The sequence below is a fragment of the Pinus tabuliformis genome, chromosome 1_2 (genome assembly GCF_031772625.1).
Source record: "Pinus tabuliformis cultivar Carrire ecotype Pingquan chromosome 1_2, CPIR1, whole genome shotgun sequence".
NCBI classification, from domain to species: domain Eukaryota; kingdom Viridiplantae; phylum Streptophyta; class Pinopsida; order Pinales; family Pinaceae; genus Pinus; species Pinus tabuliformis.
Window position 1 is genome coordinate 407,920,343 of NC_142298.1, and position 144,179 is coordinate 408,064,521.

Genomic DNA, 144,179 nt, shown 5'->3' on the forward strand with positions numbered 1-144,179 from the left:
AGAGTCTTGGTTGGAAGAATCATCATTGAAGAAGTTTTTATTGCACAATAATGTTAATCTTTTGTTTGCTTTTAAATAAAATTAAGAATACCATCAATACTGGCATTTTTCTACATTATATGGTGCTTGGATTTGCTTCATATAACTTTTAGTAGATATTATATCCATCTAGTGTATAATGATGCTAGTATTTTTTTTTATTTTTTTTTAATTTTTAAATAAAATTAATAATACCATCAATACTAACATTTTTTCTACATGATATGTTGTTTGGATGTGCTTCAAATGACTTTCAATAGATATTCTATCCATCTATATTTTTCCTTCAATAATTTCATGCTTACCATGATGTTTTGAGATAAAATTGAAACACAATTGGAGAAATCTTTTCGAGCAAAATATTATGTAAATCATAATTCTTTTATATTTCTCATGATGGACAAAATTGCTAGGTAATGCAATTCTTTCATTTCCTCCCGTTATATTACTCATTTTTTTTTGTTATTAACTTTTGATGTACATGTGATTGTAGGTTTGGAGTTACATGAATAATTGGCATTTTTAGCTAATGTAGTCTAGGAGTAGGATAGATTAGATTTGATTAGCGACATTTCCTTTCGTGTTATTAACTTTTCTTCTGCATCTTAACATTTATTTCCACTTTATAATTGATTTTTCAATAAGTTAGTCATTTAAGGAAATCGTTTTCTTTATTAGATTGTAAAATTTCTTAATGCGAGTGCTTGTATTTAGATAAGTTGATATATTTTAACTTAGAGAAAATTGTTTTAAAATTTGTCTACCTAGTTTTTAAAATGATTGATCTTTACAAATTAATCAAACATGTTATTCACCAACTCAAACAATTGATTATAACTTCAATGTTAGGAATATATATCAATATTTAACATCATTTTAAGATAAAAAGATTTTATTTGGATTTACTTTTATTCTATAAATAATACCTAGAGCAATAATATAATTTTCTTATCTCATGAGATATGAATCATAATATATTATGGAAACTAATATTTTTCTTCATGACACGATACAATAGATACTTTGGTGATAAATATCATTTTCAATTTATGATATTGAAGGTCTTGTGTTTTCAAAATCTCATTTTACCAAGACCTTATCCATGGAACTAATTTTAAAGGAATATGTACTTTGTTATGAGAATATTTATTTTAAGGATTTAGTTTAGTCGTCAACTTATATTGAGGACCTCTTGCCCTGGCTTTAATTCCAAAATTTGTGTTGTACATGCTTTTGAACATATCATTCATACTTTGATGGTTTTTATGAGTTGGAACTTTGGTTATATTTTTTTAAGTATATATATATTTTTTACTTTGACTCAAATGATTGAGATTTGTTTTCTTGGGGGTTTATTTCAATTTTTATTTAATGTTTTTATTTAATTTTAGTGTTTCACTTCAACATTTCCCTATTTCTTCTTGTAGATATTATTTGCATATTTTAATTTGATTGTTGGTATTCTCTGAGTTGATTTGGTACATCTTTTTAACATGAGATTCTTGCATTTTGAGTACCAATGGTTGGTCCAATAATGGTCGCACATTGAAACCATTACAAGTCATGAAAAATATGGGTTGTCCTATCTAAAAGCCTTCATAAAATTCTAATATGTTGGACATTAACTACTAGTTGTGTTGGAACACATGTGCCTTCTAAATGATGGAATGACGGTATCAAAGTAAAAGAAAGTGTTTATTTGATATTTTCTTTGAGATTCATTCATATCACATTAATAAGTTGGATTCCAATATGATAGTTCTTAAGGAGAACTTTGAGTATAACTTAAATGCATGACAAATTCTTAGAAAATAAAAGTAACTCTCATCTCACCATGCTTTTTATACACCCAATTACATATGCAATACTTATACATAAATAAAAAAAGTGAACATAGTGAAAACATAAAGGAATATGTAAGCACTATAAAAAGTGTGGGAAATACAAGTAACTTTGTCAATGTTATGGATCCCGCTGGTAGTGAGACCATGCTTATATGGTATCAAGGCAACTTCATTGGAGATATGGATGCTCACTAGAGTGAAGCAATAATGAGATAGGAGAGATGAGGAACATACTTATGTAGATGTATGATTGTTATAAAATTGAAAAGCCTCATGGTAAAACCAAATCTAACCAATAATGTGTGGCTAGTAAGGAAAATACCTCACTAATTAGCTCTTAGAAAGTGATATGTTAGATTATAAGTACTTGAAATTGGATTTATAGATTTCATGAAAATTGACATCATTGTTGTACACATTACTATTAGATGTTTCCTTTTATTAATGGATTTATTCTTAAACATTTAGATTTGTAACAAAGGCCCTAATTTTGTTGGAAGCGATAACTAGTTCGTCTAGTATGTTGCCAATTGTTGTGGCCACAACCATCTCTTTTATTTTGCTTAAATAAGTAAAAGGAAAGGAACCTCCACCAATTTTTTTATTTACACCTAATCTTGTGAGTTTACTATCTCTTCCTTGACTACATTTGGTTTGAAGGATTAGATGCTTGTGAAGTTTCATTTCATAATTTTATGTTATGGGAAACCCATTATTTGCTTTCAAATTTCTCTTTTCATTTCTATGTGATGTTTCTTCAAGTTCAAATCTTATTCGTTTTTACTTATTTTAGATTTTATGCTTATTGGTTTTTATATTTATTATTTAAGTTTACTATTTTTTTTATAATGATTGTTATTGACCTTTTAATTTCTTAAGTTTTTCTTGTTTAGGTTTTGGATTCGATATGTAAGTTTTGATCTTCTTTTGTTTTGATTTTGGTTACATTCATTATTTATGATAGAACATAGATTAGTGTGCAATTTATTGCACTATGTAGTTTAGAAATGTTTTATTCTCTTAATTTCATCATTTTGTTATTTTGAGGTCACCATCGTCTTCTACTCATCAATAAATTTCTAACAATATATAATTTTTCTCATTCTGAATTAAGGACACAAAGTTACGGCCCAAGAAGATTGTATTATTGTCACGTTCTATTGACGTGGTAGTTGACATGTCCCTTAGATCCACATGGCAAATTATTGTAGTAGACATGTTGACAAGGTATGACGTGTATTGACAGGTTATTAGATATCCAAATCTAGAGCTTTCATATTATAATATTTTTATCAAGTGTGTTGGATGTGAGATGTCTTGGATACATTTTGGTCCTAAATATATCTAAATATGTATGTCTCATAGATGTCCCAGATATTATATATACCCATATACCAATGTCACATGGATGTCCCAGATCTAGATATATCCGGATCTGGATGTCTATGATTTCATTTTCTTTGTTAGTTTTTTATTTTGTTTTGAAATTGTATATCTATCTATCTATCTATCTATCTATCTATCTATCTATATATATATCTATATATATATATATATATATCTATATATATATATATATATATATATATATATATATATATATATATATATATATATATATATATATATATATATATATATAAGGGTGCCCACTAGAGGATTTCGTTAAGGGTGCCCTTTATCCCTGTTCCTCTATATTGTGATGGTTGATTTCTTGATTAAGAATCTTGAGCATGAAGGAAGAATGGAAGTTTGATCCAGATTAAATACATCTCAGGCACTAAGACCATAAATCACTCCCAATTATCTGATTGAAACTCTCTTCTTGGGGGGAGATTCTAAAATTATTTCAGAATGTTTTAAGACTATCTCAGATCAATTCCTTTTTGCTATAGGTGGTCTTATTAATCATATAAAATCACATATCTATTCTTGGAATATTAGTAATATTTTACAAAGACAGTTGGGAATCCTCCTTGTCTTTCAATTAATTGATTCTTAGAAAGCGTTTTGATATTTGGGGACTCCAATGTTTAAAATCCCATTCTTCCCTTGCTTGGACTAGAATTACTACGAAATTTAGAGCTAAGTTACAACAATGGGGAGCGATACGGTTGAATTTAACATGACATTATATTCTCATAAAAGTGGTCTTATCTTCCCTTGATCTTTATCAGTTTACAAGCCTTCTTACTTTGGTTGGAATTATCTATGAATTGGATAAAATTATCTAGAAGTTTTAATGGGAAGGGGGCAAACAAAGTAATAAAAATGATCACTTGATTAAATGGGAAGTGGTAAAATTTCCAAAGGTTCATGATGGATTGGAGATATGTGACCCCTCCTTGATGAATATTTCCTTGGGGGCTAAGCTAGCTTGGTGATACATTTCTAACAAATCTTCTTAGTGGAAAGAAGTCTCGAGAAGTAAATATTTCTCATAGTGCAGGGTTTATAGTATTATAACATCTTTACTTCCAAAAAGAGGTTCCTCCATATGGAAACTATTTTCTACTTTAATGGATTTGGTTAAGGAACACATCTCAAAATACTAAGGGAATGGTCAACAAATCAACTTTTGGATTGATAAAATCCTCCATAGAAAGGTCATGGAAAGACATGAGGAGCTCACACCATTAATAGACTGGACAACCTCCAAAGGAAAAACCATGCTCAAAAACATCTCAATTTTGGATAGGGATGGTTCATGGATTTATTAGGACTTTGATAATGCACCACAACACTTTTTGGATTGGGTTATTAAGTTGAAATTATTATTGGTAGGTTGTTCCCTTAGGAAAAAAGACATAGAAGATCAATGGTTGTAGCAGAATGCAAAAATTTCAGTGAGTGTAGGCTATTCAGTGCTCCTGTTCCAATCTAGACTCCTACAAAATTATTGAGTATGGTGTTGTGTTTTGTCTTCGAACAATCCTTTGAAACTAAATTCCTTTTGCTAGATCTTGGTGCATGGGAAAACATTGTCTGAAAAGCATCTACAGGAGTATTGCTAGCATTTGTGCTTCCCTTTTTGTCTGAAACAAGAGGAAACAATTTCACATCTATTTCTTCATTGTCATTTTGTACGAGAAGTCTAGAAACATGCTCTTTCTTCTCTTTGTTTGAGAATTAAATTTCCTGATCATTCCTCCTCCCTCTTTTCTTCATGGGAAGGTTGTTATAATGGGCATCTCGGAGGTAAGAGTTCCTTCAAACAGATCTAGTTGGAATTTCAAAAATACATTTGCTGAAAGGTTTGGCTCACATGCAATGATAGTATATTCAATAAGTCCCATCGACACTCAATTCCTTTAAGGGATTGTATTATTTGTGTCGAATCATGGCAGAATTATGCTTCTCTTGTTGATTTGGGAGGTGTGAACCTCCAAGAAAAATAGGATCCTTTCTCTCCTTCCCTGCTCGCTTTATTGCAAGGAATCAATTTCAAGACCTATGGAATGGTGGAGTTTTAGAACTGACAAAGAGGAATTAATAAGATGGAAGAAATCTCAGGCCTCCTCCTTGCTAAGCTTTAATGGCACTTCAAAGAAAAATCTAGGGGTGGCTGAAGCGAGGCGGGTCATTCTAAACCCTGATGGAATTCTAGAAATGGAGTATAGCTAGGGGTTCGATAAACTTGCAAATAACTTGGTAGAGGCATATGGCTTATTGTATGGGCTCCTTTTGGATAAAGAAACAAAAATTGAGGACTTGGTGTTGTTGGGAGATTCACAGATAGTGATCTAACACCTAGTTCTCAGAACAATGCCCAAGGATTGCAAGCTACTGAGTATCATAGACTAAATAAGAGACTTGAACTTTGTCTTCTCCAATATTAGTTTCTTCCATGTTTTGAGAATGTATAATTCTATGACTAACAACTTTGGAAATAGAGAAATGATTTTGGAGGAAAGGGTCCTTGTGATAAATGGATCCCCTATCTTTGCTCCATAATATATAAATGGTTTAGATTGTGTCCTTTGCAGTGGGGCTTATAATTTCTTAGGGTCCTCCCCATTAAATATTAACATATATTTGAGGATACTTCACATTACATTTCACAAAGAAATAGAGATAACTTGTTGGGACAGGAATGATGAGTTGCATTCATCACTAAGTAACCTATTTACATTGTCAAGTATCTCTAAATTTATTGCAATGAGACTTAAGTTCATGAATTTTGAAAAAAGAGTGTGGTCTCATGTTCATAGAGGAGTCATGGCCGATGTGATAATAGTGAATAGGCATATATTATTTCTTGAGATGGAATGTTGGATGTTTGATGAGGAACTACTATTCGAGAAGGGTGCCAAGCTGTATAGGTGGAGTCTCCCTACGTTGGATCCGTCCTCATTCTTTATAGTAAAATATTTTATCTCTTTGAGTGTTATTTCATTAGCATAGTGGGTCTTCTTCTGAAAGAATAAGCTAATTTTTGTTGGTAGACTCTGTTCAATGGTGACCTAACTCCCTCTACTCTCTTCTGGGTTATTAGTATCATTACATGCTCTCTGCCATAGGAGGAGTGGGGGATTAGTGATAGTTTCAATGGTTCCAAGTTTTTTGAATGGTGACTACATTGGAAAAACCTACAAAATTTTTAAGACCACTCCTTCCAACAAATAACATGGTATTCTTTATGCTTATTTCGCTTTTGCTAGTTCGGTTCAAAGTGCGGATATGTGGTTAGATTGGGGCGACCTTTTCACTTTGATGGTGGTAATAAAAATATAATGAAGCTCAAACTATCTCTCCTATCTAGTTTGAGTCCCAAGTATGAAGCGATGATGTAAATGTTTGGACATTGCCAATTTTCAAGAGTTCACTTTGGAGTAGTGTATGGTCTTGGTTGAGGCAAATCAAGCTTTGACTTGGACCAAGCTGCAAAAAATTTCATAAAGGACAATGATAGTGTAGGAAAAGCTTATGGAGGATTGATTTTAGTACAAGAAAATGGAGGACAAGATGGACTCCCTCATGCAACTTGTGGAAGAATTGAAGGTAACTCTTTTGCAACATAAATTTGCTCCACATAATCAAAAGAATGGGAACCCTACTGTATTTGATTTGAATATTCTGTTGGCATTATGACTAATGTGTTGTCCTTGATTTCAACCTAGATATCAAATGTATTGTCCTTGATGTCACATAATTATATCTAGGATGCATGATTATTCTTGATTTGTAGATGATATGGATGCTTGTACTGGAGTTGCATAGGACCAGGAAAAACATTGACGGCTTAGTCACAAGTTTAATTTGAAAAATATTAAAGAGGGTGAAGTTTAAAAAACCATACGTGAATCCTGTGAAGACATTTCATGTACATACGTAGGTTTTATGAACAAAATTCATGTGTGTGATCCTACTCATGGAAACTACAAACCATGAGAATTTCCCATGGTAATCTCCCATAGTTTTGTTTTGGCAACATCTATTTGATCCCATAAAAAATTACCACCAACAAAACCAAGGATTTTCATGTGGTATTGGAAAGGAAAAAGGCTATAAATGGAGAAGGATATTGAGTAGTTGGTGTGTTCATTTGATGAATAATTCATTTGTGATCTGGTCTGAAACAAGTGTGCACCAGAGAGCAAGGCGAAGGCTCAAATCTGAAAGATATGAAAGGGTATTGGAAATCTAACATATAGGCTTATTTGATTTACTTATTGCAGAAAGTTGAATTGCAAAGTGTGTTCATGGACATGATATTTTAGATATTTATGATGATAATGATGTGATTGTAGTTTTTGCATATTCATATTTGAAATTGATGTGATACATGATGGGCTGTCATGGTTTTATGTATGTGTTGAGATTTGTACATGGGTTGTATTTGTGAATATTGTGTACATAGTTAGATCTGTTCCATAACAGTTGCGCACACAATATGATTTAATGTGATTGATTAAATATTGCTGCTTGTTGTTGGCTCTAGTTGATTGTTGTCATTGTATTGTATGGATGCCAATTATTTTTCTATTAATTGATGAGTATATTGATAGTTTATGAGAATTTGTTGGCTTGGTATTTGGCATATTGAAAAATGGTTGAAGAGAACAGTTTGAATGACTGTAGCATATTCATGAATTTGTTACATAAAGTATTGTATTCAAAGGCCATGCTTGCTGCAGAGAAAGTTTGACAGATATTATGATTGGGCTAATACCGATTTAAGCTATGTATGCTGGTATTATGCATGAACGGTGTGTATATATGTGGATCTCCTAAGTACCGGTCACATGTATATTCTGGTTGAGTATGGACAGAGTTCTGGATGTTGGAGGGATTGAATGCAAAGAATATGATATAGGTTTACAAATCCAATGTTGCTATTTGTTTGTTAGTCCTTCATGGTTGCCTATTGATGTTGTTACCCGGAAGTTGCATGTGTTGAATTGGCATAAATTTTATTTTTTGTATATCAGTGACTTGGTTGCAAAGTGGTGTTTGATATCTTGGTATTCAATATTCAATGTTTAGTTTCATAAGGGTTACTGGTATTTGGTGATTGAGTAATTGTTGGGCGTGGGTCCAATTTGAAAATTTGATGAAAACAAGCTTGCATTTTTTGATGTGTATATGAGATAGGTGGATCTAGTATGAAAATTCTGAAACTTGGTCCACAAAGGTGCTGAGGATTGGAGCCTTCAGTGAGGAAGTAGTAGCTTCCTTCTAGTCAGAGCTAGAGAATCTATAGAGATTGTAGCCCCCCATAGGTAGGAGCCCGTATACTGGTAAGAGCTTGCACAAATACAAGATGTAATGAAGGTTTTCTTTATAATAAGAAAGAAGATAGAGATGACAACAACGATGGTTTTCTCCCAAATTGTGTTTCGACCTAAAAATAATGGTGCCCCTATGTGTTGAAAATATGTTATGGTTTATTCACTCTTATTTCTCATGGTTAATTCTTAATTAATGACTAATGATACAATGGTTAAGTTAAACATCGATGGAAATTGTGAAAAATTAGTAATTTGTACATACGCGCTTTTCACTCACTAAAGATGCATGCACATGCGAGTTGTTTGGAGAACAATAAAATACACTTTTCTGAATTTGAAATTGAAGAATAAGTGAAATAAAAGTACTGATTACCACTCCCCCAGTATTTTTCTAACAATTGGTGTCAAAGTAGGTCCCCCACAAGAAGCTTGATCACTTGAATGGAGATCTAACATGATGAGCACTCAGGATGGAATTTTCTCTGCCGAGCCCCCCTAGTTTAATGGAACTAACTTCTTGCTTTGGAAGGTTAGGATGAGATCATATTTGCAGTCACTAGGGGCTGATTTTTGGGGAATTGTTGAAGGTTGATATCAATATCCAGCCACCATTCCCACAAATGATGCAAGAAAGAAGTAGTATGAGAAAGATGCAAAGGAAGTAAATGCAATGTTTGGAGGATTAGAAGAATATGAATTCATGAAAATCATGTAGATAAACACCACAAAATCAATATGGGATAAGCTTGTCCAAAGCTATGAAGGTGACACTAAGGTAAGAAGTGTCAAACTTCAATCTTATAGAATTTAGTATGAGTCTCTTAGAATGCATGATGATGAAAGCATTGCAAAATTTTTTCTTAGAGTAGACGAAATTACTAACACTATGAAAGGGCTTGGGGGCAAGATAGAGGATTGTACTATTATTGAAAATATATTGGGATCACTAACTCCAATTTTCAATGCATCTTTTCCATTGAGGAAATGTAGGACCTAAGTCAGCTTACACTGGAAAGACTTCATGGAATTTTGACTACCTACAAATGAGGATGAAAGAAATACATCAGAAATTAGAGAAGCTACCTTCAAAGCTACTCGTAAAGGGAAACAAAGGAAAGAACCAAATGATTGCAACTACAATTCAAATGAAGAAGAGGCAAAATTTGTTAGGAAGTTGCAATTTGGGACTAGTAAATTCAATGGTAAACTTCCCTTTAATTTTTTTTTTCTTAAGGAAGAGTAGGTCATTGTTCTATTAAATGCCCTTATAAAGAAAATCATGATAAGAAGGAAAAGGGAAAGAATGTATCCAAGAAAATGTCAAAAGAAGTTTCACTAGGAAGAAAAGTTTTTATACACATGAAGATAATGAATTTCCTTCCAATGATGAGGATGATGATTTAGATTCTAATCAAGAATAAAAATTACTTATGGCCTTTGAATATAAATTTGCAAGTGACTCTGATAATTGTGATGATTTAATGGATGCACTGAAATAAATTGATAGACTTAGGATCATAAAGAAGAATCAAGAAAGGGAAAGTATAAGGAGAATAACTTAGTTGAAGAAATAACACAACTAAAAATTTGTCTAGAAGAGGCTAAATTGGTAGAGGAAACATTAAGGAAACAATTCTAAGAGAAAGAAAAGCACCGTGAGAATCTAGAAATTGAAATTGTGGTACTAAGAAAATAGCTTGAGAAAACAAATGCATAGTTGAATCTAAATCTCAGATTTGCAAAAGGATATGAAACCTTAGATGAAATTACTAAGTTTCAGTGTTCTCAATTAATCAAGATAAGTCTTAGATATAATGCAAATCAAATGAAGCATCAGAATCTATGATATCTTCTGAAGAAGGTACAATGAGTTATGTCAATGTTGTAAAGGGAAATAGTTACCAAGACAACAAAAATCAACAAAAGAAAGAAGGATCCAACTATACACAGGTAAGGAAACCAAGAAAATAAATACTCTCTTTGTTGGAAATACTCAAGGGGGCGGGAGAAGGGGGGGGGAATTAATATTTCACTCCTAATCAAAACTTTACTTAGATTATGCTTTTATTTTCAATGCATCTGATCCATAATTTTATTAGCACCATTATATGAGATATATCAATGATTATGAGCAATATTCAACATAAAAAAGTAAACCATAGAATGAAATCCACATCAACACATCAACATAAGACATGTAGGAACATCAAGATTATAGGTGGAAACCCAATGAGGGAGAAAACCACTGCTATTGTCGTCTCTCTCTTCTTCTTTTATTATAAAGAAAAATTATCTTTACATCATGGTCTTGTACTGGTGCATACTCTTTCCAGTATGAAATCTCCTACCTATAGGATAATACAACCTCCACTCATTCTCAAACACCCACTAGAAGGTAGATACAATTCCTTGATCTTATTTACTAGCTCCTACAAGAAGGAATCTCTGACTCCCTCACAGAAGGTTGCAACCCTTAGCACCTCTCCGACCACGTTTCATAATCTTTCACACTGGACCCACATCCTGTAATAGACCAAGATGCCAATGGAAGTATTAAAATGATCAAATCATATCACTGAAGCACTGAAAATCAAACCACTAAATACCAACTGATTTACTGGAAACTAAAACTAAACTGAATACTGATGTGCCAATTACTAAATCATTGAATCACAACTAATGCCAATGCTAATGTTCCAAACACAAATCACTGAATCATAAACCACTATACACTAATTATCTCTATGTAATAATGACCATGCCAAACCATGACTATCTAATATTTTCAAGCCAAATCATCAACACTGTTTATATACAGATATCAACTCAGTAAATACATTATGCATGAAATCAATCATAATAGTAACAATGCTTTCAATCAAATATACCATCAATATTTCACTGACAAAATGAAACAAATTCATTTATTCATAACATCAATAACAATAATGCACATGAACAAGTATTCACAAGGAACCTGTCTCTTCATTAAATAAGTTAGTAGATATAACATAATCATACGTTTCTGCCACACTAGATCTTTACCCTGTCATCGTAACATATCAAATTTCCATTTCCCCATAAACCAGCGTTATTGGCTCCTTAATTATTTTCATATCTGAGCATCAAACCAACCTTCTTGTTCACTAGTGAACATCTGCACTAGAATATAGAAGACCCTTGGAATTTGCACACATAATTGCTTCCACCGCTCCGCTTTTTATAGCTACTTGAGGCATCCATACCAAGGGAAAAAAGTATTGATTTCTTCTTACCACATGCATCCAATACCAATGTAATAATAATTGACTACATCAAAATGACCTCACACACAAAGTCTAAGGATGAAAACACCCACAAAGTCCAAATTTTGAGTAAAAAGGTGCTTCCTTCAACCCTGGAATATAAATCACAATGGAGGCTAATACGGGTGTGCAACATTAATATTAAATTTGGCCCTTTTATTTAATTGCCACAACAATGGCTGCCCCTCAAACCTTCTCTTTGGGTATCGAGACCTACATGAACCTCTTTTATAGTTTTGGATCGGGCCTACATGGCACCATTCCTTAAACCTCGAAAGATGATTATATATATATATATATATATATATATATATATATCGCCTTATCATAAATTTTATATACGTAAGCCCAATTGTAACATCCCGATGCATTGCAAGAACCATTTTAATACAACCTTTGGGTTATAAACCTTCCCTACAAGACCTACCTTTGCCACATGAGCCCGTTTGCAAAGGCCCAATATGATGGGAAAATAATTTATATAAACTTCCAGGGTGGAACCTCAGGTCGGGAACCACTCTTGCTTCCGACCCATTAACTATAGCCCAACACAGTGTTAATTGAAGTTTATAAATTATGCTAGGATAAAGCCTTTGGGTGGAGCCCACTGCTCCACGTAATACACACCTTTTAAATTGTCGCCACTATTTTTGCCATGCGTGCTTGCTAGTTGTAGCCCGATGTGATGGAAGATGGAGTTTATATAAACCACTGGGGTGGAACCTCTGGGTGGGACCTACTACACCACACAATAGCCCATGTTATTCTATTGGTCATCAACACCTGCCCCACTGCCACGTAGGCCCACTCCTCATAGCCCGATGCAATGAAAATAAATGTTTATAAAGTTGTCGGGGTAGAATCTCTGGGCGAGACCCATTCCTCCACTTGATGTGTTTGTTTATTTAATGCTTCACCCACTGTTTCATGTAATGCGCTTGAATTCTTGGCCCATAGTGTTGCATTTGAGCAGACCTGGGTCTACCAAACATTGCTTCATTGCTCTCGTGAATCTGGATCTACCAGAGATTGCTTCATTTCTCTCATGGACCTGAATTTGTATTGCGCCATTGTTATTATATCTATATATATAGATAAGGGATTATAGAAAGACTGATTATCACATTTCTCTGTGCGATTTCTACGTTGAGAACAATTACTATTTCCATCAAGGATAACACCAGAGCCATAATTCCAACAATCTTCCCCTTTAGACTTGATGGCAACACACCAAGTCACTCTCCCATTTTGACATCTAGGAAAAAGTGATGCACTAAACCAACATAAGAGCTCCCCTTGTCATGTGCAGCATGTGAATGAAGCAAGTAGAAGTACATCCATTACCATACATCCATTAAGACAACCAAATTCATCATTATCAGATATACATCAATAGTAGAATATGATATTGCTTTGATAAACACATATGTGAAGAAGTATATTAACCAACTATGCAATGCAAGAGCTTGGAAGCATTTGAACTATTTTGGTTCAAATAGAAGGGAATCGCATGTATCTCAAGTCATTAGCACATAGATAACCATACATCATAGCATATGAAATCTTTATATCCATACCATCATACCAATCAACAATGACAAAGATAAAAAATGACTAATCAACATTTATCCTTCAATAGAAGGCAATGTACCAATGAAAGTAGCAATAATCATATATCATATGTGCCCATAATAATAAACCAATGGAAGCATAAGAGTGGCTCCCCCTGAACCTGTGTTAGTCCTTCACCATAAAGGCATAGTAGATGCATAACTCATCACATCCAATCATGAGATGAATCAATGTCAAAGACCATAATTCCAACAATGAGAAAAGAGACTCCCCTTGAACCTATCATATCTTACCTTGTACATCACAAGTGCAACATAAGTATCATATATCATTATGTAATCATCATTGCAAGCCCCCACTAAAAGCATACACGTGTTTGAAATTAGGAGAGGGAAGAAGCATAAACCATGCCTAGTCTTTGACGAAGATATTCAAATGAGTCACTGGAAAGAGGTTTAGTGAAAATATCTGCAACTTTTTCTTTTGAGGGAACATAATCAACTTTGATTTTATATTCTAGGACTTGTTCTCTAACAAATTGGTATTTTATTGGAATTTTCTTGGTCTTTGAGTACATGACAAGATTTTTACAGATACTAATGACACTTGTGTTATCACAAATAATAGGGACATGATGTGGGCAAGTGATCTGAATATATTTCAATGTTTGAACCATCCATAGAGGTTGAGTGCAACAAGCAACAACTGTAACATATTCTAATTCAATGGTTGATAAAGCAATAAAACTCTACTTCTTACTGGACCAAGAAACTAGACATGGTCCCAAATAGAAAGCTCCTCCACTAGTACTTTTTCGATCATCAACACTACCAGGTCAGCTTGCATATGTATAAGCGTGAAGTAAAAAATTAGTGTTCTTGGGGTACCATAATCCAAGGTCTTGAGTACCATATATATACTTTAATATTCTCTTCACTTCCTTGAGATGTGTTTCTTTAGGATTTGCTTGAAATTGTCTAACAATGTCATCTACATGCATAATGTCTGGTGATGTACCTGTAGCATAAAGTAAGCTTCCAATCATAGACCTGTTATCAAATTGATTAATGAATGGATAGTCATCTTCTTGACTTAGGCTAAATCCTATTGTCATAGGTGTGCATACTGGTTTACAATATTCTAATCCATATTTCTTCATAATCTGCTTAAGATATTTGGTTTGTGAAATAATACCTTTTTTAGTTTGTTGTACTTGGAAACCAAAAAAGTATGTTAGTTCACCAAGTAAAGACATCTCAAATTCCTGTTGCATGACTGAAGAAAACCCTTGGCTCATTATGTCAACATTGCTCCAAAAATGATGTCATCAACATAAACCACTACCACCAATAGTTTATCTTTGTCTTATTTTATATATAGATTGTTGTCAGTAGACCCTTTCTTGAATCCTTACTTCTATAGATACCTAGCAAGACAATAATACCAAGCTCGAGGAGCCTGTTTTAATCCATATAATGCATTCTTAAGTTTGTAAACAAGATTTTTATCATTTCCAAGTATGAATCCTTCAGGTTGTTCAATACAAATTTATTATTCCAAGTCCCCATTTAGGAATGCATACTTAACATCCATTTGATACACTTTAAAGTTATGAATTTTGGCAAATGCAAGGAACATCCTAATGGCTTCAAGTCGAGCTACATGTGCAAATGTTTCCTCGAAGTCTATTCCTTCACGTTGAACATAAAATTTACATACAAGTCTTTCTTTATTCTGGACGACTTCTCCATTTTCATTCAATTTATTTTTAAATACCCATTTTGTTCCAATTACATTTTTATTATGAGGTCTCAGAACAAGTTCCCATGTATGGTTCTTTTCTATTTGATCAAGTTCTTCATTCATTGCCTTAACCCATCATTCATCTTTTCTTGCTTGATTCAAATTTTGACGTTCAATTGTGGGTAATAAGGCTAAGTGGCTAGATGTTTTAATAATTGTTCTTCTTATTTGTATTCTAGCTTCTTTATCACCTAGAATTTGAGATTCAAGATGATTTTTCTAAACATACCTTGCTGGAGTCTTTTTTGGCATACTTACATTTTCATTTCCTTCTTCTGATAATTCTATTTCTTGTTCTCCTACAAATTCTTGGATCTTAGTAAGGAGTTGTTCATCATCTAATTTTAAATCTCTTTGGTACCCGTATGATTTGAAAATGAGATCTTAAAAAAATATTAAGGTATTACAGACTCATGTGTAGGAATGCCTATATTACTTAGTGCAATGGATCGAAAATATTGCGAATAATATAGACAATGAGCAGTTAGAAAAACATAACAGGCACACACATCAACACAACAAATAATCAAGGAGTTCACCAAACTTCTTGGCTACGTCTCTTGGTCCAGCTTTCAATCGTGACCTCTCTATTATGTCTTCAAGAGCAGATTATTACAAGTGTGAGCTCCAATCAAGTCTCAACACAACAGTGACAAAACAACAAGGATTTACTTGAAATCCTCAAGTCTACCAGAGTACACAGAGTCTTCCTCTTGCTCTCTGTCTTCTGATTTCTCTCTGTCTCAGCAACTGCCTGCTCTGTCTCTAACATTGAGTAGCTTTTAAGCCTATCGACGCTTGTCTGTTCGTCTCCCCCCCCCTGTCCATTCAAATCCCCTCTGAGCGTTAAACAATCATTGTAAAATGCCTTCAAGTATGGTAGCCACCTGTGTTAAAATTGGCAACCAGGGAAAAACTTCATGTGGGTCATCTTATTCATGGCTGATAATATTTTTATTAGATTCCTCTCGTCGAGAGGTGTAGGATTGATATAAACCATCATCCGATTCCGATAAGTATTCATGGAGATATGAATTTATTTTGATTATGGAATTATTATCAAGCCGACCTACAACTCATGTAGGCTCAGAAACCCAACAGTCGCATCTATTCACCCACCGACGTTGTGTATAAATATAAGAGGACTTTTTCCTCACTTGGACTCACTCATCTCATCACATCTCTCTCTCTCTACTGCGCAGATATGAGTCTCTTCTCTACTGCGCTGAAATGGGTCTCTCTCTCTCACACATGTGAAACCGGAAGCTATTGAATTTGAAGCTGCAACTGCAGAAGTAAAGATTGACTTGTGTGGCCTAGAAGATCTCCTCTTTGGAACTGCGCTGTAGGTTCATCTGAACCTCCTTTGAAAGCCGCAACTTTTGGTGGTGGAATGAAGTCAATCCGACGAACGGTTTGCAAGATATCGACTGCCCTAGTTTGAAGCTGGAAACTGCTAAAACTGAAGCTGCAACTGCAGAAGTAAAGATTGACTTGCGTGGCCTAGAAGATATCCTCATCTGAACTGCGCTGTAGGTTCATCTAAACCTCCTCTGGAAGCCGAAACTTTTTGTGGTGGAATGAAGTCAATTCGATTGTCGGTTTGTGAGATATGGTCTGCCCTAGTTTGATAATGAAGTCGCTAATGCTGATGCTACTAATCTAGGGTTTGCTACTGCTGATATGAATCAGATTTATTGTACTATTTCTCTCTGCTGAATTATTGAAGATAAAAGAAGAATTGATCAAAGGGTTTCCCCACACATTGTGGGGTTTGTCCCTGGCTAGCCGCCACATCTTGTGTCTCTTGTCTTGGCTTGTTTTCTGTCGATCATTTAGTGTTCTATCTGCACTTTACTTTATGTACATGTGATTGCTAATCGGTGGAATATAATAAGAAAAAGAAGTAAAATGTTATAAGCATAGAACATACTATAACTTAACATGGTATCAGAGCTGAGGTGAAGACAAAGCCTGAGCAAGAGCAAGAGCAATCATTGAAGAGAAGATTGGCAAGGCTATCCTAAAAGAACTATGGGGTCCTCAACACTCTTTCCTGCCGAAGACAAGCTCCGTGAGAAAGTTGACTATCACAGATGGAAGATGTCTATCGATCTAACCCTTGAAGATTAAGGAGTGCTGGACCATGTAAGAGGCAATATTGTTGAGCCTTCATCAAATGCATCTGCTGCTGCCTGGAACAAATGGAAAAATGGAGAAGTCAAAACAAAGAAGATCATTCGGGACTCTATCGACAAGCGCTTTATGGCCTACATCTCTGATCTAGACACCTCCAAGGAAATCTACGACAGACTGAGAAATGGCACTCACAACTCCTGGAGGATTACCATCCGAATGGTACGTGTTCAAGACTACTCTTCTGAACTATAATGTAATTCCTGGTTTCGAGGAATTAATGGCTATATGCATTCAAGAAGAAACAAGGGAAGAAGTGCAAGAAATGCCCATGCCTAAAGGTCCTCCTGCTGCCTTTTCTTCTCATGCAAAGAGAAGAAAGGACTCACATCAGGACGATGATCAAAATCCCTCTGATGGCAAATCAAAGGAATGACAAATTGAACAACAAAGGTAAGAGGAGAGCTGGAGATCGAGGAAGAGGACAACCATTCAAGAAGGCTAGAAAGTCCAGGATGTATTAAATGCACCTGATCTAAAAAAGAACATGGTATCCATCTCGGCAATGGAAGACAAAGGCTATAAGGTAACCTTCAGCAATGGCAAGGTATGTATATGGAAAAATAATGTTAAAGATTCCTTTACACTTGGGTTTAGTGTTGATTCATTATATCAGGTTGATGGAAGTCTGCTAGGTGTCATGTCTTGTGACACAACTCTTTAGCCCGAACTTTGGCATCAAAGGTTTTCCCACCTTCATTACAAAGCTCTACCCGATGTAAGACAAATGGTAACAGGGATGTCCGAATTCCAAGTAGAGAAAGAAGGTGTATGTCCGGGATGTGCCAAAGGAAATCTCAGAAGGGGACCATTCCCCTCAAGCCAAAGCAAGACCTCCGATATATTACAGTTGGTTCACTCAGGCATACCTGAGGTTGGCATTATGAGGGAGACTACTACACCACATACTCCTGAGCAGAATGGTGTGGTGGGAAGGAAGAACCACACGATGATGGAAGCTGTCCGGGCCATGCTACATGATCAAAGACTTCTGAAGTTTCTATGGGCTGAAGCTGCAAACACTACCGTATATGTACAAAATCGATGCCCTCATCAAGCATTGGGTTCCAAGACTCCTGAAGAAAAATTCACTGGTAAGAAACCTGATGTTTCTCATTTTAAAATTTTTGGAAGCCCTGTATACTTTCATGTGCCGAAAGAGAAAAGAAATAAATTGGGAGCATCTGGAAAGAAGGGAATTTTCGTGGGCTATGGTGAAAATACTAAAGGCTATAGAATCTATATATCCTGTCAAAGGGAAGTCATAATCAGTCATGATGTCACCTTTGACGAAGATATGGCTCTCAGCAAGGTGATCAATCTTCCGACTTTGAGGAGCTCTCAAGAAGCCGACACCAGGGAACCGAAAGAAAAGGATGATGAATCAATGCCTGATGTAGAAGAACCCATGGATCTGATTGATCCTCCTCCATATGAGCCTTCCTCTTCTAGGAAGAGGCCTTCATGGCTTAAGGGGTTACTTGATGATGCTGAAGGACATGCTGCACCTCGAGGAACCTTTCATCAAAGTAAGAAACTTAACAGGTATCAGGGATACCTGACCATCATGAGCACGATCATACAAAATGAACCTTCATCATTCTCAGATGTCATCAAGCATTAACTATGGAAGGATGCTATGACCATAGAATATTAGTCTATTATGGAGAATTATGTCTGGGAAGTAGTTCCCAGACCCTGGACAAGACAATTGTTACTTCAAAATGGCTTTACAAGATAAAGCATGCAGCAAATGGAAGTATGGAAAAGTATAAGGCTCGTTTTGTTACTCAAGGTTTCTCCCAAAAGGAAGGTATAGACTATGATGAGATATTTGCACCTGTTGCCAGATATACGACCATCCGCTTGATCATAGACCTTGTGGCTTCACAAGGATGGAACCTACATCAGATGGATGTTAAGACCGCGTTCTTGCATGGTTCTATCAAAGAAGAGGTCTATGTGGAGCAACCTGAAGGATTTGAGATTTATGATTGAAAATCTCATGTATGCAGGTTGAAGAGGGCTCTCTATGAGCTGAAGCAAGCACCCCGAGCATGGTATGAGAGGATCGATAGCTACTTGATGAAGCTGGGATTCACTAGGAGTGAAGATGATCCTAACCTTTACTTTAAGGTTGAAGATGACAAGCCTCTCATACTGGTGCTGTATCTGGATGACCTATTTCTAATAGGTGCGAACCCTCTCATTCAAAAATGTAAGAGGGAGATGGATTTTGAATTTGAAATGAAGGACCAAGGACTTCAAGTGTGGTAGAAGCCAAGGGAAATTTTCCTATCTCAAGGAAAATATGTGGTAAATATATTGGAAAGATTCGGTATGATGGACTGCAAGCCTGTGACTACCTCGAGGATCTTAACTTTTAGAAGTTATATGCTAGTGATGTCGGACCAGACTTGGGAAATGCCTCTGAGTTTCAAAAACTCATTCGCATTGATGTTCTTAGTGAACCTCCGTCCGAACATATGTTTTGCAGTTAGCATTGTGAGCTCATATTTGGTTGAGCCTCACTGGATTGATGCCAGGAATATTCTGAGATGTCTTCAGGACACAATCTCTCATGGATTAAGATACACTGCCGGAGATGTGAGACTACTTGGATATACTGATGTTGATTGGGCAGGCAGTGTGGTGGACCGTAAGAGCACTTCTGGGTACTGTTTCACCTTGGGATCTGCTTTGATATCCTGGATGAGCAGGAAGCAGAAGCCGGTGGCTTTGAGCATCGCCGAAGCAGGATACATTGTTGCTAGCATAACCTCATATGAGGCAGTCTGGTTGCGAAAGCTATTCAGTGAGCTATTTGGATTTACATTGGATACCATTGTGATTCTCTGTAACAACCAGAGGTGGGATTCGATTATTGAGGAATCCCATATTCGTCAATTGCTCCAGTAGATAGACATCATTTGGGATATGGTAAGTCGATGAGCAAGGAAGCTACATCACATTAAGATGATGTACAGGTTGATACACCTTGTCAAAGCCCCGAGGAAAGATCTAATCTGTGATTTTCCCAAACGAATTGGAGTCGGAAAGAAACCCTTGTACAAGGGTCCTGCATGTTGCATACTTTGAGCTCTGGGAGCTCTGAGGGCTTGCGGTTATTATTGGAGCAACATACGACCACAGGGTGACTCACCCTCCCCTGGTGGTGCGCACTGGAACAAGATGATTCGCTCTCTTGTGGGAAAAGATGATTCGCTCTCTTATGGAATAGGATGACTCGCTCTCCTGTGTAGCAGGATGATTAGTTCTCCTGTGAGGCCTGGATTGATGTGTTCTCCATGGCGATTGTAGCAGGATTGATGTGTTCTCCTGTGAGGCCTGGATTGATGTGTTCTCCATGGCGATTGTAGCAGGATTGATGTGTTCTCCTGTGAGCACAAGATTGATTATTTCTCCTATCGAGGCATCCTACCCATGCAGTCTGGGACTCATGGGAAGTACCTCTCATCTGATCAATGAGCAGGGAAATGAAGTTAGGGACCATAGTAGTATCGATGGACGCATCGTTGTAACTACCGTACTCCCTACGCTAGTATGATCTCCATTGATCTGGGATCAATGATACTAGTCTGGGACCAGTGGTAGGAGTTGTACCATGCTATGACGCTAACTTCGGGTTGGTTGAGACTGGTCTGGGATCAGTGGTACATACTCTGAGACTGAATTTGAGTCAGTGGAGGATGATATTGGTCTGGGAACATTAGAGTTGTACTCACTATGACGTTGACTCTGGGTTGGTTGAGACTGGTCAGGGACCAGTGGTACATACTCTGAGACTGACTTTGAGTCAGTATGATACATCCTCGATCATTTCTTCTTCTTCATAATTCAGACAAAAGAAGAGTAGAACAGAACAATGCAAGAGCAGAGCAGAACAGAACAAAACAGTACAGATCAGTGCAGGGCAGAACAAGACAAAGCAAAACAGGCAAAATAGAGCAGAGCAGGGCAAGGGTCAGGCTGTACAAGGCAGTGCATTTGATGGATGAATAGTAACGACCGATAGACAGATTGCAGATGAAGTTCTCCATGGTTGAGAGGGAGTGTTAAAATTGGCAACCAGGGAAAAACTTCATGTGGGTCATCTTATTCATGGCTGGTAATATTTTTATTAGATTCCTCTCATCGAGAGGTGTAGGATTGATATAAATATCATCCGATTCCGATAAGTATTCATGGAGATATGAATTTATTTTGATTATGGAATTATTATCAAGCCGACCTACAACTCATGTAGGCTCAGAAGACCAACAGTCGCATCTATTCACCCACCAACGTTGTGTATAAATATAAGAGGACTTTTTCCTCATTTGGACTCACTCATCTCATCACATCTCTCTCTCTTTACTGCGCAGATATGAGTCTCTTCTCTACTGCGCTGAAATGGGTCTCTCTCTCTTACACATGTGAAATCGTAAGCTGTTGAATTTGAAGCTGCAACTGTAGAAGTAAATATTGACTTGCGTGGCCTAGAAGATCTCCTCTTTGGAACTGCGCTGTAGGTTCATCTGAACCTCCTTTGAAAGCCGCAACTTTTGGTGGTGGAATGAAGTCAATCCGATGAACGGTTTGCAAGATATCGACTGCCCTCGTTTGAAGCCGGAAACTGCTGAAACTGAAGCTGCAACTGCAGAAGTAAAGATTGACTTGCGTGGCCTAGAAGATCTCCTCATCTGAACTGTGTTGTAGGTTCATCTGAACCTCCTCTGGAAGCTGAAACTTTTGGTGGTGGAATGAAGTCAATCCGACTGTCGGTTTGTGAGATATGGTATGCCCTAGTTTGATAATGAAGCCGCTAATGCTGATGCTACTAATCTAGGGTTTGCTACTGCTGATATGAATCAGATTTATTGTACTATTTCTCTCTGCTGAATTATTGAAGATAAAAGAAGATTTGATCAAAGGGTTTCCCCACACATTGTGGGGTTTGTCCCTGGCTAGCTGCCACATCTTGTGTCTCTTGTCTTGGCTTGTTTTTTGTCGATCGTTTAATGTTCTATCTGCACTTTACTTTATGTACATGTGATTGCTAATCGGTGGAATATAATAAGAAAAAGAAGTAAACTGTTATAAGCATAGAACATACCATAACTTAAGAACCTGTTTTTATACGGAAATGTGCTAATACATAGAAAATCCCAACAAATCCCTTTATATCAGAATTCAAAACTTATAGAGTCGCGTTTATAAAAACCGTCAGGTCCAGCTATGGCAAGTCGCATTTGTATCAGCCCCGCTCCTTTGTATCACTGCGATGCGATATATCACAATCGCATATTGCATAGTCCTCGGGCTGCGGTTAGTCCTCCTTGTGTTTTTATCAATGTGATATTGTGATAAAATCTGAACCGTTGATCTGCAAGCTTGATCGATGGTCCTCGTTGACTCGTGTTGATCGTTGTCACGATTTTCATATGGCTGCCTCCGATATCTTCTGCTAGCCTCCGCCGATTTCGATATGCCGATTAGATCTGGACCATTAATTGGTCCGATCCGATGGCTCCTGTGCATCCGCCATTTCTTAATGTTTTTCCCATGCGATAGTGTTTCTGATAGTTATGTATATGAAGACTTATAGGTTATTAGGATCCACTTTAGATCACGCCTTCCCACTGAAAAGATTTTGGACCCCCAAAAGCTAGTTTTAGGCATCGATCAAGTGAGGATATAGCTTCCTCACTTGTCCAATTTCTATCCATCGTGCACTGCTTGGTTTTGAACCTTTGAGTTTGATTCTCAGGTACTCAACATCCCCTCGATGCGTAGTTCTCACCTTCCTATCTAGAACTGTGTCTTCCTGCAATTCATTGAGATATTCAGGCAACAGATCATCAATAGAAGGCAACTGACTTTGCTCTTTAGGATCTTCAATCAATGAAGGTTCATACAGTCTCAAGTTTTCTGCATTAACGACTGAATAGATCCGCATATAAGCTGGTAAATCAAGGTGAAAAGCATTTTCACCAATTTTATCAAGTACCTTGAAAGGCCCATACCCTATTGGTTTTAGCTTCTTACCTTCACCTTGCATTATGTCTTTGTTGATGTACAGCTAGACTTGATCACCAATTTGGAAAATATGCTCAACTCGATGCTTGTCATGCATTGCCTTGTACTTGGCCTGACTTCTTTCCAGTTGTTCCAGAACTGCCTGGTGAATTTCTTGGATTTGTTCAATGAACTTGGTTGCTTTGTCCACATCATTGTGTCCATCAACTGCTATGTCTTTACCAAAGACAAAATCCAAGGGAGACGTTGGTATAAAACCAAAACAAGTCTCAAAAGGAGATCTCTGAGTAGAAGAGTGCTTGGCATAGTTGTAAGCATGTTGCGCATAACACAAGTGCTCATCCCAAAGCTTGGGATGCTTGCTGTAATAGCCTCTGAGCAACTGGATCACTGTCCTGTTGACCACCTCTGTCTGACCATCTGTTTGTGGATGAAATGTTGTGCTCTTCTTCAATTTGGTGTCCATCAACTCCCATAATCTTGACCAAAACTTCCCAACAAATCAAGAATCTTGATAAGATATAATAGAAGTAGGTAAACCAAAATGAACCCATACATTCTGAAAGAACAACTTTGTTGTTTGTTCAGCTGTAACCTGCTTATTACAAGGTATCAAAATACACATTTTACTGAACCTATCCACAACAACATATAAATAATCATGACCTTTTCTAGATTTCAGAAACCCCCCAACAAAGTCCATGGAAACACTTTCCCATGGACGAGAAGGAACTGGAAGTGGAGTGTACAAGCCTAATTTTCTATTACTGGGCTTGCTTGTAGCACACATAGTACACCCTTTAATATATCTAGAAACGGTTTCATACATTCTTGGCCAATAATAGAACCTTTGCAACTGTGCAATTATTTTACTTACACCAAAATGACTTGATATGAGAGAAGTATGTGCTTCTCGGATTATGTTAACTCTTTCAGTGTGTGGAATGCATAGCTTTCCCAAATGATATAAGAGTTGGTACTTAACATAATAATCCAATTCTTCTACTTGCTTGCCATTACTTAAAGTTGCATATACATCTTCAAAACCTACATCTTGAGCATATTGTTCAATGTAACCTTCATGCATTACTAAGTTATGCTTAAGTATAGTAGGTGCACTTTTGATTGGCCTTGATAACATATCTGCAACATTATTGTGTATGCCCTTCTTATATCTGATGACAAGATGAAATTGTTGTAGAAAATCCATCCACCTATAATGTCTTGATTGCTGCAATTTAGTTTGTGAGTGCAAATATTGAAGTGGTTGATGATCTGTATGTATGATTGTTTCTTTGCCCATTAGGTAATGTTTCAACTTTTTCACACTTTGTACTAATGCATACAATTCTTTATCATATGTGGGATAATTAACTACTGTAGTAGTAAATGTCTCAGAATTATAGCATATGGGTTTACCGTGTTGCATCAACACTGCTCCCATGGCATAGTCACTGGCATTTGTTTCAATCTCAAATGGATGTTGAAGATTTGGCAGTGTTAGTACTGGTGTTGTACTAATTTTTTCTTTTAAGGTGTCAAAGGCTTTCTGTTGTTTGCCTCCCCACTGAAACACCTGTTTCAATCCTGTTAAAGCATGTAATGGAGATGCAATCAAAGAAAAGTTAGCAATAAACTTTCTCCAGTATTGTGCTGCTCCTAGGAAACTCCTAACCTCTATAGCAGATTTGGGTTTAGGCCAGTTCATAATGACTTCAACCTTAGAGGGATCTATCTTCAATTCACCACCCCCTACAATATGACCCAAATAATTAAAATATGCCTTGCCATATTCACATTTTGACAGTTTTACATAGAGATTTTCTCTTTTTAAAACATCTAAAGTCTGCTTTACATGGTCTTCCCATGTCTTACTAAAAACAATAATGTCATCTAAATAAACAATTACAAAATCATCAATAAAAGGTCTGAGTACATCGTTCATCACTCTCATGAATGTAGCAGGAGCAATAGTTAAGCCAAAAGGCATAACAAACCATTCATACAGCCCTTGCTTTGTCTTGAAAGCAGTCTTCCATGCATCTTATTCTGCAACTCTAACCTAATGATAGCCACTTCTCAAGTCTAACTTAGAAAAGTAAACTGCTTCTTTCAACTGATCTAATAGATCATCAATATGAGGAAGAGGATAACGATTCTTGATCGTTATTTTATTCAGTTCTCTATAATCAATGCACATTCTCCATGAACCATCTTTCTTTCTCACCAGCACGATTGGAGATCCACATGGTGATGTGCTTGGGCTTATGAACCCTTTATTGAGCAACTCCTGTACCTGGTTCTTTATCTCTGCATTCTCTAAAGCTGATAACCTGTACATTCCGATGTTAGGTAATGGATCATCTTGCTGCAAATGAATATCATGTACTATTTCCCTTTTGGGTGGCAGATCTTTAGGTTCTTGAAATAGGATATCATATTCTGAAACAACTTTAACTAAATCAACCTTCTGTTTACCATCACAACCTTCAGATCCTGGAGAAGGGAGGAGCCATGGCGGAGAATGGCTAAACCCTAGTTTCTCGGTCGTGAATTGCAGGTTCCATGGACGACATTGACCTGGTGCTTTGAATCCCCAGAAATGGAGATACTCGCGGGCCCTGTTGTTATTATATGGTGTTGACCCATATTGGGATCGTTGAAGTTTTGTTTTTAAGAGGCTTTGCAGTCATCTGATCGGCCGTTCATTGCCTCATCGTCGAGATTCCGGTTTCCCCTGCAGACGGTCCCCCTGGTCGGTGGTCAGAACAGGTTTTGTTGGGTTGCTATGGTGGAGGAGGACCTCGTGGACTACGAGGAGGACCCCATGCCAGATCAAGATATTTGGGCGTATAAACATCAGCCGGCTATGGATCCCTGGGGTAAAGACCTGCCTAGCTTGACAACTGCTGTACATTCGTCACTCCACTCGCCGCGCTCTGGGAAAAAGCAGCATTCGGCTGTCAACATAGCGGACCTTCCGGTGTTAGAGTGCCCTCCCCTCTCGCCGGCCATGCTTCATCTGCTGGGCTCCTGCTTGCAGACCTCCCCATCCTTCGACTCCCCCCTACCACACCCTTCACAGCAACCCCTGCTTTCCCCTACGCTTACCTCCCAGCCCATAAACCCTTCCACATCCTTGGCACCGGTTGGACCCTCCAATGTACAGCGCCCTGCTCGATCTTCCTTTCATCCCGGCTCCTGCAGTTTAAACCCTCACTCCCCTATACGCTCGGGCTGCTTTAGCTCTCCGCTTCTACCTGCTCGTCCGGCCAAGTCTGCCCAGCACAGCACCTCGGACCCGTGTCGCAAGCTCCTCAAAGAATTCCCTATAGGCAGGCGCTCCGACAAGCAGAAAAAAGGTCGGTGCCTCCGGGCCATCGACTCAGATATAAACTTGACATTCGGGGAGGACGTTCAAATGGCGGATGCAATTGATACTGCAAGGAAAGTACTGGTTGGACGGGTCCGCGGTCGGACCTATTCTGTGGAAAGATTGCAGCAATGGACAGAGGAGATTTGGGGCACCTTACTAAAGGAACTGCCAGCTATAAAGGTTTTAGCAAGAGGCTGGTTTGCTCTACACTTTCATAGAGCGGAATACACAGAATGGATATTGTCCCAATTTTGGCATATTGAGCTAGCACCTGTTCTTCTGAAGCGATGGGATCCCCTCTTTGATCCGGAGCGTGAACAGCTTGGTGCTGGGCCTATTTGGGTCAGATTGCCGGGATTGCCTATGCAATTCTGGACCCCTCAGGTGTTCAAGCGCATTGGTGATGCACTGGGAACTTATCTTGAACACGACAAATCCTATGAATGAACAGGAATTATGACTATGGCAAGGATATTAGTCCATCTTGATACCAGGGCTGGGCTGGAGGAAAAAATCACATTGCACCGCAGACACTTCTCGCGCAAACAGCTTCTGGACTATGAAGGTGTCCCTTTTCGGTGTAGAAGGTGCCACAAAGTGGGCCATTTGTACAAAGACTGTCCATTGCTCTCTGGGGTGACTTCGGAAAATTCAAGGGGAACAAAGCAACAACCTTCAGTTGAGCAGAACAAAGGCGACATAAAGCAAGGAGAGGGTGAATTGAACCAAAGTGAGATCCCATCGGTGGCGAGGAATGGCACTTCAAAGAAGACAAATAGTAGGCGGAAAGTTGCGTCCTCCCCACCTCGCACCCGGTCCAAGTCTGCAGTGGAAGCATCATCGGCCCCGGGTAATGAGTCTCTTCCCATAACCTCTGCAATTTTTTCAGATGTTATGTTTTCTGCATTGCACTCATCTCTGCATCCTCCTTCCTCTGTACTGGGCTCTATCCCCTCTATTCCATGTTCCATTGCCCCTTCCCCCCCCACCTTCTCCACCACTCCCTCCTCTCACAGGATGATTTCCTCTCCCCCCACCCTTTCTACCTCCCATACTGGTTCGGGATCGCATCCATACCATCTTCGACCTCGTGTCTGTCCAAAAGTTTTGGGGCTGGGACTTTCCCCTGGACGAAAGCATAAACCTTCTAGGGGCCGTCCATCCAAACTCAAATCTGCCATTCAGTCTGCCGTGGCAGATGTTGCACGAGGCCGACAATGCACCATTGAGAGGGCGCTTAGAGCAATTGAGCCCTTTGCCCTTGGTTCCCCATGATTTGGCTCTCCTACAATTGCAGGGGATTAGCCAACCCCAAAAAGCGTTTGGCTCTCAAAAGGCTAGCACAGGAATCCAGATGTGACATCCTCTTCCTACAGGAGACTCTATGCTCTTCGGAAAACTCTGTGAAAACTCTACAATCCATCCTGCCGGGTTGGATTTTTCAAGGTTTGGATGCGAACGGCAAATCCGGTGGCCTTGCTATTGGCATAAACCCCAGGACTGTCAAGATCATTTCATCCTGGGGCGGTTGGGGTTTCATTGGAATGGACATCTTCATGGGGGAACTTGGGCTCACATTAAAAGTTATCAACATTTATGCCCCAAATCAGAACAGAATGGCTTTTTGGCTCAATCTATTGGAAAATAATCTTGTCACAAACTCTACCATTATTGGCGGAGATTTAAATTTCTCCTTGGGTTTGGAGGAATCCTGGGGACATCATGCTCAATTGGACCCAATCTCGGAGCAGATGAGTACGTTACTAGACTCATACAAGCTAGTTGATGTTCCCATGAACAAGAAGGTCCCCACTTGGCATAACAGGAGAACGGGGGAAGCTGCATTGGGACGGAGATTGGACAGATTCCTTATCCATGAAGACCTCATCCATAAACTACCCCTGTACAGACAATGGGTAGGCACAGGCGGTTTATCCGATCACCTTCCCATCTTTCTCCAAGTCAGTGGACCAACAAAGAAGCCCCGCGCCCCCTTCAAATTCTTCTCTGGCCATTTGCAAGATCCAGACTTCATCAACCTAGTCACGGATTTCTGGAGATCTCAACCCCAGCTGAGGGCACAGAGAAAGGCGGCTGATTTCTGCGAAAGACTCAAAGCGCTCAGGATCATGACTGAGGATTGGGCAAAGAGGAAGAGATTGAGAGACGATCAGCACCTCTCGGATATCGAGTTACAGATTGCACAGTTTATGGATGAAAGGGGGCTTGGCTTCCAATCGGAGGATTCAAAATCACTGCTGAACAACCTGGAAAAGCAAAAAATCAAGCTGCTACAAGACAAAGAAGAACAGTGGAGGTTAAAAAGCAGAGCCATTTGGTTGCAAGCGGGAGATAGCAATACTAAGTTCTTCCACAACCTTGCAAATGGCAGAAAGGCCTCTAATACTATATGGCAGCTGCCTAGTGAACCGGAAGGATGGGCCACAATGCACCAACAATTAGCCAGATTGGGTATATCACACTTCAAAAGGAAATTTACTGCTCCGACTGTCATCAACCTCCCGGATATTATCAACCTGGCAGGACATTTTCCTAGATTTGTTGAGCCTGAGGCTATCGAGGATTTGATTCAACCGGTCACCATGGAGGAACTGGAAGGAACACTAAAGTGGTTCAAGAAAGATAAGAGTCCGGGACCGGACGGCTGGCCTGTGGAGTTCTATCTGGCTTTCCTGGAGCTGTTGGGGGAGGATCTACTGGTAGTCATAGAAGAAAGCAGAATCACTAGGCATATTCACCCCCCTATGAATTTCACCTACATAGCCTTGATTCCCAAATCTGACTCCCCTTCTTCGTTCAATGACTTCAGGCCCATTTCCTTATGCAACTGTCTATACAAAATTATTGCTAAAATCATAGCTAACCGCATCAAGCCCATCCTATCAACTCACATCTCCCAGGAGCAATTCGCTTTCCTCCATCACCGCCACATTCAAGATGCCATTGGTACAGCCCAGGAAGCCCTACACTCCATCAAACTCAAAAACCTCAAGGGCATCTCCCTCAAAATAGACCTATCGAAGGCCTTTGACAAAGTAAATTGGCTTTATCTGAAAATGATCCTCACCCATTTGGGCTTCCCCCCTGTTCTCATATCCTGGATTATGGGTTGTATCTCATCTGTTTCATTTGCTATTCTCGTTAATGGTTCGGCCACTACATCTTTCAATATTGACAGAGGGATCAGGCAGGGCTGCCCGCTATCCCCACTCCTCTTCTTGCTTGTTATGGAAGGCCTGAGCAGACTTATAGCATCCGCCAAAAGGAGCGGGGGATTTAGTGGACTAAAAATCATGGAGCACTTCTGCCTAACTCATCTACTTTTCGTTGATGACATCCTGATATTCTTAAATGGAAGTGTCCGGGATACTACCTCGCTCAATGAGATTCTGAACCTTTTCTGCAGAGCTACAGGAATGGAAATAAACAGAGGAAAATCCACCATATCCCTATCGGAATGTACCCTGCAGGAATCTCAGCTGGCCTTGCAGAAATTTTCCTTCCAAGAAACTGATCTGTTGGAGGGTATCAAATACCTGGGCTTCAGGCTTAAACCTGATGGATACAAGATTGCAAACTGGACCTGGCTCATCACAAAGGTCGAAAAGAGAATCAGTTGCTGGTATCACAGGCTCCTCTCTAAAGCGGGAAGACTTACCCTAATAAAATCAGTCCTTGAAGCCACCCCGGTATATTGGATGTCACTTGCCTGGATACCTAGGGGTATACTACACAGAATCCAACAAATTTGTTGTAAATTCCTCTGGAATGGCAAGAAGGAGGGCAAGACCTTTGCCTGGGTTAAATGGACCAAAATTGCTACTCCTAAGAAGTGGGGAGGGTGGGGACTTAAATCACTCCTGGCTTTTGCACAAGCCTTGGCTGCTAAACAAGGATGGCTTCTATTGAAACAGAACAGTCTATGGGCGGAAGTCATACACCACAAATATATTTGGCCATTGACCATCATTGATTGGATTAGAAGGCCGAATTGGAATCGAAAAGGTATCTCAGGGATTTGGAGGGCCATTCTCAATGCTTTGCCCATTATAAAAGATAGGTTGCTATGGAAAATTGGCAATGGCGCATCAGTCCGTATTGGTATTGACCCATGGCTGGGCTGCGGAAACTCCCATAGACTACCAGAAGGTTTGGTGCTCTATCTAAATAACAGAGGTATTAAATTTCTATCACAGATTGGCGACCAGCAGAATTCTACCTTCTTTTCTCAGGCCTGGTTAAATGAACAGCACTGGAACATCCCTATTGAGTGGAATGAGGTATGGCAGAGATATATACAGGCCCTTGCTGAGACTCATGTCAGATTAAGGGCAGAAGAGGATGAACTCATATGGGCTCTTTCAAAATCTGGACAATATACGCCAAAGATGGGCTATGACACAATTATTGAAGACAGAAAACCTGAGAACCTCAAAAGCTGGTGGGTCTCTCTATGGAAACTGAATGCTCCTCCAAGAACCAGGTTGCTGATGTGGAACATATTGGAAAATAAAGTCCCCACTGGTTCATATCTTAAAAAAAGGGCTTTCTCGGGACTGTCCCGATGTGTGATGTGCCTGCAAGATGAAGAATCGACCCATCATCTATTCCTCTCATGTCCGACCACCAGGACTATCTGGTCTCAGGTCATTCAATCTCTTAACTTAAATGTGAACTGGCAGGGGGCGGATATCAACACAGCGTGGGAACAGTGGTGGAGTAACGTGGTGGCGGAAAAGCCTAGGAACCTCCCTCTCCTGGTATCATGGTATATATGGATCAAGAGGAACACCATCATATTTGAGGACAGACATGTTAATTGGAACCTTCTCCACCCTATAATCTGCACGGCATACTCAGAACTACCAAACGAGAACAGTCATGGAAAGCCCAGAAACATTCGACAGGAGCAGATTAATAAAGATAGGCCGTGGGCCTACTTTGATGGAGCCACCCAACAACAAGGCTGTGGTGGCGGCATACTATTTCACCTATCAGAAACCCATTACTTTCAGATTAGCATGGGGCTAGGCCCGGGAACAAACAACCACGCCGAATTGATATCTCTGAGGCACCTTTTATACTTTGCCATTATGAAAAACTGTCGAAACTTGCAAATATTTGGTGATTCAAAGACTGTGATTGATTGGTATAACAACACGGCTGTCTGTCATGCATACTCATTGAAGCATATCTTGGAAGAAATTGTTTTTTTCAAAACATTCTTTGACCAGATATCTGTTTCTCACATCTACAGGGAAAGAAATGGAACTGCTGACCAGCTATCGAAAGAAGCGACGCATCGTCCTCTAGGCGAGTGGATGATCGTTGAAATTTCTCCAGCAGGGACATACCAATATTTTCACAGGCCTTATATAGATGGGGCACTCCAGTGAGGCAGCAGCCTCTATTATTATCAGTTATTTTTTATGTCCATGAACTTATGATTATGTTTATCTTTGTATATATATAATACTTACTCTAGTAGATAGGGAACTATATATGTACAGGCGATACTATCTCTTTTTTTATGGTCTCTGCACCAATACTGTACACCCCATGGGTTTTTTTCCAGCATCTAGACTCTAACAGTGGACGTGTGCCACATTACAACATATGCCTTCGGGCATCTACAACATGTAATTTCTTTTATGAAATTATGAATTTTCTTTTCCCCGGAAAAAAGCATCACAACCTTCAAATATATTGGTTTTATTAGGGTTCTTTTCCTTTACAACCATTAGTAAAAACTGCTTACTTGAATCCACAATTCTTTTCATCTACCTTGAGTTTATGAGAGAATAGTTATTTTTGAGTTTATGAGCTCTTACAGTATATTCTATTCCATCTTTAGTGATTTGATACTTATTTTCAGCTCTATAGAAAATAGCTTTCCTATCATACAAGTAAGGACTTCCCAAAACAATACCACATATATCCAATGGAACTATATCTAACTCAACCTCATCTACAAATGTTGACCCAATAGCAAACCTAAGTTTACATTGTCTTGTTACTTGTAGCTTTGTTTTGTCACATACCCAACCTAATGGATATGGCTTCTCGTGAGGTTTTGTTTGTAATCCCAACTTATTTACAATTGTTTCAGAAATTTAGTTTACTTGTGATCCACTATCAAATAAAGTATCAACCTTTTGGTGCTTGGAAATGACTCTAATACGAAAAATCTCATGTATTTTCCTCTCATTATTTTCATTATCAATAGATTGTGCAGAATTACTTGTGGATGCTTCATAATTTTTACCTTTTATACTTGTGGTTGTGGTTGTTGTTTCATCACCTGAGTCTAACCCCAAGTCTTTCTGAATAGAAACAACAATATTTTTCTTCTTACCATTGAACTTCTTAGGTTTCAACTCTGGATGCAAAGACCAGCAGTGTGCCTCATCGTGTCCGTCCTTCTTGCAATGGTTACATGAAGGTTTGTCCTTTTGTACAATGTTTATTTTCCTCTCCTTCCATTTCAGTTTCTTCTTTTCCTTGTTCTTTCTTACAGAGTGTTTAGATTATCCCCCAAGTTCACATTCTTGCCTCTAGCTTCTAGATGTGTAGCCTAAACTGATACATCATCTAAGCTAGTGGGATTAAACATGAGAATGGTATGCTTCAAATAGCTATGCAGACCACCGATATACTTCAACAAAGTTTTAGGTGAGTCTAGAGATATGCCTAGAGTTAAAGCTCTTTTTCTAAATTCCTGAGTATAACTTTGTACACTTTGACCTTTTAACTGGTGAAGATTTTTCCAACCCATCATTGCCTGCTGCATATAAGCTAAAGGATAGAATTGTTTTTTGATGGCATAAATGAATTCATTCCAGGTAGAAAGGATTTTGCCATGTCTTTGCAGATCATCTTGTGTTTTGCCTTCCCACCACACTAGTGCAGTTCCTCCAAGTCGAAGGCTAGCCAGCTGAATCTTTCTCCTTTCTGAATCAATGTTCTGCACCCTACAATATACATCAACCTATCTTATCCAGTTATCTAGCTTTTCTACATTTAGTTCTCCATCATAAATTGGCAAATCAAACTGCACATCTAATTTAATCAAAGAAGTTTTCTTCTTTTTCTTATAAGGGCTAGGAGATGAGGAGGATGAAGGTGATGGTGGAGGAGATGATGGAGGAGGCTTTTCCCCTTTCCCTTTGCCCTCTAGAGGGGCAACTAGAAAAGGTTCCTCTGCTCCTTTTTCTGGTTTGGGTGTTGAAGTGTTTTCACCTTGACCCTTCTTAAATTCCCGATACATCTCTTCCACCATGGCTCACATGGCCATAAAACTATCCATGAACTAAGATTCTGATTCCAATGGAGCTTCTTATGCCATTCTCCTCTAAGGATTGACTCTTCTAATCTCTGGATTAGCCTCAACAAGTTCTCCTTCTCCTAGTTTGAGCTTTGACCTAGTTAGGATTCAAAATCCAGCACAAGATTGTCTAACCTTAACAAAACCAAAACCAAAAGCTCTGATACCGCTTGATATGAAAATGAGATCTTAAAACAATATTAAGGTATTACAGACTCATGTGCAGGAATTCCTATATTAATTAGTGCAACGCATCAAAAATATTGCAAATAATATAGACAATGAGTAGTTAGAAAAACATAATAGGCACACACATCAAAACAACAACTAATCAAGGAGTTCACCAGACTTCTTGGCTACGTCTCCTGGTCCAGCTTTTAGTGGTGACCTCTCTATTATGTCTTCAAGAGTAGATTATTACAAGTGTGAGCTCAAATCGAGTCTCAATACAACAGTGACAAAACAACAGGGATTTACTTGAAATATTCAAGTCTACTAGAGTACACATACTCTCCCTCTTGCTCTCTGTCTTATGATTTCTCTCTGTCTTAGCAACTGCCTGCTCTGTCTCTAACATTGAGTGGCTTTTAATCCTATCGGCACTTGTCTGTTCGTCTCCCCTTTCGAGCTCTCTGGCTCCTAGCCTTTATCTGTTCAAATCCCCTCTGAGCATTAAACAATCATTGTAAAACGCCTTCAGGTATGGTGGCCACCTGTTTTTATATGGAAATGCGCTAATACAAAGAAAAGCCCAACAAATCCCTTTATATCGGAACTCAAGACTTATAGAGTCACGTTTATAAAACTCGTCGAGTCTCGCTATTGCAAGTCGCATTTGTATCGGCCCCACTCCTTTTTATCATCGCGATACGATATATCGCAATCGCATATCACATAGTCCTCGGGCTGTGCTTGGTCCTCCTTATGTTTTTAGCATTGCGATATTACGAGAAAATCTGGACCATTGATCTGCGCACTTGATTGACGGTCCTCATTGACTCGAACTGATCGCTGTCGTGATTTTCATATGGCTGCCTCCGATATCTCCTGCTAGCCTCGGCCGATTGCAATATGCCTTTTGTAGCATTTTTTGGTTTTGATTAGATAGAATATTTCAAAAAATGTTAAGTTAGGATATGGACATAACAATAGTGAATAAAATGTTAGTTGAAAAATAAATCTTGATGATGATGTCCATATCAAAGAAAATGTTAGGATAGTTGCTCTAAAAAATCAAGGAAAAATGAAAATGTTAGGTATAAAGAAAACAAATAAACTCTGAAAGTGAGCAAGTCTAAATGCCACTACTCTGTTTCTGCAAAATAATGGATGTGTGCAACTTGTTTTAAATGCCACAACCCATGACAGTCAATTCTTGACTGCTTCATGCTTTAAATTTCATGTTATAGTTAGAGAATAAAGATATGTCCAAACCGTTTAATCTTGGCAGATAGGTAATTAGGTAGAGAATAATAAGGTGCTCATTAGTTTAATCTGAGCCCTTTGAAGTTATAAGGGTAGAATTAGATAGTTTGTTTTTGTTAAATAAGTGAAGAAAAAATGATAGGGTAAGCAAAGGGTAAGTAGAGAAAGGTTGCAGCAGTTTGATTATTGATTAGACAAAATGCACATTTATCATATGTTTCTATGTCCAGGAGGAAATTACATAAAGCAAATGAAGGTCTACAACATCAATTTATTGACCCCCCTCATTTTTATTCATTCATATATTCACTACTTTCCCCTTCCTACCTTCATTCAATTCATAATCATTCATTTCCATTAAAAATCCCTTTTCCTATGGTTAAAACCCTTTTACCTCAAAAACCCACAAAAATAGGTTTTACCCTAAGTATTATGCATATATGAAAAATAAATAACTTATAAAAACATAATACTTAGTCATTTTCCCTTTTCCCGCATATTTCATATTAACATTAACATATAACATTAAATCCTTAAGGTTTCCCCTTTCCTGTATAATATAGCTCCTTTATTAAAATATCCGAAAACCCTTAGTTTTGTTTTAAAACTAAGTATTTCATAAATATCGCATCGGCGGGATCCGCAACCCTTTAAACATCCATATACTATAGTTTTATTAAAAAACTATGTATTTCATATAAATATCACATCGCAATATCAGCGGGTTGAAAGTCCTTCATATAAATAACCCTCCCCGCATTGCAAACTCCGATTGCGATATGTGATGGCAAGTCCGGACCCGACCCATATATATTGCAACTCATGCCACATTGCATCCGCCCCTCATCGCAAGTCCCGTCTGATGCATACATCCTCTGCCTTTGCGATATCCGATCTCCGATCGCGATGAGAGCCTAGACCCGACCATACATATATTCCAGTTAATTGCCATGTCGCATCTGCCCATTGTTATATGTCTTTGCGATAGGCCTACCCCCGCCTAAATCCGATAGCGATATGCGATATTAGCTGGACCCGATATCATTATCTGCCATATTTTATATATTTTCAAGTCTGCCATACGCGATTTGTAAAGGTTTTTTGTGTTAAATCGATTTTTGATTTAAACACGAAAATCACCCAAAACCTTCATTTAAGCTGCTAATCACATTTTAACCAAGATTTAAGCTATTCCCGCCATTTTTATCATCCATACTCATTCAATTCACCACTGTCCAATCTAAGGCTTTTAGATCCAACGGCCCTCGGTGATTTCGGGTACGCTCCCTGTACAGGAATTTCCCACCCGAAAAGTTTGCCTGATAATGCAAAAGAAGACTGTTTTTCCTTTTAACCCATAAAAAGGAATTTTTACTCTGTCTTGCCTGTTTTACACAGCACAGCTCCAACTATGCCTTTGCGGCCATTAAATCATGTTTTCACCTTCCAATACCTCCCGGACACCTTTCGATAGCCTTTGAAAGCTCAAAAAATCCATCACGACCTCCTCTGTCGCCATATTTTTCTTAATGAGTTCTGTGTTTTGCAGGGAAGACCGTTGTTTCAGGTTTATAAACAACAAACTTGCATAACTGTTTGAAGACGCAATATGAAGATTTACTGTTAAAAACATAGTAAAACCTAAAAGGAGCGCAGTAAATTTACTCAACAGGATCAAAAAGAGAGTTACAGAGTTTAAAGCAATATCAGTAAAAGGATTTAACGGAATCAGCCAGCGTAGAGGATACAAACAAAAAATCAGCTAAAGGGGAAAAATATCAGACAAATGAAGCTAGCACAGCCTGAATAAAAGGGGACAGCAAGAAGCAGTTCAATAGCTGCCCCTATCTTCTTGCATGAAGATCTTCTCCTTTCCTAGAATAAATCTTAAACAGTTTTAGGATATTTCTTAGTTTCATTGTTGTATAAATAACTCTCTTTTTGAGATGTTATGGGTTCGGAGTTCAAGATTCATAGCATTGTTGTAAAGTTGTGACTGTTGGTTCCACTTTGAACCTGGAAGTCACCTTTGAAGGAAGCTTTTGTAGATACTTGTTGTACTCAGTCTTTCTGGGGCCTTAATACAAAATAGAGGATTCTGAATTTGGTTTTACATAGTTTGTGTTATCCTGTAAGTTTTTCCAGTTTTCAATCATCATGTTTTTCTTCATATGCTTATGACTTACAGAGATATCTAGGTAGGAACAATTAGAGTTTCAATTGATTCCTATAAGCTCCTGAAGTGATCATCTATTAAGAGATTGGATTAATGCAATTGTCTGTGTAGCTAATCCCCTCTAATCAATAAATCATTAGCATCATGTGTAAGCTTAAGTATACTACCTTGAATCTTTTGAATGTAGTTCAGAAGGTTTTCCAACTTATGATTGTTCTGTTTTACAGTCTAGAAACTGTGATAATCATACTTTTGTTGTCTTCTACTCAACACTATTTTGATCTATATCACCGTGTAATGATTTATAGCAGCCCTTTGTTGAAGTATTAATATATCCCAAAGGGTTAATTACTTCAATCCTACATCTATCTTCTTTCATTGGTCTTCCAAAATTAAAACCAAAAACCCCCAAAACAATTATTTTAGATGCTCTGGCATTGGTAGCTTGACCTACTACTATCTCAAAGGCACAACAATGCCGATTATATCTGGATTGTTGATCGGTCTAATCTGACAGCTCCTGTGCATCCTGTTTGGACCTTCGCTTTACTCTGTTTTCCACCATTTCTTAATGTTTTTCCCATGCTATAGTGTTTCCGATAATTATGTATATGAAGACTTAGAGGTTTTTAGGATCCATTTTGGATCACCGTAGATGCTTCATCAATCATAACATCTATACTTTCAACAATCTTTTGGAGCTTCTTATTATAATATTTACTTCCTTTACTTCTGGAAGAATATCCAAGAAGAATTCCTTCATTATCTCTAGATTCAAAATTTCCAATCTTATCATTATTTTTCTTTATAAAAAAACTTCATCCAAAGGTTCTAAAGTGTTTGATAGTCGCAATTTTTCGATACCAGAGTTCGTATGGAGTTTTATCACTATTTACTCGAACATGGGCCTTGTTGAGTATATCGATGACTATATGTACTGATTCTCCCTAGAAGGTGTGAAGTGTTCCTGACTCATCAAGCATGGCGCATGCCATTTGTTGAACTGTTCTATTCATTCTTTTTTCCAATCCATTCGTTGAGGAGTTTTAGATATGGAAAAATGCTATTTAATGTCATGTTTCTCACAAAAATTAAAATATTCATATAATATAAACTCTCCTCCTCTATTAGATCTAAGGCATTTAATTTTTAATTCTAATTCATTTTCCACCATAGCCTTGAATATTTAAAAATTTTCAAATTCCTTATCTTTATACTTTAGTAAACTGACCCAACACATTCTTGTAAAGTCATCAATTAATAACATGAAGTATTGTTCACCATGAGGAGTATTCTTTCTCATAGGTCCACATAAATCAGTATGAACAAGTTCAAGGGGTTTACCTGAGGTGCATTCTTTATCTTTGAACTAAACTTTGGATTGCTTACCAAATTGGCATGATTTGCAGATACTATTTTTAGGTGGAGAGATGTATGGAAAGTCACGAACTGTTCCCTTCTTGCATGATTTGTATAGTTGATAAAAAGATGAGGTGTCTCAATCTTTTGTGCCAGAGCCAAATTTCTTCAGATTTTCTAATAAATAAACACTCTTTCCAACCTTCTAGGATATAGACAATGCCTTGAGTTTTGGCTCCCTTGATTATAGTCTTACCTATATCCAAATTTCTTACCAAGAAATTCTTTGACTTGAAAATAACTTCATGCCCCTGATCACACATTTGAATAACACTTAACAAGTTATGTCTTATCCCATCAACAAATAATACATTCTCAGCTTTGACCTTTTCTTTTAATACCACAAATCCTTTTCCTTTAATAGTAGCAGGTGAATTATTACCAAAAGTCACATTATTTTATTTCTTAATTTCATTAAAAGAAACAAAATTATCTTTGTTGCCTATGGTATGCTTAGAACAATTGTTGTTAATGTACCATAGATTCTCTTGATCTCCTAGATATAATGTTAGACCATAATTTTCAAAGGAAGTAATTTTATTTTTCCATACCTTAGGAGGTTCTGACTTCTGCTTATGTTAATAAGATGAATTCATCCTTCTTCGGCATTTAGTTTCTTCATGACCAAAATTATTGCAAATAGAACATTTAACTTCATTCTAAAGAGGGGAGAAAACATTATAAGAATACTTATTTGAGTTATTTGCATTATGTTGATTTCTTGCTTCTCTAGTCATAACTGTTTTATAAGAAACACAATGAACTAATTTGTGACCAAAGTTGTGACAAATGAAGCATGTAACAACACTGGTTGAAAATACATGTAAATATAAAAATAATACCAAGGTCACGGGACACGTATTCCAAGATGAATTTTAGGAAGAACATCCTAGTGGGTGATCATTTCAGTTATTATAGCTAAAAGAAATTGGCAAAGGCAATGACAAAGGCTTTGGAAAGGCAAAGAGACATTTATTGGCATTTATTTATGAAAATAAAGGAAAAGAGGAGAAAAGGAAGGTGAAATGTCACAAGTTGCATGTGAGGAGTAAAATGAAGGAAAAATAATGGAAAATGAAGAAAATAAGTGCCTTAATGATAAAAAGGCTTCTAAGGATCAGTTCATAGAATTTTTTTTTCAGTTCAGTTTTGGAGCTCTCTCTCTCATACTCTTGGACACTTAGAGTTTCTTGGAGCACTATTGGAGGAGTGTGGCATACCTAGGATTTCGAGAAAGAAGACAAAGGAAAAGCAGGAAAGTGCAAGAGGAAATATGCCTTGGTTGGAACAAACGCTCTAGAGCCCTGGACAACTTGGGGTAGAGACCGATCTGGTGATGGTTAGTGATGTCAGGCCATGACATGGAATCATTGGTTGAGGGTTGAGGTGATTTGGCCTTTGGAATCCCTGGTTTGGTTTAGGTTGATTTATTCCAAGAGATCCCACATTCATGCTTGGAATATGGCATGGGGGTGATTGGCTAAAGAAAGATTTGGCTCAACCTAGTCTATGGTTGGGTCGTATGTGGAAGTCCCTGACTTGGTTGGCATTTTCATATATTAATATGAGGTATTTTATATTTTTATTTAGAGCATATGTATTGATTATGATGGTGATATTATGGTTGATTTTCCATGGTTTATATATTGGTATCTATGCTAGTTATATGATGCCCATTGACTATGGACCTTAACATGTTTGATGAATATATGCATGGTTGATGAATGCATTGACTAATAGATGTTATTGCAGCTATTATGAGAGGGCATTAGACCTCCTTGGTGATTCTCAAATAAGTTTTAGACCCCTATGTTTACTTATGCATTCATGACCTATATATTATATGTTTTCCATGTGTTTGATGAAATGTATGTCATGGTTGGGCTTGGTTAGGTCAAGTCCTTGATCAAGTTTTGTGTTAGAAGCTTTGTATTCATGTCATTTGTTGTTTTGGAAAGTATCATCTAGTTCTGGGTAGTGGTCGGGATCTTAGCCCTGAAAAGTGGCCTAAATATCTTGGTCTCTGGTACAAAACTTGGTGAAAAATATTGTAGCCTCTCCCTTGCAAGCTTGTGGGAGCGACTTGTGACCTATAGTAGCATGCATGTAGGCTTATGCATGCAACTAAGAGTTTTTTCAGTGAAAAGGAAATTTGACTCAAGGCTTGGGCACCTAGAGGGGTGGTTTAGCTCTTGTGGGTCCTATAGCTCCTAAGGAAGGTCAATAAAATTTTGTTGTGTCAATTCCACTTCCTTAAGGTGATCTAGGAGGTTGAATCATATCATAGCAACTCTTCATCACATGCTTAAGCCAGTGAATCGGTTAGCTTGGGTATGTGGGAGGAGGGTGTTACAGAGTGGTATTAGAGTGGGTTCTGTTCTCTTTGGGTGTTTTCTGGTTTTTGTTATCTTTGGGTGATATCCGATACCACAGAGTGGTATAAGAGCATGGTTCAACACTTGAACTGGATGGGCGGAATGTGTTTGTCATGCATGCATGTAGGTTGTATAAGTGCTTGTTATGTATGCATGATAGTGGTCATTGTTACAATTGTGTTTCCTTGTAGGAGTTGATGATTTTTTTTTCGGGATGTGCTTGCCATGAATTCATTTTAGTTGTATATGCATGCCGATGTTTATATGTTATTACACATGTATTTTCATGGTTATGGTTATGCATGTATATAGGCTAGAGATGCATTGTGATGATAATTGTTGTGTTCTTGTGTCATCATGATGCTATTGGTTGTTATGATGCTATTGTTTTGGGTGAGATAAAGCAGGAGATGTAGATCATCAAACCGAGGTTGCAACATTGGACCTCGGGGTAAGATTAGATTGTCATACAGGTTTGTACGATGGGCATGCAGGTATGTTGGTTAATGGTTGTTATAAGCATTAGGGTTATGCACATTCTTGTCATTTTATTATTGTTGTGGTTACATGCATGATAGATGCTAGTTGGTGAGTGCGGTCATATGCATGTGTCAGATAGTCATGCATGGTAGTAACTTGTTGTTGTATGCATTGTTGTTGTTGTTTTATGTTAGTTAACTTGATGATTATGTTATATGTTGTTGATGAGTATGTTATATGTTAACTTGTTGTTTTTATATGACAGTTAACTTGATGATTATGTTATATGTTGTTGATGAGTATGTTATATGTTAACTTCTTGTTATTTTATGTTAGTTAACTTGATGATTAAGGTTATTGCATTATGATATTGATGTTATATGTATTGTGTTGATCTAGATCGGTCTATGTAGATGGTTATGGTTATGGTTCTGAAATTCAGGTATGAGATGATATAATTGTGATATTGTGTCACACTAATCTAGATTGACTCATGCAGATGTGATAGCCTCCCCTAAGATGCATTGAGGTGTGAGTTTGATTATGTCATCACTTTGGTTTATCTAGCATGGTATGTTTACAAATTGATTGAATGTTTAATTAATTGCATGATATGAGTATGTGTTTATAAGATTGTCTGAAGGAATGATTTTGTTTTAAGATGGCTGTACTAACACATTATGTGTTGAGGAAGCTGATATATACTTGAGTGCAAGTGAGTGCTAGTTGCAGTGTTATGATTTATGACTATGAGTTGGCTGTTGATTATGACATGGTTGATAGTATTGGTAAATATTAATTTCAATTACTAGATATGATGTCTTGATCTTTAGAACATGTGACTAACATGTGTGAGAAATCACAAGGCAACATGCTTGGCACAACAAGGTAAGGTAATTGGTATATTGTTATATTTATTTATACAATAACAACTATGTGGTTATGACAATATGATGCAGGGGATTGCATGGAAAAAGAGGCTTCCATGAAAACTTGAAGAAGGCTCAGGTTGAGATTTCCCTTAGAAGCATTGGGAACCCATGGTAATTGAGTCATGGTGTTTGCTGCTAGTTTTGTGCTTTCGGCCTTTTGTGAATTGTTTTTTCTTGATTTGTAGTTTTTTTATGTCTAGTGTATGGCCATACCACTTTTTTTGTGGTGTTGTATTGTTGTTGGTTCTCCGTTTTTTTCTTCTTGTTTATGTCTTGTCTTGCCCCTTTTATGTTTTAAGGGTCTTCGGAATTGGTTGGGAAAGAGGAAAGTTAATGGAGCTTGGGAACAGTTGAACAAAACTCAACAGATAATGTAAAACTATGATGAAGCCTGATGCATAAATAAGGGAAACTGAAGGCAAGAATATGACAACTAAATAGATGGTTAGGCCCATCGAGGTAAATGGACAGTGGTAGGACAATGATGAGAAAGGTAACATAAAAGGTAAAGTAAATGGATTTGAGGCGTCATATGCCTTGGCTAAGTTGGGAAATGTTGTTCTCAATGTGGTGCATGTTGTGAATGGATAAAGGGAGTTCTCTTCACCTTGACCCTATGATACCTGGTAATTATGTTGTGATCATGATTATGCTAATGTCTATATATGTATGTATGTATGTATGTATGTCATTGTGTAACAAAGTTGTCAGGGATCATGCTTATTTCATGCTAATGTATACATACATACATACATACATACATACATACATACATACATACATACATATACATATACATATACATATACATATACATATACATATACATATACATATACATATATACATATATATATATATATATATATATATATATATATATATATATATATATATATATATATATATATATATATATATGTCGTTGTCTGAGAGGGTCATCGAGGATCATTTTTGTGGAGGAATGATTGCTTATGTAGGTGAATGGCAGGAAGAGGTTCCTAGTATCAAGTGGGAAGAGTAGCCTTGATAAATCTATGAGGTCAATATCATATGGATATGAATTGATATTGTGCGGGGATATTATATGTCTATGTTATGGAAGGTAATGCTGAGATATACTTCAATGGAAAGAAAGCAGTGTGATCTACAACATGCTGGGATAAGCATCGATGACAAAGAGACATTAGAAGCAAGGTTACTTGGTAAGGACAATGTGATCTTAGGATGTGTAGTATTAGTGTTGTGTACATGTAGCATATGTAGTATTGTGTACATATGATGTTATGTGCCTATTGTATATATGGTGTTGTGTTTATATTGCATATGTAGTGCTGGGTATAGATGGTGTTATGCACATGTTGTATATGTAGTACCGTGTACATATCATATTGTGTGCATGTTGGATATGCAGTGTTGTGCGCATATGGTGCTATGCACATGTTGGATACGCGGTGCTGTGTACATATGGTGCTATGTACACCTTGTATAAGCAATTCTATGTACATATGGTGTTGTGTGCATGTTGTACACGTGGTGATATGTATATATGGTGTTGTGTGCATGATTGTACATGTGGTGCTGTGTGCATGTGGTGTTGTGTACATGTTGTACATGTGTGTTGTGTGTAGGGGGTGTTGTGTACATGTTGTGCATGTGGTGCTATGTACATGTGGTGTCATGTACATGTCGTGAATGTGGTGCTGTGTACATATTGTACAGGTGGTGCACTGTACATGTGGTACTGTGTACACGTTGCGTAGGTGGTGCTGTGTACATGTGATGTTTTGTGTACACATTGTGCAGGTGGTGCTATGTACATGTTATACATATGGTACTAGTGTACATGTGGTATTGTGTGCATGTCATACATGTTGTGTTATGTACATGCGGTACTACGTATGTGCATTGTGTAGTCGTGGCATCATGACAAGTGTATTCATTGTGTTGTACTCTGTGTATGTATATGTATTGTGTTGTACACCAAGTTTAGGTGTATGTATGTGTTTTGTTGTACATTGGGTGTAGGTGTATTTATGATGTTGTGATGTACATTTGGTGTAGGTGTATTTATTATGTTGTGATGTACACCGAATGTAGGTGTATGTGTTGTGTCGTATGCCAAATGTAGATGCATGTACTGTGTTGTACACCGGGTGTAGTTGTATGTGTTGTGTTGCATGCTGAGTGAAGATGCATGTATTTTGTGTTTTTGTACACCGTGTGTGGGTGTATGCATATGATGTACAATGTGTGTATGTGTACATGGTTGAAGAGAAGAAAAGGCACTAGGTGCTTTCCGGGTGTGGAAACCAATCATGTGTGTGTACGAAAAGGACAAAGGTAGAATAAAAGGACCAATTAAAGGATAAGTATCAATATTTTATTTCAATTTTGTTATGCATGTGATCTATGACTCTAATTTATGATGGTTAGATGTGATTTACAATTTTGGTTTATTATGATTGCATGCGATTCATGATTTTGATCTATGATGGTTATGTTTTGAGCTAACTGAATGTGATGTTTTTATACATAATGATTTGATCAAGAGTTAGTTTTCCTTGTTGTGATAGGAAGTAAATAGAGTTTCAAGTGTACCTTATTAACGAGATACCAATGAGGTATGCTTTTAAATTATCTCAATTTATTTTAAATCTAATGGAAGTTATGTTGGTACAGGAAAGTACGGAAATTTCCGGATTGGGTGGTTGAAATCGACTACAAGAATTAGAAGCAACAACAAAAAGGAATTGGAACAAGCAACAATATGTTGATAAAGCACTTCAAGAGTAGGTCCATTGTGGGAAACTCGTACCCAATAGTGTCCATTTATTTCCATGAACATGCTATGACTGGTATGATGGTTTTGAGACAAGGATATGCCTTCGTTTTTGGACCTTCCTTGTCTCCAAAACCATATATGACCTTCCAGTATGAGGTATGTTTTCATGTTTTCAACAAGATGTCATTGTAAATATTGCAACGAGCTATGTTATAAATCTCCATGGGCAGTATGTTTTTCATTTAGGCAGTGTTGTTGGTTATAGGTGTCATTGAACACCAAGGACAATTTTCCCCTAAGGGGGAGGGTTCTGTAACAACCCTGGTTAAAAATCCATGTAAATATAAAAATAAGACCAATGGGACACGTATTTGAAGCTGAATGTTGGGAAAAACATCCTGGTGGGTGTTCATTTCAGTTATTATGGCTAAAGTAAATTGGAAAAGGTAATGGCAAAGGATTTGGAAAGGAAAAGAGGCATTTAGTGGCATTTATTTATGAAAATAAAGGAAAAGAGGAGAAAAGGAAGGTGAAAGGTCATAGGTTGCATGTAAGGAGGAAAATGAAGGAAAAATATTGGAAAATGAAGAAAATAAAGGCTCCAATGATAAAAAGGCTTCTGAGGATTAGTTCATAGACATTTTTCAGTTCAGTTTTTGAGCTCTCTCTCTATTATCTCTCTCATAGTCTTGGACACTTAGAGTTTCTTGGAGCACTATTGGAGGAGTTCGACATACTTGGGATTTGGAGGAATAAGGCAAAGGAAAAGTAGGAAAGCATAAGAGGACATCAGGGTCAAAAACTACATTGGGTTTTTCTTGTAGGTACCAAGTTGCATGTATGATTTCCTTTCCATATTTGGCATGCATGGCATATGCATGTGGTTATTTGGTTATGATCTGTTGACATTAGCATAAAGGATTTCCTGGATTGATAATGGGTTTGCCTCCCTTTGCCATTTCCTGGATAACCATGGTGACATGGGTTTTACTTTCATTTTTTGGTTGGTTCTCATATTCCTTTGGCTGTGGATCGAGTTATTAGTTCCTGGAGCCTTGGTTGGACAAACGCTATGGAATCCTTGTAACAACTTGGGTTGAGTTACTAATCCTGGAGCCTCGTTTGGAAAAATGATCTGGAGCCCTTGGTGGGTTGAGTTACTAGTCCTACAGCCTTGGTTGGAAAAATGCTTTGGAGCCCAAAAATAACTATGAGTTTAGTAACTCGTCCTGGAAGCCCTAGTTGGAACAAATTCTCTGGAACCCTATACAACTTGGGTAGAGATCGATCTAGTGATGGTCAATGATATCTGACTATGAGGTGGAATCATTGGTTGAGGGTTGATGCGATTTTGCCTTTGGAATCCATGGTTTGGTTTATTCCATGATATCCCACATTCATGCTTGGAATATGGCATGGGCTGACTTGCTGAAGAAAGATTTGGCTCAGCTTAGTCTATGGTCGAGTGGTACGTGGAAGTCCCTACATTGGTTGGCATTTTCAAATATTCATATGAGGTTTTTTCTATTGTGATCTATGAGCATATGTATTGATTATGATGGTGATATTATGGTTGAGTTGACATGGTTTATATGTTGGTTATTTGCTAGATTCTATGTTGGTTATTCACTGTTTATATGATGTACAATGTCTATGGCCCTTGACATGTTTGATGAATATATGAATGGTTAATGAATGCATGGAATAATAGATGTTATTTCAGCTATTATGAGAGGGCATTAGACCTCCTTGGTGATTCTCAGATAAGTTTCAGACCCCTATGTTTACTTATGCATTCATGACCTGTATATTATATGTTTTCCATGTGTTTGATGAAATGTCTGTCATGGTTGGGCTTGGATAGGTCAAGTCCTTGATAAAGTTTTGTGTTAGAAGATTTGTCTTTGTGTCATTTGTTTTTTGGAAAGTCTCATCGAGTTCTGGGCAGTGGTCGGGATCCTAGCCCTAAAAAATGGCTTAAATCTCTCAGTCTTTGGCACAAAACTGGCTAAAAAAGACTACAGTCTCTCCCTTGTAGGCTTGTGGGAGCGACTAGAGGCCTATAGTAGCATGCATGCAGGCTTGTGTATGCGACTGGGAGTTTTTTCAGTGAAAAGACAATTTGACTCAGGGTTTGGGTACCTGGAGGGGTGGTTTAGCTCCTGTGGGTCCTTTAGCTCCCGAGGAAGGTTAGTAAGGTTTTTTTGTGTCAATTCCACTTCCTTAAGGTGATCTAAAAGGTTGAATCATATCATATTAACTCTTCGTCACATGTTTACCCTAGTGGACAAACTATCTTGGGTAAATGTGGGAGGAGGGTGTTACAAGCATTGACCATTGAGGTAAGAATACTTGGGAGTATAATACCTTCTTGAGTAGCTTACCCTTTTTTCATGGAAAGGTTGTCTTTCCTGAGTATAGTTTGACCCTTCATTATTTTTTTGAGTCCTACTATTATGATGATTGCTTCCTCTTACAACATTGATGTAGCTTTTTATAACCGTTTCAAAGGATTTCATAGGATCTGATGTTTCACCATTTGGATTGTATCCAAGACCTATCTTGATTAGTGGAGAGTACTAAAACTTAATGATTTCCTCTAAATTTTTAGATCCCTTAGAAAATCTAAGATTTAGAGCCTTAGTTTTCTCAAGTTCCTTTCTTAGTCCCACAATTTCAAGTTCTAAATTTTCATAGTGTTTTTCCTTTTCTTGGACCTGTTTCTTCAAAGCTTCTTCTACCAATTTAGCCTCTTCTAGATAGATCTTTAGCTAGGTTATTTCTTCAACTAGGTTGTTTTCTTTATACATATTGATTTCCTTTTCTTGATTCTTGTTTATGACCCTAAGTCTATCAATTTCTTCTAGAGCATCCACAAAGTCATAATTACTATCATATTCATCTACACATTGTTCTTCAAATGCCATAAGTAATTGGAAATCTTGATATGATTCATAATCCTCATTATTGGAAGAATATTCACTATCTTCATGTGTATAAAAACTTTTCTTGCTAGTAAAACCTCTTTTGACATTCTTCTTTGAAACATTCTTTCCTTTTTCATGATTTTATTTATAAGGACACTTAGCAACATAGTGACCTACTCTTCCATAGGAAAAACATTTGAAAGGAAGTTTACCTTTGAACCTACCAGTTCCTACTTGGAGCTTCTTCACAAAATTCGCTTCTTCTTCATCTGAAATGTAACTTGTATCTTTAGGCTCTTCCTTTTCTTTCCCTTTGTTTGTGGCTTTGAATTCTGCTTCTCTAACACCTGATGTATCCCTTTTTCTCATCTCATAAGCTGTCAAGATCCCATGGATTTGTTCAATGGTAAGATTCTTCAAATCCTACATTTCTTCAATGGTAGAGACTTTGGAATTGAAATTTGGGGTTAGTGATCTCAAAATATTTTCAACAACAATAATATCCTTTATTTCATCACCAAGACCTTTCATTGTGTTAACAATCTTGTCTACTCTAAGGAAAAAACTTGCAATTCTTTCATCATCATGCATTCTAAGAGACTCATACTGAATTCTATATGATTGAAGTTTAGCACTTTTTACCTTAGAGTCACCTTCATAGCTTTGAATAATATTATCCCATATTTCCTTTGCGGTGCTCAACTACATGACTTTCACAAACTCATATTCAACCAATCCTCCCAAGATAGCATTTACAACCTTTGCATTGTTCTCATACTATTTATTTTCTACTTCATCTATGGGAATGGAGGTTGGATATTGATATCCACCTTCAACAATTTCACATACATCAACTCCTAGTGCCCGCAAATATGATATCATTATGACCTTCCAAAACATAAAGTTAGGTCCATTAAACAAAGGTGGTTTGGTGGAAAATACTCCCTCTTTACTACTCATCTTGATAGATATACCTTTAAGTGATCAATATTTCTAGATGAACTTGCTCTGATACCAATTGTTGGAAATAATGGGGGGGGGGGGGAATCACTATTTCATGCCCAATTAAAAATTTACTTAGATTATATATTTTTTTCAATTCATCTAATCCATAATTTTATTACCAACATTATGTGAGATATATCAATGATTATGAGTAGTATTCATCATAAAACAAGTAAACCATAGAATGCAATCCACATCAACACATCAACATAAGGCACATAGGAGCATCAAGATTTTAAGTGGAAACCCAATGAGGGAGAAAAAAAATTGTTGTTGTCTTTGTCGTCTTATTTTATTATAAAGAAAAATTCTCTCATCATGGTCTTGTACTAACACAAAATATTTCTAGTACACAAACTCCTACCTGCAGGAGGCTACAACCTCCACTTTTTCTCCAATGTCCACTGGAAGGGAGCTACAACCCCCTGATCTTATTTACCATCTCCTATTGGAAGGAAGCTCCGACTCCCTCATTGAAGGTTGCAACCCTTAGAACCTCATGCACTATGTTTCACAATCTTTCACACTGGAACCACATGTCAACCAATCATCAAAACCTATTGACAGCCTTTCATCGATTTCAAAACTGGTCCCACATTCTGCAATAAGCTCAAACCAAGATACCAAATGAAGCATTCAACTGATCAAATCAAAAGCCCTTAAAATCAAACAAAAACAAATTCTTTGATTCATAACAAAAACAAATTCATTGATTCATAACATCAATAACCATAATGCACATGAACAAGTATTCATAAGGAACCCACATATGCATCAAATACATTAGTAGATATAAAAAAATCTAATGTTTTTTTCACACATATATCTTTGCCCTATCATCATAACAAATCAATCTTCCATTTCCCTTGCAGAAACAAGAATTATTGGCTCCTTAGTTATTTTTAGATCTAGGCATCGAACCAAACTTCTTGCTCACTGGTGTGCATCTACACTAGAATACATAAGACTCTTTGAATTTGGATAGATAATTTCTTCCATCACTCCTCTTTTTATAGATTCTTGAGCCCATCAATACTAAGGGGAAAAACTATTGATTTCTACTTACCACAGACATCAGTACCATTGTAAATAATTGACAAGATAAAAATGACCCCACGCACAAAATTTAAGGAGGAAAACACCCACAAAGCCCAAATTTTGAGCAGAAAGGCGATTCCTTCAACCCTATAAGATAAATTATAGTGGGATGCTAATATGGGTGCAAAAATATTTAGTATTAAATTTGACCATTTTATTCAATTTCCGCAATAGTGGCTTTCCCTTAAACCTTCTCTTTTATACCTTTTTGGGTATTGGTATTTCCATGACCCTCTTTTATAGTTTTGGATTGGGCCTACGTGACACCGTCCCTTAAACCTCGAAAGCCGCTCATTATATATATATATGTAATCCCACTTATAACAACTCGATGCATTGCAATAACCATTTTAATACAGCCTCTGGGTTGTAAAACTTTTGAGCATGACCTACCTTGGCCACATGAACTCGTTTGTAAAGGCTCATTGCAATGGGAAAATAATTTATGGTGGAACGTCCTCGTGGGAGTTGCTCTTTCTTCCGTCCTATTTACCATAGCCCAAAACAATGGTAGTTGAAGTTTATAAATGTTTCCAAGGTAAAGCCTCTAGGTGGAGCCCACTGTTGCACGTAATACACACCTTTTAAAATGCCAATGCTATTTATGCCATGTGTGCCTACTAGCTGCAACCTGACACGATGGAAGATGGAGTTTATATAAACTGCCGGGGTGGAACCTTTGGTTGGGACCTACTACACCACACACTACTCCATGCTATTATATTGGTCATCAACACTTGCCCCACTACCACGTAATCCTGCTCCTCGTAGCCCAATATAATGAAAAGAAATGCTTATAAAGCCACCTGGGTAAAATCTTTGGGTGGGATCCATTCCTCCACTTGATGCATTTTTTTATTGAATGATTGGCAACTGTTCCATGTAATGTGCTTGAATACTTGGCCCACAATCCCAACCTTTGACTATTGGAAATGAGTTCACTACTGAGTGGGGTGGGGGTGAATCTGTAGTGCAAGGGTTTATTTCTTATTAAAACTTATTATCAAGACAACCAAGAACCAGTAACCCATTAATTAACATATGAATACATAGAAAATCAACATGTAAGAATACCATAAACAAAATGAGAAACATGCACATAAATGGACACAAGTTTTTTAGTGGAAAACCATCTCTAGGGAAAAAAACCACCCGCTACTACTACTGCTCAAATATCTATTACGCTGAACAAAGTTTTACATAAAGGAGAAACCACCCAATAGCTGGAAGACTTGAATACCAAGACAATTATACTAGCAACACCAGATAGAGAGGCTCTTCTCTCATGACTCTATGAACACCCATTCGCTAGAAGCCACCATGACCAATGAGCCTTGCCCAATACCACTAGACTCTGGAGAAATATGCTTCTCATTCTGATTTGTTGGCTAGAAAGCCTCCACCTTCTATACACACTATCTATTATGACCTCAATGCCCTCAAAACCTCCATGCGAACCACGTTTCAAAATATTTCAGACTAGGCTCTCAAACTTGATCAACATGAGAAACAAAAAAACCTATCTCTGATCTGATCTGAAAATAAAATATGACAATCACACCACCCAACACGGCTACAGGTAATAAATATGAAAGATAAAATATTGTAGCACACACTCACTCTCACACAAAAACAATCTTCTCACACCATTATACCATTACTCCAAATACTCACAAAATTATATGTCAAAATAACCTCAACAATCTCCAATCAATACCTCGGGAAAATACCATGGTTATCCCAATACCACAGATAAATACCATGGTAATCTCCAAGTCTATAGCATGGGTAAATAAAATGGTTATGTCAATACCACAAACCCTTGTACCATAGTAATCTCCAAGCAAATACCATAGGTAGATACCATGGTAATACCAATGCCAAATGTCGACCTAGACAATACCAAGGTAATGATCTACTAATAATTGGAAATATATCTACACACACAAAGCATGGAAGACTCAGCTGCAACTGCACCCACAAGATTGCATCCGTGTAGTTAAGAGCCTATAACTGCACGTATGAAACTAACTCCATGTGGTTGTGGGAAAGTATAGCGAAAAAAAAAAAAAAAACACTTTTTATATCAAACCTCTGCCAACCTATCCCACAAATCTCCCAACACCTGCACAACTATTCCATAACAACATGCACCATAACAACATACCATAACATCTGACATAAACCAAAAATGCCACCTACAACACAAGCATCTGCCATACATGCTGAGGTTGAATTCAATGCCAACCATAAATCACTGCAAACAACAACTGCATCATCAATGCCAACATTGATTGGTTGGGCTCTTCACATCGGCCTGGTCCTAGTCAGCCCACCTATTCTTGTTGAGTGCTCCTCTTATCCTTCCGGGATATAATCTTCAACCTGGTGTTGTAAATTGACGAATTTTCCTTAAGTCTGTCTCCTAGTGTTGTCAAGTGACAAACTTCCATCCTTTAAGTGTTGCATTCACATGAGCCTGTATCTGCTTGACATTGCTTCATTTCTCTCGCGGCCTTGAATTTGTACTGCACCATTCTTAGTATATATATCTATATATATATATATATAAGGTGTAACAACCCTGATTAAAATTCCATGTAAAAATATATAAGACCATGGTTGATGGGACACATATTCCAAGTTGAATGGTGGGAAAAAATTCCTAGTGGGTGTTCATTTCGGTTATTATGGCTAAAGGAAATTAGAAATGGAAATGGAAAAGGCTTTGGAAAGGCATGAGGCATTAATTGGAATTTTATTTATGAAAATAATGGAAATAGGAGAAAATGAAGGTGAAAGGCCACAAGTTGCATGTGAGGATGAAAATGAAGGAAAATAATGGGAAATGAAGAAAACATGGGCCTCATTAATAAAAAGGCTTTTGAGGATTAGTGGGTAAGATTTTGACAGGTTTTGGTGGATCTCTCTTCTATTCTCTCTCTCTCTCATACTCTTGGATACTTAGAGTTTTCTTGGAGAACCCTTGGAGGAGTGTGGCATACTTGGAGTTTTGGAACAAGAAGGTAAAGGAAGAGCACGAAAGCGTAAGAGGACATCGAGATCAACAACTACAACCGATTTGATTTGTAGGTACCGAGTTGCATGTATGTTTTCCTCACTATTTTTGGCATGCATGGAATATGCATGTGGTTGTTGATTATGATCTGTCATGGGCATGGAGGATGGTCGGGACTAAAAGTGGATTGCCTAGCCTTGCCTTTTCATGGATAGATATGGTGATTGTGGATTTATTTCCTTGTTTTGTTTTGGTTGGTTCTCATGTTTCCTTAGCTTTGGTTGAGTTATTAGTCCTGGAATCCCTGGTTGGACAAACATTCTAGAAGCCCTGTAACAACTTGGGTTGAGTTACTAGTCCTAGAAGCCTTGGTTGAACAAACACTCTGGAAGTCCTTGGTGTTTTGAGTTACTAGTCCTGGAAGCCTTGGTTAGAAAAACACTCTGGAAACCCAATACAAGTTGTGGTTTGAGTTACTAGACCTTGAAGCCTTTGTTGGACAAATTCTCTGGAAGCCCTGGAAGGCTTGGATGGAGACCAATCTGATGATGGTTTTGTGATGTATGACTATGAGGTGGAATCACTATTTTATGGGTTGAGTTGGATTGCCTCAGGAAGCCCTATATGGTTTTGGATTGATGTGTTGTATGAGATCCCACATTCATGGTTGTAATATGGCATGGGGGTGAATGGATGAAGAGAGATTTGGGTCAACCATTCTATAATCAGGTGGAACGTGGAAGTCCAATCTCGGGTTTGGATTTTGCATCATCAATATGAGGTTAATTATCCTTGTATTTCTATGAGTACTATACTGGTTTATATGTGGATTATATGGTTGTTGTTTCCTTAGTATTTCTATTGTTATTATGTTGGTTATGAATATGTATTATGGCAGTGGCTATGTATGGATCCCATCAAGTTTTTACTTGTATATCAATGAACATTGTTTCAATGGCCTAATGGATGAAACTGCAACTAATGTGATAAGGAAACAATGCTTCATAACGAATCTCAGATAAGTATGATACCCCTATGCTTAGATCTGCTATTTACACTTGTAGATTAGATATTTGCGATATGTTTGACGAAATGCCTATAATGGCTAGTAGGGGTCGAGTCAAGGTCTTATTCAAGTAATTGCATTAGTACTATTATTTCCATGATATATTATTGTTCTGAAGCTGTCATTCAATTCTGGGCAGTGACCTAGGTTTTGCGCCTGAAAATGTGGCTTAAATCTTGGGGACACTAGCACAAAACTGAGTAGAATTATCCCTGGACGTTGGCTTGCAGGCTTGTGAGAGCATCCAAAGGTCCTTGGACACTGGCATGCCCACAACATGAGAGCGGCTAGAGGTAAAGTAGTCCAAAATGTTAGTGGGGCCCAGGGGCTAGTTGGAATAAAGGTTGGGTTGGTTCCCGGGGTCCTAATGCTGATGTTGAATGTCTGTATGGTGTGTTTCCATCGGTTCCACTTCCTTAATGTGACTTAGAAGGTTGAATCATATATTAGTTTCCTCTCATCTCATGTTTACTCCAACTGGCCGGTTTCTTGGGTAGATGTGGGAGGAGGGTGTTACATAAGGGATTATGCAAAATCTAGTTATCACACTTCTTTGTGTGAATTCTACATTAAGAACATTTACTATTTCCATCAAGGAAAACACCAGAGCCATATTTCCAACACTCTTTCCATAATCAAAGACAAAATTATTCAAGATGGTACTTCACTCCTGGGTATTCTTACTTCAATAGTCAATGCTTTACTTGTCATAACTTTGGTCACAAGGAAATTCATTGTGTTTTTTATGAAACTATCAAGGCTAGAGAAGAAAGAAATCAACATAATATGAACAAGAAGTCATTCAATAATGATTTATCTCCTCTCTTATATGAAGTTGAATGCACTTTTTTCAATAACTTTGGACATGTAGAAACTAAGTGCAGAAACAGGATGATCCCATCTTATCAACATGAGAAGAAGTAAGAGCCTCTTAAAGTTTGGAAAAGGAAGATTACTTATTCTTCTGCAAAGTGTGGTTTGGCGCTATATGCAAGATATCAAGAGAATATATGGTACGTTGGCAACAATTTCCGGAAACATATGATAGGTGGCAAAGATAAGTTTGTTTCCTTTAATGAAATTAAGAAAGAAATAAATGTTTCTTTGGTAACAATTTTCCTACAGTTATTAAAGGAAAAGGATATATGATATTAAAATAAAAGACCAAAGCTGAAAATGTACTATTTTTTGATGGATTAAAACATAATTTGATGAGTGTTAGTCAAATGTGTGATCAAGGGCATGAAGTTATTTTTGGATCTAAAAATTGCTTGGTCAAAGATCTGGGGACATGTAAAATCATAATCAAAGGAAACAAAACTCCAGAAAATGTATACATCTTAGAAGGAGACAATGAACATTGCTTATTTAGCAAAAGCTAAAGAAATATGGTTATGAAATAAAAGGTTGGGACATATTATCTTCAATACACTTTATAAACTAAGCAAGAACAAATTTTCTTCATGACTTGCCAAACATCATACCACCAGAAAATAGCATTTGCAAATCATGTTAGTTTGTTAAGAAATCAAGAGTTCAATTCAAGGCCAGAGAATGTTCATAAGGTAAACCTCTTGAATTAATGCATACAAATTTATGTGGACCAATGAAGAAGAAGTCTCCTCATGGTGAACAATACTTCATGTTATTAATTGATGATTTCACTAGAATGTGTTGGGTTAGCTTGCTAAAGTTTAAAGATGAGGCCTTTGAAAAGTTTAAAATATTCAAGGTTATGGTAGAGAATGAATTGGAATTGAAAATCAACTTTCTTAAATATGATAGAGGAGGGGAGTTCATATCAGATGTTTTCTTCCGTTTGTTTTATTAGCATGGTGTCAAAAGACAATTATCCATAGCTAAAATTCCTCAACAAAATGGATTTGTAGAAAAAATGAACAAAATACTTCAACAGATGGCACATGCTATGCTTGATGAATTTGGAGTACCCCACACTTTTTGGGGAGAAGCAATACAAACAACAGTATATATCCTCAACAAATACCATGTACGAGTCAACAGTGAGAAAACACTGCATGAACTCTGGTATGGCCAACCCACAACTTGTTGTAAATAATATTGAGGGGGGGGGGGGGGGGGGGGTGAATCAATATTAGCAAATCAATAACTTTTTCATTTCCATAATCATATTAATATATGCTACTTCAGTTAAGGGAACTCGCGTGTACACGCAACTGTGTTTAGAGCAACTAGCGTATATCCAACAAACTTATGATTCAGTTAATTCATCATATATTGATCTTTAATCAGTGCACAAGAACCATATAAACAATAACTAGGTGCAGTAAAAACAGAATAGATCATCACACATAAGAAACACACATGAACACCAAGATATAAGTTGGAAACCTAATGTGGGTGAAAACCACCTGCTGCAATCGCCTTTGTCTTCATTTTAAAAATAAGAGAACTCTGTTTACAATTTTTGTACTGGTGCAGTCTTATACCAATATGCAGGCTTCTACCTGCAGAAGGCTACAACCTTCTATTTTCTTCCAGGGACCACATTTCATAAATTTTCAGACTGGATCCATCAACAACATCATTCAATCATCAAATATATATGCATCAACCAATCTCCTTTTGAACCAACCACACTTAGTTCAATCAATCACACTGATCATTTAGAATGTTGTCACAAGAATATGGTAACCAGAACCCAAGCAATAACCCAGAACACTGCAACAACAATCAGAAGCAACTAAAACATATTTTATAAGATATATGCTACTTTCATGTGTCAAACCTGCATGCATACGAGCTTTCCTCAAAGAAAAATAGCGTATAGATATGCAAATCAAATTTATGATGTATACGCTATTTTGATATGTAGAAACAACGTGTATACTCTCCTTTTCTGAAGTGAACCTGTGTATAGATCTGTAAAAGATGATTTAAACATAACAATAGTGCCAGACTTCAATCATATCCAGATCATCATATTTACAGACTACAACATGCACCATTTATTTAGATACATGATCAAACCACATAAAGATAATTCACTACAAGCTTTAATATCCTGATACATCATTAGATCTTATCCTTCATCAAGTGCTAAGGTTCTTCTTCGGTTCAGATCAAGCACGACACCATTAGCCAATAACCTGCATATTACATCTCTCACTATATTAGATATTCGATACTTTCACACCTTGGCCTAGTGATCTTCTCCTCCTTTTATAGTTTTAGGCCTTTCTCAATACCATGAACCAATACCTTGGACCAAATACCTGGGGTCAATACCTCGGACCCGATACCTTGGACCAATACCATGGATCAAAATACCATTGACCACATACTTCATACCAAACATTTAGTTTTCCAAGTTATACGTGCTTTTCTTTTTGTGAAAGTGTGTGTGTATGTATATGTGACTTGTATACAGTGAACCCGCGTGTATATGCATCTTGGTCAATGGTGAACCTGCGTATACCTCTCTTTCTTCATTCTGTGTAGTCTGATCTGTAGCTCTGTGTTGTTAACCTTTAGTACTGTGAACTGTCATCTGAGTGAATTGTTTTCTGAACTGATTCCTTGAAGCTGCCTTGCATTTCATCACACTTGTAAGCACTCCTGTCATGCATTCTGTCACATCTGATATCTCTTAACTAGTTACCATATACAAGAGAGTTGTTCTGCTACAAGTGGGTTTCCATCAAGTACAACACATACATCATAATGCCAACAATCTCCCCCTTTGGACTTGATGGCAACAACCACACCAAGTCACTGTCACTCTCCCCCTTTGACGTTAAGGGCAAAGGGTCATGCTCCCCCTAAGTGCATGCTGAATTCTCTGATATGCTGAAGTGTTGATTGAACTCCCATGATCGAGTCCATGCTCCCCCTGAGCATAAGAAAAGTCTACAAAAAGGTGTTCTAAAAGAAGAACATGACTCTATACATACATCACAATTGACCTTCCTATCACCAATGACTCATACATGCATCCATCTCCCAACCAAGTGGGGATATACCAAATTTGACTCATCCACCCAACCAAGTGGGGATATACCAATTGTTTATACATGACTAAAATATTACATCATCCTTCCCATGCATAGTGGGGGTAAAAATTACATCATATGACCAAAAGGGACTCATCAAAAGACTATAACAAACAGAGACTAATTATTACATCATGAGTCTTGATATGACCTTTACATTGAATGATATACATGACATTTATAACAGAGACAAAATGTCTTAAACAAGACCATGATAGTCATCAACAACTATCATCAGCAGCATCTGTCAACAGCATCCAGACCAACAACCTGTATATGTCCATCATTAGTTCCCAAAATATCATCAACCATGTTCTCCCCCTGAACCTGTGCCACTTGTTCACTGTCAGATCTAATCATTGCATATGTCAGTAAGAGATATCAAAGCATCATCATCAATCAAATATACATCAAGTGATCAACAACATTATGAGGACCAATATATCAACAGATTGAAATCATCATCAAATAGAGCAGATAATTGACATAACCATAGCAGATCCCCTTTTTCCTTAGTTTGGCTCACTGATTTTCTTCAAACCAACATATACGTGACTGTGTCCACAGAAACTCACGTATGTACACGACTACACTTCATGAAACTCGTGTATAACCACCTTTCTCTGAAAAATAGGATTTAACAGCAAGATGATGCAGAAACTACTCCCAGCTTTTGTCTGAGATATTCAAATGTCTCTCTGGGCAGTGGTTTAATGAATATATCAGCAACCTATTCTTTGGAGGGAACATACTCCAATTTGACTTTTTGTTTAGGCACTTCTTCACGTAGGAAATGATATTTGATGGGTATGTGCTTGGTTTTGGAGTGCGTGACTGGATTCTTTGAAATACTGATGGCACTTGTATTATCACATAGAATGGAGATGGGTGGAGTACATGTGATCTGAATATCTTGCAAGGTTTGCATCATCCAAAGTAATTGTGTGCAGCAAGATGCAACAACCATGTATTCTGCTTCAACTATAGATAATGCAATTGAGATTTGTTTCTTGCTAAACCAAGACACTAACCTGGAACCCATATAGAATGCACCACCACTAGTGCTTTTTCTGTCATCAACACTTCCTGCCCAATCTGCATCTGTATATGCATGAAGTGTAAGATCTGTATCTCTAGGATACCATAAGCCAAAGTTCTATGTTCCTTGAAGATATTTGAAAATTCTTTTGACTGCCTGAAGATGTGATTCCTTTGGATTTGCTTGGAATCTTCCAACTATTCCCACTACATGCACGATGTCCAGTCGGGTACCTGTTAGATAAAGCAGACTACTAATCATGGATCTGTAAGTTGGTTGATGTACTGCTGTTGATTCATCATTTGAGCTGAGACTACAACCTGTTACCATTGGAGTACATACTGGTTTAGAATCTTCCATGCCGTACTTTTTTAGGATCTGTTTGAGATATTTTGTTTGTGAGAGAAAAATACCATATTTATTTTGCTGCACTTGTAGACAAAGAAAGTAGGTAAGCTCACCAAGCAAGGACATTTCAAATTCTTGCTGCATTACTGAAGCAAAATTCTGACTCATGGATTCTTCATTGCTACCAAAAATGATATCATCAACATACAAAAAAATTATTAGCAATTTATCAGTGTCCATCTTTGTATATAGATTGCTATCTGCTGACCTCTTTGAAAAACCTTGTTGATGGAGATATTTGTCAAGACAGTAATACCATGCCCTTGGAGCTTGTTTTAGACCATAGACAACTTTTCTGAGTTTGCATACAAGTTTTGCATCATTTCCAAGAATGAATCCTTCTAGCTGTTCAATATAGAATTCTTCTTCTAAGTCTCCATTAAGAAAGGCAGATTTTACATCCATTTGGTATACTTTGAATTTATGAAAACTAGAAAGAGCAAGAAACATTCTGATGGCTTCAAGTCTAGCAACAGGTGCAAAATTTTCTTCAAAATCTATACCTTCTTGTCAAGCATATCCTTTACAAACAAGTCTGGCCTTGTTTCTAATAAATTCTCCATTTTCATTCAACTTGTTTTTGAATATCCATTTAGTTCCTATGATATTCTTATCATGAGGTCTACTAACAAATTCCCAAGTATTATTCTTTTCAATTTGCTCAAGTTCTTCATTCATGGCCTTGACCCAACATTCATCTCTGCATGCTTCATTTATATTTTGAGGTTCAGTGGAAGATAGTAATGTTAGATAGCTTTAAGCTTTGGCAATGGTTCTTCTAGTCTGCACACTTTCTCCTTTTTCTCCTAAAATTTGAGCTTCTGGATGATTTTTCTGAACATACCTGGACAGAGTCTTTTCTTTTATCGTTATCTCTTCTTTTGGTGCTTCATTGGTTTCTTCTTCAGAATCAGTGTGATTTGATGTGGGAAAATGATCCTCATCTTCTTCATAATCTTCGATTTTTATCTGTTTTGGATTTTTGCATGCTTCATCACCAACAACATCAATACTTTCAATAATTTTCCCAAGTATTTTATTGTAACATTTATATCCTTTACTTCGGGAAGAGTAGCCAAGTAGAATACCTTCATCTGCTCTAGGTTCAAACTTACCAAGTTTTTCATCGGTGCTTTTGCTGTAACATTTACTTCCAAAAGCTTTGAAGTATTTTACAGTAGGAGTCTTACCATACCAAAGTTCATGTGGAGTTTGAGTGTTGTTTACCCAAACATTTGTTTGGTTGCGAATAGTGATGGCAGCGAATGCAGCTTCACCCCAGAAGGTTTCAAGAGTTCCAGATTCATCTAGCATAGCACGAGCCATTTGTTGAACAGTTATGTTCATCCTTTCTACCACTCAATTTTGTTGAGGAGTCCTTGCGATGGATAACTACCTTTTCATTCCATGTTGTTCACAGAAGTCAAAGAATTTGTTTGAGGTAAATTCCCCTCCTCGATCAGATCCGAGGCATTTGATTTTGCGATCTGATTCATTTTCAACCAAAGATTTGAAGGCTTTGAACTTTTCAAATACTTCATCTTTATGCTTTAGAATACCTATCCAACACATTATGGAAAAATCATCAATGAACAATATAAAGTATTCTTCTCCATGAGGTGACTTTTTTCTTGATGGACCACATAAATCAGTATGAACAACTTCAAGAGGCTTACTAGCTAGCCCTTCCTTTTCGATGAATTGAGATCTAGTTTGCTTACTGAATTGACATGATTTTCAAATAGCATTTTTAGGAATGTTGATATTTGGAAGATCACGAACAGCCTGGAATCTGCATGCTTTTCTTATTTGAGAAAAGCTTAGATGTCCCAATCTTCTGTGCCATAGCTAGTTTTCATCATTTTTGCTTAGATAGCACTATTGTTGTCCTCCCTTGAGTATGTATAGGTTGTTTGAAGTTATTTTCCCTTTGATCACGATTTCTCATGTATCAAGCTCACGAACAACACATCCATTTGATCGAAACACTAATTCATTTCCTTGATCACACATTTGACTCACACTCAACAGATTATGCTTTAAGCCATCAACATACATAACATTCCGAGCTTTAACTTTTTCTTTCAAGAAAATAGAGCCTTTACCTTTTATGACAACAAGAGTGTTGTTTCCAAATGAGACACTCTTTTCCTTTTCTAAGGCATTATATTAGTGTAGTTTTTCTATGTCACCTGTCATGTGTTTTGAGCATCCACTGTCAATGTACCACTAGTTTTCTTGTCCTTCTGCATACAAGGCTATAACACATATTTCTGTTTGTGATTCTTTATTTCTCCATATTTTGGGATTTAATGGAGTTTTCTCCTTTTGAGTTATTTTCCGAAATTTACTCCTGCATTCAGATTCTTCATGGCCAAAGTTGTTACAGATTGAGCATTCTATTTCATTTTCAAGAAGAGACAAGTTATTATAGGAACTTTTCTTGATCCCTATTACATTCCTTTGATTCCGTGCTTCTCTAGTCATGATAGTTTTGTAAGCAACACATTGAGCAACTTTGTGTCCAAAATTATGACATGAGAAACATTGACCATTAAAGAAGTTCCTGCGATTATTGAATCTACTGACCTGTTGATTGTAGTTGAAGTTCCTCCTACTGACCTGTTGATTGTAGTTTCTATTGATATTCTTTGAAGAAGATTGAGTACGATTTACCTGAGGTTGATTGTGGCTTCTGTTCATCCTTGAAGTAAATTGAGCCTAATTTACCTGGTGATCTACTTTATGTCTTTGCTGATGATTGTCGAACTGTTCACTGCTCTTTGCTGCATCAAGATAGCTTTTAGTGGAGGTTGACGGCTTCTGTGATTGAGATGTTTCTTCAGTATATCCAAGACCTGTCTTTATCAGAGGAGAGCACTGCACTTTGATAATTTCATTTAAGGTTTCTGATCCTTTAGCAAATCTAAGATTGAGAGCTTTTGTTTTCTCAAGATCCTTTCTTAGACCCACAATTTCACATTCTAGCTTTTCATTGTGTTTTTCTCTTTCAGCAAGTTGGTATGTCAAGGTATCTATAATCATATTCTTTTCTTCTAAACAGATTTTGAGTTTAGAGATTTCTTCATAAAGGTCATCTTCATCTAAATCATCCAAAAAATCATCATCTTCATAAGCCATCAAAAGTCTATAGTCATTACTATTTTCATCTTCATCACTATTTGATAAACCATCGCTATCTTCATGAGTATAGTAGCTCTTTTTACTTACATTTTGTTTTCTATTCCATTTTGCAGTTTCCATCCCTTTATCATATTTATCTTTATGAGGACATTTGGCAGCATAATGACCAACTCTACCACAGGAAAAACGTTTGAAAGGTAGTTTACCTCTGAATCTACTAGAACCCCATTGAAGATTCTTGACAAAGTTCGATTCGTCTTCTTCTTCTAAAATATGTCCTGATTCATTGAGTTCTTCTTTTCCTTTTTCCGAAGCTTTAAATGCAGCTTCTCTCATGTCTGATGGACCTCCTTTTCTCATCTCAAAGGCAGTTAAGATTCTGTGAAGTTGTGTCATAGTAATAGTCTGTAGATCCTGCTTTTCTTCTATGGCAGATACTTTTGATTCAAATTTAGCAGATAAGGATCTTAAAACTTTTTCAACTAAGGTAACTTCCTTTATCTCTTTACCCATATTTTTCATGCAATAAACAATCTCATCTATATGTAAGAAGTAACTAGCTACACTTTCATCATTTTGCATCTTGAGAGTTTCATATTGAATTCTAAGAGTTTGTAGTTTAGCATGTTTTACCTGAGAGTCTCCTTCGTAGCTTAGAACAATTTTGTCCCATATTTCTTTGGCTGATTTGAGCTGCATAACTTTGACAAACTTTGATTGTGACAGACTTCCCAATAATGTATTGACAGCCTTGGCATTGGTTTCATATTTCTTTTTACCTGCTGCATCTGTAGGAATTACTAATGGAAATGTATATCCTCCTTCCACGATTTCCCATACATCTGTTCCAAGAGATTGAAGATAGGTTGTCATTCTTACCTTCCAATAAACAAAGTTGCTCCCATCAAAGATTGGCGGTCTGATGGATCCCCCACTTTCTTGACTACTCATGATGATGGATCTTCCTCTCAGCGATCAAGCTTCTTCTGAAGGACCTGCTCTGATTCCAATTGTTGTAAATAATATTGGGGGGGGGGGGGGTTGAATCAGTATTAGCAAATAAATAAATTTTCATTTCCATAATCAGATTCATATATGCTACTTCAGTTAAGGGAATTCGCATGTACACGCAACTGTGTTTAGAGCAACTAGCGTATATCCAACAAACTTATGATTCAGTTAATTCATCATATATTGATCTTTAATCAGTGCATGAGAACCATATAAATAGTAACCAGGTGTAGTAAAAATAGAACAGATCATCACACATAAGAAACAAACATGAATACCAAGATATAAGGTGGAAACCCAATGTTGGTGAAAACCACATGCTGCAATTGTCTCTGTCTTCTTTTTAAAAATAAGAGAATTATGTTTACAATTTTTGTACTGGTGCAGTCTTATACCAGTACGCAGGCTTCTACCTGCAAAAGGCTACAACCTTCTCTTTTTCTCTAGCTTCTACTGGAAGGGAGCTACAACCCCCTAGCTCTTGTACTAGCTAATATGTTTACTAGTATGTAGGTGCCGACCTACAGAAGGCTACAACGTTCTCTTTTCTTCCAGGGACCACGTTTCATAAATTTTCAGACTAAATCCATCAAAAACATCATTCAATCATCAAATATATCTGCATCAACCAATCTCCTTTTGAACCAACCACAACCAGTTCAATCAATCACACTGATCATTCAGAATGCTATCACTAGAATACAGTAACCAGAACCCAAGCAATAACCCAGAACACTGCAACAACAAATAGAAGCAACTAAAACATATTTTATAAGATATATGATACTTCCATGTGTCGAACCTGCGTGCATACACAATTTCCTCAAAGTGAACTAGCGTACAGATCTGCAAATCAAATTTATGATGTATACACTATTTTGATATGCAGAAAAAACATGTATACACTCCTTTTCTGAAGTGAACCTGCGTATAGATCTGTAAAAGATGATTTAAACATAACAACAGTTCTAGACTTCAATCATACCCAGATCATCATATTTACAGACTACAACATGCGCTAGTTATTTAGATACATGATCAAACCACATAAAGATAATTCACTTCAAGCCTTAAGATCTTGATACATCATTATATCTTATCCTTCATCAAGCGCTAAGGTTATTCTTCGGTTCAGATCAAGCACGACACCATTAGCCAATAACTTGCATATTAGATCTCACACTATATCAGATATTCAATACTTGCACACCTTGGCCTAATGATCTTCTCCTCCTTTTATAGTTTTAGGCCTTTCTCAATACCATGGACCAAAACCACTTAGGACCAATACCTTGGACCAAATACCTGGGGTCAATACCTTGGACCTGATACCTTGGACCAATACCATGGATCAAAATACCATGGACCACATACTTCAGACCAAACATTTAGTTTTCCAAGGTATATGTGCTTTTCTTTTTGTGAAAGTGTGTGTGTACGTATACACGACTTGTATATAGTGAACTTGCGTGTATACGCGTCTTGGTCAATGGTGAACCTATGTATACCTCTCTTTCTTCATTCTGTGTAGTCTGATCTGTAGCTCTGTGTTGTTAACCTATAGTACTGTGATTTGTCATTTGAGTGAGTTGCTTTCTGAACTGATTCCTTGAAGCTTCCCTGCATTTCATCACACTTGTAAGCACTTCTGTCATGCATTCTGTCACATATGATATCTATTATCTAGTTACCATATAAAAGGGAGTTGTTCTGCTACAAGTGGGTTGCCATCAAGTACAACACATACATCATAATGCCAACACAATTGTGAAGTATTTTTAAATTTTTGGAAGCAAGTTCTTTATGAAAAGAAATGATGATAAGCTTAGAAAATTTGAACCTAAAGGTGATAAAGGAATTCTTCTTGGATATTCTTCTAGAAGTAAAGGGGACAAATGTTATAATAAGAGGCTTCAAAATATTGTTGAATGTGTATATGTAGTAGTTGATGAAGGTTCTACATGTCCTAAAAAAGAGATACAATCAGATTATGAACAAATCTCCACTAACATATAGGAAATTGTAGGAGAAGAAGAAGGAGAAGCATCAAAAGAAGAAAATCAAAATGTAAGTATGCCAAAAAAGACCCCATTCAGGTATGTGTAGAAGAATCATCCTGAATCCAAAATTCTATGTGATAAAGAGGCTAGAATACAAACTCGAAGAATGTTTGTTGGGTCATCTAGTCACTTAGCTTTATTATCTACTATTGAACGCCAAAATGTGAATAAAGCAAGAAAAGATGAATGCTGGATTAAGGCAATGAATAAAGAACTTAACTAAATAAAAAACAATCATACGTGGGATTTAGTTCCAAGGCCTCAAAATAAAAATGTAATTGGGACCAAATGGGTGTTTAAGAACAAATTAAATGAAAATGGAGAAGTAGTTAGAAACAAAGCACGACTTGTTTTCAAAGGGTATGTTCAACAGGAATGAATAAATTTTGAAGAAACATTTGCACCTATAGCTCGAGTTGAAGCTATTAGAATGTTCCTTGCATTTTCCTACTCTTGTAATTTTAAAGTATATCAGATGGATGTTAAATTTGCATTCTTAAATGGGGATTTAGAAGAAGAGGTCTATAATGAAAAACCTAAAGGCTTCATACTTGGAAATGATAAGAACCTTGTTTGCAAACTTAAGAAGGCCTTATATGGGTTTAAACAAGCTCCTCAAGCTTGGTATTATCGTCATGAAAGATATATTTAACAATAGGGGTTCAAGAAAGGATTTGTAGATAGCAAACTATATATCAAAACAAAAAAAAGACAAACTATTGGTAGTAGTGGTTTATGTTGATGGCATCATATTTGGGAGTAATGTTGAATCTATGAACCAAAGTTCTTCTTCAGCCATGCAACAAGAATTTGAAATGTTTTTAATTGGTAAACTAACATTCTTTCTTGGTTTATAGGTATATCAAACTAGGGATGCTTTTTTCCTTTCTCATACTAAACATCTCAAGAAGATCATGAATAAATATGGATTAGAAGATTGTAAACCTATTTGCACACCTATGGTAACATGCTGTAGTCTCAACCAAGATGATTATTCTCCAACTATTAATCAATATGAATATAGATCTATGATTGGAATTTTACTCTATCTTACAGGTACTAAACCAAATATTATGCATGTAATTAGAATAGTCATAAAATTCCAAGAAAATCCTAAATAAACTCATCTCGAAGTTGTTAAAAGAATATTCATCTATTTGCAGGGAACTCAAGATCTTGGACTATGGTATCCTAAGAACACAAATTTTACACTACAAGCCTATACTGATGGAGATTGGGATGGTAGCATTGATGATTGCAAAAGCACTAGTGGATGATATTTCTTCTTGGGATAATTCTTAGTCTCTTGGTTAAAAAAGAAGAAGCTCTATAGCCTTATAACCTTTTTAAGAAAAATACGTTGCAATTGTAAATTGTTGTACTCAACTACTTTGGATGATTCAAACACTATAATATATACAAGTTCATTGTCCACAACATGTGCCTATTCTTTGTGACAATATAAGTTCCATTAGTATTTATAAAAACCCAGTTATGCATTCAAATACTAAACACATTCCAATAAAGTATTATTTTCTTCGAGAGCAAGTCTTGGAGTAGAAAATAAGGTTGGAATATGTTCCTTCAAGAGAAAAAATTGCATATCTATTCACCATACCTCTTCCACGTGATTCGTTTGAATATATTTGACAACAGTTAGGAATGATTTCTTCTTCTTCCCTTTGCTAATTGCTTTGATACAACAAGAAGTATGAACTCAAGAGGAGTTGCAGCTAAACAAAAAATAAGATTTCATAGGTTATATGCGCTTATTATGATGGATAGTCGCGTATGTACATGGTTCTTAACTTAGAAAGTCACGCATGTTTCTCTAAGGTGACAAAGAAGTGACATAAATTTAGGGGGAGCTTTTCATATGCTTCCATAAGTTAATTATTGGCATTATGGTTTTGACATTGGTTTGTTGTAGTTTGTTGATGATGGCCACATACTACTAAGAATGTATGAAAGGATGTTGGTTCATGATGAGTTTATGAGTTGTTGTAAAATATTGTTGTTTATCTATCTCTTTTGCTTGCTGACATCTTCATTGATGAGGAAGATATAATATGATCATTATTGGTGATGAAGAGTTGACATAGGTTTAGGGGGAGCATCTTCTATACTTCCAATGGATCATTGTTGACATTATGTTTTCTTGAGTGCACTACTTATCTAACATTCGTTTCTTGCATAGTTCATGGTTTTTGATTCTACGGTCTATCTTCTTACAATTATTTCTTACTATTGAAAGATATATATATATATATATATATATATATATGCTGCTATCATTGGCTAATATTCGATATGCTATTGATCAATCCTATTCTACTTAATGGCTTGTGATGCTGAAGAGGTCATACGTACATTTGGATATTCATGTATTTGTTTCATATAGCCTTGTACTTACATTGCATATCACTAGAAGGTCCATCTTTTTCTCAGGGGGAGCATGGTCAGTATGTAGATTTCATGGTTTCTATCAACACGACAAATATATAGTGTTGAACTTCTCTCAACATGGTTCTACATTTTTTCCTTGATGTCAAAGGGGGGAGAGAAGACTTGGTGTTTTGTAGGAGGTTTCCATCAAGTCCAAAGGGGGAGATTTCTAGCATTATGAAAAATATATTGCCCTTGATTCAACATGGATATAAAATGTGTTTTCCTTGATGTCACCTTATTATATCTAGGATGCATGATGATTCTTGATTTACAAATGATATGGATGCTTGTACATGAGTTGCATAGGATTAGGAAGAACATTGGCAGCTTAGTCACAAGTTTAATTTGAAGAAGATTGAAGAGGTTGAAGTTTACAAAACCTCACACGACTCCTGAGAAGCAAAGTCACATACATACGCAAGTTTTATGAAGAAAAATAACATATGTGATCCTACCCATGGAAAATAAAAAAAAATGAGCATTTTCCATGGTAATCTCCCATAGTTTTGTGTTGGAAACGTCTATTTCATCCCACAAACAATTACTAACAAAAAACCCAAGGGATTTTGTTGTGGTATTGGGAAGGAAAGAGGCCATAAAAGGAGAAGGATATTGAGTATTTGGTGTGTGCATTTGCTGAATACTTCATTTGTGACCTGATCTGAAACAAGTATGCACTAAAGAGAAAGGAGAAGGCTCAAATCTAAGAGATCTAAAAGTGTATTGGAAATATAATGGATATGCTTGTTTGATTTACTTATTTTAGAAAGTTTACTTGCAAAGTGTGTTCATGGGCATGATATTTTAGATATTTATGATGATAATGATGTGATTGTAGTTGTTTCATATTCAGAGTTGAAATTGTTGTGATACATGATAGGATGTTAAGGTTTGATGTATGTGTTGAGATATGTATGCGGGATGTATTCCTCAATATTACACACATATTCAGATTTGTCCCATAATAGTCACATATACAATCCGAGTTATTGTGATTGATTAAATATTGCTGCTTGTTGTTGGGTCTTGTTGATTTTTGTCACTGTACTGTATGAGTGATAGTTATTTTTCTGTTGATTGATGAGTATATTAATAGTTGATGAGAACTTGTTGGCTTGGCATCTAGCACCTTGATAAACTTTTTGAAGAGAATGGTTTGAATGGATGTAGCATCTTGATGAACTTGTTGCAAAAAGTACTGTATTTAAGGCTATGTTTGCTGCAGAGAAAGTTTGAGAAATATTATGATTTGGTTAATACTGATTTCAGATATGTATGCTAATATCATGAAAGGTGAGTGTATATACGTGGATCCCCTGAGTATCAATTGTGTAATAATATATTCTAATTTGAGTATTGACAAAGTTTTGGTTGTTGAGGGGATTGGATGTAGCACACAGGACAAAGGTTTATAAATCTGATGTTGTTGTTTGTCTGTTAGTCCTTCATGGTTGCCTCATTGATGTTGTTACCTTGAAGTTGCAGATGTTGAATTGGGATAAATTTTTAGTTTTGGTCTATTAGTGACTTGGCTATAGAGTGGTGTTTTATATCTTGGTATTCAGTGACTATATTTGTTTGATCAGTGTTTGGTTGCAAATTGGTATCTTGGTATTCAGTATTAAATGTTTGATTTCAAAAAGGTATTGGTATTTGGTGATTGAGCATATTGTTGGGTGTGGGTCTGATTTGAAAATTTGATGAAAAGTCACCTGTATTTTTTGATGTATATTTGAGACAGGTGGATCTAGTATGAAAATTCTGAATTGTGGTCCACAAAGGTGTTGAGGATTGGAGCCTTCGGTGAGGGAGTACTAGGTTCCTTCTAGTCAGAGTTGGAGAATCTGTAGAGGTTGTAGCCTTTCATAGGTAGGATCTTGTGTACTGGTAAGAGCTTGTGCCAATACAAGATGTAATGAAGATTTTCTTTATAATAAGAAAGAAGAAAAAGATGACAACAATGATGGTTTTCTACCAAATTTGGTTTCCATCTAAAACTCTCGGTGTACCTATGTGTTTATTATGTGTTATGGTTTATTTTCTCTTACTACTCATGGTTAATTCTTAATGAATGACTAATGATACAATGGTTAAGTTAATCACTGATGGAAATTTTGAAAAATTAGTAATTTTCACATACATGCTTTTCACTCACTAAAGTTTTGGACACACATGAGTTGTCAAGAAAGGTGTTATTTTGCTCAAGATTTTGAACTGAAAAAAAGAGACAGAATTCTATTCTACTAATATGTGGAATGGAAATAACAATTTAGAACAACATACATAGACATGCAACAAGAAAAACCATAAGTACACAATTCTTTCTAGGGTAACTCAAATGGGAAAAAACCCTCAAGCCTCTTTGCATTAATCAGTTGAATATATAAACTATTGCAATTTTATGCTTGAACTTTGAGCACAAACTACAAAATAATAACTATTATCTATGCTGAATGAGAGCCTCTAGCCAACACTTAGCCAATTTTTTGCTCCTCCAGCTTATTATTTCCTTGCAAAAATTTGAGAAAATTTGAGCTCGTAAACAATAGGGAAGTCCTTATTTCCTTGCACAATTCCAAAGGAATTGATCTCCTTAATCCATGCAACAATTGTACAATCAACTAGTATACAACTCATGTTACACTGGCCTTGTCTCCTCCACTTCAGCTAAGAAATTCGAATTCCATACATGCATAAACTATTTTTGGCTGATTGATAAGTTAAATGATAGATCTCTAACCTAGGCTATTGTCCCACTACACAACTGACCTTCAATTGACTCTATCAATATTTAGAGGTTAGTTAACTGAATAAAATTGAAAATAACTAAACTAGATTGCTAAAATTTAGCAATCAACACATGCACGACTGAACTCCAAGCCCCTAACTCAAATTTACTAAGATAACTGAGTGATAAGAGCCATTTCACACTAGTCAACTACCTCCAAGTTATCCTGTTGATTTGGAGATTTGATTTAGTCAATTTGACTAGGGCTAAAGTCAAATTGAGCCTTTCTTGCTACATTTTTTTTAACACTCCCTCTTAGAAAGAAAGGGATTTTCCACCACCCCTATATTTCACCTCTTGAATTCAAATTTACTTCTTGACAATTCCTTTTTCAATATGTCAACATCTTTCTCCTCAATTGGAATGCACTATAGCAACATAATTCTCCTCTACACATAGTCCCGCAAATGATGATATTGGATATCAATGTGTTTGAACCTATCATGAAATACTAGATTATTAGAGAGATTAATGCAACTATAATTATCACAATATACCACTTTCAGATCTATCTCTTGACTGAAAATACCCACAAGTATTTTCCTCTTCCATATGGCCTCACATGCTATATGACTTGCAACCATGTATTCAACCTCTGATGATATGAGTGCCACAAACCTTTTCTTCATGTTGTACTAGGAAATAACTATGGACCCAACACCAAAGATATCACCTGAAGTACTTTTCCTGTTTGATGGACTCCCTAGCCAATCTTCATTGGTGAATCCTTGGTGCTTCACTCCCTTTGTCCTCATGTACCGTAATCCAGAATTAGTAGTGCCTATTGTTTAAAATATGAAACTATGGTCAAATTACACTTTGGAAAACTCACTTAACTGAGATAATAATTTTATTGACTTCCTCTTTTTGAGAGGACCAAAATTGACCTAAATATCACTCAAATTGGATAAGGGAAAGTATATTTATGAATAAAAAACCCATGTGTGCATATTTGATAAGGTTGACCCTAAGGCTAAGTGGACCCACTTGGAAGGCTATAAATACAAGTGACCACTACCACTTTTGGAAACAATCATGGGACACTCTTCTATCTTGGTTTTTGGATCGCACAGGTTTGAGGCTTATCCAAAAAAGAATAGGTTCACTCTGAGGTGAAATTATAAGGTCCGAAGCTCACATTTTAGATCTAGGTTTTTGGGCCATAGTCGCAAGCACAACACATGAAGGTTTTGACTATAGTTGCTCCCACAAAGACTCATGAGTGCGAATGGAGCCTTCCAGTTGCACATACATCTCATTGGGCATGTGATCGAGGGTTAGGGTTTTGGAATGACAGTCGCACGCCCGCCTCAGACCAGATCTAACCCCAGTTGCTCACATGCTAGGCTTAAGAGAGAAATTGGGCTTCTATAGTCACTCACATAACATCTAGAATGGTATGAATGATGCTCTAAGATATATTTGGGAAGATATGACCAAATTTTCTCGCTTATTGTACTTCAGAGAGCGACCAGAAAGACATAATAGCTCAGATAACTCCTCCTCTGTACGGCAAGACTCAAAAGATGAAATATCAGTGTTCTGAAGATTTTTCTTAGTGACCATAGTGTTCAGAAGTTGACCGCAAAAACCACATGCCATGACAGTTCATTACATTCTTTAGAATTAGATTTTTGGATATAAGCATTGTTGGGTTCATTTCATGGATATTGTAGTTATTTTGTTGATGGATAGTTGTGTAGATGAAGATATGGATCATTATACTCTCTTTTGCTGAATCATTTGATGACGATCTAATAAGAAGAGGAATTTGCAAGGGTTCCCCATAGTTGGTTTTTCCCCGGTCTCCGACCAATTCTGGTGTCTCTATGTGTGAATTATTTTATTCTATTGTTCCATTATGTTCGATTGCATTGATAATATTTTTCTTTCTACATAGTTGCATATGATGATGAATGATTATGTAAATATGAATAATGATGTAAATATGAATAATGTTTTGATGTTATGGGGTGAAATTAATGTGTTAATGAATAAATGCAATTTTCAAAGAAAATAACAATATATCCCTAAGAAAAATTAACATGGTATCAGAGCTAGGCTGAAGAAAAGTCATGGAGGTCACCCTTATGATGACACCATTGATGGAAGTAAGAAGAGGATGGTGGAGACCTAAAATAATTACAGGGTTTGAAGAAAACCTTAGGTATTTTTTGTATTAGGGTTTAATGGATATTATGAGGTTAAGGTTTGAGAAACCTTGGTTTGTGGCAAATATATGAGATATGAAACCTAGCATGATAAATGTGAAGATGCTCAAGCTCTTGTGTTAGATTTGATGAAGCCCTAGATGGGATAGTCTCGAGTAGGTCTCGTTGTTGATAAAGTTTAATGAAATAGTGAAGGCATCAAGTGGACTATGGATAATGATGGCTCTTGAAGTTTGGTTCAAGAGGGAGAGGATCACCTCTCATTGAAGATAAGTATCTCTTGAATTATGATGCTTCTTTATGTCTTTAATTTTGTTTAGACTTACAGATCTTATTATTGTTTTGACCATTACACATATTCTTGAATGTGTATTTGAGTATATGGATGCTTCTAACCTCAATGGGATGTGATAAGTAGGTCCCTCTTGCGGATCATTTGACATGCAGGAAAGAAAAGCTAGAGCTAGAAAAGGTAAGGAGGCACCTGATGAAAATATGACTAAGTTCTACAAGCTACCTATGTCAAATAAAAGGGTGCACATGTATTGGAATACTACAAGGTATGCATGGTATATTATTTCAATATTGGATGGCAAGGTAAGACCTCAAGTATGTTGAGAATATCTCCTTCTCAAATGGCTCATGCATGCATATGAAAGTGATTTGGATTCTTGATTATTATGATAAAATGGTGCCCTTGGTATTGAACAAGTATCTTACTTCTAGATTTTATGAGGCTAATTACTGTTTATATTTGATATAGTGGCATACTTGATGTTTTTCTAACATATATATTTTGAATATATTGATCGCATAAAGAATTCTAGCACCTTGATGATACTTTTGACACTTGACATGCATAAGACACGATGGATTTCAAATAGAAGGTTATTTCATTGATTTCTATATACAATACTATTGATGGTGCTTTTGATGAGCAAGATGAAAGTATGGAAAAAGGTTTGACACTCTTGTTGTTTTGGTAAAGTTTTATTGAATGAACTAATTTGATCCTATTGATAATGATAAGCATGGTAACCATGATGATGTAAGTCTAACAATAAGTTTGATATTCATAATTTTCTTGTTGACCTTGGTAAGTTAGTAATTATGCCCTATGGTAAATTTGGATGACTTGATTTAGCGGATTAAGCTATTTAAGTGATATTGTGTTCATGATATTTGATGTCATACCTATCAGCTACCCTTATCATATGACTCTAACCCTTGAAAAAATATTGATGACATGATGTGATGATGTAGTAGCTGATGTTAGCATGTTATGACCATGATGGGTATATGTTTGACTTTATGATCTAACAGATCTGTTGATGCATGACAATATTATAGACAGGTTGATGACATGAATGAAGATGATTGAAGTGGATTCCCATTTAGAGGGAGAACCTCTCCATAAGATCCCTTCTCCTACTTTCATTTGCATTATATACTCTTTATTGTTGAAGTATGATTTATGGGCATGTCTAGACAAAATATCTGACATTATTGATCTGCAACAAAGTTCCAATCTGAGGAGAGTGAGTTTTCTCTTACTCTCAGCCTTAGTCAAATGGAAGAAAGCCTACAGGTGTAACTGTAGCATCCCAGTAGCACATAAGCAATCTCAACCAAGGAACTTAGTCAGTTTTGAGCTAGGGTTTGGGAGTTGGGAAGCCACAATCACTCACATAACATCTTGAAGAGTGCGGCTATAATCTCCCAATTGCTCAGAGGAAGGCTTATGGGTGTGACTATGCCTGTTGACATAAAAAAATGAAGTTTTTTTAGGAAATCAGAGGTCCACCGAATGAATGTCAACCCTACAGATGTGAAGCAGACAACCGAAAGATCTATTTGAATGTTTACTATAATATGAACATAAAGACTAAACTTGTGTTTACAGATGACTAGGATATGCATATAGATGTGTCATTATGATTAAAGTTTGTGCTATAAGAGCTTGACTTGATTCGGCTCATATATATGAGTAGTGTTTGGAGTTTTGACATAATGACTTAGAACTTTGACTTGATTATTGAGATATGTTTTTGACTATATATATCTCTATGATAGCAAAATTGGATTTGACATGATGACTATTGATTTGATTTTATGATGATATATGAGCATAGTGACTTCTAATGAATTATATGGGTCTTTTAAAATGGTTTTGTATTGGCCTCCTTGTTCCTAGCACATTGGTTGAAGTATTGACAATTGTGATTCAGTATGAAGACAAAACTTGCATGACTTATCCTTGGTGTATGCATTTGCATCTAGTGAAAAATGATGTTTATTATGATCATGAGAATAATCTGATGAAGTTTGGATTGATATTATGCGATAAATGACAACTTGTTGGAATGACAATGGATGATGTCATGACTTGATGAAAGCTCTACCCGTCACTTGGTATAAAGAATTGATATTGTGATATTGATGACTTTGACATCTAAACTTTAATAAGATGACTTAGTTGATTTGACTATACAATATTGATTTAAGTGAGGTTAAGCCTTTTGATTTGGAAAATTGTTCTGTTTACAGATAACATTATATGAAGCAAGATCCTTGATCCTGATATGTCCAAATTCAAGAAGTTATCTAATGAAGTCAGGATGATGTGTTGATCCAAACCTCTACTTCAGAAGTGTTCCAAGGTATGACTTTGATTTTGATTTTGGTTTTATATACTGATAATCTACTATTGTCAGGTAATGAGCCTCTAATGATCTAAGTTAGAGGGAGATGGATTCTAAAGCTTGAAATACCGAATCATGGCGTGATGTATCGATTTCTGGAATTGGGAAAGAAAATCTATACTGCGAAGATATTGAAGAATTTTTTAAAAGTGGAAATGCAAATCCTTGGACACTTCGATTGAATTTCAAGAAGTTGTGAAGAGATATTGTTGAACTTGACATGGAAACTGAAAATTGATTAAATCATTGATGCATATATATATGATGTACATAGAACCTGAATGAGTTCATGATTCAATTTCTTCACTCACATAGAGTTTCCACCGAGCATCCTTCAAGATACTTGCATGAGAAGATCAATTTTGATATGAGATATTCATCCTACAATATCTCATGAATGTACTGATGATATTTGGGATTATTATTGATGAGCACATTTAGATGCTACTTTAGTATGAGATATGCCATGATATCTTGGATGATAGGTCCATAACACGATTAAGGTTGAGTACGATGTTGCTAGCATGGCTAGCTGTGAGGCAGGATGAAGGAGCTTCTTAGAAAGCTGTTTGAACAATTCTGAATATGACATGGATACATTTTGATGAAAAACAGTGGGATCCATTTGGCAAAGAATCCCATATATAGATGGGACCGAGATACTTTCATATATTGAGATAGTGCAACTATATAATACAATCTTAGGCTTGTGGTTGACACCTCCTTGAGAGGGAGGATGAATATGGTATATTTTTGTGATTTATATGATTATTTATGTTCTAATATGATATTTGATTTGATTCCATGTATGAACAGGAGACAACTAATATTGAGAAATGATGATTTCCAGGTACGAGTACGATGATATGTTGATGATTTATAAAGATCATCGTTGATTGAGGACACTGAGCCAACTCTTCCTCCCCTATTTGAGCTTGCAGGGTGTGGAATTGAGATAAAGGGATCCTAGGGTTGAGGGAACTCTGGACAATAGGGTATCACCCCTATCTATTATCCATAGGGTTGGATATTCTTCTCGCCTATCTTCATAGGGTCCGATATGCTTCTCTCCTATCTGGTCTATGTTGGGTATACCCTAGTTGGTATCATACCCACAAGCATTGATTATTGGGAATACCACTCCCCATCTGGCCAACAAGTTGAGAGTGTACTTGGGGTGTACAACCTATTAATTTATTATTGTTCTATGTTGTATCATTTACTTTAGCCCAATTTACTTCTTTATTAACAATGCATCCAATTATTAGTAGTATAACCAATCACAAATGTAACTGAAGAAAGAACAATGTATGTAGTGATAAACAAGACAATAACACAACCATAAGAGACAACAGATTGGCATCAGACTAGGGAAAAACCACATAAGGGAGAAACCCATTCAAATCTTCTTCTTTAATAGATTGTCATAAAAATATTTTAGTGGAGAGTATAATGAGCCCAATACATATGTTTGTAGTGGACACTAATACATCATATCTATATATATATATAGATCTATATAATAACAGAGATAAACCCAGATCTACTAGATCACAGAAGCCAATTGAAGCCAATTGATAAACCCAAGATGAAAACTTTGGACGCTCTCAGCAAAACTGTATGCGTGCATCCGAAACTCTCTAGTTGCTATCTATGCCACTATGTGAGGTAATTTGTAGCTTCTTAGATGCTCTCAAGAAGACACTTCACGTGCGTTTGGGGTCAAACCCACCAGATATTCTAAAAAACCCTCAGATGATCTCTTTCAGTTGCTATGCGTTCATCCGGGATGGTCAGAATGCTCTCAGGACTACTCTATACGAGCGTCCGGGGACCAACACCTTCAGATCTACCTCTGAACCCTTGGATGCTCTGTTAAGACTCTATGCCAGCATCTAGGGCTCTCTGGACTCTCCCATAAGCCTTTGTGCAAGCATCTAGGGACTAAAAATCCCAAGTCTATGTCAGTGTCCAGGGATTAGAAAACCCTAAGTCAGAGCGAACCTTACACCTATGATTTTAGACCCTTACACAAACTCTTTCCGTCGAACTTGTGCGAACCAAGATAAAAGAGAAGAATAAAATATGTTGTGATGAAATGAGCTTGATGTCACTTCTATTTATAGGGTTTTCTGATGGTTCAATTAGGGTTAAGGCTGACCTAAGAAGTTACCCATGTGGTTAGGGCTAACCCATTCCATAACGCATATATGAACAAAATAATTCAAACTTTAACTTCTGCTTGCCCAAATTGGGTAATATTTAGGTTAATTTTGGTCCTCTCGAAAAGAGGAATTTAGTGAAAGAATCATCTTGGTCATGTGATCTATCCATTGTGGAATTTTACCCTAGTTATAAAAATTAACACTCCCTCTCAACTAGGAAGAATTCCACCTGTCAATATCTGCCGGTCGATCTTCACATCATCCTATAATTCTTTGAATGTATTTTCTCAACTCTATATGCTAAAAATTTCTCATATCTAAAATAAGAAGAATCAGGGAGAAATAGATTCCACCGTGTTGAAGCCCCGAAAATCGGGTCGACAACAAGGGGGATACCCGCCGGGTCCGGACCTTGGTTGGCAGCTCCTTATCAGTTTGGTATAGCGGGTCTGACTGGGGATAATGGGACCAGTTTCCCAATCTATGGGTGTGTGTGTGTAGAATTGGATGTTGCTGATCTAACAGTAACTATCTAGGCTATTCTAATTCAAACTTTAATCTAATTCTATGCTATGGTAATCTAATAAAAACAACACATCTAATCTATGCTAACCCGGGATGTAATTATTCTATTATGCGATCTAAAGAGATTTCAAATAACAACTGGTAATAAAGATCATTCAGCGATTATAAGAAAGGAAATCAATTAAGATGAACTATTTCGCATAAGAAGTTAGGCAAAACAGCTGTGAACAACATATCGCATAATAAGATATTCATACATTACACATAAATAAATAGTTCCACTGTACAAAAGTGCCAAATGGTAACTCAAACATTCATGCAATAACATATAAACAACTAAAAATTGTATATCACTTTAACATATAAGCAGAAATGGTCAAGAGATAAAAGTACCATTTATGACCGGTCCTACTCATAAGCTTCGAGCAATAATGATTTATTTCTCCTTGCTCTAACATCTACTAAGAATACAGAAGTGCAACATCAATAGCAGATATCAAACGCAAACATCAACAAATCTTGATCCATTCATTCACCAAAACCTCCTCGGAGGGTGCAAAAGTGCATGTTCTGAGGACAAGTTTTTGATAAATTTCTAGACCCCTCTCTAAATGCATGAGAAGGGTTTAAATACTACTAACTAGTTCTAATAATAGTTTATTTACAAAAATTCAGGATATGGTTTTCAAATGACCACCCTTTTTCTAAGCAAAATCTAAAGCGAAAATTAACTTCAGAACTAAACTACTTTTGTATCTGTCTTTAAAATTGCATGTATTCAACATTGGTTTAAGGAGAGTCAACTAGCTGACTTCTGCTTTGAGCTGGGCTGAGAAAACGGAATCGATGAGTACCAGTACCACCTTTTCGGCCGCATTTATGATGCACTTCACAGTCATACACTGACTATGCGGCTTCACCAAGTATGTCCAGTAACATTCCCAATTTAACCTGTTTAGTGTTTGAATTGCCTTTCCCTTTTCTTGCACTCTCTGCTTCCATTCCACCTCTAGTTGTAGTTTGTTTGGTAAATACCCCGGGGTGGTTTCTGTGATTAGATTAGCTTTGTGCAAATTCTCATTTACACAGTCAATGAGAATGCTTGTTGTAGTGGCTGCTGTTTCCGCAGCTTGTTCTGCCTCCCTGATTTGATCATCCCACTTGTTAAAGAGCAGTTCTTTATGATTCTCATTTATCCTGGGTGCACCTGTTCTTTTTCCCTCGTCCTCATCCTGCCAAGCCAAGTATTCAGTCGCTCGCTTGTCAATCAAATCATATTCACTTCGTAAGTCGACCACTTGATTAGTGATCTTATCGCTCATCTCGCAATAATCATTCCACTGTGACATCTTTTGTCCCAACATTTCTTGCTGCTGCAGTAGTTGTTCATTCAAAGCAATAGATTCTGAAACAAAATCTGTAAGCTTAGGGTCATCCCTATGCATCTCTTGTACATCCTGCAATTGTTTTCCTTTTTCGTCCAAAATTCTTTGATAACTTATTTGCATTTGCTGGAAGTCTTCCTGCAACTTTTCAAGTTGTTTGAGTGCCTCATTATTAGCATTAGCTTGTTGCAATTACAGTTGTAGTACCTGTATTTGATCTTCTCGCTCTTTCAGCAATTGTTGTACTTTTGATGCTTTGTCAATAGTCGCAGAGGCATACGCTCCTGCGATCTGAGAAAGTTTAGTGAGGTTTTCAGTCGGATTATTGGCGGGATCTTTCCATAAGACATATAATTGTTCAGCATCCTGAGAGAGTGTTTTTTATAACTTCCTCTTCTTTCTCTATCTTCTTACCACTGCTTTATGCTGGGGACTATAAAATATGTCCAGAGGAGGAATCTCTTCTACATTAAGTAGAAGCTCAGAAGACGGCGTGATAGGAATATGTTCTGTTTCTGAGACATGGCTGACTATGGTTGGGACCACTTCCTATACTACCTGCATATTTCTTACAAGAGTTTTTGGGGCTTGTCCTTCAATATTGATCAGTTCATTGAAGGTTTCCCATTCCTTATCCAATTCTGTCGTGACGGGTGGTGCTTCAATGATGAGAGGGGGGAGGATCTTTTTGCGGGGAGGCGATAACCTGCTGTTGTGAAATTTCCATTGACTGAGCGGTGTCTTTGGCTGACTCTTCGCTCCTATCTTGGCCGTTTCTGGATCTTTTAGAATGTTCAGGGATTTCTTGTACAGATTTAGATTTAGATCCGTTAGTGCTTGAATTCCCATTGAGGCTAACGCTTGGAGTCGGTTCTTTGGCAGACAATTGCAGCTTTTCTAGAGGAACACTGGCTAGTCTTCTTTCCCTGTATACCATGAATTTTTGAAGGTCTTCTGGAGACAATTGCAATTGGGCTTCCCGCAAAATTTCTTGAAGTGAGCTTTTACTCTGGAATATATCATCAAATAAATCCTTTTTCCCAAAGAACACTTTTAGCTTGACCGTAGTTGTGAAATTCTGGGCAACCACATTTGGATCAAATGGCCTTGCGGGAATTTAAATAATTGTAGACACGTCATATTCTGTACTTCAGTGACAGTGTGACCTACATTGAAAAATGAAAAGGCCCCACAAGCCACAGGAAACTGTGGCCATATGGCCTTCTTTTTTTCCTTTAGGTCTTTAGTTAGGCCGCCTTCTGAATAGGTTTGATATGCAATTTCTCGAGCTAGGAGCTTATCAGGTATATACAAAGGTAGAACATGAGGAGGTACAGTGCTTCCAAAAACTCTAACATAAGTAAACAATTCTTCTTCGAACCATCTTGCGATGGGGATGATATCTATCTGTGCCTCGGGTGAGCACCTCGGGGGTTCTTTATCATACAACATTCTATACAAGGGTAGCATGAGTCTGTGACAAATCTGGTAGAAATGTGGAGTGAACTGAGAGTCCCATAATATCTTATGAAAGACATGGATAGGTAAGGGGTCTTGAGTTGTCCACTTCCAACCCATAATAGGGAATTTAGACACATAACAAATTGAATCCATAACATATGTGGCTAGGTAAAAAGGAGGATAAATCCTTTGAGACGTAGATCTTTTGGACCGGTAACTAACAATAGTCGTGATTAGGTTATCCGATAAAATCTTAGCCCAATCTACAATAGTGGCGTTTGTGGCAGCATCTATTAATGGTAACCATTCGGAAGAAAATTTGTTGATATCTGGCATTCCAAATAATCTACAGAGCATGGCAGCAACAAAACAATATGGGGAAGTAAGGGAACCAGTACTATACATACTATGTTTATCTTTCTTGAGCGGTTCATCTTTCTTGGACCAATCTTTGGTAGTCTCCGACAAGTTCGGGTTCTCCTCCACAAATTTTTCTATGAATTGTGTATTATAAGTTTCATGTGGCTCAGGCAGATGATACATAAGCTTTAAATCTTGTGTAGCAAATGATCCGATGAGCCCTTGACCTTGAATCTTGAACTGTTCATTTCTCATTTCTGCGTGATCAAGTATCCACTTGATCATGTGTGTATATGGGAGAATTTTGGGCCTCACTGCTATCTGATGTAGGAATGAGCATGCTAGCTCTTCTAGAGATTCTTCAGAAGAGCCCTGTGAGCCTGCGACAACAATAACCTTAATTATTATGGGATTTTCTTCTTCGAGCAGTCTGTACATGCCTTCCCACGTTGAGATTCCTGCATCTCTATTACAGGCTGTGTCTGTAAATAAAGGTGCCATTTCCTTCACCTCGGAGCTTTGAGCCTTGTTTTTCTTCCCCATTTCAATTTGCGTATTGCCTTGGATCGTCCTCCGTTCTTCGTTCCTACAATTCAGAAGTAAAATGGAAATGAATGACTTGGACGGGTGATGGGAGAGTTCTTAATGCCGCAGACATACCAAATACACCACCTTATGTGAAATGATTCTTTGAGAAGCACGCGTCCATGTTTTATTTAATAACTGGCAACTAACTCCTGTATTAGCATTTAAAGCGCGTAATTATGTGTCAGCTTACGACAAGTGGCTTTTCTTTGAATATTACGCCCGAACAATCTGCGATGGAGCGATTTTGCGATTTGGTACGCAACATCGCAGATCGCAATATTGCAAAGCACAACATCGCAAATTGCAATATCGCAACGCTGATGTGGCTTGACATCGCAACCATCTCTATATCGTGATATCACAATATCGCAGATCGCAAAAGTTTATGTGTGACAAATTTATTTAACCCGTTTTCCTGCGATATGCGATCTTGCGATCGACGTCATCATGGATCGGTAAATCTTGAAGTTTTTTCTTATAAACTTTGCTTATTGTGACGCGATAGTTGCTTTAATACCATAATTTTGCATATGTCGGGATTGTACTTGTATGGTGGGGTTCTGCTACCATTTATACGATGCTTTTTAAGATTTGTCCCTCATCATAAACTTTAGGTTTTAGGTATTCGAAGAAGTTTCCTAAGCTTAAGATGGTAACTCTATTTTGAGGAAAAGAAAGCTAAGCCCTACTCTTGCTTTTCCTAAATTTTAACTAAGGGTCCCCACACATTTAGTATTTTGGATAACACTTAAATGAGGAGGGGGGGTTGTTGCTGGTCACAACACACTAATACCGAGAAATAGACTAAGTCATCATATAGGGGAGCACATCTTTGACCCTGGAATCTCATTGGGGAGCTCATCCTCAACTCAAAATCACAAAAGGGGAGTAACTCTCAACCCAATCCTATTTCCTACTGATATTCCCATCAATGAATCTCAGTAGTCATGTGGTAGAACACCTGCATCATAATTTCCTTAGGTTGTACACCCAAGTGCACTCTCAACTCATTGCCAATGTCATATCTATTCAGATCACAAATGCAATGCAATGTTCCCTTGGAGGACTTCAAGCGAGGCATGACTAACTCCCCTTTCTTCTTATTCCCCAAATCATTCACTAACCTCCCCAAAGAGGTCAAGATCTGCTTGATATCTCTTAAGTTTCATCATTTGCCATATCATGGCCTAAGTAAAGATCTACTTTGCTTAAAGAAGCTTATATTTATTATACAAGTCATTCTCTCCCTTAATAGCCTAAGATTTACATACTTAGCGCTCTCTCATCACATTTCATATTAACTACTAACTTTATTATGTAACTCCCTATCTATCTCCCTTCCCCCTACTAAAACTGTGTTAATAACCCCCCTACATACTTATCCCTTCCTCTGGTTGAAATATAACCATAAAAATCGCTTGGGAATTACTAAGTTTACTTGAAACTTAGTAAGAACCCTCATTTCGCTCAAAAAACCGTCTTCCTAAGGTGTTTGGACTCCTTCCAAAACACAAAACCCCCTTCAAATGCTATCAGACTCATTCTGATGCATCAAGAACTCTTCCAAAGCTTTAAAAAAGCCTCTTCCGATCGCATTAACCCTCCTCCGATGAGTTTTCCTCTCCTCCGATGCGATATCGCTGTTGGAGGTCGCAGCATTCATTCATCAGCCCGCCCCTTTATACCTTCCCGATATCACTTCGCTGATGCGGTTTCGCGATCGGCAGTTGCAAGTTTTTGTAACTACATTCAGTTGCCCCCCCTCTCATCCACCGATGCGATATTAATATCGCATCCGAAATCATATCGCATCGCGATCCATTCATTTCCGCAATACTTCCCATTATCGCACAGCGGCATGCCTCATCGCCTTTCCGAAATCGACGATCACTCCCATTGCATCACATACATAAAAGCCATTGCCCCCTGTCCTGGCCGATTACTGATCACCGATTTAATCCCCGTTGTACTGCCACGTCACTACCGCACTGGGACCCACTGCTGACATCATCGCTAAAGGAAGGCGCGAAGGGTGCAAATCGTAGCAAAGAGAGCCTGGAATAAAAAACTGAGGCAGTTTTCGATGCGCGATTAGCGCTTAGCGCTAATCGCGCATCGCTAAGAAAAAATGACCAAAATGGAAAGAATCATATTGCTCGTCTACCAAGAGGCCTGAAAATTCACAGTTTGGACATGATTTCTTCATTTATGTTCATATTCAAAACGGCCAGCTCCCGCAGCATTCCAGAAGCCACGGAAATCATTTGCAGTAGCCATTCTTGCCTTGAAAGGGCAGAAAAGGGGCGATTTGACAGTTTCAAACACGTCGAGGGAGAGAAAATGGCCCGATTCAAGTGTCAAAGAGTATCAGAGGAAAGATGAAGCCTTGATTAAATTAAAGAATATCAGTGAAGCGGCAAAGAGTATCAGATCGAAGCGGGCGAACATTAAAGGCCCCCAAGCAAAGTCAAAGAAAGCGGTAAAGCCATTTAAGGGCTCTCAGATCACAGTTAATGCACATCAAAGCCACTCAAGAGCAGGGGATCAAAGCCCAAAGCACAGTTATGGCTAAATGAACTGCACAGAGCCACAAGGACATATTTCCACTCATTTTTGAGGCATCTGCCCCAGTGCGGCACTTCGATATCTTCTTGCATTAATTCCACGACAATATTAGATTAAAGAACTCATTTCCCTCAGATCCGTTTAAGATCTATTGTAGTGGATATTTTTAGATATTTTGCCTATATAAACCACCCTAATGCATTGTTTAAAGGGTTGGTTGGTTGATTTGCTCCACTAGAGACTCGCTTTGTATACTTAATGTTTTCATTAATCAAAGACTGCTGAAAATCTTGGAGGATGGAATGTTTGCTGTGCCATTAATGTGTTGAAGAATGAATATGGAATCTTGTGCTGCAACACGACCCAATAAGTGATTTCTATCTCTTTTTTTCCACTGATTTATTCTCATGTCATACATGTGTCGCCATCTAAATAGCAGATAAAAAGATTAGCTTAGAACTTGCTTAACTGCACTCTACGCTCAATTTCTGCTGTTTCTTTATGTTTTCCTCTGAATTGGTAATGAATATGAATTCCCTTTGGCTCATATTTCCCCTAATTCACCCATGTCTGACAGTTATCTAGGGATTCTTTACTACTCCTAGATATAGTTCATTGACCTTCCCTCTGTTAAGCTGAAAGAGAGATTCTTAATTGCCTCTCTTTTCTTAGCCTTCAATCCATCTCCATTTAGCCTGAAAGTTGTTTCATGTGTATCTATCTTGCTCCATATTCCTCTTGTGACCAAGAAAATGCACCAGCAGTCCTACTCCATGACTCCATGCTGAATAGTTTGAACTAATCATAATATGTATTACCTCTCTACTTGAAAGCTTCATCCTTCCCACCAAAACTCAAACAAAACCCCTTGTACTCAATAACTAGCCTAAAATCATCATCAACAAAGCTAAATCATAAAAGAGAGAGCCCTCTCTGATTTCCAGTGGGCTAGCACCTGCAGTCCAAATATTGGTTTGTGGTTACCTCGGCCGTATCCCCTTAAGGAGCTTTAGGGACAACCTGAGTGATAACATAATGGCGACTCCGCTGGGGACATCCTCAGATAATCTCACAAATCAACGATAAAGCTCCACTGGGGAAGAATCTGACCTTCAAAAGTTTCTTTCTAACCCGATTTTCTTAGAAAAATCCCCAAAAAACAAGTTAGAAGCTGGCTCCTAAGAAGAAAATACATAATACCAGGTCAAACCCAGACCCAAATCCACCAGCTGTTTTTGAAAATCTGAATTTAATCCCAAGAAACCTCAGGAAATTAGAGCGAAAAGAAGATTTTGCTGATTCTAGTCCTGAGATAGTTCGGCCAAGCTGTGTTCCAACCCCTGTCAAAGTTTTATTTCGTTCAACTCCTAGTTCCCCTTGTTCTTTATCCACCTCTCAAAGCACTCCTTCCACACCTTCGTTCACTGCGCACACTACCACTACTACTCCTGTTATCCCAGTTGTTCCAGCTGTTCCATTTATCCCTGTTGCCCCACTTATACCTGTTAATATGGCTAATAGATATGCACCCCTACAACTTCCTGCTAACCTCGGGGCTATGCCTCAGGATTACCAGACTAAAATAACTTATTTTGATGGCACAAGTGCCTGCACAGCCCTTCAGCATACAAAGAAAATGCAGGATTACTTTGAAAGCTATGAGATTGACGATGATGGGGTGAGAATGAAGATTTTTGTCCAAAGTTTGACAGGCGATGTCAGGACTTGGTTTAGAGCACTCCCATCTAATTCCATAGCAGACCCAGAAGCCTTGTACCAGTCATTTATAAACAAATGGGAGAAAAAGAAAGACCCCTTGCACATACTAGCTGAATACGATACAATTAAAAGAGGCCCTCAAGAGACTGTTTTGGAATATTGTGCAAGATTCAATAATGTCTACAATTCAATACCACAGAACTTAAGACCTCCACCTGACCTTGCCTTGTATAAATTCCCTGATGGTTTTGATCCAGATATGGCCTACTAGTTAAAAGAAAGAGCCCCTAATAGCCTTGCCGAAATGCAAAATGTGGCTGTCACTGTGGAGGAAAATTTAATTGCCAAAAGAAACAGAGCCAGAACAGAGAGGAGAACAACCTTTAAGGAAGAACCCTCAGCCATAGACCAAAAGCTAGATGCCCTTATCAGTGACATGCATAGGCTAGTAGACAGAGTGGACAACATTGAGAAAAAATCATCTTGGGACGGGAAGCAAACCAACGCTGTTAGGAAACCGAACTTCAGAAGGAATCAAAACCCAAACGCTGGAAGAGCGAGCCCAGACCGTGAAATAAGGCCTCCTTTCCAAGAACATTACGCTGAGACATCAATAGCTAGTGAGCCCATGGAGGACACTCACATAAACCTAATGGGTTTGAAGAACGAGCAACATGTCTTCTTAACTAAAGAAGACCAAAATAACGATAACATGCATCAATTCCAAACTCAAACCCAAGAATCTTTCGACTTTGAACAAGCCTATGACCCAGCCGTTTATGAGCTAAACAAGCAATATAAGCTAAGAACCAGAACGATTGATGTGCCCAATCCCTTAAAACTGAAGGAAAAACAACAACCCGATAAAATCAAAGGCAAGGCTGTTATAACAGAACACGTTGAACGATCTGTCCCAAACCCACAGCACGTAACCATAGATGATATAACTATCGAACAACCTTCTAAAAAGTAGCCTGTCGTGCCTTTTTCCTCAAAGGAAGACGTGCACAGCGTTCCAAAAAGCCTGCCCATAACTGAAAAAACGCAAGCGATCACTCTCCATGACGCTGGCAAACGAGAGAAAATCGCTGATAATTCCAATGAAAAAGAAAAATCTTCCATCATCAACACCAAGACTCCACTGGAAAAGCCATTTAATTTAGAGGCAGAGATTGGAAAACTTAAGATATCCATCCCCCTCTCAGAGCTTGCCAAGCATGATGTTTATAGGTAGCAAATACAAAGATCGTTACAAATGCTAGAGGTTAAGGATGATGTAAATGTTTTAGATGATACCCCAGAGCTGCTCTTTGGCCCAGAAGTCAATGGAAAAATAGTCAGTGGAGTAGTTTTTCCATTTTATATTAGTTTGCATATCCATGATAAAATTTTACATAACGCAATGTTTGACTCAGGTGCATCACATAATCTTATGCCCAAAGCGGTAATGGAAAGACTAAACCTTGACATAACCAGGCCATACAAAGATTTATTCTCCTTTGACTCATTTAAAGTCAAGTGTTTAGGCCTAATCAAAGACTTGTGTGTCTCCTTAGTCCAATATCCTAACAAGACAATCCTCATGGATGTGGTGGTTGCTGACATTCCACCGAAGTACGACATGCTCCTATCAAGATCTTGGGGAGCAAAACTCCAAGGATCCCTCCAGCTAGACCTCTCTTACGCCACTATATCAGTCTTTGGGCAACCAAAAAGACTATATAGAGAAACACTCATGAAATATATGGTGAGTAGAGAGGATAAGCCACAAAACTTCCCCATCTACTCAATCCATACTGATATGAATTCATTTATTTTGTTTAATAATGATAGCTGCCCTTTAACTGATGACAAGCCTTTGGCTCTAGAACAACACGCACACATCTATGAAGAATCGGTTGCACATACCCATGAGACTGTCACAACAGCCAATGCAACCAGCACACACGAAGAACCTCGCCAAACACGAGACTCAGGTTCGCCCAATCCTAAAATGACTGAAACTCTGGATACTAACGACAAGCAATAAATCACATGGTATTTAGATTTTGATGGTTCAGTCAACAAGTTAGGAGCAGGGGCAGGTGTATGGATTCACAACACACATAACAATCATGCACAAGTTCATGCATATAGACTGAATTTCAAATGCACCAACAACATGGCCGAGTATGAGGCACTCCTTTTAGGCCTTAAGCTGCTCAGAGCTTTAGGAGCTGCCAAAGTGTCTATTATAGGTGACTCCGACCTAGTAATCCAACAAATGAAAGGTAACTTTGTCACTAATGACAATAGAATGAGGGCCTATAGGACTGCTGCCACTAATATACTCAATACATTCACTGAATCCAAGCTTGCTAAGATCTCAAGAGATCATAACATTCATGCACAGAGCCTAGCCACTTTTGCTAGTACGTGCAAGCTTCCCTTTGAGCCAAGTCACCATTCAACTACTGAGATAAAAAATAGGCCTGCTGTCCCAAATAACGTTAAAGATTGGCAAGTATTCGAAAATGATGCCCAGATTAACAATTTCCTCACTCTTGAGCATGAGTTTTCAAATATTAACATTGACATGGATGCTATGACGGATGAACAACAACAAACAAATGAAAATTAGTAGGCTGTAACCGCTGTAACAACCAAACAAATCCTAAACCCAACTGTTTGTGACAATGCAAACATAGAAAAGTTGAAACAGATGCATTTGGAGGAAATAGCCAAAACAGAGGCCGAGATCATTGATCTAAAGGATAACTTTCTCCCTGCTGGCCTTACTCCATTAGAAGATATGTTTGATGCTAATGATGTCCCCAAAAAGCCAAAAATGTAGCCCTTAAACTCCGCTATAGAAGAACATAACATTGGGACAACAGAGAAGCCCAAAATGATCAAACTATCTCAATCTTTGCCACCTAATCAAAAGCCCAAATATGTTGATTTGTTCAAAGAATTCCAAGATGTATTTGCTTGGAGTTATGAGGACTTGAAGTCCTATGACACCTCAGTGATCCAACACACCATTCCCTTAAAACCAAATCAAAATCCCTTCAAACAGAAACTAAGGAGAATCAATCCTGTGCTTCTCCCTTTGATTGAAAAGGAAGTGAAAAGGATGTTTGAAGCAGGTATCATAGCAGCCATCAGATTCTCTGAATGGGTATCCAATCTTGTTCCCACAAGAAAGAAAACAAGTGAGATTAGACTTTGTGTAGATTTGAGAAATTTAAATCAAGTCTCCCAAAAATGGACCACATCCTAAAAAGAGTAGTGGGGTCATCTAGAATCTCTTTGCTAGATGGCTTTTCAGGTTTTAATCAAATACTAGTTCACCCGGATGACCAAGACAAGACAACCTTTACCACACCGTGGGGAACATTTAAATATGTGAAGATGCCTTTCCGACTTAAAAACGCTGGTGCTACCTTTCAAAGGGCAATGGATATTGCATTTGCCAAGGAAATACATGATTTCCTAGTTATCTACCTCGATGACTTAACCCCTTTCTCCAAATCTGATCAAGAGCACCTAAAACATTTGAGGCAAATATTCATGACATGTAGGAAATATGGCATTTCCTTGAATCCTAAGAAGTCTCTCTTTGGCCTTGAAGAAGGTAAATTACTAGGCCATATCATATCAAAAGATGGTATTAGAATATATCTGGAAAGGATCCAAGCCATTTTACAAATCCCATATCCAAGAAACATAAAAGAATTGCAAGCATTCCTTGGAAAGATCAATTTCTTAAGGAGATTCATCCCAAACTTGGCCGAACTGATAAGAATGCTAAACAACATGCTTAAGAAGGATGCCAAGGTAAAATGGTCTCTTCAAACCAAGCAAGCCTTTGAGAGTATCAAAGCTGCCTTAACCCAAGCCCCTGTCCTCACCAGTCCTCAATTTGACAAAGATTTTATCATTTTTTCTTTTGCATCTGAGCACACCATAGCTGCTGTCCTTTTGCAAAAGGATGATCAAGGAGCTGAAAATCCAATTGCATTTTTCAGCCGAGCCTTAAGAGATGCTCCTTTGAAGTACCAAATCATGGAGAAGTAGGCCTACGCCCTTGTTAAAGCAATCAAATATTTCCGAGTTTACATTTTATATTCACATGTGATTGCCTATGTCCCAAATGTTGTTGTAAAAGACATATTAACCCAAGAGGGGCTAGAAGGCAAAAGAGGCAAGTGGATTGCTAACATCCTTGAGTATGACATAGAAATAAAACCAACCAAGCTCATAAAGGGACAAGGTTTAGCCAAACTGATGTCCGAAACAAACTTTCAAGCCTTAGACATTAACCAACTGGACAATGAACAGGAGCTGGCGACTCCACAGATCAATGAAACCTTTTTGCAATCCCCATGGTATGTTGATATATGCTTTGTATTGTTAAACCTGTTTGCTTCCCCAGGATTGTACAGAACCAAGAAAATATTTTTAAAAATGAAAGCTTCAAAGTTTTGTGTCATAGATGGTGCTTTATTTTGGAAAAATCATGAAGGCATACTGCTTAATTGTCTAACCATGAATGAAACTAACAATGTCATGAAAGAATTCCATGTAGGGGACTGTGGAGGACATCTATATTGGAAGTCCACTGCTTATAAAATTCTAAGGGATGGTTTCTATTGGCCCTCCTTGTTTGCAGATGTAAAGAAGTTTACTACCTCGTGCCATAAATGCCAAATCTTTGAGGGCAAAAGAAAGTTGTTGCCTTTGCCTCTTAAGCCCATTTCAACCGAAAATCCTTTTCAACAATGGGGTCTTGACTTCATTGGAGAAATCCATCCCTCTTCCTCAGGCCAACATAAGTGGATTTTAACAGCCACCGACTATTTCACCAAGTGGATTGAGGCCATCCCATGTAGGCAAGCTAATGACACCACCATTATCCAATTCCTTGAGTGCAATATCCTTTCTAGATTTGGCTGCCCTGAGAAGATCATTACTGACAACGCTGCTGCCTTCAAATCCAAAAAGATGATCAATTTTTTCCATAAATTTCACATCACCTTGGGCCACTCCACAGCCTATTACCCTCAAGGTAATGGCTTGGCCGAGTCATCTAACAAGAGCCTGATTAGTATTATCAAGAAGATCTTAGAAGAAAACAAGAAGAACTGGCATAGGAGGCTCACAAATGCCCTATGGGCAGACAAACTTTCAACAAAGAAATCCATTGGGATGAGCCCTTATGAACTGGTGTATGGCATGGAGGCCAGGTTTCCATCTTCTTTGGGTATTTCCATTATCAAGCTGTTACAAGAGGTCCAGGCAGAACCAAATAATATTCAAAGAAGAATAAATCAGACCATTCATCTCTAGCAAACCAGAGAGCATGTGTATGACAGAGCTCAAATTGTGCAAGAAAGGCTAAAGAAAGCATTTGAAAAAAGGACTAAAGCTGAGGATTTCTTTATTGGCGATAAAGTGTTAAGGTGGGACTCACGAAGAGAAGACAAGGGAAAGCATGCAAAATTTGATTTTCTATGGAAAGGCCCATTTGTTATCAGTGTTGTGCAAGGCAATAACACGTATTTTCTCAAAACTATAGATGACAGCACAGTGGAAGACGACCCTGTAAATGGCCGAATGTTGAAACATTATCGAGACCCCTTTTAAGGGATACAATGCCCCTGTGTATATATTTGTATATTAGTATTTGTATATATGTCAGCGCTTTCTTTTTTATGTTTGTATAAGCAATCTGATTGCTTGGAACGAAGCAGCGCTGTTATATCAAATCAAATTCAGTTAGAAGTGCTACAATCAAGCTTTCCACTTCAGTCAATAGTATCAAAACAGAGGAGCGTTTTTTAGGTTTCGTATCAGCACCCTTGGTCAAAGCAAAAACAAACGAAATACATCAGTTTTGATCCATGTTTTGAGACTATTTCAGAAGGCAGGTCTCAAGCAAAAATGTATGTAATATCAAGCACGCAGAAGAAAGCAGGCGACGCTATATAGTTCACAGTAATTCAGTTGAGGAGAGTGCTGTTCAGATCTCAAGATCCCAGTTTTTTAGCAGCCAACGAAGAATTGTTTTCAGTTCCACAACAACAATAGAAGATCAAGGCAGTCTGACCTGCTGTTCTTGGCTTTTCACAAGGGAAAGCCATCCCCAAGTGGAGCCACTGTTAGCCTCCTACTGCATCAAGTATTCATCTTTCATGATCGACATTTTTACATGCCAAATATGTCATACTTTGCATGTTGCAACGCTCCATATTTGCTACAGAGGCCAGAGAATTGCCCATGAGAGTGCTAGTCTAAGTGCCATTGCTATGTTCCATTTTGATGAGTTGATCCATTTTGATGAGTTTTTTAGTTAAGGGAGGGCCAAACAGCTTAATCTTGGTCTCCCTAGGTTTCAATTTCCTGTTGTAGAATATAGAGAATAATTATCTGTCCAAACAGCTTAATCTTGGTAGATTTGTAGATAGGTAGTGAAACAAGGGTGCTCAACCGCTTAATCTGAGCCCCTGGATGAAATAAGTGTAGATGTAGATAGGAGGACAACAAGAAGAAAAGAATGAAAAGCTGGGTATGCTAGTTCAAGTGCACCCAAACCAAAAGAAGAGAAAATGCTAGGTGAGTAGGCCGGGTAGGTAGTTTTGGTGGTTGCATAATCATGCCCTGAGACCCATTTTATCTTTGCCAATGTCATATCTATTCAGATCACAAATGCAATGCAATGTTCCCTTGGAGGACTTCAAGCGAGGCATGACTAACTCCCCCTTATCCTTATTCCCCAAATCATTCACTAACCTCCCCAAAGAGGTCAAGATCTGCTTGATATCTCTTAAGTTTCATCATTTGCCATATCATTGCCTAAGTAAAGATCTGCTTTGCTTAAAGAAGCTTATATTTCTTATACAAGTCATTCTCTCCCTTAATAGCCTAAGATTTACATACTTAGTGCTCTCTCATCACATTTCATATTAAATACTAACTTTATTATGTAACTCCCTATCTATCTCCCTTCCCCCTACTAAAACTGTGTTAATAACTCCCCTACATACTTATCCCTTCCTCTGGTTGAAATATAACCATAAAAATTGCTTGGGAATTACTAAGTTTACTTGAAACTTAGTAAGAACCCTCATTTCGCTCAAAAAACCGTCTTCCTAAGGTGTTTGGACTCCTTCTAAAACAAAAAAACCCCCTTCAAATGCTATCGGACTCATTCCGATGCATCAAGAATTATTCCAAAGCTTTAAAAAAGCCTCTTCTGATCGCATTAACCCTCCTCTGATGAGTTTTCCTCTCCTTCGACGCAATATCGCTATCAGAGGTCGCAACATTCATTCATCGGCCCGCCCCTTTATACCTTCCCGATATCACTTCGCCGATGCGATTTCGCGATCGGCAGTCGCAAGTTTTTGTAACTACATACAGTTGCCCCCCCTCTCATCCGCCGATGCGATATTAATATCGCATCCGAAAGCATATCGCATCACGATCCATTCATTTCTGCAATACTTCCCATTATCGCACAGCCGCATGCCTCGTCGCCTTTCCGAAATCGGCGATCGCTCCCATCGCATCACATACATAAAAGCCATTGCCCCCTGTCCCGGCCGATTGCCGATCGCCGATTTAATCCCCGCCATACTGCCACGTCACCCTGCCACATCACCCTGCCACGTCACTACCGTACTGGGACCCACTGCTGACGTCATACTGACGTCATCGCTAAAGGAAGGCGCGAAGGGTGCAAATCGCAGCAAAGAGAGCTCGGAATAAAAAACTGAGGCAGTTTTAGATGCGCGATTAGTGCTTAGCGCTAATCGCGCATCGCTAAAAAAAATGACCAAAATGGAAAGAATCATATCGCTCATCTACCAAGAGGCTCGAAAATTTGTAGTTTGGACAGGATTTCTTCATTTATGTTCGTATTCAAAACGGCCAGCTACCGCAGCGTTCCAGAAGCCACGGAAATCATTTGTAACAGCCATTCTTGCCTTGAAAGGGCATAAAAGGGGCGATTTGACAGTTTCAAACACGTCGAGGGAGAGAAAATGGCCCGATTCAAGTGTCAAAGAGTATCAGAGGAAAGATGAAGCCTTGATTAAATTAAAGAATATCAGTGAAGCGACAAAGAGTATCAAATCGAAGCGGGCGAACATTAAAGGCCCCCAAGCAAAGTCAAAGAAAGCGGTAAAGCCATTTAAGGGCTCTCAGATCACAGTTAATGCACATCAAAGCCACTCAAGAGCAGGGGATCAAAACCCAAAGCACAGTTATGGCTAAATGAACCACACAGAGCCACAAGGACAAATTTCCACTCATTCTTGAGGCAGTTGCCCCAGTGCGGCACTTCGATATCTTCTTGCATTATTCAACGACAAGATTAGATTAAAGAACTCATTTCCCTCAGATTTGTTTAAGATCTGCTATAATGGATGTTTTTAGATATTTTCCCTATATAAACCACCCTAATGCATTGTTTAAAGGGTTGGTTGGTTGATTTTCTCCACTAGAGACTCGCTCTGTGTACTTGATGTTTTCATTAATCAAAGACTGCTGAAAAGCTTCGAGGATGGACTGTTTGTTGTGCCATTAATTTGTTGAAGAATGAATATGGAATTCTTGTGCTGCAACACGACTCAATAAGTGATTTCTATCTCTGTTTTTACACTGATTTATGCTCATGTCATACATGTGTCGCCATCTAAATAGTAGATAAAAAGATTAGCTTAGAACTTGCTTAACTACACTCTACGCTCAATTTACGTTGTTTCTTTATGTTTTCCTCTAAATTGGTAATGAATATGAATTCCCTTTGGTTCATATTTCCCCTAATTCACACATTTCTGACAGTTATCTAGGGATTCTTTACTGCTCCTAGATATAGTTCATTGACCTTCCCTCTGTTAAGCTGAAAGAGAGATTCTTAATTGCCTCTCTTTTCTTAGCCTTCAATCCATCTCCATTTAGCCTGAAAGTTGTTTCATGTGTATCTATCTTGCTCCATATTCCTCTTGTGACCAAGAAAACGCACCAGCAGTCCTACTCCATGACTCCATGCCCAATGGTTTGAACTAATCATACTATGCATTACCTCTCTACTTGAAAGCTTCATCCTTCCCACCAAAACTCAAACAAAACCCCTTGTACTCAATAACTAGCCTAAAATCATCATCAAAAAAGTTAAAGCATAAAAGAGAGAACCCTCTCTGATTGCCGGTGGGCTAGCACCTGCAGTCCAAAGATTGGTTTGTGGTTACCTCGGCCGTATCCCTTTAAGGAGCTTTAGGGACAACCTGAGTGATAACACCCTGGGAGCTCAAACAGGGTAGGAAGAGTTGGCTCAGTTCCCTCGATCAATGTTGCCCCTTATTCAGAGGGGCCACATCCATCAGTTCAAGCTACTCTTTGAAGACCAAGAAATTTCTCTTTGGTAATGCCTTAGTGAGAATATCTACAATCTGTTCATCTGTCGATATGTGATGAAGCTTGATAGCTCCTCTCTGCACCATGTCTTGAATAAAGTGATATCGAATCTCAATATGCTTGGACTTGTCATGAAACACGAGATTTTCTTCCAAAACGATTCCACTCTTGTAATCATTTTATATCACTATAATATCTAGGACATGCTCAAATAACTCTCTAAAGGGATTTCTCAACAAAACTGCTTCGCAGCTAGCCATTCTAGCAGCAATGTATTCTGCTTCGGCGGTGCTCAATGCTATAGACTTTTGTTTTTAGCTCATCTAGGATATCATGGAAAATCCAAGGCTAAAACAACATCCATATGTACTCTTTTTGTCGATAACATTTCTGGCCCAGTCAGCATCAGTGTATCCATGAAGTTGAACATCTTTGGCATAATATCTCAGGCCAAGTGTGATCGACCCATGCAAATATCTCAATATGTGTTTGGAATCTATCCAATGTGCGTGGAGGGGATCAGTCATGAATTGAATCAATGTGTTTACTGCATAGAATATGTTTGGACAAGTGTTCACAAGGAACATCAAAGCCCCAATCAGTTGTTTATACTTGGATGGATTTTCCAAGTCTGGTCCTGCAACTTCTCCACATAACTTCTTGAAGTTCATTTCCATTGGTGTAACCATGGATTTGCATTCAGTCATTCCAAATATTTCCAGCAACTTCACAATGTATTTTCCTTGTGAAAGGAAAATATCACTAGGCCTTTGCCACACCTCAAGGCCTAAAAAGTAGTGCATAGGACCAAGGTATTTCAGCTCAAAGTCAAAGGCTAGCTTCCTCTTACACTTGATCATCATAGGCTCACTACCTATCAAGAATAGACCGTCAACATATAAAACCAAAATCAATGGCATACCTTGGGCTACCTTGAAGTAGAGGTTGGATCGACATCACTTCTTGTGAATCGTAGCTTCACTAAATAATTGTTAATGTGTGCATACCAAGTTTGGGGAGCTTGTTTCAAACCATACAATGCCTTCTTCAACCTGCAAACATGTGTTCTTCAATATTCCACTTCAAATCCCTGTAGTTATTCAACCTATACTTCTTACTGTAACATGCTATGAAGGAATGTGGTCTTTACATCCATCCGATGAAGAGTCCATCCTTTACTCACATCAAGGGAAACTATAGAATGGATGGTTGTATATTGAGCCATGAGAGAAAATATGTCATCATAATCTTCTCCCTCTTTCTTAGAGAATCCTCGGGCTACGAAACTTGCTTTGTATTTCTCAATGCTACCATCAATTCCATGTTTGATCTTGAAAAGCCACTTTAAAGTCACATCAGACTTCCCATTTGGTCTAGGTACAACATCCTATACATCATTTTTCAAAATTGATTCATATTCCTCGGACATAGCATCCTTCCAAGATTGTTCTTTTAAAGCTTCTTCGAATGAGGATGGTTCGGCTTGAATCACAATGCTCATGGCTGCAACATATCCCTGATATCTACATGGTTTCTTTCTTTCTATGAATGATCTATGAGTGGGAACATTTATTTCAGCATTATGTAAAGTATCATGGAGCTAAAGTGGTCTCTTCATAGAAGGATCACTTGGATGAGGATCTAACGGATCTGTAGGCTCCATGGGATCATCATTAATATCAGACTCAGGTACAAAAGTACCATCTAGAATATCCTAGTCATCATTCTCTTCCTTGGGAGGAGTTGGCAGAGGAAGATCTCTTGCTTTTCCAAGAGCTACATATTCATCGAATGTTATGTCCCTGCTAATTTTGACCTTCCTCTGACTAGGAATACATATTCTATATGCTTTAGAATTTTCATGATAACCCACAAACACACCTTTTCTTCTTGTAGCTTCCAATTTGTTCCTTTTTTCCTTTGGCACATGAAAATATATGGGGCATCCAAATACACGAATATGGCTAATATTAGGCTTGATACCTGTGAATATTTCTTCAGGGGTCTTGTTTTCTAATGCTTGATGAGGAACCCTATTTTTAACATATACAATAGTAAATGTATCTTAGGCCCAAAGGAACTTTGGCACCTTTTGATCATGGAGCATGGCACATACAAATTCTACTATAGACCTGTTCTTCCTTTCAGCCAAACCATTATATTCAAGAGTATATGGCACAATTGTTTCCTTCTTGATCCCTTATTTCTTACAAAATGCTATGAATTATTTTGACATGTATTCGCCTCCATTGTCGGATCTGAAGACTTTGATTCTCTTTCCTGATTGATTTTCGATCAAGGCTTTGAATTGCTTGAATATTTCAAAGGCTTCATCCTTGTGCTTAAGGTAGTATATCCATGTCTTTCTTGAGAAGTCATTAATAAAGGTGATGTAGTTGAGATGACCACCAACAGAATGTACAGGCATCGTACCACATATTTCAGAATTGTAAAAACCTTGGTGAAATTTCCAATGTAATAAAAGTTAAAAAAATAATAACCATAGTTGATGGGACACTTATTTCAAGCTAAATGTTGGGAAAGATATCCTAGGGGGTGTTCATTTGGTTTATTATGGCTAAGGAAATTGGAAAAGGACATGGCTAAGGCTTTGGAAAAGCAAATGGCATTTTTGGCACATTTATTTATGAAAATAATGGAAATTAGGAGAAAATGGAGGTGAAATGTCACAGGTTTCATGTGAGGAGGAAAATGAAGGAAAATAATAGAAAATTAAGAAAATAAAGGCCTCATTCATAAAAAGGCTTTTGAGGATCAATTGGTAACCATTTGTTAGTTCAGTTTTGGAGCTCATTTATTATTCTCTCTCTCTCTCACACTCTTGGACACTAAGAGTTTTACTCGAGTACTTTGGCATTCGAGCAAGAAAATAAAGAAGGAAACATGAAACAAAGATCAAGCAGGGAAAGGCAGGATCAAGCAACTACAACAAGATTCTTTGCAGGTATCGATTTGCATGTGTATTTTCCTTGCTATATTTGGCATGCATGGTGTTGCATGTGGTTGTTTTCTATCATGGCATGGGTTTTTCCAGGTGTGACAATGTTTTCAACCTAGCCTTGCCATTTCCTGATAGCCTTGATGAGATGGGTTCTCATACTTTGGTTGAGTTGGATTGTTAGATGGATTTGAAGTTGAGTGGGGTGGATCTTCGAAATGAAAAACACATGGCCTAGTGGTCCCTGAACTAGACTATGGATCACAATAAAGTCACTGGCATATTAACCCCTAAGCCAGACTATGGGTTACGGTAAATTCAATATTGTGTTCCTTGGTGGGCCTAGGAATCCTTGCTGGTGAATGACAGGATATGCAATAAAGCCAAGAGGTAGATTTCTCTCGTTAGGCCTAGTAGTACTGGGATTGGATGTATAGTAAATCATGGAGAGTGGGTCTCGGTGTAGGGCCTAGTGATCCCTGGATCAAACTGTGGATTATGGTAAAGCTCAAGAGACTAGGAGGCACTCAAATTCCTCACGGTGTAAGAGGATAATTTCAGTATCATCCCTGCTTGTTTGGTTCTTTTTAGTTGGTTATTAGTCCCATATTCATGCTTAGAATATGGCACGGGGGTGATTGGTTGAAGAGAGACTTGGATCAACCAATCTATGGTTGGGTGGAATGTGATAGTCCCATCTCCAATTGGTTTTTGCATTCATTAATGAGAAATTCATTCCCTTGGTTTTCATGTATAAATATACTGGTTTATATATGGATTTTGTGGCTGATATATTTATGGTATTTCTGTTGTTACTATGCTGGTTATATGTATGTTTTATGACAACAACTATTTATGGTTCTCAGTATGTTTTTACTTGTAAATGAATGGAAAATGAATTTATGACCTAATAGATGACAATTCAACAAAATACATGAGGGAGCAATGGTTCTTATCTATTATTAGATAAGTATGAGATCCCTATGCTTAATTCTGTTGTTTACACCTGTAGATTACATGTTTGTGATATGTTTGATGAAATTCTTGTCATTGCTAGTAGGGGTCTGGTTAAGGGCTTGTTTAATTAATTACTTATACTTCATTGTTTCCCTATTATTTTACTTCTCTTAAGATATCATTCCATTTTGGGCAGTGAATTGGGCCAGAAAAAGTGGCTCAAATCTCGGGGACGTTGGCAAAAAACTAGACAAATTGGTCCCTGGTTGCTAGCATGCAAGCTTGCGTGAGTGACTAGAGGTCCCTCGACGCTTGCATGCCCATAATATGAGAGCGCCCAGAGGGAAAGTGATTGGAAGTTTTATTAGGACACAGAGGCAAGCTACCTGAAGTGTTGGCATGGTTCTCAGGGGTCTTGTAGCTGATGTGGAAGGTTTGTTTATTATGTTTTTTTCTATTCCATTTCCTTAAGGTCACATAGGAGGTCAAATTCCACCATAGTAGCCTCTCGTCGCATGCTTACTGTGATTGGCCGGTTACTTGGGTAGATGTGGGAGGAGGGTGTTACAAGAATGAATGAGATGGAGGATGCCATTTATCTTGTTCTTACTAGAGGGAAATGGTCCCCTTGTTTTATTTCCACTCGCACAACCTAGACAAAATCCATCATGATGATATTGAACATTGAGAATACCTGAGATAAATTTATTCAACTTCGAAAGTATAACATAGTGTAGATGAGCCAACCTACAATTCCATAATTGGCTCAGATGATTGGTATTATGAACCAATGCTAGAAGAGGTCTTCCAGTGACTTTATAGAGTCATTCAAATGTTGATCCTAATGTGAATGCATCTCTCATAGGTGAATCAATAGGGCAGGTCAAAACTTTTCCTTTGATGAAGGAAACCCTCCTCCCTTTATCTTCCAATGCAGATATAGATACTGGATTCTTCATTAATCTTGGTACATACATAACATCATGCAACAAACCTAATTCCCCTGAATTCAACTAATATTTGATGGACCCAAATCCTTTCATGGGATGAATTGAGTTGTCTTCAAGAATGATCTTCAATTTATTCTCCCTCTCTACCATATTAGAGAGGACTTCCTTGTATCCAGAGAAATGATGAGTAACCCCACTATCAACCAACCAACTATCGCACGAATTCGGTGGAGAAGAACTAGTAAGACCAGAAATAAGAATGTATTCAGATTTATTGCCAACATCACTTTCATACCTGGGAGCCCTTGACTTCTTTTGAGGAGGATGATATTCTTCACGGTTGCTTGAGGAGTCTCTTCTTCTTCTTTCATATCTCTGTCATGGTTATTTCTTTGATTCTCTTTTCTTCTTTTGTTATTGTAGTCACCTCTAGTGTTGTAACATGGCCTCTTTCTCTTCTCGAGAAAGTCACGAGCATAATGACCTGTCTTGTGGCAATTGAAGCATTCAATATGAGATAACAATATATAATTCCTTACTTTTTTATTTTGAGAAGGAAGCTTCCTTGATGGACCTCGTTTTGCCTTCTTCCTTTTGCAATGAGTGATATATGCAGCGAGATCTCCCTCTTTATGTTTTGAATCCTTCCTCTTGCTATCATCCTCGACTATTCTTGAGTGAGCTTCCCAAAAATTTCATCAAATGATGGAAGGAAATTGCTATTGTTGATTGTAGTAATGAAGTTTTCCCAAATAGGATGGAAACCTCTAAGAGTCACAACTACTAGCTCCCTGTCAGGCACATTTTCTCCAACTCTCTGCAATTGATCTCTAAGGTGAGAGATCCTCATAATGTAGGATTGAACAACTTCTCATTTTTTCATCTTGGTTTCCTTTGCTTGATATTTCAATGTGATGATCTCATTCAAGTTGTTGATTTCATACATGACGACTATCTTGTCATATATATCATTGGACTTTCTTCAATTCCTAACATATGCAAGTAAATGATCTTGTAAACCATCAACTATATTTCTTTACTTTGGACTCGCCTTTCTTGTATCCATTCTGGAGGGAAGCAGAAGAATTTTCTAGAGGCTCGGGAATCCTTCCTTGAATGTATTCCAACACATCATTATTTTCAGTTATGATCTCCAATCTGACTTTCCATGCAACAAAGTTTGATGCATCACCCAACTTTTCATGCTCCTTGAAGGTAGAGGATGACATATTGACATTAACTAGGAAATATACTTTCTGAAAATGAGGGATTCAATGATTTTCTTCTTATGGTCTTTTCCTTCACCTAAACTCTGATATCATGTTAAATTTCTAATTGTTTTATGATGTATTAGTTACTTTAGCCCAATTTACTTCTTTATTAACAATGCATCCAATTATTAGTAGTATAACCAATCAGAAACTTAACTGAAGAAATAATAATGTATGTAGTGCCAAAGAAGACAATAGGACAACCATAAGAGATAGCATATTGGTCCAATATTAGGGAAAAACCCCATAAGGAGGAAACCCTTTCAAATATTCCTCTTTAAGAGATCGTCATAAAAATATTTCAGTAGAGAGTACAATGAGCCCAATACATATGTTTGCAGAAAATACTAATACATCATATCTACATATCTACAAATATATATAACAATAGAGATAAACCCAAATCTACCAAATCACCGAAGCCAACTAAAGCCAACTAATAAACCCAAGATCAAAACTCTGGATGCTCTCAGAAAAACTGTTTGCGTGCGTCCGAAACTCTCTGGAGGCTCTCTCTACCACTATGTGAGGGCATCTATAGATGCTTGGATGATCTTAGGAAGACCCTGTGCATGTGTCTAGGGTCAAACCCACTAGATCTTCTCAAAAACCATTAGACTCTCTCTTCCAGTTTCTATGCGTGCGTCCAGGATGGTCTGGACGTTCTCAGGACTACTCTATGCGAGTGTACGAGGACCAACACCTTCAAATCTGACTTTGAACCCTTGGACGCTCCCTTAAGCCTTTGCGCTAGAATCTAGGGCTCTATGGATGCTACCATAACACTGTGTGCCACCATCTAGGGACTATAAAGCCCAATTCTATGCCAGCTTTTAGGGATTAGAAAACCCTAAGTTAGAGCAAACCTTACGTCTGTGATTTCGGACCCTTGTGTGAACTCTTTCCATTGAACATGTGCAAACCAAGACAAAAGAGAATAATAGAAGATGTCGTGATGAAATGAGCTTGAGGTCCCTTCTATTTATAGGTTTTTGTGAGGGTTCTTTTGCGGTTAAGGCCGACATAAGAAGTCACCCATGTGGTTAGGGCTGATCCATTCCATAATGCATGTATGAATAAAATAATTCAAAACTTAACTTCTGCTTGACCAAATTGGGTGATATTTAGGCCGATTTTGGTCCTCTAGAAAATAGAAATTTAATGAAAGTATCATATCACTCATTTGAGCTATCCATTGTGGAATTTGACCCTAGTTGCAAAAATTAACACAACCCAAGTCAATTATAATGCAGGTGTTCTACCACATGATTGCCTAGAGTCATTTATGGGAAGATCAATAGGAAATAGGATTAGCTTGAGATTTTCTCCCCTATTTAGTTTCGAGTTAAGAATTAGCTCCTTGATGTGATTCTAGAGTTGAGATGTGCTCCCCTGCATGTTTGGATATCCTATTGCTTGATATGGGGTTGTAGATGTATAAATCCCCCATGAGATTGAGCTCCTTGATGTGTTTCCAGGTTGAGATATGTGATGTGTTATCCTCCACAATGTCCCAAGGTTGAGAAAGGAGATTGACGGAGGTAACCTCAAACCACTTAGGGTTCAATAGCTAGCCCTGCTAAACGAGAGAGGGATCTCTCTATAAAGCTCACATCCAAATATGACTGGAGTGGGAAAAAGATATTAGGCTAGGTATGTTTAGCTCTAAGGTTTTAATATTTTAAGGTTTTGTTGGATCAGGAGTCAAAAATCAAGGAACTAGGTCATGTTTCAAGGGTTCAGTTGCAAGAGATAAAGAGGAGTAGGGTAGGTATGCTTTTGTGATACTTTGGGGTTTTTTCGATGTAGTGTAGGGTAGAAAAGCTAAGATTCAAAATGAGCATGGCAAGCATGAACTCATTTATTAGAATATAAATAACATAAACATGAAATTCCTAACAAAACAAAGCTTAATTAAAATAATTCTGTTTAAAACCTCTTAGGAAAATCACTAAAAAGTATAGATATGGAAAGGGGATAAAATTATCATTCATATAAGGTATTAATAGAAGAAAACATTATCACAAACTCATACCACAAGAATTCATAAATAATAGCTACAACTCGCCTTTAATTTCCTGTAAAAAGATAATTGAATATAGCCTTTCACTCTCTCATGTCCAATCCTTAATACTTCGAAATCTGAAGTATTTATACAATTATTCACAAAAAAATATCTTGAAAAAAAGACTTCAAGATTTATTACAAATATTCCTAAAATAGATAAAAAACTACTAAAATATCATTTGGATGAGTTCTGGTGCTGTTATGGTGTAACTGAGGCCTTGAATAAACACTTATGTTAGTCCTACTGGTTGATTAACTATGTTTCTACTCCACTTTTTCTTCATTCGGTTATGAGAACTATTGTAACAAATGTGCAATGTTGACTCCTTTTTCTACTGTTTTTTCTATTAAAAGTGTGCCAGGGGGACCGATTCTTCCTCTGCCATTGATCCTTATCGCAATCACATCTGAGATGAGCCTATTTCATATTGCAATTTCAATATAGAGAAGGAGCTTCTAACACTAATTTTCCCTATTTTGCAAAAAGGCAGACTTGAAAACTTAATCACTGCAATATATAGGATATCACATCCGTCCAAGGCCTTCCATATTGCAATCACAACTGGGAAGGGAGACCTTATGGGGGTGGAACTAAAAGGTGATGCAATCATTGGGGGCTGAGACTTAACCACAAATCCAGAACTAAATTTTTCAAAATCCAAAACAAATATCCAGTGGGTTTGGAAATGGGGCTTTCACCATATCACAATCAGAGACTGGGACTCATAGCCAGGGGTTGGGATTAAATAGCTGTGAGACTTAATGCGATGTGGGACTATATGCTATAGGGCTTAATCAGGATGGAAATTCTCGGTGGGACGAGACTCATTACTGAGAGCCGAGATTTATAAATTTCCGGACTTTACATTGCGGGGTATCGCCGTGGGACATACCGCATTTGGGAGCCCGAATTTATCAGAGTTAGGAGTCGAGGTTTATCACATGGGATGTGGGATATCACGAGATGCAGGATATCATGGGATGCAGGATTGTTTGGCTGATGGGACCCAATGCGTGATGTAGGGTTTAATGTTGCGGGTCTGTTATCTAGGATAGGTTGATTGCGGGATCCCGCAATCACAATTAGGAAGCAGTCACACTTTATTGTTTCATGTAACAAATGCCAATTGAGGGCTGCAAGAAGGTGTGAGCCTTAAAAGGATTTCAATAAAGTCTTAGTGGGTGTGGATAGAGTTAATGTATCACACAAAATGGAAATGTAGCTAGAGTTTTGGAATTAATATGGAATAAGAATATTTCCAAGGGAAAAAAGGGTTTTGACTTAGGATTTAAGAATTTCTCAAGGAAAAATGGATTTTAAAGGGAATGAGGGATTTATGAGGGAAGTTTGAGGGAGATAAATGAAATATGAATGGGGATATTAAAATAGGAAGAAATCTCCTTGAACATCATTTTTCCCTATTACTGATGATGATGATGATGATGGTAGTGGTTAATGTCCATTGAGACCAAATTGGTCTATCAGACCTATAATTTTCTTAGTTTTTGATTGTCTGGATCCCCATATTTCTTGGTGAGAATGGTGTTGTAGCTTTTGTTTTTTTCCTCTACGGTCTTCCAACTTCCTTTATCTTGCATCTCCTTCATCTTTTCTGGTTCTTGGGACATTGGTGTCTTAGCTTCACGTTCTATTGTGTTCGTCCTTTTGAAGATAGTCTGAGAAGAAGTTTGGTCTAGGAGATCTGCTTTATTGTTAAATGAAGATTTATCTTGTGCAGTATTCGAATCCTCATAACTGCTTGAGGGGTTGTCGAGTTCACTTTTTTGTTGTTGGGCTGGGATTTCCCCCTCTTGTCTTGATAGTTGTTTCTTTCTTGCTCGATTTCTTGTGATTCAGAGTTTTCTCTAGAGTATTCTTCTTTGATGATAGTGTAGTGTTCTTTTTGTGCTCCTTCCCACCATGTAGATCTGTGGTGGCTTTTTCTAGAAATTTTTTTCTGGGAGGCTTTTGGGAAATTTTTGGCTAGATGGCATGTCTTAAAGCAGGATCGACATCTGAAGAGGACACTTTCATAATCGAGTTTCTGGTTCCACACATAGTCTTTACTTGTTAGGTTTATTTCAGCTGGGAATCCGGCGCTGAAGTCCATTTCCACACAGATGCATGCATAGGTGGTTGTGGCATATTCCTCTATTTCTGGGCACATGTAGTAAAATTTCCCAATTGCATTTCCAATGGCTTTTAGCGAGGAGAGATTCTAGAGATGCAAGGGTAGGCTTGGCAATCTCACCCAAACTGGTGCTGAGGTTATGATTGTTGTTGAGGGATCAAATGATGGGTTCCATGGCTTCATGAATAGGCCTGAGTTTTCCCAAGACCAAGGGCCAGAATCTAGAATACATTGTCTGCTTTCAAGATTTTCAAAATCTACTATAAAGAAACCCCTAGCACAGGGGTAGATATTAATTTCATCAAAACTAATAGGCTTCCATACCTTCGACATCCAATTGTGGAGAGCTGTCAGCTGTGGCCAAAAACCATTGAACCGGCAGATTAGGGCACTTTTAGAAAACTTCAAAGCCTCATCGAGTGAGGTCTGGACCACCTAGATAGTGGGAGCTGGGGCTTCATTGACGATATGGTAGGAGCTTTCCCTCTAGAGGTAGACGAAACTGAGCCAACAGTTATTTTCGTGAAGCTGGGAGCCATATTTTACTTGCCCATAGAACCCAGCCATAGAGAAAATAAGGTAGAATATTAGATCTAGATCTAGCCGTAGAAGATTGAACATGTGGTTCGTCTACGAAATTGGTTGTTGCCTTTGATAAACCCGCAGCGTTGGATAGCAAAGAGTGCTGAAACATAGTGTGGGAGCTGAGACCCAGCCATAGAGAAATAAGGCAAAAGATTAGATCTAGATCTAGCTGCAGACAACGTGAGACATGAACTATTTGGCCCGCCTTCCTTGACTAAGTGTCTCGAGCTGAACGAACACGCAGGGTCTTTTTCTGCTGGACTGTACACTGTATACGCCTGAGAGAGGTGGTGAGGTATTATACATTCAATTTATGCTTGTTCAGAAAGTCGGGAGTCAGTGCCTTTGCTTTCTGTGGCCAATCTTTCTTGCAACGTTGAAGACAAGATCGATCGTCGTCCTGTGGTAGGACGTTGTTATCTATTTTTGGTTGTCTGGGACTGGGAGAGAGCTGTAGCGGAGGATACTAGGAGAGAGCTGTAGCCATAGAATATTGATAGCCACAATGAGACCAATGATAGCTGCAGAATGATTAACCATAAGTGATGTTTTGACTCTTTTGACCATTTTGATGACTTGACCTGTTGATGACATCTAATGGAGTATGAAACCAACCATGAGATGAGAGTGAGATGGTGATCACGACTTTTATTGATTGAATCATCATATTGAGTGATGACATGACCAAAATGACATTGGACTATGAAATGGAAGGAGTACTAACATACCTAGACATACTAACCAATGACCAAATTTTTATTTGAAATCCTTTTGAAACCATAAAAATTTGACCTTAGACCCTATCAAAAACTTTGAAAGAGTACATTTGATCACTAGTGATTGGCAAGACTAACAAACACTTACACGATGAGCCCTAGTATTGCAGCAAGGATTTTGAAACTCCTAGGGTGACAAACCTTACCTTATCAACCCAGGGTTTGTACAAACTTGGAGGTGACAATTCTATATGCACAACAAATGCAACAATCTACTCTTGTCACTTCTCAACTGGGGCGATAGACCACTAGGGTTTTTCAAATTAGTATTAGACTAGAAGGAGGCTGAGTACTGAGAGTGAATGTAAAGCTATATTTAGTGCAAAAAGTAAATTCTTTCCTATGTTAATGAAATGAAAGTGCCGAATAGAAAGTGCTATGAAAATGACATGAAATCACCTAGCTAGAAACTGACACACATTACTTGTAAAAGGGACCTAATTTAGCCTTGAATTCTATCATCTAGTTATATGGACTAAGTAGGCATGGAAACGATCCTAATATTGTTAATATTGATGTATGCATGCATTAGCTAAATATTGCAAAAAAACGTCTTTTATTTTTTCAATTTAGTAATGTAAATGTTAAACTAATCAAGTTGATCTTTTGCAGGGGAGAAATTTATGGGAAAACTAGTAAAAAATGACATTGAGGGGTATGGAAGTCAAGTTGAAGATCTACCCTAGGCTCTGATCATTATTTCTGCACAACACAGTGATGAGCGCCAAAAATGGGTAATTATATGGGCTCATTTTGTCTCTTAATTCGACTTAATCCACCATTCTCATTAGTTTATTGCATGTTTTTGAATATATTTATGCTAATAGAGTGAATTGGGTTAGTCATTTTGCCATGTAGTCTAATGTGTGCTTTATGCAGATTTTTTGGTCAATTTTGGACAAAGTCAAGGGATTTATGAGCAAATGGCAACAAATACTCAAGGAAAACAGGGAAGAGGATTTGTAGGGGGGTGTCTCCTTCATTTATGACCCCTTTCCTTGAATCCTCCATGAGCAACTCGGAGCACAAAGGTCCACATTGATGCATCCAAGGGGCAACTGAGCAAGTAAAGAAGGACTACTATTTATCTCCAGTTCTGGGAAGCTGAGCTCCTTGATTTTAGGAGGACTATTGGAGGAATTCATTTGTATAAATAGGGGGGCTTAGAGCCTCAGTAGGTTATCCAATTATTAATCAAATTCTCGCACTTTTGTGCAGCTCTTGTTCAACTCATCTTCGAGCTTTTTTTTATGGACAATTCATGTAATGTGACTATTATTTTTGATAATGAAGATGAAATATTTCCTGAGCCAGTACTGATCTCTTTCATAGGGCTAAAGCTCTTGGGTTAGGGCCCAACCCAAGCTGCCCAACATCTCTTGCTTTGTAACTATATGTTTTTGCTTCAGTTCATGAGTTAATTTCTGTTATCTAGATTCATTTTACTTTGTTTAGATTATGTTGCTTTTGATGGTTTGTGTTATCACTGAAAATTCTGTTTCCAAAAATTGCTCAGACTAGCTTGAGGACAAAGTGTTTTCGCAGCGCATAAATCCTTTAGCAGTTTCGCAGCGCTACATGTTTAGGTGGTTTCGTAGCGTGCTACGAAATTGGGGATTTGTTCGAGTTTTCAGTGGAGGCCAAAATCCTAGCATGCCTATTGTACAGAGTTCTGTTTCCCTCCAGAAATGCAGATGGGAGCAGTGACAGTGTTTTCAAGGAAGCGGTGGTTTCTGCAATATCTAAACTTTTGCACTCAAATCTTTTGCAGGCATTAAGCTCGTTTGTAAATAAAGACATAAGTAGTGTTGTCTGGTGACAGGATTGATGCATAGGGATCTTCATAGCTTCATCAACGAGAATTCTTTTCTTCGCAAGAGAATCCCATTTTCACTTCCAAGGGCAATAGATATTATGCTTCAATAATGCTTGGGTTCAGGAGACTGCCTATGACTATCGGCGTGAAATTGAACGCTACAAGTCAACACTGAACATGCGTACTAAAGGTTCAGTGGAATGGATCTCTCTTGAGAAAGACATTAATGATCAAGTAGAATCAATCCAATGGGTTTCCATGAATGCCATGGCTTCTCTGTTGTATGGGCCATGCTTTGATGACCAAGCAAGAAAGATGAGTGGACGTGTTGTTTCCTGGATAAATGGTCTTTTTGTGGACCCACCACAAAGAATGCCATTTGGTTACTCACCAGCAGATCCTCGAACCCCTTCTAATTCTAAGTTTGGTGTGGGAGGAGCTTTTGAGGTGTCCCGCTCTGGAGGACGGGATCGACAAAGAGGGGGGCTAGTCTAGAGTTATACTTGTAAAAACAGCTCTAATGGATCTTCTTCAAAGTAACTTGTATCTTTTTCCAGTATGTATAGACCAGTGCTATTCATCGGATTCATCAATTGCAGATGGGTACTTTACTGTCCTGGCAGAGGTGTACATGCGGCAAGAACTTCCAAAATGTGAAACACAGAGGTTGCTAAGCCTTATACTTTACAAAGTAGTTGATCCCTCAAGACAAATAAGAGATGATGCATTGCAAATGCTTGAGACCCTGTCTATTAGGGAGTGGGCGGAAGAAGGTGAAGGCGCAGGTCGATATCGGGCAGCAGTTGTTGGCAGTCTTCCAGATTCTTATCAACAGTTCCAATATCAACTCTCTGCAAAGCTAGTAAAGGGGTATCCGGAGTTGAGTGAACTCCTATGTGAGGAAATCATGCTAAGACAACTAGATGATGTTGATATCATTGCTCAACATCAAGTATTGACATGCATGGCCCCTTGGATTGAAAATTTGAATTTTGTTACGCTTCTAGAATCGGGATGGAGTGAGAGATTGTTGAAGAGCCTTCACTATGTAACGTCACATCATGGCGACCAGTTTCCAGATGAAATAGAGAAACTCTGGAGTACAATAGCAAGTAAATCAAAAAACATTATTCCTGTGCTCGTTTTTCTGATAATAAAAGGTATCGAGGACTGTGACTCAATGTTATAGACATATTTGTGCCTCGCAGCATGGAGCATGAAATGTCAATAATTACAGGGATCCTCAGTCCCTAAACATGTTGTTCTTACCCCTAGAGGAACAAGGTCAGCAAACCACAACACTTCCTATCAGTTCTCCACCTGAAAACACTAAAAAACAGGCTATTTTTGGATCATGTCAGCTGCTCCACTGAGCATCTGCGCTGAATGTCAACTACTCCTCCTTGTACCTGCGCTGAAAGTCAACTCTAATGAAGGCTACCTGCGCTGGGCGAGATTGGCCAAGTGGCACAGTCATTCTGCAAGGTGTCAATTGCCCAGGAAGCTTCCAAACTGACACTTGGTTCAAGGAATTCGCCCTGTGATGAGTAAGAGGTACTTGATCTCCATGTGTAAGCAAGGATCTCCAAGTGGACTTAAGAACTGAAGATTAACTGAAGAGGGAAAGGACACAAGGCAGCTTTATGTCAGTCTCAAGCTGACTCATCCTTTCTTCTTCTATCCTATATATAGAGCTCTTCTATGAGGTCTAAAGAGGCTGGAATTTTGTGCAAAGCAAGGAAGTGCTGTTGGTCTACAGTTAGAGCTATTGGGTGATTGCTTTTATAGAGGAGAAGAGGAGATTTCTTGCTGCTGGGGAGGTGCTGCTGGATTGGAGCCATTTATGGTTGTAACCTTCTCAGAACCTTTTTCTTCTATCAAAAAAGCTTTGATGTTCTCCTATATACTTGTATTGCAATGATGTATTGTTTTTATCTGTATATCTGATCCATTCTAATCCATGCATCAGTTATGAGTACATGTTTCTTGTAGTTTCCCTCTCTTGTTTTTGCAGGATCTTTGTGTAGCTGGGACGGCAAAGGGAGCAAGGGGCTAGGAACAAGAGACAAAGAGAGAAGACAGGATCGACAAAAGCGAAAGACATCGGTTGGTCAATCTTTTCTTCCTTCTCTGTACTTTCATAAAGGAAAAATATCAAAGCTTTACTTTCAGTTGTTGCTAAGGAACTATCACCCTTAGAGTAGGGATAGGGTCATTCCGAGTCGGATACTTTTCCCCACAACAAACTGGCGACTCCGCTGGGGATCATATCCGTTTGATTGTGTTTGTAGTATCTTTGCTATTCATTTCCTGAAGAAAAGAGTACCAAATCGAAAAGCTTTTGACTATATCAAAAGCGAAGTAGAGGGGCTGCTACTCTTGCTCATTTTCTGAGCAGATTCATGATTTGAAGAGCTGATCTACAAAAGACTCTTGTGCTCTTTGTGATAGCTTTTCATCGTCTTGATCATCCCTTAGCTTGTACTTGACCTATAGATTTTTATTTCAGCAAAAACAGTGAATTTTTGAGCTTTTTATGACCCGGAAACCCTTGTAAACGCAACTCTCATGTCTCAGTGCAGGCTGTCCAAAGGCAGTCTGCATTTCAGCGTAGGTACTCCCTTCGGGAACTGTGCTGAGAGTCAGTTTGACAGACCAGAGCCTGCGCTGAACCAGTTAGGCTATGTCTTCCTGAGGTTTCCCACTGAGTCTTGGCCCTGTTTTCACTGTTATTTTGCTGCTGATTGCTTGTCATTTGTACTTGCTGTAAACCAACTTTCCTTGACATTATTCCACCTCAGTTGTGTGATGAAACTGTGATTGTTCTTTCAGTATTTCTTGTTTCAGTTACAGTTTCCCATTGTGAAAAGCAAACCAGTATAGCTGTGGCCTCTTAGATCCTGAACTGTAAAAGTGTCTTTGTGATCTTAAGAGCTAGTTTTATTACTGTTCATGGCTGTTTGAGTTTGTTTGTTTTTCATCTTATGGTTTGAATTCATACATTTTTGGTGTCGAAACAAGTACCTATAAGGCGTCTTTTGATTTTAGACAAAACTTGTTTGTTTACGCTTCAAATTGAATTCGAAAATTATACGACATTTTCCTTTTTGTCTTACATCAACATTAAGGGAAAAGAAAAGAAATACATGCATCTTGCATTTGCATTTTTTATAAGTTTGCGTGATTGATCTAGGAGAAAGTGCATTAGTTTGTGCTTTGTGCTCTGTGTGGAAAGATAATGTTTTTCTCTCCCCTCAGTAGTTAGGATTTTCAAAGCTAAAAAGATTGTAAAGCTTGCTTATCATTTTAGCTGCATTTAGGAATTTGTACCAATACATCTCGTGGTGATCCTGAAAGGCAAACTGCTAAACAAGATCAACTTAAAATATATTGAATGAATCTAAAAACGCTTTGTAACATAACGCTCACAATAGAGGTCTAGGTAGAGACGTGTTCCGGCGTCGTTAAACGTAGTGACTGTCGATCTCTACGAAGGTGGGTGATTCCTCCTGAGGGACGATAGCACTAATACGGACTTGTGCTCCCGCGTACCGTCGCGTATATTGGGAGACCCCTATAGGCATTTATCCTTTATCCTTAGGAAGCCGTGTCGGCCGCCCTACTGATCGCGATGCAGTGAACACAGCATTCACGAAGATCGACCACCCGTACCGTAAAACGTATTCTGTGGTTTCGCGAAAGGTTTGGCACACCCTCTGCCTAGATCTCCAGAGCAGTTTCTTTTGGCCTTTTTCAAACTCTATAACTGAAAAAGTCCAACTGAGCATTTGTCACTTCGGGCTCGTTAATACATCAAAGGCGACTAGAGTCATCTTTAGCTTTTTCTCGACTCTTAAAACATGAAAAAGCAAAGTTGTGTCTAAAAGCGTCTAATAAAATTCATTCAATACGGAAACATAATTCCCCTTTTTTGTATTTTAGTTGATCAAGTAATCCGCAACCGTGGAGGAAAGTCAATTAAAACTTCGTCGTTCGAGGAGACTCGCGAGTCAACCGTCTTTGTCTCCGGAATCGAGAGTAGTACGGACGAAGCGAACTCGCTTGACCGGGTCAAAATCTCCCATTAAAGTTAGAACAACAGTTCCGACAACATCTGAGATTCTGGTCACTCCTAATATTTCTGGAATCCCTGCTTCTATTGAAGAAGTTCAACAGCAACAGAGGGACAGTTGTACTGATCCTAGTCTGAGGACAAGTACTTGCATAACTGAACCAGTTCCATCTGAAACCGGTCCAGAGAGTCTTGTTTCTCAAACAACTGTCGCTGTCGAAGCAACCCCTTCTTCGGCACCAGAAATCTTTTACGGACCTGACGGTCTTCCTCTTCCTCCTGGTCTGATTGCAATAGAAGAAATCGTAGAGGACCAGCAAGCAAATACTCCAACTCATTTTGGAGTAGGCGCCACTCTTTTTCCTTCTGCATCAGAAGTTTGTCCATCGCCACTGGAAGTTCCTGTAGAATCGTTAGGCGGTTTATTGGATAGACTTAAAATGTCTGAGCAACCGTCGACATCTAAGACTGTGCCGAATGACACAGCGGCAGCAGAAGCTCCTGCTGTCACTCCAACGATGTTTGCCGGCATACCAGCTGTCCCGACTAGCTCTCATCAGCTAGAAGGAGTCCACCCAGGGACTATTACGACAACTTGGTCTGTTCCAGTTTGTTCTTCCGGTATAATACCCGGTAATTCTTATGTTGAAACTAGACAAATTGATCCCTTTGGAAATCAGTTTGGGCAATCCAGTCCTCAAAGACAATCTATACCCTTGAGCTCCGGATTGTTACCATATGGGGGGCAATATGCCCTTTCACTTCCCCTTCCGGGGGGATACCCATACGGCAGTTTTCAACAACATTCAGGTTTGACTGAAGTAACGACGAGTGGTTGGGTACCTATGTTACCCCAACAACCAAGAGTTGTATATTCCATGCAACAGTGTGTACCTATGTCTAGTATCCCGACGACACCAGCAATTGTAACCGTGTCTCAAGTTCAATCGATGCCTGTTGTATGTCAACCCCAAGTTGTAATACAACAGCCCATGGACCCTGCAACACAACCACAACCGCCAATTGCCGGGACGACACAGATACAAACGGGAACCATAACCCCGCAACTTGGTCCGTCGGTTAGTGTCGCACAGCAAAACATGGCTTCACAACCATGGATGGTGCAATACCAACAACCTCAGTTTCAACAGGTGTACCAGGGATCTGAGCAACAGATCTTTGCGAATAGTGGGCAACCCTATATTCAGAACGGGTTAAATCAACCAATTTACAGTGGCCAAGCCCACCAGCCATATCAGTCATATCAACATCAGTTGCATTATGCTGGTATGCAAAGGCCTACTGCTCAGGCGATTCCATCGTATCCTGGGTACGCCTCGCCAAACCTGAATCAGCAGTTGCCATTTGTGGCGACTCTAGAATTACCAGATTTACATCGATTGACGAATGATCCAATCGCCTATGCCCATTGGTGGCCAGCGATTCCTCACAAACTTCCTTCGGACATTCCTAAATTCAATGGAAATCCTGGCGAAGACCCGTCGAATCATGTGATGACATTCCATCTGTGGTGTTCGTCGAATACCTTGAATGATGATTCGATAAGGCTTCGCCTTTTCCAGAGGACATTGACTGGTCTGGCGGCTAAATGGTATATTGAATTACCTAGAGCCTCCTTCGACAATTTTGGTTCCCTAGCCACGACTTTCTTAACACACTTTCAGTTACCTATAAGGTACGAAACTGGAACAGAGATCTTAACCAATTTCAAGCAGACAATGGCCACACATATATCAGATCATATACATGAGTGGCGTCGTCGTCGCAGAATGGTAAATACCTATGTTCCAGATCAGCTATTAGCTGAGTGGTTTATAAAGTCGCTTCTTCCTGCTATAACAGAAGATGTGGCCAAGGGAGGCGTCGTAACAGAGGAGCAGGTTATTGCTCGTGCTCAATATTTGGACTTAGTATATACTCAGTCGGGCATGCTCTATGATAAGATACCTGACGCCCCCAGACCGGAATTTTCAATCCCTCCTCCTCCTGGATCGAATAGTGACTCTCATGCCGGTGATGGCGTGATTGGAACTGCAAACGCTAAGTCGACAAGGGATTCAAATAAGAAAGCCCGTAAGACTTCGAATCAAAAAGCAAATCAAGAGATTCTTGCTTCGGAGGTAAATGCTGTATCTACGGATAAAGGCAAAAACTCCAATCAACCAGGAAGCAAGAAGAAACAAAACAAAGGGAAGAAGAAACAGGGTGAGTCATCCCCTCAGAAAACTTCTTCAGGATCTCCCGGAAAGAGGAAACCACCCCCGTCAGGGTGTCAGATATGTGAGGAGGATCATTGGACGAGAGATTGTCCATTCAAAGCTGAGCTTAAAAGATTCGTAAAGAATTCGCAAACCCCAGCTGTTCTAAATGATCCGTTTCCAAATCCGGGTCAAAATCTGGTTGATAGTAGGGATGCTTCTAGATGCGAGGTACTAATGTTGTCAACTTCTAAGCAACGGGACGATGCTTTGATTTCAACAAGAAGAAAAGATTGCGGGGATCCGCAATCGTCGAACAGCAAAGGACAAGATCAACCAAGCAGTTCGACAACAACTTCGACAGAAGTTGTGCAACCTCGCATCATGGGAAGCATTCCAATGATCCATGGGAACAATTGTTCTCTCCAAAATATCGGATTCATCTTCCTAAAAAACCCTCCGTTGATGGGTACTTTCGCCTTACCGCCTCCAAGTAATCTGGCAGAAATGGCTACAATGGAATATGAAACTTTCTGTTTCTAATGGATCTAAAGCTTCGAGGATAGTTCCTATCTCAGGTCAACCTCATTAAAAAATGAAATAAGGATAGTTCTTTACCATGTCAACCTTGTTAAAAAATGAAACGACCCTATGAAGTCTACGGGGCATCCCCCTCGATTGCATTTGTTATGCTGGGGGCATGACTGGTATATCGAGCAGTTTTAGCACATGGTTCATGCTCGTTAAAAAATAAACGCAAGATCCGAGCAGTTTTACCGCGGAATTTATGCTCGTTAAAAAATAGAAAAAGCATGAGCAAGGGTTCCACCAGAGTTCAAGCTCATTAAAAAATGAACCTATCCCGGTAAATAACCATTGTGATCGTAATATTATCAGCCTTAAAAGCCTTGATCGTGTTTGTGCACCGTCACCTCCATTTCATTTGGCCGATCGTTCACCCCCATATGATTGTTTACCCATTTTGAGGAACATCTGCGAAGAGTGATTTCACCTAGCCATCCTTGTAACACTGCCGTGATTGGAAAATTCCAATTTGTACCTGGAATCAATTGCTATCCCTGTTTATCACTCGTTCCTCAAAAGACGAGTCATCTTTGAGCTCTTTTCTGACTCGTAAAATATGAAAAGTTTGCCGAGTTTTGGCCTTCCAGCTCGTTAAATGGACCGGAAGAGCTATCCCTCATTTAGACTTTAATCTTTTTGGACCTGAGGGATTATTACACAAAAAGATCGAGCACTTGTCTTGTTCGGCTCGTTAAAAGTACCGAACACCCATCCCTTCTGTATTGTTTTATACTTTTTCGGACTTAAGGGATTAGATGACGAAAAAGGAATTATGGAGTTAACTTTCTGTACCTTTTCAAACTCTCTAAAAATGAAAAGGACCGAGTTTTCCTTGTCGTTAGACTCGTTAAAATGATTAAATAGCGACAAACTTGTCTTTAGACGAGAACGAGTTTCCCTATCGCCAAGCTCGTTAAATCATAGCGATGGGCTTGCCCGAAGGGCAGGTTATAGAACAAGCATATGTTATCCTCCTCAAGCTTGACAAAAATAAAGAGGTACTGGTCAGAAATTACTGGGGAAAAATTGGGAGAACATCAAAGCTTAATGGTAGCAAGTCGCTCTTGAACATGACACTTTTCTTCCGTACCACATCGGGTTGGGTTGTTTCATTCACCGGTCTCATCACCATGGTCTTCGCCAAACCATCCACATTTTGGGGTAATGCTACCGATCCATCGCATCAGTGTCGTTATATGTTCAAGAGAGGACATTCTGAAAGTGTCAACCGTGTCCCATCCACTGCCATACATTATCCTTCATCCATTCATGATCGCCACCCTGAATCATATGTCACAGTTTGTTTTGACCTCCACTAAAATCATTAGCTCCGTTCCGTGTCATTGATGTGGGATTCATTAAGGCCCTCCTTTGACGGATCGCTTCTTGTCGACTTCAGCTCATTATCCAAGAAGTTGATCTAGGAACACCCCCATCAGTACTTTGAAGCTTGCATGCCTCAATGGCAAGTTTCTCACTTCCGGCGACAGGTATACATCAATGACCTTCGACCAGAAGATTTTGCGTGGCGTTCGACGCCAAGTCCTTTATTCACGCCACGTGAATTGTACTGCAGTACCTTGAGGGTCATTATCATTATCGGTGATTCCTCTCGCGCTTGTTAATGGTTTTCATCATTGACCGGTAATCAAGCGATGTCTTTCCATGTTCGACTTCAGCGAAATTCTCACATGGATCGACTTGTACTTAGAGTGAAGATCGAACGAGTTTGAAGACCCCGGATCTAGTTTCATCCATCCGGGCTGCGATATATATTCAGGAAATATAAAAGCATTTGTCATGTACATCATTGCAGCAGATGATCATCCTATTCAAAGGATGATAATTTCAGCAGAGAATTATCAGTCTACCATCAGACGATCGTCTGTTCTATGTACCAAAATGTATTTATAAAGCTGAGCATGGGAATGCCCGCCTCAGCTAGATCATGAAAACAAAATGAAAAATAATGTATTGTATTGTATTGTATTACAGGGCACCTCTCAGCACTTGAATGAACTTCGGACCCTCTGGATAAAGCATTTCACCCGATAAACGACCTCATACTTTAGGGGGCAACTGTTATAGACATATTTGTGCCTCGCAGCATGGAGCATGAAATGTCAATAATTACAGGGATCCTCAGTCCCTAAACATGTTGTTCTTACCCCTAGAGGAACAAGGTCAGCAAACCACAACACTTCCTATCAGTTCTCCACCTGAAAACACTCAAAAACAGGCTATTTTTGGATCATGTCAGCTGCTCCACTGAGCATCTACGCTGAATGTCAACTACTCCTCCTTGTACCTGCGCTGAAAGTCAACTCTAATGAAGGCTACCTGCGCTGGGCGAGATTGGCCAAGTGGCACAGTCATTCTGCAAGGTGTCAATTGCCCAGGAAGCTTCCAAACTGACACTTGGTTCAAGGAATTCGCCCTGTGATGAGTAAGAGGTACTTGATCTCCATGTGTAAGCAAGGATCTCCAAGTGGACTTAAGAACTGAAGATTAACTGAAGAGGGAAAGGACACAAGGCAGCTTTATGTCAGTCTCAAGCTGACTCATCCTTTCTTCTTCTATCCTATATATAGAGCTCTTCTATGAGGTCTAAAGAGGCTGGAATTTGGTGCAAAGCAAGGAAGTGCTGTTGGTCTACAGTTAGAGCTATTGGGTGATTGCTTTTATAGAGGAGAAGAGGAGATTTCTTGCTACTGGGGAGGTGCTGCTGGATTGGACCCATTTATGGTTGTAACCTTCTCAGAACCTTTTTTTTCTATCAAAAAAGCTTTGATGTTCTCCTATATACTTGTATTTCAATGATGTATTGTTTTTATCTGTATATCTGATCCATTCTAATCCATGCATCAGTTATGAGTACATGTTTCTTGTAGTTTCCCTCTCTTGTTTTTGCAGGATCTTTGTGTAGCTGGGCCGGCAAAGGGAGCAAGGGGCTAGGAACAAGAGACAAAGAGAGAAGACAGGATCGACAAAAGCGAAAGACATCGGTTGGTCAATCTTTTCTTCCTTCTCTGTACTTTCATAAAGGAAAAATATCAAAGCTTTACTTTCAGTTGTTGCTAAGGAACTATCACCCTTAGAGTAGGGATAGGGTCATTCCGAGTCGGATACTTTTCCCCACAACACTCAAATGCCTCCAGTGAAATTAGTGGTGCTTTCGAAACCTACTTTTCAGTAGCTAAGCGAATAGGTTTATACCTGGCACGCATATGTCAACAACAAACAATTGATCACTTGGTAAATGAGCTTTCACAAAGAATGCTTGAGGATCACATGGAACAAGTGAAGAGGCCAAATGATGGCTTTATTAAGGATCTGATTGCCACAAGGCCGCCGTTATTGGTGACACCGGGGACCCATTAAAATATACATCGGGGCCACCTCTAATCATTCTTTGGTGATTAAAGGTCTTATTGAGGATGCCTGACGGTGATGTCGACGGATCCAGCTCTCAACAGATATAGCTTATTGAATGAAGGCCGAGGACTAATCCCGGGATACCCGCAGTTTATGCTTGACTAATTGAGGAGATGCAATGGTGAACTCTGGTCAAATATCAGTCATGGGTTATGTTCGTATCACTAGCACAGAGTTGAATCGAGCTTAATAGAACCTCTGCATATTTTGTGTGAAGTTCTGCGCAAAGGCTTTAAGATGCCAGACTAAGCCACAGAACGGTATGCTATCATTGAAGGTAGAAATTTTCGCAGCTATACTGAGGAAAGGAGGTTATGTCATGGAGGTAACTGGAGATGGAACAAATGATGCACCCGCATTTCATGAGGCGGGCATTGGTCTATCCATGGGTATCCAAGGAACAGAAGTTGTCAAAGAAAGTTCAGATATCATCATTTTAGATGATAATTTTTTATCAGTTGTGAAGGTAGTTCGGTGGAGTCGTTCAGTTTATGCAAACATTCAAAAATTCATTCAGTTTCAACTCACTGTAAATGATAAGACAGCCCGTGCAACCAAAGTGAGAAACACTGTAATTTTTAATGCCTTTGTCTTTTGCCAAATATTCAATGAATTCAATTCAAGGAAACCGGATCAGATAAATATCTTTCGAAGATGTGCATGATTCTTTCATCTCAGATACAGAGCGCAGGCACAAAGGGAAATCAAGTCATACAAGTGGAAGAAATAAAAATGACAAGAAACATCATTCCAAGCGAAGCTACAATAGCGATAGTGATCATTCAAGATTGTGGTTTTCATCATATAAGAATAGAATGTTGGTAGATGTTTGAGCTTCAAGGAACTCTATGTTAGTGCTTGATAAAACTATTGGTTGGGAAGCTCCTCTGTTCAATATGAGGATGATGTTCTGCTCAATATGCCTGCCAAGCATCTCTGGGGGAAAGGGCACAATGATTTTTTTTTAATGAGAGGGTCGTCAGATGCAGAATTTCTATCTCAAGGTTTCAAATGTGCCGGTGTCTTTGGGCATGCTCTCCAGAATAAACACATTACATATGCTGAAGCTGTTTGAAAAGAATTCAGATAAGGATGCAGAGAAAATTTCTGAGAATTTTATTCAAGTTGAACAAAAGGACTTGTCAGTCAATGGTGAAAGTAGACCAGAAATCCATGCATTTAAGGATGAGAATGGTGATGTAGCTAGTGAGGTAGACAATTATATGGATGCTCTTACTACCATGGAATCAGAAATGGAAACAGATTCGGATGGCAGAGCCAAACATGAGTTTGATTCAGATTTCAATTCAACACATAAGGAAGCAGGTATTGAAGCAGCAGGACAGTTACATGAGAAGGATGGTCAGTGTTCGGACCTTGCTGATGCTGAAGCTACACACTGGCAATCATTTAGATATGAAAGGAAGATTGTGTTTTTTTTATTAAACAACAGTTTCGTAGCGGCAATCATTTAGATATGAAAGGAAGATTGTGTTTTTTTTATTAAACAACAGTTTCGTAGCGCGCTACGAAACTGTTGTAGGTGTTGTTTTTAGCGCAGAATAAACAGTTTGATGAAGTGACCGGAAATTTTCAAGGGAAAAACCCAAGGGACATATAGGAAACCACATGAAGCCAGCATAAGCCATTCAAATGATGACAAGTGTACCTTTTTGTAAATTTTTGGGGGTATTAAAGAGCTGGGGACATGCTGCTACATTTTCGAAGTAATGGGAGACCAGAACCGGAAAGCTAGGGATATTCCCTAACATTGCTGAGCAGATTAAATCCTTTAGTATCCAAAGCCAGTGTGGAACATTAACTGCTCATTCATCCATCTCAGCAAAACAAAAAGGAAAACAGGTGTAAAAGAGCAAAGGAGAATCATTCTACGAGGAAGATAGAATTAGAGATGTAGTTTAATTAGGACTCTTTGTAATTCCAGTTCAGCACTTAATGTATTTAATGAGTTAGTTAAATAGTAGATAGGGGTAATTAGTAGCAGTCATCGAGCTCCCCTCATGCTGGAGGAGGAAGCTCGAATGAGATAGAATAAGCACTCTATAAATAGCTAAGAGAGTGATGGAATATGGGTTGGATGTTTTGGAGAAGACCGTTTTGGTTTATGTATAAACAAATTTCAGTAATGCAAATGACTGTGTTTTCTTCTCAGGATTCACAATGAATTTTCTTGTTCAAATGTGTGATGGTATTCTTTCTTTAAGGTTCTTTTACAGTTTTTTTAATGCATAATCAGTCAGAACTCATGGATCATGCTCTGACTTCCTGTATGCCTTGGCAAACTGTGGTTTCAAAGTTATGTTTGAACATTTAGATGTTAAGTGCCCTGATTTCTATGAAAAGATAGTGTTATTGTTTACTGAGATATAAGAGACTCCATAAGCCCAATGGGACTAAATTCAATGTTGTCCAGCCAGCATATTTTTCATGTGTCTTATAAGAGTTAGCCATATTGTCTTTAGTCAATATTCATAACCTGTGAGAGAGTCCTCTCAGACTAAGGAGGCTAAGCCTTAGTCCAAAGCTTGGTTTGAAATAGTTACACAGAGTCTGACTGATTAGCAGCCTTTCAGTGCTTGATTTTGTGATAACATTTTGGTGCGTCTGCTGGGAGTCGAAGATTATTCTTTCCCGAAATCATGAAGCTGAACTTCTGAAGGTAGCAGGAGCTCAGAAGGTTTTTGAGGCTGCAAAACTACCTTGGCGACTCCATTGTTGAAGAATTCGAAATTCATAGGTTCATGGTGATTCCACTGGAGTTATGAAGGACCCAGATGCTACCATTCTTATTTCAAGGTATGCATGCATAGATTTTTCAGGAATTCATGGTTTCCCAAATCATTTTCCCAAGGATGCATATTTTCTAAGGAATGGTCCAAAATTCAACGGAGAAGATTTGAGTTTAACTTTGAAGCATATATCAGATTTTTGTGAATTTTCAGAGCTTCTTAGAGTTAAACATGAGGATGTTTGCATTATGTTATTCTATGATTCACTTCAAGGGAAATGTAAACAATGGATTGAAAGCTTTCCTATCAAATCCATTAAGTCATTTCAAGACTTATGGCTTATGTTTTTGGAGGAATGGATAGATAGGTCAGAGGTGGTGGCAAACTCTCCTTCAATTCAAGATTTCAAACAATGGAATAATGATCATAGTAATGAAGAAACAGATGAATATTTTTCTTTGTCCTTGTCCTCGTATCTAAAATCATTTGACTGCAAGGCAGAGGATAAGATGAAATTTTTGGATGAATTTGCCAAAGACATTGAGAAAGACATAGAAGGTTTAGAAGGTCAAATTCAGGCATATAGTCTTCATAATCATGATCATTATTTTCAGCAGCTTTCTATGGCAGAACATAAGGAGAGAGTATTGTTTCCTTTCTCTTTCACGATTGAGGAAGAGTACACTGCTGTTGAAGATCAGTTTGCACAGCCGGAAAGTTACAAGAAAAATCTAGCTGATCATGTATTCTGGGATCCTATAGCTGACTACATGGAAGAGTTTTACTCTTCAGTGTTTTAGTTTTCCTATAAAGATCAGAGACAATTTCAGTGGCAGCGGTCATCATACTATCATATTGGCTCTGAACTCCGATGCAGTCAAAGAAATCAAGTATCAGATAAGACAAATGATTGGCTACATTGGAAATTTCACATTGATTGAGTTGAAAGAAGTTTGAAATTGATAGGGTAGGTAGGTAGGAAGTTGCAAATAAGCTCAAGGTTGACTGAGCATTTTTTTTTAGTAGATGTAGTTTTCTTTCTCCTACAGTGATCATCCAGCTAAAGCCCGAGGTGAAGACCCAAGAAATTAAAGAAGATGTTTGTCAAATAAATTTTATAAGGCACTGGACCTGCGAGTTTTTAGTGTACCACAAGGGCACACTATCCCAAGTGGAGCCACTGTTATCACTGAAAATTATGTTTCCAAAAATTGCTCAGACTAGCTTGAGGACAAAGTGTTTTCGCAGCGCATAAATCCTTTAGCAGTTTCGCAGCGCTACATGTTTAGGTGGTTTCGTAGCGTGCTACGAAATTGGGGATTTGTTCGAGTTTTCAGTGGAGGCCAAAATCCTAGCATGCCTATTGTACAGAGTTCTGTTTCCCTCCAGAAATGCAGATGGGAGCAGTGACAGTGTTTTCAAGGAAGCGGTGGTTTCTGCAATATCTAAACTTTTGCACTCAAATCTTTTGCAGGCATTAAGCTCGTTTGTAAATAAAGACAGAAGTAGTGTTGTCTGGTGACAGGATTGATGCATAGGGATCTTCATAGCTTCATCAACGAGAATTCTTTTCTTCGCAAGAGAATCCCATTTTCACTTCCAAGGGCAATAGATACTATGCTTCAATAATGCTTGGGTTCAGGAGACTGCCTGTGACTATCGGCGTGAAATTGAACGCTACAAGTCAACACTGAACATGCGTACTAAAGGTTCAGTGGAACGGATCTCTCTTGAGAAAGACATTAATGATCAAGTAGAATCAATCCAATGGGTTTCCATGAATGCCATGGCTTCTCTGCTGTATGGGCCATGCTTTGATGACCAAGCAAGAAAGATGAGTGGACGTGTTGTTTCCTGGATAAATGGTCTTTTCGTGGACCCACCACAAAGAATGCCATTTGGTTACTCACCAGCAGATCCTCGAACCCCTTCTAATTCTAAGTTTGGTGTGGGAGGAGCTTTTGAGGTGTCCCGCTCTGGAGGACGGGATCGACAGAGAGGGGGGCTAGTTTAGAGTTATACTTGCAAAAACAGCTCTAATGGATCTTCTTCAAAGTAACTTGTATCTTTTTCCAGTATGTATAGACCAGTGCTATTCATCGGATTCATCAATTGCAGATGGGTACTTTACTGTCCTGGCAGAGGTGTACATGCGGCAAGAACTTCCAAAATGTGAAACACAGAGGTTGCTAAGCCTTATACTTTACAAAGTAGTTGATCCCTCAAGACAAATAAGAGATGATGCATTGCAAATGCTTGAGACCCTGTTTATTAGAGAGTGGGCGGAAGAAGGTGAAGGCGCAGGTCGATATTGGGCAGCAGTTGTTGGCAGTCTTCCAGATTCTTATCAACAGTTCCAATATCAACTCTTTACAAAGCTAGCAAAGGGGCATCCAGAGCTGAGTGAACTCCTGTGTGAGGAAATCATGCTAAGACAACTAGATGCTGTTGATATCATTGCTCAACATCAAGTATTGACATGCATGGCCCCTTGGATTGAAAATTTGAATTTTGTTACGCTTCTAGAATCGGGATGGAGTGAGAGATTGTTGAAGAGCCTTCACTATGTAACGTCACGTCATGGCGACAAGTTTCCAGATGAAATAGAGAAACTCTGGAGTACAATAGCAAGTAAATCAAAAAACATTATTCCTGTGCTCGTTTTTCTGATAATAAAAGGTATCGAGGACTGTGACTCAAATGCCTCCGGTGAAATTAGTGGTGCTTTCGAAACCTACTTTTCAGTAGCTAAGCGAATAGGTTTATACCTGGCACGCATATGTCAAAAACAGACAATTGATCACTTGTTAAATGAGCTTTCACAAAGAATGCTTGAGGATCACATGGAACAAGTGAAGAGGCCAAATGATGGCTTTATTAAGGATCTGATTGCCACAAGGCTGCCGTTATTGGTGACACCGGGGACCCATTAAAATATACATCGGGGCCACCTCTAAACATTCTTTGGTGATTAAAGGTCTTATTGAGGATGCCTGACAGTGATGTCGACGGATCCAGCTCTCAACAGATATAGCTTATTGAATGAAGGCCGAGGACTAATCTCGGGATACCCGCAGTTTATGCTTGACTAATTGAGGAGATGCAATGGTGAACTCTGGTCAAATATCAGTCATGGGTTATGTTTGTATCACTAGCACAGAGTTGAATCGAGCTTAATAGAACCTCTGCATATTTTGTGTGAAGTTCTGCGCAAAGGCTTTAAGATGCCAGACTAAGCCACAGAACGGTATGCTATCATTGAAGGTAGAAATTTTCGCAGCTATACTGAGGAAAGGAGGTCATGTCATGGAGGTAACTGGAGATGGAACAAATGATGCACCTGCACTTCATGAGGCGGGCATTGGTCTATCCATGGGTATCCAAGGAACAGAAGTTGTCAAAGAAAGTTCAGATATCATCATTTTAGATGATAATTTTGCATCAGTTGTGAAGGTAGTTCGGTGGAGTCGTTCAGTTTATGCAAACATTCAAAAATTCATTCAGTTTCAACTCACTGTAAATGATAAGACAGCCCGTGCAACCAAAGTGAGAAACACTGTAATTTTTAATGCCTTTGTCTTTTGCCAAATATTCAATGAATTCAACTCAAGGAAACCGGATCAGATAAATATCTTTCGAAGATGTGCATGATTCTTTCATCTCAGATACAGGGCACAGGCACAAAGGGAAATCAAGTCATACAAATGGAAGAAATAAAAATGACAAGAAACATTATTCCAAGCGAAACTACAATAGCGATAGTGATCATTCAAGATTGTGGTTTTCATCATATGAGAATAGAATGTTGGTAGATGTTTGAGCTTCAGGGAACTCTATGTTAGTGCTTGATAAAACTATTGGTTGGGAAGCTCCTCTGTTCAATATGAGGATGATGTTCTGCTCAATATGCCTGCCAAACATCTCTGTGGGAAAGGGCACAGTGATTTTTTTTTAATGAGAGGGTCGTCAGATGCAGAATTTCTATCTCAATGTTTCAAATGTGCCGGTGTCTTTGGGCACGCTCTCCAGAATAAACACATTACATATGCTGAAGCTGTTTGAAAAGAATTCGGATAAGGATGCAGAGAAAATTTCTGAGAACTTTATTCAAGTGGAACAAAAGGACTTGTCAGTCAATGGTGAAAGTAGACCAGAAATCCATGCATTTAAGGATGAGAATGGTGATGTAGCTAGTGAGGTAGACAATTATATGGATGCTCTTACTACCATGGAATCAGAAATGGAAACAGATTTGGATGGCAGAGCCAAACATGAGTTTGATTCAGATTTCAATTCAACACATAAGGAAGCAGGAATTGAAGCAACAAGACAGTTACATGAGAAGGATGGTCAGTGTTCGGACCTTGCTGATGCTAAAGCTACACACTGGAAATCATTTAGCTATGAAAGGAAGACTGTGTTTTTTTTATTAAACAGCAGTTTCGTAGCGCGCTACGAAACTGCTGTAGGTGTTGTTTTTAGCGCAGAACAAACAGTTTGATGAAGTGACCGGAAATTTTCAAGGGAAAAACCCAAGGGACATATAGGAAACCACATGAAGCCAGCATAAGCCATTCAAATGATGACAAGTGTACCTTTTTGTAAAGTTTTGGGGGTATTAAAGAGCTGGGGACATGCTGCTACATTTTCGAAGTAATGGGAGACCATAACCGGAAAGCTAGGGATATTCCCTAACATTGTTGAGCAGATTAAAGCCTTCAGTATCCAAAGCCAGCGTGGAACATTAACTGCTCATTCAGCCATCTCAGCAAAACGAAAAGGAAAACAGGTGTAAAAGAGCAAAGGAGAATCATTCTACGAGGAAGATAGAATTAGAGATGTAGTTTAATTAGGACTCTTTGTAATTCCAGTTCAACACTTAATGTATTTAATGAGTTAGTTAAATAGTAGATAGGGGTAATTAGTAGCAGTCATCGAGCTCCCCTCATGCTGGAGGAGGAAGCTCGAATGAGATAGAATAAGCACTCTATAAATAGCTAAGAGAGTGATGGAAGAGGGGTTGGATGTTTTGGAGAAGACCGTTTTGGTTTATGTATAAACAAATTTCAGTAATGCAAATGACTGTGTTTTCTTCTCAGGATTCACAATGGATTTTCTTGTTCAAATGTGTGATGGTATTCTTTCTTTAAGGTTCTTTTACAGTTTTGTTAATGCATAATCACTCAGAACTCATGGATCATGCTCTGACTTCCTGTATGCCTTGGAAAACTGTGGTTTCAAAGTTATGTTTGAACATTTAGATGTTAAGTGCCCTGATTTCTATGAAAAGATAGTGTTATTGTTTACTGAGATATAAGAGACTCCATAAGCCCAATGGGACTAAATTCAATGTTGTCCAGCTAGCATATTTTTCATGTGCCTTATAAGAGTTAGCCATCTTGTCTTTAGTCAATATTCATAACCTGTGAGAGAGCCCTCTCAGACTAAGGAGGCTAAGCCTTAGTCCAAAGCTTGGTTTGAAATAATTACACAGAGTCTGATTGATTAGCAGCCTTTCAGTAATTGATTTTGTGATAACAGTTTGCATAACTGTGTTTGTTTTAGTTGCTCAAGTAGGTTAATGCAGTGACAGACTAAGATTCAAAAAGTCCAACAGCAGGCCCTGATCTCCTTTCTCCCTTTCTAGGACTATGATTTGAGGTCAAGGCACTATTGCTGCCACCAAAAACATAGTTTTGCTCTCCCATGCAATTTCTAGTGTGATGACTTGATTTGGAAAGATTAATGTATTGATTTAGATTCAATTGCCTAGATCATTTCCTGTTCTTTTACAATAGATCTCTCTGCATGCTTTTCTGTTCAAAGGTTATTGTTCAACATTTTCTGTTTGTAGGTCAGAAATTAGGTCAAGCTAGAGAAATTTCTGTTTTCATGGTATATTTAGTCCTTTCTTTGATTAGGTTTTGTAAGTAGATGTGCAAATCTCTTGTATGACACCTTAGCTCACCATATATCCATAAAGCAGCCAGCACCAGCTCACTTCGCCAATCTGGCCTAATTTCTGTGTTTCTCCATAAGCTACCCCCTTGCCATTTGAACAAATCCAACCATCATGTTCCCTCTTGATCTTCCTTGAAAAAGCTCCAGACACCTCAACATCTTCATCTAGCCTTCAGTTACCCTTTCCCATCATTTTTCCACCTTCAAAACTTCCAAAAATAGCTCTCGGAATCCACCTGTAGATCGTCGTGTAGATCCCTTGCAGCCTCCTGTAGGATGCCCTGTAAGTGGTTTTTCAAAATTTGATTGCAATGGAAGCCTTTATAAGGGTACTAGGGGCTTCTTTGGACCTCTCTACACCTTCCTCCACCTCTACAAAAACCAAGTCCATCTTCCTTCGCCACCAAACCTCTGCACAATCACAATCCGATAAATTGCAAGCATAATAATTTCACATAAAAACACTCAAAAAATACAAAAAGATGTTATTTTCTTATTTTCTTCTGGGAATAGCTTAAGTAGATGTGATTTACCTTTTCAGTAGTCAATGGCACTCATTTCATCAGTTTTCATCTCTTTTCCTACAAAATTAGGGTTAGTTGGATAAATTAGGGTTTGCTAGGGTTTGCCTTACATTCCAGTTTTCTTTCTCTTTCTGCAAGTAGAATAGTCCTCATAGAGTTAGCTTTCTTTCATCACAGTTAAAAGCTTCTTCTGAGAATTCATAGAAGTTGGCTTAAACTCTAGTGATCTTGTGCCCGCTGACCAAGTGACAACCTACAGTAAGAGCTAGTACTTGTGCATACAACACCATTGCTTCCAAGTTTGTTACAAACTATCAGGTTGATAAAAGTAAAGTAGGAAGCCCCAGGAGTTGTAGCATTATTGCTGCAATACTGGTGCTCACCACTTTTTGGCGCCGTTGCCAGGGAAGCGTCAGAGTATTTTGTGATTACTTCTTTCTTCTATTTCTTCTTGCAACATTATGCTAAAGTAGTTTATTTCAGAAAAAGTAGAGTAGTTGTTTCTTTCAATTTTTGCATTTCCTTGCTTTCATTTCAATTCTGCAATTTCCATTTCAAAAAAAGTAGATTAGTCATTTTCCCGCTTTCATTTCAATTCTGCAATTTTCATTTCAGCAAAAGTAGATTAGTCATTTCCTTGCTTTCATTTCAATTCTGCAATTTCCATTCCAGCAAAAGTAGATTAGTCATTTCCTTGCTTTCATTTGAATTCAACAATTTCATTTCAGCAAGTTCATTGCAGTTAGTTGCAATTTGTTTGTTCAATCAATTTAAGTTTTGCAGGTACAAGTAGTAAAAAACAAAAATCACCCAAAAAGAGATTTTATTTCATGCCTCGTAGGAACAGAGATAATTCAAGGAAATTCCTACCCAACACCCCCACCACATCACATAGTCACCCTTCTCTCTTATTCGGTGACAGTGATCCAGAATAACCTATAGGTGAACGACTAGAGATATATGAAGATCCTATAGCAGAAGAAGAGGAAGAAACCATCCCTCCTGAGACAATGGCTGAAAACAGAAACATTAGAGGGAATGGGGAAAGAGTAGAGGGTACCTTTCCCATCCAAGAGACCAATGGGGACACTAAAATGAAGAACATAAGTCCTTTAGCCTTACCTCACTTCCATGGGTTGACTACCGAAGATCCTGATATCTTTTTGTTTGAATTTTTTGTTATCTGTCGAACCTATGACTCTGTAGAAGATGAGTAGAGGTTGAAACTGTTTCTTTCTACTCTCATGGATGCAACATTGCACTAGTTCATAGGGTTACCTGGCAACAGCATCACAACTTGGGCTCAGATGCAGCAAGCCTTTAATAACAAATATCGGGACTACTGTAGGTCAAAGGATACTAAGGAAGAGATCTTCCGAATGACCATGGGAAGCGATGAATCCTTGGAAGATTATGAAGAGAGGTTTGAGCTCAGTTATAAGAGGGCCAGGTGCACACTTGACCTTGAATCGCTAAAGTTGGTCCTGCTCAGAAGAGTCCCGGAAGACCTTCTAGATACCCTCCATTTGCTGGCTAGGGGGGACATCTACCACCTACCTTATGAAGACATAAATACTGTGTTTTGAAACCATTCTAAGGCAGCCAGAAAGAGAGGTAGGGGAAGTCAACCCCTAGCCAGTACATCCTCACCCAGTTCATCCCTTAGAGGTGAATTTGGAAATTTGCTAGAAGATTTCAAGAGTGAGATGATGCAAACTCTTGCCATGCAAATGGATACCTTGAATATCGAAAAGAAACAAGAAGAAGCAGAAAGGGCCTTGGCCATTTTTTGTCCTAGGTGCACCAGAAGGCATCCTAGGAACGAATGTCCATTTAAATCTATAGAAGTGTGTTTAGTCTGTGAAGAATACCATTCTATGAATCAGTGCCCTTCCTTGCCCGGACTTAAAGCTGCATACCAGGGAGCCGAAGGAGCCACTGAACCACTCTATTTCATGAACCAAAGGAGGCCACATGGACCCAGACCTTACTAGCAAGGAATGCAAGGGACATCCCAGACATATTACAACCCCAATCAAGCCACTTCCATGCCTTCTTGGGGTCCCCCCGCTTATCCTTCCTAGTCCACACCCCCTCCTTGGTCATATCCATCTCAATACCATGCTCAACCAACTGCTCAGTCATTTCACTCTTATGGTCAGCCACAGCCTTAGTGGAATGCACCTCATTAGGGGTGGAGGCCCCAATATAAATTTCCTCACTCTTTTGCCTCCACCACTTGCTCAACCTCAACCATTGCCTCCTACTCCACCAAGGCAACCCCAAATACCTGCTCAACCGAACTCGAACCCAAATAATAGACAGGCCCAACAAGTATATAGTGGGGAACCATCATTCCCGACCTATACTGTGGAGATTTAGGAGATTAACCTACGATCTGGGAAGGTTCTCCCAAATAACTAGCCTCCCCCTAGGGAGGATGAGGAAGAAAAGGAAGAAAGTGAACCAAAATCCATTCCACCCTTTCCTGAGAGATTATCTGGAACAACACAACCTACCCCAGAAGAAACTGAACTTCTGGTAGAATTAAAACAATTATGTGTAAAGATACCACTTCTCCAAGCTGTAAAGGATGTGCATATATACAACAAGATGATCAAGGAGAAGTGCTTCAGGCATCCAGGCAGGAGAGATGCCCCAATTATCAATTTCATAGGACAACTGTCCGACTTGATGTTGGGGTAGGTAATTTGTCTGAAATATCTAGACCTGTAAGCCTTGTAGTCGATGTACACATCAATGGCACCATAATCCACCATACCCTGATTGATCTAGAGGCTACCATTAATGTGATGACCAAGGACACTATGCTCAAGCTCAACCTTCAGGGCTCCCTGAGAAAGACCACAACAGTACTACAGTTAGCAGACCGCTCCACTGTGATCCCTGAAGGGATTATGGAAGATGTAATGGTATCCATCGATTCTTGGTAGTAGCCTGCCGATTTCCTTGTTCTCCAACCAAAGGCAAAGCTCACTGGGTATCCTCTCATCCTGGGAAGACCCTGGTTCGCTACTGCAGATGCCTACATCAGTTGTCAAGCTGGGAACATGACAATCGAGAATGGGCATATGTCCAAGCAGCTAGTCCTATATCTTCTTGCCCAACCTTTGTTAGAACATGATTTACCTCTCAGGTTGGAGGAGGAAGATGAGGATGAAGTCTATTCCACACCACTATGTGCAGTGGAAGCTACCATGGGGGGCAAACCACAAACCGAGGATGATCTTATTGAAAACTTGATTTAGAATCCACCCCCCAGTGTGTTGCCATTAGAAGAGCTGGTGGAAGAAACCCAAGACAATCCTTTAGTTGATCTCTATGTGGCTGACCTGACCTCTCTCTGAGTTAAGAATATGGAATTCGGCCTAGAAAGAACCTTGAAAATCAACTCATCCCTATCCACCTCTCAGGAGAAAGAACTGTGTAGCTTATTAAGAAACCACTTGGATGCTTTTGCTTGGAGCTATAAGGAGATGAAGGGAGTGCACCCTTCAGTCTGTACTCATCACATTTACATTAAGGAAGATTTCAAACCAGTCAGGAAGCCTTAAAGTAGGATGAATCCAGCCCTTAAGGACATTGTCAAAGAAGAATTGCAAAAGTTAATGGATGCAGGATTCATCTACCCTATCTCTAACAGTGAATGGGTCTCTCCTTTGGTGCTAGTGCCAAAGAAAAATGGGAAGTGGAGAATCTATGTCGATTATCAGGAACTAAACAAGGCCACCAAGAAGGACCATTTTCCTTTGCTTTCATAGATCAAGTGTTAGATGGCCTAGCAGGGAAGGATTTTTTTCCTTCCTAGATGGGTTTAACGGGTACAACTAGATCTAAATCAGCCCAAAAGACCAAGATAAGACCACTTTCACTTGTCCTTGGGGTACCTTTGCATATCGGGTCCTTCCTTTTGGATTATGCAGTGCTCTTGCCACTTTCCAGAGAGCAGTATTGAGTATATTTGCTGAACTGGTTCATGATGCAGTTGAAATCTATATGGATGACTTTACCCCTTATGGTTCTAACTTCCAGGAAGCTTTGTCTAACCTGGGAAAAGTTTTGGACAAATGTATTGAAATGAACCTGTCCCTCAGTCCTAAAAAATGTGAATTCCTAATGACTGAAGGGACCATGCTAGGTCATGCAATCTCTCAACAAGGATTACAGGTGGACCCCAACAAAATTGCCATCATCCAAAGGGTCCCACCTCCTCAAAAGGTAAGAGATGTTCGAAGTTTCCTAGGTTTAGCAGGGTATTATAGAAGATTCATTAAGGATTTCAGTAAGCTAGCCTCTCCATTGTTTGGTCTTTTGGGAAAAGATGCTGAGTTCATATGGACTAACAACTGTCAAGAAGCTCTAGATACCTTGAAAAGTAAACTGGTGACTGCCCCAATTTTGAGAGGTCCAAATTGGGCCCTACCTTTCCACATTCATACAAATGCCTCGAACAAAGTGATAGGAGCAGCCTTAGGGCAAGTTGATGAGAAGCTGCCTTATGCCATATATTTTGTAAGTAAAAACTTGTCGAAGGCAGAATTAAACTACACTGTAACCGAAAAGGAGCTCCTAGCTGTAGTCCATTCCCTAAATAAATTCAGACACTACATCATTGGCTATCAAACATTTGTACACATTGATCATGCTGCAATTAGGTATTTAATGAACAAACCAGATGTAAATGCTCACATTATTAGATGGTTGCTTTTATTGCAGCAATTTGATTTAACCATTGTTGATAAGCCGAGTAAGGAAAATGTTGTTGCTGATTTTTTGTCTAGAATAGATCTGCCTGCAGGTGAAGAAGGAATGGTGGATGATCAAATGCTAGATGAACACCTATTTGCTATCTCAGTACTCTCTCCATGGTTTGCTGATATAGAAAATTACTTGGTTTCCACACAGTTCCTGCCACACCTGTCCTCAAAAGAGAAGAGCAAGATCGTGAGGAAAAGTGCCCCTTTCACTTGGATTGGGGGCAATCTCTTCAAACTTGGCCCAGATTAGGTTTTGAGGAGATGTGTCAGGGAGGAGGAAGTTTTTGACATTCTCCTAACCTATCATGATGGGCCTTGTGGGGTCCATTTCGCAACAAAGAGTATTGCCTTCAAAATTCTGCAAGCAAGTTACTATTGGCCCACTCTTCATCAAGATGTAAAGTGATATATCAACCAATGTGACCGGTGTCAAATGATGGGGAAACCTACTCCAAGGGATGAGATGCCCCTACAACCTCAAGTGACTTTCGAGCCATTTGAGAAGTGGGGCATGGACTTTGTGGGTCCTGTCAACCCTCCTTCAAAGAAGAAATATTACATCATTGTGTGCACTGATTATCTAACAAAATGGGCAGAAACAAAGGTGATCAAGGCAGAAACAGAAGAAAAGTAGCTGAGTTTTTAAGAGAGAATATATTCTATAAGTTTGGATATCCAAGAGAATTAGTCACAGATCAAGGGAGTCAGTTTACCTCCAATCTGATTGAAGACCTGCTCACACATCACAAAATTAAGCACAGAACTTCCACCCCTTACCATCCGCAAGAAAATGGACAGGTGGAAGTCACTAACAGAGCTTTGGAAGGGATTTTGACCAAGGTAGTGAGCAGCAACAGAAAAGATTGGGCAGATCAATTAGTTGAGGCCACCTGGGCCTATAACACCACCTGGAAGACCACCACAGGGTTCACACCCTATGAGCTGGTCTATGGGAAGAAGGCTTTGCTGTCAATAGAATTTGAATATAACACACTAAGGATGGCAGCTCAGCTAGACCTAGATCTCAACCATGCACAAAAGGAAAGGTTACTCCAGCTAAATGGATTGGATGAACAAAGATTGCAGGCCCTTCTCCACTCAAAGGTAGTCCAGCTTCAAAGGAAAATATGGCATGACAAACACCTCAAAGAGAAACAATTCTAGGAAGGAGATTGGGCGCTGCTGTATGATTCAAGGTATAAAGATTTCAAGGGAAAACTAAGGACAAGATGGCTGGGACTGTACACAGTAGAAAGGTGCAATGACAATGGTTCAGTTCTGATCAGGACCATCGATGAAGAAGCCATCCCCATGCTTGTCAATGGGCATAGGTTGAAAATCTACAGGAAGCCCCTCTCCAAGCAAGAATTCATTGAGAATCTGAGTAAAACAGTGTTGGTAGTGGAGCAAGTCTCTGCCTCCACTCCACCCACACCCTAAAAAAAAAAGAAGGAAAAAAACAGAAAAGAAAAATGAGGAGAATAAAAGATCCCTGGGTGAAAACCTCCCCTTGGAGGTGCCCAGGGTAGGCAGTGAGGGTGAAAACCTCTTGGAGGCACCCTAACTATCTCTTAAAAAAAAAAAAGAAAAAAAAAAAAAAGAGAAAAAAAGAAAAAACAGGAACATAAAAATTAACTTCTTTTGAATGCATTGCAGATTGCAGGAGGGCCATAGAAGAAAAAGGGACATGGCCAAGCTGAATACACCTCTGATAGACCATTTCTCCATTGCTATTGTCTTTTCCCAGTCCTTGGTCTCACTTGTTCTGGAAAACTATGCATCCTACAGGAGGCTCTGTGCATTCTATAAGAGACCCCTGTAGAAATCATAGAGAGCTCGAAATCAAGTCAAGAAAAGGATAAAAGGGCTAAAAACTTGTCCAGAAGACCTATGGACCCCCCTACCACCATTCATCCTCCTAACTCTCCATTCCATACCTGCCCCACTGCATTTCCACTCGCTTCTTTCTTCCCTGCATAGAAAACACATAAATCTTGTTTCTTTTGTTTTTTTGAAAAATGAAGAATAAATAAGCAACATCCTTAGCTTAACTCTTACCTAGTGCATACCAGTTGCTTTTCCTTAACTGACAGAACCTTCCTCAGCTACCTCTCCAGTCCCTGCTCAAGCTTCAACCAAAATGTTTAGAGGGAGAAGCATCTACAGGAAATCCTGTAGGATTTTTGTAGCAGCTAATCCCCTTAAAAATCGATCTCCAGAGGTAGGGCCAGCGCAACGACAGATGTATAAAATATGCAAGGAGCCCGGTCCTGATTGAAGATCACCAGTACGAGGTAGCCAAGCCACCAATTCAGAAGCCACGGGCGCTAGCAGCAGAAATCCATGGATAGAACGCCAAAGTCTGAGCATGCAACAACATAATAGCACACAATTCTCGACTAACAGGTAAGTGATTAAACTCGTTCCTCTATTGCATGAGTATAATTTAAAAACTGCATGGACAAGTGAGATGGTTGTGATTAAACAAGATTGATGGCTAGCTAACTGGCCACCCTCGTCTAGTTCAAACAACGCTCAGTGGGTGCAATCAGCACGTGTGTTCAGTCAACTCGAAAAAATCTCAAAACAGGTAGTGGCGGCATCTAACGGGAATGATTGAAATAATTGCGGCAGGCGGCATAAAAGTTTCATCATGACACTGAAGTAGGGACCAATGGTCCAGATGAGGGTAACGTACCCTTCCTGCCACCTCACCTCGTCACCGCAGAATGCTCCCGTAAGCCTAAGTACGCTACAGTTCACTGACTTCACCACCTTTGTTCTCATTTGTGTCGATGAGCTCTCGACTTTAGAAACCTACCTACCACCTCCAGAGCCTCGAAACAGTCACTCTCTGTCAGTTTTAGAACCCTTCTGCTTATCGAGCTATATAGGAGTGAAAAAACAGTCCTACAGGAGCCTTTCTACACGAAGGCTAGTGAGCAGCACCGCAAAGGAAAACTCAGGATTTCATGACAAATTCGGCCTGAAAAAGGTAGGCTCAGTAAAACCCACTTTGCATTTCCATATATATACAAAATGTGGTGTCGTTACAAGTGAGGTATTGAGTTGAAAAGGGAAGGAAAGTGAGAACAAAGCCTGCCTGTGTTTTAAAAAAAGTATATACAGTTTCTCCATTTGCTCTTTGCATTGAAAGACTGTCTCCTTCTCCTCCGTGGTATTCTCCTATGTAAAGAAATGATGCAACTCTAGAAAATCAAGCCTGTAAAGAGTAAACTTGCATTGGGTATCTTCTTATTTCAAAAGAGGAAAACACACAGTTCTGTATGTTCTCTATTTTTTAAGCTATTATTTCCCTCAAACAGACAGAGAAGTAATGTGAGTCTAGAGAATAGATTCTGGAAGGAAGGAAAGTTGAAATTTCTTTTTTTAAAAAACTACAAAATCTCTCTCCCTATTTCTTGAAAGAAAACCCCAGTTGTTCCACTATTTTCAGGATTGAAACTTGCTGCCTCCCTCTTCAACTGAGATATTCCAGCAGAATCTGAAACATCATGACAAGGGGTTCTATGAGGAAGGAGCCTCTGAATTCAACTAAACTGCATGAACATCTAGAAGTGGTAGCACTCTTCACTAGAGAAAGTTGGATGCCTTTCCTTGAAAAGTTGCATGGGTATGATGATGAAGTCACAGAGGAATTTATATTGTCTTTAAAACCTCACTCAAAAACCCATGCCACTGTCAGTTTCAGGGGTATAACTATAGAAATCACCCCAGAGTTCATCAGTAGGATTACAAGTCTCCCACTTGGACTACCCTAGAGAAAGGAAGAAAAACCACTGGGTCAAGATGCCAAGAAGACCTTTTTCCAGCCTAATGAACATCCTGTGGAGGACAAGAATAACATTAGGAGAACAAGTATACCTTATCCATGGGATGAGGTTAGTTATCAAATTATGAAATACATCTCCTGTGAAGGAAGATACAACATAGTTTATGGGTACCATTTCAGACTGTTACATGAACTTAGATATGGCATGGACCTTCCTAAATCCAGAAAACTCAGTATTCCATATTTTCTCCTCCAATACTTAATAGAATCTAGCACCAAATTGAAGGCAAGGGTTCCAGACCAATTGGCTCACCATGGGCTAATTAAATTGCTGGTGGAGGATGCCCTCCACACTTTCACAATCCCCATAGTCTGGGAGATTTTTAGAAACATGACTAAAGAGGATGATATAAAAAATCTCACCTATGACCTTAGTCCATTTGAAAGTGAAGAGGAAGAAAAAATGGAGAAGCTGAGAAGGGAATCCATGAAGAAGAAAAGAACACTTAAATGGAAGAAGAGGAACCCCACACAGAAAAAGAAGGAAACCAGATAGAAAAAGGGAAACATGACACCACCAAAGATGAGCCTAAAGCAGAGAAGAAGAAAGAATCAAAAGCAGAAAAGGGTAAAACCACAACAGAGAAAAAGAAGAGGCCAAGAACTGAGAGGAAGGAGCCTAAGATAGTTCAGAAAAAGGTTGCCACAGGAAAAGTAGAAGTTAAGCAAGAAGAGGAGCAAACAAAATTAGAGACAGCAGAAGCAAAACTAGCAGAAACAGGATAAACAACAAAAGAAGAAGAAGAAGAAGCAAAGCATGAAGAAGTGTCTCCTGAGACACTAGCAAGAGAGGCAGTAGCTGTTCTTGCTGCATTTACTCCAGCCAAGCCCAAAGGAAAAAGGAAGAGGCAACCATCTATGTACTTCAAGGCTCGAAACAGCACCAGAATAAAGATGGGGAAGCCTCAACCACGTTCAAAGGAGCCCATCATCATTGAATATGTCCCTACTGCAAAAGAGGAGGAATGTCCATCCAAAACCCCCATTACCTATGAAAGGGGCAGACTTAGAGCTTCTACTTGGAAAGAGAGGATCAAACTTATGGGCTCTAAAACAATCCTATAAGAGGCGTAGACCGCTCTATAGGAGACATTGACAAAGCTTCAAGAGACTAAAAATCTTGAAAAGAAGGGAGAAGAACAGACCAAGGAGGAAGATAAAGAAAAAGAGATACCAGAGCCTGACTCTTAGCCTAACTTAGGCTCATACTACAACCTTCTAGAAGGAGGGAAAATCATCCCACAAAAGTTCGCAGTCCCTCTTTTCTTTAAGCTGGAAAAGGAAAGAGTAAGGACCCATACATGGATGCAGATTGCAAAATCAAGAGGGATGGAAGACATTGGGCACATGGAAAACAAATTGAGGGAAATGGGCAAAGAATTGAGCATGGATAGGCATACAAAAAGCATTAGAAGAGCTCAATTGGAGGCAGAAAAGGGAACCCCGGGCAGAAAATGAGCTGTCAATCTTAGAAAGACAACAACAGGAAAAGGAACCCCGACAGACAATGAGACATTAATAAGACAACAACAAGAAAGGGAACCCGAGGCAGAAAATGAGGTATTGATCTTAAGGAGGTAGCTACAAGAAAGGGAAGCCCAATTAGCCTGCATGGCCAGCTAGGCTATGAAGGCATTATAGTGCAGGAAACCAGCCAAATCATATGCATTGTGCCTCAAGGATCAGTGGCTCCAATTTCAGATCAAGACGCTGGCCCAGAGGGGCATAATACCTTTTAAGGATTATGGCCAATTCATGAATCTATGTGATCACACTTCAGTTGAGGAAAAAGCCAAGCTGGCAGATTTTTACTTGCACAACATGGCCCTTACTGATAAGAACCTATGGGATCCCAATGTTGTGTTAGGAGACTTGCAACTGATGGCCATGGCATCTTGGATGAGCCATGAAGAGAAAAGGGCAGCAGAAATCCAGAAAATGATGGCAAAAGAGCTGAATGAACCTTTGATGATTAGAGCAGAGCCAGCAGACCCCATGGCTCTCATCTATGCCCACCAACACCTTGCAGCTAATCCTTAAAGTGTCCCTAAATATGTTGATAAGCAGGCCCAGGCTATTGCACATTTTGAGGACATGGAGAGATTGTTTGGATATGACTGCATTCATGCCTACATGAGAAGGTGGAACACATTGCCACACAGCCTACAGATCAGGGAGTATCACTCCCCGAACAGGATGAGGGAAGCCATGAGGAGAGTGCCACTACATAAGCACTCTATGCAAAGATTGAAGGCCAATTGGATTGGCCTCAAATTCAGTCCTCCATTGCTGCTAGGACTACTGGAAGGAGTAAAAGAGGAGGAAGAACAGAAACAGTGGGAAGAGGTGGATAGAAAGTTAGGGTTCCATGATAAAGAGGAAGAAATCACATCAGAAGCATGGGATGTCAGGGAATCTATCAGAGCCATCAAGGATGAAGAGTTAGACTAGTTTCTCAGAGGATGAGCAACCCATTCAGTAGGGGGGTGATGATGAGCCCCAGAAATGGGTAATTATATGGGCTCATTTTGCCTCTTAATTTGACTTAATCCACCATTCTCATTAGTTTATTGCATGTTTTTTAATATATTTATGCTAATAGAGTGAATTGGGTTAGTCATTTTTCCATGTAGTCTAATGTGTGCTTTATGTAGATTTTTTGGTCAATTTTGGACAAAGTCAAGGGATTTATGAGCAAATGGCAGCAAATACTCAAGGAAAATAGGGAAGAGGATTTGTAGGGGGGTGTCTCCTTCATTTATGACCCCTTTCCTCGAATCCTCCATCAGCAACTCGGAGCACAAAGGTCCACATTGATGCATCCAAGGGGCAACCGAGCAAGTAAAGAAGGACTGATGTTTATCTCCAGTTCTGGGAAGTCGAACTCCTTGATTTTAGGAGGACTATTGGAGGAATCCATTTGTATAAATAGGGGGTATTAGAGCCTCAGTAGGTTAGTTAATTATTAGTTAAATTTTTGCACTTTTGTGCAGCTCTTGTTCAGCTCATTTTCGAGCTTCTTTTTGTGCACAGTTCATGTAATGTGACTATTATTTTTGATAATGAAGATGAAATAATTCCTGAGCCAGTACTGATCTCTTTCAGAGGGCTGAAAATCTTGGGTTAGGGCCTAAACAAAGCTCTCCAACACCTCTTGCTTTTTACTTATATGTTTTTGCTTCAGTTTATGAGTTAATTTATGTTACATAGATTCATTTTACTTTGTTTAGATTAGGTTGCTTTTGATGGTTTGCATAGTTGTTTTTGTTTCAGTTGCTCAAGTAGGTTAATGCAGTGATAGGCTAAGATTCAAAAAGGCCAACAGCAGGCCCAGATATCCTTTCTCCCTTTTTGGAACTATGATTTGAGGTCAAGGCACTATTGCTGCCACGAAAAACACAGTTTTGCTCTCCCATGCAATTTCTAGTGTGATGACTTGATTTGGAAAGATTAATGTATTGCTTCAAATTCAGTTGCCTAGATAATTTCCTGCTCTTTTACAATAGATCTCTCTGCATGCTTTTCTGTTCAAAGGTTATTGTTCAACATTTTCTGTTTGTATGTCAGAAATCAGGTCAAGCTAGAGAAATTTCTGTTTTCATGGTATAATTAGTCCTTTCTTTGATCATTTTTTGTAAGTAGATGTGCAGATCCCTTGCAGGACACCTCAACTCACCATACATCCATAAAGGAGCCAACACCATCTCACTTCTCATAGATTTCCCAAGTCATTCGCAACATTTCGCCAATGTGTCCTAATTTCTGTGTTTCTCCATAAGCTGCCCCCTTGCCATTTGAACAAATCCAACCATCATGTTCCCTCTTGATCTTCCTTGACAAAGCTCTAGACACCTCAACACCTTCATCTAGCCTTTAGTTACCCTTTCCCATCATTTTTCCACCTTCAAAACTTCCAAAAATAGCTCTCGGCATCCTCTTGTGGATCCCCTGTAGCCTCCTATAGGATGCCCTGTAAGTGGTTTTTTGAAATTTGATTGCAATGGAAGTCTTCAGAAGGGTACTAGGGGCTTCTTAATACCTCTCCGCACCTTCCTCCACCTCTGCAAAAACCAAGTCCATCTTCCTTCGCCACCAAACCTCTGCACAATCACAATCCGATAAATTGCAAGCATAATAATTTCATATAAAAACACTCAAAAAATACAAAAGGATGTTATTTTCTTATTTTATTCTGGGAATAGCTTAAGTAGATGTGATTTACCTTTTCAGTAGTCAATGGCACTCATTTCATCAGTTTTCATCTCTTTTCCTGCAAAAGTAGGGTTAGTTGGATAAATTAGGGTTTGCTAGGGTTTGCCTTACATTCCAGTCTTCTTTCTCTTTCTGCAAGTAGAATAGTCCTCATAGAGTTAGCTTTCTTTCATCATAGTTAAAAGCTTCTTCTGAGAATTCATAGAAGTTGGCTTAAGCTCCTAGTGATAGCCTGCAGTAAGAGCTAGTACATGTGCATACAACACCGTCGCTTCCAAGTTTGTTACGAACTACCGGGTTGATAAATGTAAAGTAGGAAGCCCCAGGAGTTGCAGTATTATTGCTGCAATATTGGTGCTCACCACATAGTTTAAAACAAGTTGATACAAGGTTTCCTGTTGTTACTACAAGATTTCCTGTAGTTACTACAAGATGTCATGGTTTACTATAGGAAACTTAGCTGAAAGCTATAGGAAGGTAGGGAAGGTGAAAGGAAGTGTTGGGAAGGTGTATAATGGTGGAATAAGGTATGGGGAAGGTGTACACTACCCAAGGATCTACTCAACTCTTCAATATGGTTGGATTCGCTCAAGGTGGCTGCCCATGGCCGCTACAAACACAAATATGAACTGATGGTTGGTATGGTTTGGGGAGAGGTGGAGAAGATATAGATGAGGCCGGTGGAATGATTTCTCCTTATAGATCAACAACTCCTGGAACAACACATATTCATTTCTTCATTTATGCACAAATTTATGTAAATGTGGAAAATATGAGTTGAATTTAAGAAACTGATTTATTGATGGCTAGTGGGTCAACTCTATGGAATGGAATACTTTATAATATACAACAAACTTAAGAAACCAAAATGACAATTGCAAGTGCTTCTAAGAAATCATGAACAATGACCTACTCAACAAGAAACCCTAAGCTATGTAATAATCAAAAGATAACTCTGTTTTTGGGGCTGTGAGAGTGGGGACCTCAAACCATGATCCCATGAGGGAGATGAGGATGAGGCCACTGTCACAATATTTTCTAATGTATTTTCTTTCACTACTGTAACACTAATCTACTTATCCAACTAATGGAAGCAAAACTAACCAATCATTCAAAGACTTGTAATTAAACAAAACAAAAATAATCTCAACAACTAATCTATGATTCTAATCTAATGATACATGTATAAAAAAATAGGAACCTCTGCTACTGGGGTTGGGCCCTAACCCAATAGATTTAGCCCTCTGAGTCAACTTAGTGTTGGAACAAAGAAACCCTTTTCATTATCACCAAAATGTCAAAAATAACATGAGAATAATAGTCACAATATCTTAAGCTTGAAATTTCC

General features: G+C 38.4%; 1 protein-coding gene across 1 annotated transcript; it reads left to right on the forward strand.

Annotated features, from left to right (window-relative positions):
* Positions 1-27,367: 27,367 nt before the first annotated feature.
* Positions 27,368-110,937, forward strand: LOC149206068 (uncharacterized). Its single transcript, XM_089397582.1, has 5 exons — positions 27,368-27,755; positions 28,352-32,075; positions 32,184-32,318; positions 110,313-110,412; positions 110,566-110,937. Exons 1-5 carry the CDS (start codon positions 27,368-27,370, stop codon positions 110,935-110,937), a joined length of 4,719 nt encoding a protein of 1,572 aa, XP_089253708.1.
* Positions 110,938-144,179: the final 33,242 nt, after the last annotated feature.

Bases quoted from the DNA above. Each gene is read 5' to 3' on its own strand.
- LOC149206068 (XM_089397582.1), top strand. From the start codon at position 27,368: ATGGCAAGGATATTAGTCCATCTTGATACCAGGGCTGGGCTGGAGGAA. The intron at 27,756-28,351 runs GTAATGAGTCTC...GGATTTTTCAAG, and splicing joins GGAAGCATCATCGGCCCCGG to GTTTGGATGCGAACGGCAAA. The intron at 32,076-32,183 runs GTATAACAACAC...TCACATCTACAG, and splicing joins TCAAAGACTGTGATTGATTG to GGAAAGAAATGGAACTGCTG.